Source organism: Pimephales promelas, chromosome 24 (assembly GCF_988280905.1).
Source record: "Pimephales promelas chromosome 24, fPimPro1.hap1.1, whole genome shotgun sequence".
NCBI lineage: Eukaryota > Metazoa > Chordata > Actinopteri > Cypriniformes > Leuciscidae > Pimephales > Pimephales promelas.
The window spans coordinates 15,951,304-16,095,482 of record NC_142792.1 but is presented as its reverse complement, the minus strand read 5'-3'; the positions used below and the strand labels follow the sequence as shown (position 1 = coordinate 16,095,482).

At 43.8% G+C, this 144,179-nt stretch overlaps 1 protein-coding gene and 6 long non-coding RNA genes across 12 annotated transcripts; 2 read left to right on the top strand and 5 right to left on the bottom strand.

The window, feature by feature from the left end:
* The first annotated feature begins 24,077 nt into the window (after positions 1-24,077).
* Positions 24,078-33,113, top strand: LOC148965195 (uncharacterized). The gene is made up of 2 exons (XR_016149989.1): positions 24,078-25,563; positions 31,436-33,113. It is a non-coding gene; the product is annotated as an uncharacterized LOC148965195 (long non-coding RNA).
* A 4,414-nt stretch (positions 33,114-37,527) lies between these two features.
* Positions 37,528-38,193, top strand: LOC148965194 (uncharacterized). Its single transcript, XR_016149812.1, has 3 exons — positions 37,528-37,728; positions 37,880-37,998; positions 38,086-38,193. It is a non-coding gene; the product is annotated as an uncharacterized LOC148965194 (long non-coding RNA).
* A 21,316-nt stretch (positions 38,194-59,509) lies between these two features.
* LOC148965193 (uncharacterized) lies at positions 59,510-64,462 on the bottom strand. Of its 5 annotated transcripts, none has more exons than XR_016150024.1 (9): positions 64,221-64,462; positions 63,990-64,100; positions 63,787-63,901; positions 63,524-63,638; positions 63,286-63,380; positions 60,536-63,137; positions 60,287-60,465; positions 60,151-60,208; positions 59,510-59,950 (listed from the first exon to the last, which is right to left on the bottom strand). It is a non-coding gene; the product is annotated as an uncharacterized LOC148965193 (long non-coding RNA). The 5 variants fall into 5 exon arrangements; XR_016150023.1 differs by having other exon boundaries at positions 60,287-62,948; positions 63,036-63,137; XR_016150021.1 differs by having other exon boundaries at positions 60,287-63,137.
* An 89-nt stretch (positions 64,463-64,551) lies between these two features.
* On the bottom strand, positions 64,552-65,250 carry LOC120461280 (uncharacterized). The gene is made up of 3 exons (XR_016150129.1): positions 65,030-65,250; positions 64,788-64,900; positions 64,552-64,706 (listed from the first exon to the last, which is right to left on the bottom strand). It is a non-coding gene; the product is annotated as an uncharacterized LOC120461280 (long non-coding RNA).
* A 109-nt stretch (positions 65,251-65,359) lies between these two features.
* LOC120461287 (uncharacterized) lies at positions 65,360-66,608 on the bottom strand. The gene is made up of 5 exons (XR_016150026.1): positions 66,282-66,608; positions 66,049-66,161; positions 65,845-65,959; positions 65,594-65,710; positions 65,360-65,514 (listed from the first exon to the last, which is right to left on the bottom strand). It is a non-coding gene; the product is annotated as an uncharacterized LOC120461287 (long non-coding RNA).
* Positions 66,609-68,661: 2,053 nt separating this feature from the next.
* LOC148965192 (uncharacterized) lies at positions 68,662-69,771 on the bottom strand. Its single transcript, XR_016150101.1, has 3 exons — positions 69,072-69,771; positions 68,917-68,991; positions 68,662-68,804 (listed from the first exon to the last, which is right to left on the bottom strand). It is a non-coding gene; the product is annotated as an uncharacterized LOC148965192 (long non-coding RNA).
* A 336-nt stretch (positions 69,772-70,107) lies between these two features.
* On the bottom strand, positions 70,108-98,515 carry LOC148965191 (uncharacterized). Of its 2 annotated transcripts, XM_089126678.1 has the most exons (3): positions 96,650-98,515; positions 80,586-82,225; positions 70,108-72,262 (listed from the first exon to the last, which is right to left on the bottom strand). In XM_089126678.1, the coding sequence occupies exons 1-2, from the start codon at positions 97,167-97,169 to the stop codon at positions 82,167-82,169; spliced, it is 579 nt and encodes a 192-aa protein (XP_088982804.1). In that variant the 5' UTR covers positions 97,170-98,515; the 3' UTR covers positions 70,108-72,262; positions 80,586-82,166. The 2 variants fall into 2 exon arrangements, 1 of the variants encoding a protein (XP_088982804.1); XR_016149770.1 differs by lacking the exons at positions 80,586-82,225; positions 96,650-98,515 and adding an exon at positions 73,394-80,578.
* Between the last annotated feature and the right edge of the window lie 45,664 nt (positions 98,516-144,179).

Genomic DNA, 144,179 nt, shown 5'->3' with positions numbered 1-144,179 from the left:
ACAAAGATAGATCAAAGTAACATTACGTTAACCAACCATTCAGAAACGTCCTCAAGCCTTGATTGTCGAACTTCTTTGCGGTGCGACTCCGCTTCAAAATGATAGGGTTGCACAGATGTGTCCTCAGAGAATCCCGCTGCCATTCTCTCTCCAAAACCTTCAACTGTTGTCAAGGCAACACTCTACGTGCGTTCACGCCCACAGAACAGAGGGGCGGGGTTTATTATTTAAAGACATATGCACTGAAATGGAGTGCTAAAAACAAGAGCTGATTTTGACCAGGTAAAATGGTGTTTTCTTAAAATACTAATGAGAATTTTTAATAAAAGTATTACAAAGTTTTCATTTAGACCCTAAACATTCATATTAACATGTACAAAATGGCATTATATGACACCTTTAAGAATAAAGATTTGATGTACTTTGAAAACACACTTCCTCCCTGATCTAAAACGAGTGCTCATTAAAAAGTAAAATGGGGAAAAACTGTGTAGCATCCCTTCATTCCAATGATATGGGAAGGTCACATTTACCATTGTTTGCTGGATTTTTGTGGACGTTATACAGCTATTTCAATAGGAATCCACACCATCTGAAATTTAGCATGGGCGCGAAATACATACATTGCTACACTATTGACAATAGACAATGGACTTTTTTGCCTGTCCAATTTCTGAAGTCATAATGTTACTATTGTGACAGGACTTTCTCATCTGAAGTTTTAGTCTGACCTTGGTTGACCAAAATTATGATAAATGCATGACATGACCCCTTGAAAAAGCTTCTGTCTCACATTGTTTAACCTTCACGTCTCTCTCTGTCAGGTTTGGTGGGCTGCGTCTGACCTTGGCTGGGTGGTGGGCCACTTCTATATCTGCTACGGTCCGCTTCTACACGGCAACACAACCGTGCTCTACGAGGTACGGGGCATGTGTGTGCAAAAATGAGCGAATTTGAAATGAGTGTGAGTGCTTATAGCATTTGACCCGTGGACCGCTCCAGCTAACAGTCAATTAACTGCCGTTGTGGTTTGCTGGATCCTGACACTCATGCTGAACTGTTGTCCGTACTGTGGATTTTTACAGGCCCTAACATTAATTTCTCGAGGGGAATGAATGCAAGGAAGCAAATTCTAATGCAAATTCCTAATTTGTGCTCAGTTTGACTTTGTTGAGCATTCGATTTGCTGTTGCTTTTGTACTGGTAACAAAGCAGCTCTTACAGTATTAAACTAGTTCTCCTCATGAGTCTTAGCTGAGATCGCAGCATGAATATTAAAATCATTTGCACTCGGTGGGAGACGATCATGTGTTTGGTTTTATGTCAAGGTGAATTCAGCACTGGCATCTCTGCTGATTAGATGTGTTGTTTCGCTCCACATGAGAAAATGGGAGATGCTCACAGAATTTATTAGTCTGCTAATGGAAGTTTGATTTCAATAGATCTCTCATACAATGTTAATGTCCAGGGCTGTGCTTCCCAATAGCCTAAGTTGATCGTAGAGACCATTGGTGGCAATTGTTCTATGATCAACCCAGACCAAAAAAGCCCTCAGGCTGTTTTAATTAATGTCTTTTGTAATTATGCAGATTTATGAACGTATTGGGTTTATACTATCAACTAATGCCCAACTAATGCAACATGCCAAACCTGATCTGATTTATTCAGTAGTGGTGATCGCTAAGAAAACAGGTTTCAAACTTTTTAACACCAATGACCCCAAATATAATCACCCCCTTGCTAGGGACCCTGTTTGTAAAATATTTGCAAGAAAAATAGCGTAATATTGTTGAGATTTAGGTTGTCATTGTACAAGACTAAAGCTGAAATAAATTAATAAAGTAATATCTGGGATTATCTGAAGTTGATCAAAATAGTTGATTAAAGTTTAAATTAAAGTCCTAAGACAAGAACGGGTATTGTTCAAAATTCATTTATAACTTTGATGAAAGATTTTGATCCACTTCAAATGTTGACTAGTGTATATCTTTACTTCCAAATAATATGAATCATTCAGATTTATTTGTGTAGTGCATATCGCAATACATTTTTTCTCTGTCTAATTTTTTTAAATTTCACATTTCAAATCTCCAATTTGCACTAGTAAGATCGTATTGATGTAATTGGTTCACCCAAAAAAACAACAAAACAAAACAGGCTGTTTTGCTAGTAAGTAACCATCCAGATCACACTAATAATTACCTATCAGTGCCCTATCAATAACGAAGGAACCCCCTAAGACCACGTAGCAATGAAGTGTAAACCCCTCAGAGCACTTTAGCAACCGCAAAGCAAAGACCTGGCAAAACCAGTCTTTGAGCAAACATCACTCACTTCAAAATATTGGATCATTTATATTAATATTAAAAGTGGGGTAAACAAAACGAACATTAAACGCCTGCCAATTGCTGATTGAAGCTGACGTGCAACAGATGCAGATCCTTGTTTTGAACATTGTAAATCAAGGAAAAACCTTGTTCTTGTTCTTGATCAGTTAAACAATCTTTCCCCACTTTACTTTCTTTCTTTGGAATCAATCAGCCGTAGGTAGACCTGTACTTTTTTTTCTATAACAACAAGAAAAATCTCAGAATTTAGAAATTGATTGCCATTTTTTTCTCACTAAAATGGAAACGAACGCTGTTCTAGAAACAAGATGAATGTGCAATCCGTTTGATTTGTTGTAATATGAAGTCATCGTTTATCTCTAAGAGTATTCTCTCTGAGCAGCATGGCAGAAACATGAATATTTGAACCGCTCAGTGTTGTGCAGAGCTACTTGTGTGTGCAATCTCTCTGTAACAATATTATTCCGTTCCTTTGCCATACGTTTTGGCCATCTGCCACCCAGGCACCTTTTCAAACACATCCTTGATTTTATATTCACTCCCCAACCGAAGCAAATGCCCCATACTGATCCAGTCTGACACTGGGAGACTTGTACAGTTCAAAAGTGTTGGGAAAATTGTTGTACTTGCAACAGATGGGTGTGCAAAATATTAAAATTTAGCAACTTCAGTAGGATATAAAATTCGACTTTTTTTCAAAATATTGTAATTCAGTAATTTTGTTGGGGTTTTTAATTGGAAATGTTCAGTCATTTTGTTGATTTTTTTTTTTTTTAACATAATATTGAACATAATATTGAGTCTCTGAAGACATTGGCCTCATTTATACATTCAGATGCTCTAAGCAGTTGCTGTTTCCGCAGGGTAAACCTGTGGGGACTCCGGACCCCGGGGGCCTTTTTCCGTGTGATGTCTGAGCACGAAACAGCCTCTATGTTTACCGCTCCCACTGCTATCAGAGCCATTCGCCAACATGACCCTCAGGCAGAACACGGGAAACAGTACCCACTCAGCAGGTAAACTCAAATCTGTTCATTTAATGGCCCACGACATGTAACATCTTCAGTGAGGCATCTGCAAACAAGTTTGTTTTATTTTTGTATCAGTGGCAACAACTACGGCTTCCCCTAAAATGTAATGAAATGTTTATGTGCAGTATATTCAAGTAATCTCTTTCTCTATGTATTTACAATGGTCCCCAAAACGTGTTTGGACACTTATGTCACACAGATAAATATTTGAATATCAATGCATTAGATACAAAGCATCAAACCAGGTGGCAAATAATGCTGGTTTCCTCAGAGGTAACAGTACTTTTCTGAGACACTTTTTTAACGACAGGGTTCATGTAGGGATGTCCCGAGACCACTTTTTCACTTCCGATACCGATGCCGCAGATTTGGCTTTTGCCGATACCGATATAAATCTGATATTTTTATTTTATTCTTAAACTAATAAAAATATAGCACTTTTCTCAATTAGCCCCTTAAAATATACCTCCAGTATATAGTCCACAACAACAGTTGATTATGAAAGACTGCCACCCTTTATTCAAACAGTACAAAAAACGACGGTGGTCGTATTCAATTAGCCTTTGTACTAGCGAGGTCCAAGGTCGCCCCAAAACGACGTCTGACGATTCCTCGACCAGAGCTTCGTGCTGCCCTGAATGGTGCCCAATTAGCCAAACCGTTGAAAAAAACCGAGCTCACCGTCGAGATGAATACAGTGACGCCATGGACCGAGTCCACCACCGTGTTTCAAGGTGTTTGTTGGAACCGGGATAGCCGAAATTCGAGAGCCGACAACTGAATGTTCCTGGCGATGTGTGGATTCCAGCAGTAATCCAGCTGATGACCTGACCCGAGGTAAAACTCTTCTTCAGCTGTCAGTGCCCGACAGATGGAGCCAAGGACCATCATTCCTGCTTGAGTCTGAGTCAGTATGGCCTTTCTGTCCTTCTATTCAACCACCAGAAATCAAAACAGAGCAGCGCAAAGGAATCTTCTGTGGACTCAGGACGGAAGTAGATGTTCCTGACATTCCCGGTTCCCTGGAGGCAACGGTTCAAGGTCTAATTGATACAGGACCACCTTCAGCAGTGGACTACCCAACTGCAGAATGGCACATCCTGCAGAAGTCTCGAATGGATAGTTTTCCAGACGAGTACAAACTCCTAAGAGCTGGTTAAGGAGAAGCTTTTGGATGCCGAGAGGTACGAGAAGCTATATACGAAAACAACAGCAACATTTGTGCAAAGACTGCCAAACGCGGAAGAACAAACCAGTTATTCCCCGAATGGCAGATCTACCTCCAGCTCGACTCAGACTGCTCAAACCCCCATTCCACAGCACGGGCATGGACCGTTTCGGGCCGTTCCAAATTAAGATTGGCAGACGATGTGAGAAAATGTGGGGAATCGTCTTTAAGTGCCTCACGACACGAAGTGTTCATCGAGACCTTCTCACCGCTATTGACGCTGATTCCTTTCTGATGGCTTTGAGGAGGTTTATAGCGAGTTATATTCAGACAACGGCACTAACTTTCACGGAGGACGGAAAGAGTTGCGGGAAGCCTTTGCGTCGCTCGCTCCGTCACAGATCCAGCTGCATTTAGCTAAACAAAAGATTTCTTTCCAATTTAACCCACCTGGAGCCCCACACTTTGGTGGTGTGTGGGAAAGAGAAATGAGGTCAGTCAAGACTGCTCTTCGCATCACAGTCAGCTCCCAAGTCGTAACTGAGGAAGTTCTCCAAACAGTCCTCATTGAGGTGGAGGGGAATGCTTAATAGCAAGCCCTTGGGTTACACTTCCAGCGATGCAGCTGACCTCGACCCGAATTATTTGCCGACGGGGCGGCCAGATAGCTCACTGCCACTCGTAGTCTATCCTCTGGTCAAGTTTCACCCAGCATTACCTGCCCACGCTACAGACCCGCAACAAGTGGCACACAGACGCCGGTGACATTTCTATCGGAACAGTGGTAACGCGCTCATCGATCCGCAACTACCACGAGCATTGCGGTTGGTAGGCAAAGTTGCGAAGATCTGCTGAAGCCGTACCAGATCTGCTGAGATTCAAATCAAGGATAAGACCTACATCCGGCCCGTTTCTCAAAAGGAACTTGTCTTAGCCCCTCATACTGATGAATTTATAGAGTTCAAATATGCTTAAAAAGGTTTTAGCCAATCAGAGAGTCGTGTTTATTGAATGACGTCAGTCAGTGCCTAGTCGGTAAGAGACGAACGAAATATGAATTGTGAAATGTTATCTAGGAACTGCAATAACTTCAATAATGTTACCAGTGTTGTGAATTAATCAGAATAGAAATGTGAATTTGTTATCTTTAATAATAACAGAAACAGTTTGACATCAATGGGGGTGTTCAGCTTTAAGAGAATTCTACCAATAATGCATCAGTGTATGTGAGGAAAAAAAGAGAAAGAGATTGTTTTCACGTGCGAGCGCTGTGTCTAATGATTCAAGTTCAGAAACTTCAGTAAACAGTTCAGTTTATTCAATTCAAGTCGTCAGTGGTCATTATTGCCGGTCAAGGAAGAAAATACACGACGTTCTTTGGTGCCGAAACCCGGGATAACTTGCAAGCAACATCCGAAATGGCGGAGCGACTTGAAAGACTACTCAGGAAACGGAGAGCTGTGCGCGGTTCCACGACGAGACTTTCGCAAGACATAGAAACGGAGGTTAGCAAGGAAGATCCAGTCGTTGACAGATTATGCGAACCGTTAGCCGTGTTATCTGCAAAAGAGGAAACGCTGCTGGAGTTAGATCCCGAAATAGAGGAGCACACAGATGCGGAGGATCTTGAAAATGAAGTCGTCGACGCTCAGGAGTACGGCCAGCGAGTCATCAGCGCGAAAGCCCGCGTGCGGCGCGTGATGCGGAGAGTTCGGGAAAACACTGACCGCAGGCCGCGTGATGCCGTTACCAGCTCGGCGCGGACAAACAGTTAAGTTACCCGAGTTAATCATCAACAAGTTGATTGCGGTGACATTAGCTTGTGGCAGGACTTTTGGAATCAGTTTGAAACGGCCATTCACAGAAATGACGCGCCGAGCAAAACAGAGAAGTTTAATTACTTAAAGGCATATGTGGCCGGCGCTGCTTCAAAGGCTATAGCGGGACTGATGTTGACCGACAGCAATTACGATCACGCGATCGATCTGCTTCAGAACCGGTTCGGAAGAAAAGATCTGCTCATTGATGCGCACGTGACCAAGTCGTCGAATCTCTGCCCAGTGAAGAAATCCTACGACGAATGTGAAGTACAGATTCGTAGCTTCGAATCGCTGGGTGTTGCATCAGAAGCATATGGCAGCTTGTTATGCCCTGTTCTGCTACGAATGATTCCGGAAGACATTGCACTTCAGCACAGTCGACAAAGAGGATCCAGTGATGAATGGAAAGTCTCAGAAGTTATGGAATTTCTGCAGAACGAGATTTTGAGCGGAGAAAGAACAACGCAACTGATTAAGTCAGGTCATTCCAAAGACAGCCAGCGCTATCACAAACCATTTAAAAGACCAGAGACATTCATTGAAATGAAGCAGAAAAAAACATAACGTGCCATCAGCTGCGGTGCTGCAAACCTCTAGTCAAAAAATACCAAACTGTCTTTTCCGCGATAGCGCAGCGCACAAAACAGAACAGTGTAGAGTAACTGAAATTGCTGCACGAAAAGCAAAATTGATGAAACTGGGACGATGCTTTGTTTGTCTTGGACAGAAGCATATAGCAAGATTCTGCAAAGCCAAAGTGTCCTGTACTGTGTGTGTGGTGGCAGGCATCATAGCACTGTGTGCGAGAAAGGAGAAACAACCGCTTCAGACGTCGACGATAAAGATGACGTAGTTTCTTCGTTTGCTACCCATTCCGTTAAAATGCAGTCCGATAAGCAGAACACGGTGCTCCTTCAGACTGTAAGAGCGTGGGCAGAAGGACCCGGTGGACGTAAAAGCATTCGCTGCTCACTGGACGGTGGCAGCCAGAGAAGTTTCATCAGCGAGAACACGGTGAGAGCTTTAAAGTTACCTGTGACGAAGCAAGAAACGTTCACTCTTCATACCTTCGGATCCACGGCACCAGCAACATCCAGGCGCGACACAGTGAAGGTAACTCTGCAAAGCATCTGGAACAAAGATCAGGAAGTGGAAGCGGAGGCTCTCGAAACTCCACAAGTGTGCACTGCCGTGACGAAGATTCCAGGTGAGCACATCCAAGCAGAAATGAAACGAAAAGGCTCGCATTGAATCACGGATGCACTGGTGGCCGTTGAGAGCATTTTCGGACGGTCAGTGCAGGGACCGGTCACAATGTCCGGTGTTTCCGACGCAGCGTGCACGCACATCCGTATCGACGAAGACGCACTGGTTTCAGAACGCTCGAAGGCCTTCTGGGAGACCGAATCCCTTGGCATTACCATGCAGCAGTCCAACGGCCCCGAAGAAGAGGATGCTCTTCGCACGTTTGAAAAAACTACTCGCTATAAGAACGGGCGATATGAAGTTGAGCTGCCACGGCGACCTGGCAAACCAGAGCTCCCGGATAACTACAGAATGGCAAAGAAAAGATTTGAAGGACTAAAAAAAGGAGGTTGCGGTCAGATGTGGTAATGCATCACAGATATAATGAAGTGGTGAACGATGACCTTCAGCAGGGCATTGCCGAAGATGTTGCGGAGAACGGATCATCTTCAAACGCTGTAAAGTATCGCATGCCTCGTCATGCTGTTCTTCGAGAGGACAAGGTAACCACAAAGCTCAGAGTAGTATTTGATGCTTCATCACATGAAGTTGGGGTTCCATCATTAAATGACTGTCTACTTACTGGTCCTAACCTGAATCCAGATCTGCTTGGCGTACTGATCAAATTCAGACTGAATGAGATTGCTTTTACTGCAGACATTGAAAAGGCTTTCTTGCAGATTTCTCTCGCTGAGACGGATAGAGATGCAGTGAGAGAAGAAGAGAGAGAGAGTACTAAAAGGAGTGTTCTAAAGCTATCCGCTCGCATATAATCGACCCAATAGGGTTTCTGACTCCGTTTACTGTGCGAGTAAAATGTCTTTTCCAAGAGCTGCGGATACGAGGACTCGGCTGGGATGAGGAGCTGCCCTCGGGTCTCGCGCAAGAACGGCAAGGATGGTGTGCAGAGCTACCACAGATCCGTCACATACACATTCCTCGTTGGTATGGATCAAAATGCATGCATAGACACGACGCACATCAACTCCACGTGTTCTGTGACGCAAGCGAGAAAGCTTACAGCGCTGTTGCTTACCTGCTTCGAGTAGCTGACGATGGAACCAAAACGACACGCCTCGTTGCTTCAAAGTCCAGGGTAGCCCCACTGAAGAAGATCTCACTGCCCCGTCTTGAGCCGAGGGGAGCGGTAATCGGAGCGAGACTCGGAAGCAGTCTGTTAAAGCCTCTGAATGTGGAGCTTCATCAAGTTCGTATGTGGACGGATTCGACGATTGTGCTGCAGTGGACGGAAACAGTTTGTGGCAAGAAAGAGTGTCAGAAATTCAGCTTTTAACCAATCCTGAAATGTGGTCTCACTGTAGGAGCAAGTTCAATCCCGCAGACCTTCCCACCAGAGGTCTGACTGTAGCTAACCTGAAGGAAAGTGAGATTCGGAAGTGAAGAAGAGACAAGTGACGAAATTGTGGTTAGTGAGTTAACACAAGATCAGCAGATTGCGGTGCAACTCGGCAGCGGTGAAAAAACGAGAAAAGGAACCTGTTGCGGACTTAATGAAGTACAGTAAGCTAAAGCGAGTTCTGCGAGTTACTGCTTGGATTAAGCGGTTTGTGCATAATGCCAGTTCAAGCGCCAAGGTGCGTGGTGAGTTGACTGCAGATGAAATGTCTGAAGCTGAAAAGTATTGGATAAAGTTGACACAAGAAAGAAGCTTCAGTCCCGAAATCAGTTCGCTGAAAGCTGGAAAGACACCGAACGCAGACTCAAAAATCAGAGATTTGATTCGCTCTGTGTTGGAGGCAGACTCCAACGGTCAGACTTCAGCTACAGAGAGAAACATCCATGGATTTTGCCCAACAAAGACCGATATTGTGAGTTGCTGGTCCAGTACAACCATGAATTGATCATGCATTCTGGTTTGAGAGACACACTAGTGCAAACAAGAAGTAGATACTGGATTTCGAGAGCCAGACAAATCGTTAAAGGTGTTTTGTCAAAACGTACCGCGTGTAAGAGATTCAAAGTCGAGCCCGCGCAGCAGGACACGGCTCCATTGCCAAGGGACAGAGTATCTGAGAAACCACCATTTTTGAAGTGACTGGCATAGACTTTGCAGGACCGCTGTGCGTGAAGGGCGACCGTGCATTACGCAAGGCCTACGTTGCTCTGTTCACATGTGCCGTCACGAGAGCGGTGCATTCAGAACTGGTTTCAAGTCAGTCGACAGAGAGTTTCTTGTTAGCACTCAAGCGATTCATTTCCAGAGAAGGGTTGTGTAAAGTCATCTATTCGGACGACGCCAAAACCCTTAAAAGAGCGAACCAAGACCTTAGCGAGCTGTGGAAAGCCATCAAAGATCCACAAATCCTGGAATACTTCTCAGGAAAAGGAACAACTTGGCGTTTCATTGTAGAACGAGCTGCCTGGTGGGGTGGATTTTGGGGAAAGACTTGTAAGGTCTGTGAAAATGAGCACGAGGAAGGTGCTAGGAAAGGCATCGCTCACATTTGAAGAAACGTCTACGCTTCTTGCAGAAGTAGAAGCCATACTGAATTCCAGACCTCTCACTTTTGTTCACAATGAGCTCGATGAGCCGCAGCCACTAACGCCAGCACATTTCTTGGTTGGTGAACGACTCGCTTCACCAGCTCCTGGAGCCTTTCCAGTCCCAGCACCACGCCACCTTCCTACATCTAAGAATACAGATCCCTCATGCAGATACAGTTAGCCATGCGCAGAATGCTCCTCCAATGCAGCCTTACACAAATGCCATTGTTCCGGATAACGCGGGAGCTCGGATTTCCTCGGGCACGGTTGACGATCACAAGAGATGTGTGGAGCACAAGGCAGCCAAGAACAACAGTAAGAAGAACTTCTATTTTAACCACACACCTCCTTCAGCTCACTCCAGTCAGCCGCTCGTAGCACCAGCTAACTTTCCGCCGATCCAGACTAATGCCGCAAGACGGGAGATAGTTCATAGAGGTCCGCGGCCAACCATTCCAGATTTGACCCGTCGAGATCCTGGTGAATTGGCCCGTCTCAAACTTGCCTTGAATAACCTACTACCTGATGAAGCTACGGAGCTATTCAAGTACCAAATTCTGGTAGATCACCTAAAGTGAACAGATGCTCGCCTCATCGCCGATTCCTTTTTTTTAAATTCATCCACTCCCTACTCCGATACCACGGCAGCCCTCACCGAACGGTTCGGTCGACCTCGTCAGCTTGCCGCCCTGAGCCAAATTGCTGCCATTACGGATGCGTCAGATATTCAGTCCGGCGACACTGTAGGCTTTCAGATACAAGCCTTGGTAGGATTCCTTAAGACATTAGGAACAGAAGGAGACGTCGAATCGCATCGTGGATCCCGCGCGGCTCGACTTTTGTCCGAGCTCCCTCCAGAACAAAGAGCGTCTTTCCGCCGGCACGCGAGTTATGAACCTGGCTCAGTGTACACGCTTCTTGATCTAGCCAAGTGGCTTAATTTGGAATCCTGGTGCCAGGATCCAGAGAGCTTTGGCGGATGCAAGCCTCAGAAAGATAGAGCCCGTTCCCGAGCGGATCAACAGAAGGAAACTAAAGCCAGGGTCAGACAGACTACCGTCCTTCGTGGCTCACGTGAATTATCTTCCTCAGTAGCACCAGTGTCAACCAAGAGTCGAGATAAAACCTTTGCCTTCTGTCCACACCGTGACCGTAAAGAACATTACCTTAGTCAATGTGCCACATTCCAGTCCTTAACCGAAGACCAAGTGATCGACCGGATTAAGACTAATAACGGATGCTGGAAGTGTGGACGCGACCGTAGAGCTGCGCGGTGTGCTCTAAAGAAACTCTGCCGTCTGTGCAAGGGAAAGCACCTCCAGATCGTTCACGGGGTCAACTTTAAGCCAACGAAAGAAGGGACACGTTTAGTCGGCTCGACTGGCAAAACGCTGTGCCTTGACCGCCCTCAAGGTCTCGGCAGTGTCCTCCTGAAGCATAAGGGACAAAGCCTAGATGCTCGCGCTGTGCTCGATGACGGTCCTGAACGGACTACGCTGTTACCAGCAGCAGCCCGGAGACTGGGACTCACTGGCCGGGCGGAGGACTCGGCCTTGAGAACTGTGAGGCGAGACGTTGCTTAAGCTTTGCGGTACTTCGGTGTCCTTTCAAATTTCAACTCCATCCCAACCTGGCAGGAGTTATAATAAAACAACGGGAGCCTTCACAGCAGAACCACTTAGCTTAGCTGAACACTCCTACCCCGTTGCAGACCTTCAACAAAGATACCGGCATTTGAAAGGCTTACCGTTACAGCCTGTTCACAAAGCCTGTCCCCTGTCACCGATTGGAGCAGATCACCCTCACCTCGTCACTCCGATCGAACCGGTCCGTCTCGGTCCGCCCGGAGGTCCGGCAGCTGTCGGGACGAGACTGGGTCGGTCTTTACAAGGCCCAGCGAGAGTGTGTGGAGATAATGTTGAATCCCAGCAGTGTCCGCACATTGCCACTAATCCCTCAGTGACAGAGTCGTTCCGGAATGTCGAGAGACTCCGGCAAGCAGACGTGATTCCCAACAGAAACGAGAAATCTGTCACTCGGTCTAAGCAGGACCGAGCAGCCCTCGACTTGCTTCAGTCACAGACTGTGTCGGAGTAATGATCGATGGCGTAAGTCGCTGCGCCGCGATACCTCGGGCTATGTTGTCAAACTCCCACCCGAAGCAGTTGATTCACGAAGTGAGTCGTGGTTCATCCCTCACCACCTCGTGCAGCACAACGGTAAGAACCGTGTGGTTTTTGATTGTTCGTTTGACTCTGGAGGCCATAACCTGAATAACCATCCGCTGCCAGGACCAGCCTCGGGTCCGTCGTTGCTTGGTGTATTCCTGCGCTTCCGTGAGCGTCCAGTGGCGATAAGCGGGGATGCGAAAGGGATGTTCCACCAAGTTCGTCTCCTCCCTGAAGATGGGCGTCTCCCCTGTTTCTCACGGCGAGACACGGACGGATCTAAACCACCAGACATTTACGAACGGCAACCGCTACCTTTTGGCACTACTCGGAGTCCGCGTTGTGCCGTTCATGCCGTCCGGCGACGTGTTGCGGATCATTGCGCTCCTGATGACGATATCAGAACTACGGTAGAAGGGAATTTCTACGTGGACGGTCGCTCGAAGAGCCTACCGTCAGCTCAAGAGGCAAGGCCGCTTGTGGGCAGACTCCGCGTCCTCTTTGCCAGTGGTGGGTTCGAACTTCGCCAGTGGGCGAGTAACGATCCCAGTTGCGGTGGACCACCTTCCAGCAGACGCGAGATCCAGTAGTACCGAATTGTGGCTGAATCTCGAGATCGTTCCGATGCTCGAGAATCCGCACTGGGTTTGAGGTGGCACCGCAAATCAGACCTTCTTGGGTATGAAAGCCGTCCCGCTGAGCCCGGACCGTGCGCTCTCGGACATGTTTACGAGGTACTTGCGACCCAGTACGACCCCTTAGGCTTCACGCTCCCCTTCGCCGCCCGAGCCAAGATTTTAGTTCAGAGGTTATGGGACGAGCAACGAGACTGGGACGACCCAAACCTACCTGACGACCTTTTGAGATCCCGGAGAGAATGGGAGGCGGAACTTCCTACGGTGGCAAGTATTTCACTACCCACGCTGTGTCACATCTTCGGACATTAATGATTCCCACGACACCAGACAGATTCGCATCTTTCGCGACGCTTCCGAGCAAGCTCACGGATCTGTCGCCTGCCTACGTACTAATGATGACGGTGGTCGTATTCAATTAGCCTTTGTACTAGCGAGGTCCAAGGTCGCCCCAAAACGACGTCTGACGATTCCTCGACCAGAGCTTCGTGCTGCCCTGAATGGTGCCCAATTAGCCAAACCGTTGAAAAAAACCGAGCTCACCGTCGAGATGAATACAGTGACGCCATGGACCGAGTCCACCACCGTGTTTCAAGGTGTTTGTTGGAACCGGGATAGCCGAAATTCGAGAGCCGACAACTGAATGTTCCTGGCGATGTGTGGATTCCAGCAGTAATCCAGCTGATGACCTGACCCGAGGTAAAACTCTTCTTCAGCTGTCAGTGCCCGACAGATGGAGCCAAGGACCATCATTCCTGCTTGAGTCTGAGTCAGTATGGCCTTTCTGTCCTTCTATTCAACCACCAGAAATCAAAACAGAGGAGCGCAAAGGAATCTTCTGTGGACTCAGGACGGAAGTAGATGTTCCTGACATTCCCGGTTCCCTGGAGGCAACGGTTCAAGGTCTAATTGATACAGGACCACCTTCAGCAGTGGACTACCCAACTGCAGAATGGCACATCCTGCAGAAGTCTCGAATGGATAGTTTTCCAGACGAGTACAAACTCCTAAGAGCTGGTTAAGGAGAAGCTTTTGGATGCCGAGAGGTACGAGAAGCTATATACGAAAACAACAGCAACATTTGTGCAAAGACTGCCAAACGCGGAAGAACAAACCAGTTATTCCCCGAATGGCAGATCTACCTCCAGCTCGACTCAGACTGCTCAAACCCCCATTCCACAGCACGGGCATGGACCGTTTCGGGCCGTTCCAAATTAAGATTGGCAGACGATGTGAGAAAAGGTGGGGAATCGTCTTTAAGTGCCTCACGACACGAAGTGTTCATCGAGACCTTCTCACCGCTATTGACGCTGATTCCTTTCTGATGGCTTTGAGGAGGTTTATAGCGAGTTATATTCAGACAACGGCACTAACTTTCACGGAGGACGGAAAGAGTTGCGGGAAGCCTTTGCGTCGCTCGCTCCGTCACAGATCCAGCTGCATTTAGCTAAACAAAAGATTTCTTTCCACTTTAACCCACCTGGAGCCCCACACTTTGGTGGTGTGTGGGAAAGAGAAATGAGGTCAGTCAAGACTGCTCTTCGCATCACAGTCAGCTCCCAAGTCGTAACTGAGGAAGTTCTCCAAACAGTCCTCATTGAGGTGGAGGGAATGCTTAATAGCAAGCCCTTGGGTTACACTTCCAGCGATGCAGCTGACCTCGACCCTGTCGCAGCGAATTATTTGCCGACGGGGCGGCCAGATAGCTCACTGCCACTCGTAGTCTATCCTCTGGTCAAGTTTCGCCCAGCATTACCTGCCCACGCTACAGACCCGCAACAAGTGGCACACAGATGCCGGTGACATTTCTATCGGAACAGTGGTAATGCTCATCGATCCACAAGGTGGATACAAATCCACCTACTCCAGTAATATACAGTCCTTAACCCTTTAACGTGCATTGTAACCGTGCGGTTGACTTTTTTCCGCGGTCAAATTCCTGTTAATAATACTCGCCAAACTCCATTTTTAGCTGTTTGTTCTTATTCCTCTCACTGAATAGAATGTGTAATGACAATTATATCCACTGGGTGGCAATGTTGTACTAAAATATGTGTTGCTGAGACGAGCTGAATCGGAACCGGAAGATTATTGTCGTGATCTCTCTTCAAACAATGGCTGCCAGTGACGCGAAAATTTAAGGTAAGACATTTTTTGGTTGGATTTCATGTTCTAGACTTCCTAATGATTATCTTTTTGTTGAATGGAAGAAACGTGATAATAAAATGTATCTCTCTGTTGCCTCAGAAAAGATTGTAGCAGAGGAAGCAGAGGAAGAACGCGCTTCAGAGCGCTTGAGTTGCCCAGATCGATATATCTATCTTTTCTTTTCTTTCTTTCTTTCTTTCTTTCTTTCTTTCTTTCTTTCTTTCTTTCTTTCTTTCTTTCTTTCTTTCTTTCTTTCTTTCTTTCTTTCTTTCTTTCTTTCTTTCTTTCTTTCTTTCTTTCTTTCTTTCTTTATCTTTTTTTTCTCTTTCTTTATCTTTCTATCTATCTATATATCTATCTATCTATCTATCTATCTATCTATCTATCTATCTATCTATCTATCTATCTATCTATCTATTTATCTATCTTTTTCTTTATTTCTATCTATATATTCATAACCTTTCTTTCTTTCTTTCTTTTTTTCTTTCTTTCTTTCTTTCTTTCTTTCTTTCTTTCTTTCTTTCTTTCTTTCTTTCTTTCTTTCTTTCTTTTTCTTTCTTTCTTTCTTTCTTTCTTTCTTTCTTTCTTTCTTTCTTTCTTTCTTTCTTTCTTTCTTTCTTTCTTTCTTTCTTTCTTTCTTTCTTTCTTCTTTCCATGCAGTATCACCTCATATCAAACAATTTTATAGCATTTTGGATAAATGTCCCATTATTCAACTTCAGAGGGCCATAAATACCTTATTTCTAATAAGTAGAAAAAATTAACTGTCAGTTCTTGTAGGGGACATCCCATAGAGTACACACACCTCATATCAAACAATTTTACTGCAGCATTTTGGAGTAATGTTACGTTATTTGACTTCAGAGGGCCATTATACCTCTTTTCTAATAAGTAGAAAAAAAAATGACGGTCAGTTCTTATATGGGACGTCCCATACAGTATACGCACCTCGTATCAAACCATTTTACTGTAGCATTTTGGAGAAATGTAGCATTATTCTACTTCAGAGGTCCATAAATATCTCATTTCTCATAAGTAGAAAAAAATAATGGCCAATTATTATAGGGCACGTCCCATACAGTATACACACCTCATGTCAAACCATTTTACTGTAGCATTTTGGAGAAATTACACATTATTTGACTTCAGAGGGCCATAAATACCTCTTTTGTAATAAGTAGAAAAAAACAATGTTCAGGTCATGTACGGGACGTCCCATACAGTATACGCAACTCATATAAAAACCATTTTACTGTAGCATTTTGGAGAAATGTCCCATTATTCGACTTCAGAGGGCCGTAAATACATCATTTCTAATAAGTAGAAAAAAATAATGGTCAGTTCTTATACGGGACGTCCCATAGAGTACACGCACCTCACATCAAACCATTTTACTGTCGCATTTTGGGGAAATGTCCCATTATTCGACTTCAGAGGCCCATATATACCTCATTTCGAATAAGTAGAAAAAACTAATGGCCACTTCTTGTACGGGACGTCCCACACAGTACACACACCTCATATCAAACCATTTTACTGTAGCATTTTGGAGAAATGTCCCATTATTCAACTTCAGAGGCCCATAAATACCTCATTTTCAATAAGTAGAAAAAAATAATGGTCAGTTCTTATACGGGACATCCCATACAGTATACGCACCTCGTATCAAACCATTTTACTGTAGCATTTTGGAGTAATGTTACATTATTTGACTTCAGAGGCTGATATATTCCTCATTTCTAATTAGTAGAAAAAAACAACGATCACTTCTTGTAGGCAACGTCCCATACAGTACACACACCTCATATCAAACAATTTTACTGTGGCATTTTGGAGAAATGTTCCATTATTCGACTTCAGAGGGCCATAAATACCTCATTTCTAATAAGTACAAAAAAATAACTGTCAGTTCTTATATGGGACGTCCCATACAGTACACACACCTCAAATCAAACTATTTTACTGTAGCATGTTGGAGAAATGTCCCATTATTCAACTTCAGAGCCCCATAAATACCTCTTTTTCAATAAGTAGAAAAAAATAACGGTCAGTTCTTATACGGGACGTCCCACACAGTATACGCACCTCATATCAAACCATTTGACTGCAGCATTTTGGAGAAATGTCCCATTATTCGACTTCAGAGGGCCATAAATACCTCATTTCTAACAAGTAGAAAAAAAATAACAGTCAGTTCTTATACGGAACGTCCCACACAGTACACGCACCTCATATCAAACCATTTGACTGCAGCATTTTGGAGAAATGTCCCATTATTCGACTTCAGAGGGCCGTAAATACCTCATTTCCAATAAGTAGAAAATAATAATGGTCAGTTCTTATACGGGACGTCCCACACAGTACACGCACCTCATGTCAAACCATTTTACTGTAGCATTTTGTAGAAATGTCACATTATTTGCCTTCAGAGGCCTATAAATACCTCATTTCTAATAAGTAGAAAAAACGAACGGTCAGTTCTTATACGGGACATCCCATAAAGTACACACACGCCTCACATCAAACCATTTTACTGTAGCATTTTGGAGAAATGTCACATTATTTGCCTTCAGAGGCCTATAAATACCTCACTTGTAATAAGTAGAAAAAATTAACGGTCTGTTCTTATACGGGACATCCCATAAAGTACACACACACCTCACATCAAACCATTTTACTGTCGCATTTTGGAGAAATGTCCCATTATTCGACTTCAGAGGCCCATAAATACCTCATTTCTAATAAGGAGAAAAAACTAACGGTCAGTTCTTATACGGGACGTCCCATAAAGTATACACACCTCACATCAAACCATTTTACTGTTGCATTTTGGAGAAATGTCACATTATTTGCCTTCAGAGGCCTATAAATACCTCATTTCTAATAAGTAGAAAAAATTAATGGTCTGTTCTAATACGGGACGTCCCATAAAGTACACACACCTCACATCAAACCATTTTACTGTCGCATTTTGGAGAAATGTCCCATTATTCGACTTCAGAGGCCCATAAATACCTAATTTCTAATAAGTAGAAAAAAAATCATATCAAACCTCATATCAAACCATTTTACTGCAGCATTTTGGAGAAATGTCACATTATTCTACTTCAGAGGCCTATAAATTCCTCATTTCTAATAAGTAGAAAAAACGAACAGTCAGTTCTTATACGGGACGTCCCATAAAGTATACGCACCTCTTATCAAACCATTTTACTGTAGCATTTTGGAGTAATGTTACATTATTTGACTTCAGAGGCTGATAAATTCCTCATTTCTAATAAGTAGAAAAAACGAACGGTCAGTTCTTATACGGTACGTCCCATACAGTATACGCACCTCATATCAAACAATTTTACTGTAGCGTTTTGGAGAAATGTTACATTGTTCGACTTCAGAGGCCTATAAATACCTCATTTCTAATAAGTAGAAAAAACAAACGGTCAGTTTTTTTTAGGAGACGTCCCATAGAGTAAACATTTTACTGCAGCGTTTTAAAGATATGTTATATTTTACTACTTCAAAGCCCCATACTATATGCATGTTATAGATTGCGTTGTAGAACGCAGATGAACACAATGATAAAGCCAAAGGTGCCATCTTGTGCCGGCAGATGTATAGAATGCGGCTTAGCTGGAGGACAATAAAAAGCCGGAGAGAACCATGCAAAAGGTTGGTGAAGATGATGGTGACAGCCAGGGCGATGGCCTTGAGCAGAGAAGAGCAGACGGAGACCCAGCCCACAGTCAAGACTGCATCCCACGGCGGCGTCGCAGAAGGGAGTAGCCATGGAGTGAAGAGTCCCAACACTACCAAGGGGATTACCAGAGGTGATAACGGTGATGGAGGTGGAGCACACCACGTAGCCAGAGATGCGATGAGGCAGTGAGACACAAAGACCTAGGCGACCACGACTAGGCCACAGCGCCGACCCCCTGAAGTGGAAGCTGCGATCCTGAGGTTAGAGGCTGAGCTGCAACAACCATGGGTAGAGGTGGAAGCTGAGGGAGGGCGGGCGGAGCTAGTCAAAGGCGAAAGAGGTGGAGAGCCGTAGGGCAGCGAATGGGCCGCAAGTCCATGGCTAAGAAGGTGTAATGTCCAACAGAGGGAGCCCGCTGAATGGCCGATTGTCCACGCTGGAGTCAAGGGTGGTAAGTGAGCACAGGAGCAAGGGCGGCGGGTAAAGGTGGAGCGGAGGCGGAGCACTCAGATGCTGGAGACGGAGCCACAGTCTTCACACCCCCAAGAGGAGATGGCTTACAGCAGGCAAAAGATGTAGCAGGGCCACAGAGAGGAGACTGAGTCGCACTGCGGGACTGATGGGAGGAAGAGATGACTGGGTGGCAGGAGTGTCTTGGGACTGCAGAGACAGACAGATAATAGGACATATACAAGTTTATTACAAGTATTTTGGGGATGGGGTGGGAGGTTGGGCGGGACCAGCAGATTCCCCCTTGCTGCTTGTGGTGGGCTCATGCTGTTGATCCTCAGAGTCTGGGTGATCTTGGCTGGGAACTGGGTTGTGAGTGGGACTGGCGTTGTTGTCCACAGTTAGGACGGTAAGTGGTAATCCACAAGACCCCAGCACCCACTGAATTCCTACTCATATGAAATGAGGTCTTTTTACACCCCTTAAGTCAATTAATATGACATATCTCAAAAATGCTGCAGTAAAACGGTTTGAAATGAGGTGCGTATACTGAATGGGACGTTCCCTATAAGAATTGGCCATTCGTTTTTTCTATTATTAGAAATGAGGTATTTATGGGCCTCTGAAGTCTTACGATGGGGCATTTCTCCAAAATGCTACAGTAAAATGGTTTCATATGAGGTGCGTGTACTAACTGGGATGTCCCGTATGAGAATTGGCCATTCGTTTTTTCTACTTACTAGAAATGAAGTATATTCATGGGCCTCTGAAGTCAAATAATGCGACATTTCTCCAAAAGGCTGCAGTAAAATAGTTTGATATGAGGTGCGTGTACTGTATGGGACGTCCCCTACAAGAACTGACAGTTATTGTTTTCTACTTATTAGAAATGAGGTATTCATGGGCCTCCGAAGTCGAATAATGGGACATTTATCAAAAAATGTTACAGTAAAAGGGTTTGTTATGAGGTGCGTAAACTGTATGGGACGTCCCCTACAAGAACTGACCGTTCGTTTTTTCTACTTATTAGAAATGAGGAATTTATCAGCCTCTGAAGTCAAATAATGTAACATTACTCCAAAATGCTACAGTAAAATGGTTTGGATACGAGGTGCGTATACTGTATGGGACGTCCCGTATAAGAACTGACCATTATTTTTTTTCTACTTATTGAAAATGAGGTATTTATGGGCCTCTGAAGTCGAATAATGGGACATTTCTCCAAAATGCGACAGTAAAATGGTTTGATGTGAGGTGCGTGTACTGTGTGGGACGTCCCGTATAAGAATTGGCCATTAGTTTTTTCTACTTATTAGAAATGAGGTGTTTATGGCCCTCTGAAGTCGAATAATGTGACATTTCTCCAAAATGCTACAGTAAAATTATTTGATATGAGATGAGTATACTGTGTGGGACGTCCCGTATAAGAACTGACCGTTCGTTTTTTCTACTTATTAGAAATGAGGTATTTATGGCCCTCTGAAGTCGAATAATGGGACATTTCTCCAAAATGCGACAGTGAAATGGTTTGATGTGAGGTGCGTGTACTCTATGGGACGTGCCCTATAATAATTGGCCATTATTTTTTTCTACTTATGAGAAATGAGATATTTATGGACCTCTGAAGTCGAATAATGGGACATTTCTCCAAAAGGCTACAGTAAAATGGTTTGATGTGAGGTGCGTGTACTGTGTGGGACGTCCCGTATAAGAATTGGCCTTTAGTTTTTTCTACTTATTAGAAATGAGGTGTTTATGGCCCTCTGAAGTCGAATAGTGGGACATTTCTCCAAAATGCTGCAGTCAAATGGTTTGATATGAGGTGCGTGTACTGTGTGGGAAGTCCCGTATAAGAATTGGCCATTAGTTTTTTCTACTTATTAGAAATGAGGTATTTATGGCCCTCTGAGGTCGAATAATGGGACATTTCTCCAAAATGCTGCAGTCAAATGGTTTGATATGAGGTGCGTGTACTGTGTGGGAAGTCCCGTATAAGAATTGGCCATTATTTTTTTTCTACTTATTAGAAATGAGGTATTTATGGCCCTCTGAAGTCGAATAATGGGACATTTCTCCAAAATGCTGCAGTCAAATGGTTTGATATGAGGTGCGTGTACTGTGTGGGACGTCCCGTATAAGAACTGGCCATTATGTTTTTCTACTTATTAGAAATGAGGTATTTATGGCCCTCTGAAGTCGAATAAAGGGACATTTCTCAAAAATGCTACAGTAAAATTGCTTGATATGAGGTGCGTGTACTGTGTGGGACGTCCCGTATAAGAACTGACCGTTCGTTTTTTCTACTTATTAGAAGTGAGGTATTTGTGGGCCTCTGAAGTCGAATAATGGGACATTTCTCCAAAATGCGACAGTAAAATGGTTTGATATGAGGTGCGTGTATTGTGTGGGACGTCCCGTGTAAGAACTGACCATTATTTTTTTCTACTTATTAGAAATGAGGTATTTATGGCCCTCTGAAGTCGAATAATGTGACATTTCTCCAAAATGCTGCAGTCAAATGGTTTGATATGAGGTGCGTGTACTGTGTGGGACGACCCGTATAAGAACTGACCGTTATTTTTTTCTACTTATTGAAAAAGAGGTATTTATGGGCCTCTGAAGTTAAATAATGGGACATTTCTCTCCAAAATGCTACAGTAAAATGGTTTGATATGAGGTGCGTGTACTGTGTGGGAAGTCCCGTATAAGAATTGGCCGTTAGTTTTTTCTACTTATTAGAAATGAGGTATTTATGGCCCTTTGAAGTCGAATAATGGGACATTTCTCGAAAATGCTACAGTAAAATGGTTTGATATGAGGTGCGTGTACTGTGTGGGACGTCCCGTATAAGAACTGACCGTTATTTTTTTCTGCTTATTAGAAATGAGGTATTTATGGGCCTCTGAAGTCGAATAATGGGACATTTCTCCAAAATGCGACAGTAAAATGGTTTGATGTGAGGTGTGTGTACTCTGTGGGACGTGCCCTATGATAATTGGCCATTATTTTTTTCTACTTATGAGAAATGAGATATTTATGGACCTCTGAAGTAGAATAATGGGACATTTCTCCAAAATGCTACAGTAAAATGGTTTGATATGAGGTGTGTAAACTGTGTGGGACGTCCCGTATAAGAACTGACCGTTCGTTTTTTCTACTTATTAGAAATGAGGTATTTATGGGCCTCTAAAGTCGAATAATGTGACATTTCTCCAAAATGCTACAGTAAAATTATTTGATATGAGATGAGTGTACTGTGTGGGACGTCCCGTATAAGAACTGACCGTTCGTTTTTTCTACTTATTAGAAATGAGGTATTTATGGCCCTCTGAAGTCGAATAATGGGACATTTCTCCAAAATGCTGCAGTCAAATGGTTTGATATGAGGTGCGTGTACTGTGTGGGACGTCCCGTATAAGAATTGGCCGTTAGTTTTTTCTACTTATTAGAAATGAGGTATTTATGGCCCTCTGAAGTCGAATAATGGGACATTTCTCCAAAATGCTGCAGTCAAATGGTTTGATGTGAGGTGCGTGTACTGTGTGGGACGTCCCGTATATAAGAACTGGCCATTAGTTTTTTCTACTTATTAGAAATGAGGTATTTATGGGCCTCTGAAGTCGAATAATGGGACATTTCTCCAAAATGCTACAGTAAAATGGTTTGATGTGAGGTGCGTGTACTGTGTGGGACGTCCCGTATAAGAACTGACCGTTATTTTTTTCTACTTATTAGAAATGAGGTATTTATGGCCCTCTGAAGTCGAATAAAGGGACATTTCTCAAAAATGCTACAGTAAAATTGCTTGATATGAGGTGCGTGTACTGTGTGGGACGTCCCGTATAAGAACTGACCGTTCGTTTTTTCTACTTATTAGAAATGAGGTATATATGGGCGTCTGAAGTCGAACAACGGGACATTTCTCCAAAATGCGACAGTAAAATGGTTTGATGTGAGGTGCGTGTACTCTATGGGACGTCCCGTATAAGAACTGACCATTATTTTTGTCTACTTATTAGAAATGAGGTATTTACGGCCCTCTGAAGTCGAATAATGGGACATTTCTCCAAAATGCTACAGTAAAATGGTTTTTATATGAGTTGCGTGTACTGTGTGGGACGTCCCGTACATGACCTGAACATTGTTTTTTTTTCTACTTATTAGAAAAGAGGTATTTATGGCCCTCTGAAGTCAAATAATGTGTAATTTCTCCAAAATGCTACAGTAAAATGGTTTGACATGAGGTGTGTGTACTGTATGGGACGTGCCCTATAATAATTGGCCATTATTTTTTTCTACTTATGAGAAATGAGATATTTATGGACCTCTGAAGTAGAATAATGCTACATTTCTCAAAAATGCTACAGTAAAATGGTTTGATACGAGGTGCGTATACTGTATGGGACGTCCCATATAAGAACTGACCGTCATTTTTTTCTACTTATTAGAAAAGAGGTATAATGGCCCTCTGAAGTCAAATAATGTAACATTACTCCAAAATGCTGCAGTAAAATTGTTTGATATGAGGTGTGTGTACTCTATGGGATGTCCCCTACAAGAACTGACAGGTAATTTTTTCTACTTATTAGAAATAAGGTATTTATGGCCCTCTGAAGTTGAATAATGGGACGTTTGTCCAAAATGCTATAAAATTGTTTGATATGAGGTGATATTGCATGGGACGAATTGGCCATTAGTTTTTTTCTTATTACAATTTTTTTTGTAACAGACAGACAGACAGACAGACAAACAGATAGATAGATAGAAAGAAAGAAAGAAAGAAAAGATAGATAGATATATATATCGATCTGGGCAACTCAAGCGCTCTGAAGCGCGTTCTTCCTCTGCTGTGACTGAAATTACCGTATTCATAGTAATAGGCGCACACGCTTATTTTTTTAGCGGCTGGCTTGACCGTGTATTTTAGCACAGCAGCGCGATAATACAGCCTGCAGGATCATGCGGCCTATTTCTTTGCTAGACTATATTTATTTTACCCTTATTTATACGGCCTGTGGTTTACCTTCAGATTCTAAATGTAATACTGTTTACTCTTTACATATTACGAAATGAACCATTAGTCCTACTCAAATATTTCTGCAATAGCCATCATAGCTGAGGCTTACTGACTAACTCTACGTTATGCATTGAATAGTCTCGATGGGAATAAACATTACATTTTCTGTTCAACAATCTGACAAACATAACACGATAATGAGACTGAATTGATGGTTGAACATTTTTGGCTTTATTTAGCACAGTAAACTTACCTTATCAGTCACACTTGAACATTTTCTGTCTCTTGTCTAATTTTCTGACTCTTAATCTAATTTCATGGTTGAGTGTTATCCTGCTTTGTCATACATAGTACAAAGAGTATTTTTTAGCGTATTTAATTTTTTCTCAACAAATTAAAATAAATCATAATGTGCCTGTATGTTGGCTGAACAGTTTATCAATTTGACCATTGTGCATTTATTATGGATAGATGTACCTGATGCACTGAAGACACAGTTTGCGACCCTACACTGTACAGTAATGTTTATTATGTTCCATCAGTACATTTTATGGACACCCCAGATCTACCTCTAGCACCCGCTGATCCATGTGACTCAGAAGCGGAAGACCTCAGTGATCCGGACGATGGAGAGAATGAAGATTTTGTCCCTCCACGCAGTATAGATTTACCGCCCCCTTCAAAGAAATCGAGGAATAGAAACAGGCTTGTTGAGGTATCTTCAGACCTCAATCAAACTCCCTCCCCTCCCGCAAAGTCCAGGAAGACCAAATGGGTCAAAAAGGACATCCCGACCTTCACTCTGCCCGAGCCCGTCTTCGAGCTTCCAGAGTCGGTCCAGACGCCGTTTCTGTATTTTAAGAAGCTCTTTACTGACCGGATGATTGTGCACATGACTGAGCGTACCGACCAGTACTCGGTTTTCTTGTCAGTTTTGCTCTACGTGGGTGTTTTTGAATTTCCCTCTTCGGAAGATTACTGGGCCTGCGAGTCACGCTTCCCACCAGTGGCTGATACCAATCAAGTGGATGTCAGTGAAGCGCTTCAAACTGCTCCGAAGATATGTCCACTTCAACGATGACTTCCAGATGGAGGGCTGCCCTGACCGCTTCCGTAAGACGCGCCCTCTTTTTGACCAAAGAACAATGCCTCCTTATTAGACCTCCTCCTTGGCGCCAAGGTTGTCTCAATAGTCTGCAACACTATCACAGTACACAAAGAGGCGACTGTGGTGTTCTACGACAACTTCTTTACCAGCTTCAACTTGGTGAAGACGCCGCACACCAACCTGGGACTGAGAAGTGTGGGTACCGTCAGGGTAAATCGCACAGGTAATGCACTTTCAGTGAATATGTTAATCATTTTAGTTACACAATCACAACCAAATCAAACCATGCATGTGTAGCCCACATAAACTGTACAGGACTGAGATAGTTGCTGTGATTCTCCATTCCCCTAGATGGCGCTGCTTCACGTTTTATTGTCTGAGTCACTCTGTTGCACAGCTAAAGAAGACTGGGGATTTATTTTTTTTCCTACCCTCTCGTCAAGTGCATTGTGAGATGAAGACGGAGTGAGATAAATGTAGTAAAGCAGATCGCTTAACACACAGAATAAATAATGTTCAATGTTGTAAAAGCTTAAAGAAGTTTTAGTTATTGTAAACTGCCGTTTGCACTTTTGTTTTCCTTGCTTGTTTTAAGAGTCTTCGGTGAGTACATCAGAAGTGAGATTTTCTGCTAGCATTTCATTTTAAGTTGATTTAAAACTATGAAACTATAATATATTATGTGCACTTTGTTACTTTGTTATTCCTGTTATGTCTTTTGACAATGAAACAAAACCAGTCGGAGATAATTGACATGTTTATCTTCACTTCTACTGTTGTTATTTGAAACGCCATGCGTTCTCTTTCATCATCTCGTGTTCGAGATCCACCTATGGGAAGGGCATCCGTACCTGACCTCTGCAGAAGCATCCAATTGCACCAAGTCTGGCTAGACAGACAGAAGCGCGCGGCCAGTGCCCGATGAGGCCACACACAGATAAAATAATTTGAGCGGTATTCAGCCCAATCCGCATTCCCTGAAGAGGACATCTTCGCGGGAAAACCTCACTCGCGGTCTTTCTAACGTTACCCTAAGCTAGCGCTCACGCGGTTTTGCCTCAGTCGATCCTCCTGGAAGTTTGTGAGCGAGCGGCCGTTCGTCTCAACATTGTGTGGCCAGCTCCATAGAGCGCCACCGACCAGGATAGGAATATTTACGACGGGTAAACGCGGGTACCACCGCCCAGCCTGAGGAAACAACTCTTCAACGCTTTTTCCAGTGTTCGCGAAGCTCTCAAGCGCGCCTAGAGCCTCCCGCTAGACTGTCTCACGGGCCTTGATGAGTAGGAAGGCGGCCCTGAACGCTAGCAGCCCGCCTGCTGTTCCACCATGGGAGCCTCCAGCCCGCGTTCACGGGCCACGAGCCCTCCGTATTCTCCCGGTCCCGGAACCCTTGTCCGAAAGACACGGGGTCTCCCTCGGACGGTCGGGTAATCCCGTCTCGTGGCTACCAAGCCACAGGGGGGCTGTTGTGAGGGAAAGTACATAAGCAGTGTTACCAGTGTTTGCCCAGTTCACGCAGTGTTTGCCCAACACAAAACACACAAAACACAAATAATAACGAATCTAACAAATTCGTTTCGGAGGGAAAACCTCTTTCCGCAGAGAGAACCTTTCTCACCGCAGAGAGAGGAAACCCCTCCGAACCCCCGCATGTCGCCTCTAGCGTGCCCATGAGATGGCGCCATTGCATCACAAATAATTCTGTTGGTCTCAAGACACAGCTCTGCTCTGTCCCGAGCGGGGACACTCGCGAGTCACGAAGCGGCTTGGCGAACCGTTTCGGCTCCCGAGTGGGTTATGCGTACAATAATGCAGGGTTACAGATTGCAATTCGCAGTAAAACCCTCTCATTTCAACGGCATTCTCTTTTCTCACACGGAAGAGAAAGCTTCTCACATTCTGGAAGAGGAGGAAAATTCATCTCTCTTAAACAAGGGAGCGATTCAGGTGGTACCCCCCAATCTGATGAACCAGGGTTTTTATTCCCGGTATTTTCTGGTTCCAAAGAAAGGCGGCTCTCTCCGCCCTATCTTGGACCTTCGAGTGTTGAACAAACATTTGAGGAAATACACCTTCAGAATGCTGACACAGGGCGCACTCGCCCGTGCCATAACACAGAACGACTGGTTCACATCGGTCGATCTGAAAGATGCTTTCTTTCACATAAGCATTTATCCTCCGCACAGGAATTTTCTTCGTTTTGCCTACCAGGGCATATGTTGCGAATTCACAGTTCTTCCGTTTGGACTCAGTTTGAGTCCCCGGTCTTTCTGTCTGTGCGCGGAGGCGGGCTTAACGCCTCTGAGAATAACAGGTCTGAGAATCCTACTTGCATAGACGATTGGCTCATCATAGCCGAATCGAAGGAGAAGGTGTCGCAGGACACCGGCCGTGTGCTCGCTCGCGCACATCACATCGCTCGGGTTCCAAGTGAACGTGGGCAAGAGCTATCTCACGCCCAGTCAGAATGTCAATTTCCTGGGTTTGGAGTTGAACTCGGTTGCCATGCGAGCGCGTCTCTCTCTAGAGCGCGTTCGCTCTCTATGAGCTGTCTGTCACAGTTCAGAGAAGGGGCGAAAGTGCAATATCGCACATGTCTCAGGATGCAGGGATCTCATGGCTTCATCCACCCAAGTTGTGCCATTAGGACTCCTTAAGATGAGGGCGTTCATGAAATGGGTTTTGTCGCTACATTTCAGCCCGATTCGCGACCTTTGCCGCTCGGTTACAGAAGAACGCAGACTTTTACGCACGGGGAACCCCTCTCGGGGCGGTTACGATGCGGAAAGTGGTGACGACAGATGCATCCTTGACAGGCTGGGGTGCCACCCAGGAGGGCAAAACGGTGAACGGTCTGTGGCCAAACAGACTACGTTCAGCACATATAAATTATTTAGAGCTTTTTACCAATTGGAAAGCTCTGAATCATTTTCTGCCTCGCCCGCAGGGACATCATGTGCTGGTACGGTGCGACAATACCACGGCTGTGGCATACATCAACCGTCAGGACAGCTTGCGCTCGTCGAAACTTCACCTCCTAGCTCACAAGCTCTTGGTGTGGAGCAGACGGGTTTTCTTGGCATTCTGAACGTCGGCGCATATCTGCTGTCAAGGGGAAACCCAATCTACGGGATTGGCGTCTTCGTCCGCAGATGGTGGAAATGCTATGGATGAGATTCGGACGGGCGAGCGTAGATCTGTTCGCCTCGCGCGTAAACTGCCATTGTCCCTCGGGGTAGACGCACTGGCCCTCCCATGGCCGAGAGTGCTCCTGTATGCTTTTCCTCCCCTGTGCCTGATATTCCCACATTGGCCAGGGTGAGAGAGCAGGGCCTGTCTCTCATTCTGATAGCACCCAGATGGCCCAAAGCACCGTGGCTGGCGGAGATGATCCCTCCGTTGTACGCCGAGCCATTGTGCCTTCCCGTTCGCACGGATCTATTATCCCAAGCCAACGGTGAGATTTACCACCCCCCACCCGGACAGGTTGGCTCTCTGGGCCTGGCCCGTGAGAGGACGAACCTGAACGCACTTGGGCTTTCGCCGCGTGTGGTCACCACTATTCAGAACGCCAGGGCCGTCTCTACACGGCCCTTGTATGGCTGTAAGTGGCGAGTGTTCGAGGGGTGGTGCGATGGGCGCGGTATCGCATCTTATCAGTGTTCAGTTCCTGATATTTTGTGTTTCCTTCAAGACCTCATGGATAAAGGCAGGTCCTTTTCCACCATTAAGGTCCACTTGGCTGCTATTTCAGCCTGTCGTGTGGGTTTTGAGGGCTCGACCGTCGGTCGGCACCCTCTAATCCGCAGATTTATGAAGGGTGCACGCCGCTCTTTGCCAGTCGTCAGGAGAACTGTCCCGGAGTGGGACCTCTCCGTGGTGCTGGAAGCTCTGTCTCAACACCCCTTTTGAGCCTTTGGATAGTGTATCCCTTAAGCTGCTGTCTCTCAAGACAGCTTTGCTTTTGGCCTTGGCATCCGCTAAACGTGTCAGTGAGCTACATGCACTCTCGGTTCATCCCTCGTGCTCTAAGTTCTCTCTTAGTGGAGATAAGGTCTTCCTTAAGCCTAACCCGGCCTTCATGCCGAAGTGCTTCCCTGCGTTCACTTCGGAGGTGTTGGAGCTGTCCGCTTTTCACCCTCCACCTGATTACCTCTCTAGAGGATCAGAGGCTGAACGCTCTGTGTGACGAGGACGAATGCTTTCCGGAAGAGCGACCAGCTCTTTTTTTCATGGGCTCCCCCTCACTTAGGGAGTCCAATTTCGAAAAAGCAACGCCTCTCACATTGGGTTGTGGATGCTATTACCATGGCTTACAAAGCAAGGGAGTGCAGCCCCCTAGGGGCATCAGAGCTCATTCCACAAGAGGTTTAGCCACCTCTTGGGCTCCGTTTAGGGGAGTGTCACTGCAGGACATCTGCTCCGCTGCCAGTCGGGCCTCTCCTCACACCTTCGTGCGCTACTACCGGCTGGATGTCACCAGTACCTCGGTAGCACATTCGGGTCGTCTTAGCCCCTCCCTGCTGTGACCCTGTTGGGATATACCATTAAGGGTGAATGGGCTGACTGGCCATGTTCATTCCTGTCACCCATCATTTCTTCCCCTTTCGGGTATAGATTATGTCTTGGTGGGTTGGGGTTACTGTCTCGCATGTGTCCCATGCGTATTTCATGTCCTGCTTGTCCACATTAGTTAGGTGTGGTTTCACCATCGCAGGCTCATGATTAAGGGACGTGTCAGGCACCGCCTCCCCGAGGTGACCGTCCTTCTCTGGCTTCAGAACCTCACTGTGAGTGTATTGGGCAATCGGGGAGCTGTCGATGATGAGAACACGAGATGATGAAAGAGAACAATAGGTTACTGTCGTAACCCCGGTTCTCTGAAACATCGAGTGGAGAGATCCACCAGCTTTGCCCCGCTTGCCGCACGAGAAGCGAATATACTTACTGAGGAATAGCAGCGCGCCCAGATGTTGTGTGCCCGTGGGTGAGGGGTGTGGCCTCATCGGGCACTGGCCGCGCGCTTCGCGCTTCTGTCTGTCTAGCCAGACTTGGTGCAATTGGATGCTTCTGCAGAGGTCAGGTACGGATGCCCTTCCCATAGAACCGGGGTTACGACAGTAACCTATTGTTATTGTGAGATGGCGTAACGTGAATTCATGTATGTTTATTTAGCCACGAGGTTTTGAGCCAGCATAAGGGATGTTTGTAACACATTTTTGCCTTCCTATTCTTAGGAAGCATTCTTATATGCGCTATTCACATATATTCTTACTGACTGTTCTAAGTCATATTTGAGGTGACATGTTACAAAGTGCATTGTGTTCATGTTTAAACTGAGTGATTTAGAGTTTGAGTTGTATTGATTTTGAATGATTAGTGATGAAGCCCTATACAGCGACTGGTTTTTTTGTGTGTGTGCATATTTTGCCACTGTTGACAGAGAGAGAGAGAGATTCTACGGCGAGCCAGCGATCCTGTGATTCAGCGATTCAGTGATTCTGGAGTGTGACCGTAACCAGTGGCCATCAACTCACCAAGTGGATGGACCGCACATTTTCGGATACGTCATACAGATAAGATTTAAAGAGATCTCCAACGTTATCACACACTGCCGGTAGTGATTTGAAACAAGGCCTTTTGACAAACCACATTGGAACTGAAACTCAACTGAGTTGAACATTGAACTATTTGACTGGACTGTTTTTTTTTTTTCTTTTCTTTTAACTGACTGACTATTTTGGGGAAATTTGTTATTATTGTTTCTTTTGTGTGTTTCACAATCCATCTGGAATGTTAAAATAAATGTTTTGATACTGCGTTTGCTATTCAAACAGAGGTCGTAGTAGCCAATTCATTTCAAGAGCCGAACCTAATTCTGGTTTCTAATAACTTAAATATCACTAAAATAGGTCACTGTGGTATACTAATTGATGTTTTAAGTAACTCTTGTTACACATGTGCACACATTTTTCTTCTGATGCAGATATACTGTACACGTGCCTTCCGTTTGTTACAGGTATTATATCAGTGTTGGTGTGAAATTTGTGACGCATGCTGTAGTCACAAAAACAAATTCCCACGTCTTTCAGTTGGTGCAACGTTGATGAGCGATAAGGAGACGGTGAAGCGAGGCCGAGGTTTTGTTGATTTCCGTTCATCAGAGGGAGTCGTCGCAGTAAAGTGGTTCGACGACAAGTGTGTCACCTTGCTGAGCAATGCTTATGGGGTGGAGAGATACACAAAGGAGGCGCAACGGAAGGTCGACGTCCCCTGCCCATCCATCGTCTTGGCATACAATCAAGCCATGGGGGGGGCATCGATCTCTCTGATATGCTCGTGCACCTCTATAAAACACCGATGAAGTCCCGGCGCTGGTACCTGCCATTGTTTGGGTACATCATCGATGTGAGCATTGTGAATGCATGGCCCCAACCCCCGAGTTCTCCACCCCACCCAGGAAGTCTGACATGATGGCGTTGGACACCGGCCTACATTTGGCACTCAGAGAGGGAGGTGTGTCGCGTTGGCGACGTTCCAAATGTGGAGATGGGAAGTTGTTGTACAAAAACCAGTGCTTTGTTGCATATCACCAGAGATGAGTTAAGAGTAAGGCAAGGATGAGACCTATGCACGATGAGATTATTTATTTATTTATTTATTCATTTATTCATTTATTATATTTATAGTATATATTTGTAGTTATTTATTGATTACAGTTGTAATTATTTGTTTAGTATTGTATTTGTGTGTTACATTTCTTGATTTATATTGTTTACTGTTCACTTTAGAATGTTTTTATTTTATGCGTTATAATAAGAACATGATTTTAAAATGAAAATGGATTATATTGTTAACATATTCTACTGTCTGTACTGTTTTTATATGAAAAAATATTCAACTTAAGAAGATTCACACAAGAAAAAAATCTATGAATGCCTAATACTAGTTACTTCATGCCGTGAATTACCCTAAATGGGCAAGTCAACCGGCTGGTTGACATGTGTATCTGCTTCCTGATTGGGTCATTTAAAAAAAGAAAAAACTGAAAAGTTGCTAAATTTGGACTAAGGAACACCATTTTATAAAAAAATATTTAAAAAAAAAAATTGCATATTTATTTCTTAGTGTGACTGTTAAAGGGTTAATTAAACGTCAAAAACATGTCATTTTCTTTTAAGAAATCCAGACAAGACAGAGGTAATACTCAGAGGTGGTGTAGGAGCCATACTTACCACCTTATTTAATTTGTATGAATTTGTTCATTTAAATATCAGTCAATTGGGTGTGAGAGGGGGAAAGTTGCATAAATGATAGGCCACCCCTGACAGCCCGGAGAGGGGCGCTGGTGCAAGAGCCGTGCACGTGGAGCGAGAGTGGCATGGTGCCACAAACCAGCAATTGGCCTAAAAGTCATTTGTTTTATGTTACAATGCATCTTTATTTTTGATGGAATAAACTTGAGTTATTTGTTTGTAACATCGATTCGTGGTACTTTGCACGTGTCAGAAATAAAGCATCGGCATCTCCCGCAGTGGACCAGAAACGTGTTTTTTGAAAGTGTTTTTGAAAAGCATATTTCGTACGTTAAAAAAACAGCCTTTTTCCACCGTATTAATTGCAAGGTATTGCTTTTGACTTCTAAAGCTGCAAATGGTTTAGCTCCAGTCTATCGAACAGATCTTCAGGAGATTTTAGGACACCATCGCTCATCATAACATCATACCAATCTTGAGTGTGTGTTTTTTTTTTTTTTTTTTTTTTTTTTTTTTACGAATAAACAAACACTGTGATGTTGTCTTGATTGATTGATTGAATCTGTATTATATAAATATATGTGACTTGACGTATGGATGAAAAAGGGAGTTATTTCAGCAGCAGGACCAAATGGGGTAAAGCCATGTATTTTGTAAGAATCCAATTGTGCGTAATTGACACATTTACATTTTTGAGATGTGTTGCGTGCAACGCAGGGAAACTGTGCGCGAACCAGATGCAGCCTACATAGAATGATTTGGGACAACGGTGTCAAAGATGAATTTGTGTCAAGTACTGAGCAGACAATAAAGTGAATGAAATGAAACGCCAGTCGGATATGATGGACTTGATGGGTTGGAATTCATTATGACGTCTATTAATAGAGATTTATTCACCCTGTTGGGTACGTATTATAGTGATTAGTTTTGGGGCGTTGCTTGCGGTTGTTGTGTTACAGGTAACGTGGCTTCCGTAATCATTCCGGCAGCTGATTGGTGTTTCGACGGCTGATTGGATCTTGGAACTCCTCCTACTCGTCAGTGGCTGCAGCTGGCTGGGCTGTTTAAAAAGGCAAGGTTTGGATCTGTTTGGTGTCTGCTTTTGTAGGGAAGTAGTGACCCTTGGTTGAAGCCATCATCTTCAAACGCATTCTGCAATATATGTGAGTTTGTTTGGGTCTTTGCAGGTGATTTTTTTAGAGCTTTGTCCATGTGAAATGTGAAGTTGAATGACCGCTTTTAAATACGGTCGTGGTGGAGGTGAGTTAGTTTAAAAGATGGTAAGGGCAATTGAATGACGCATGTGATGAGTCGTTTATCTCGTACTTTTGTTTCCCAGATACACGCGGCCAACCCGTGGAAGTGTGCCGTGATCCGTGATTTGAGGAGACCGTGCCTGACTGAAAGCGCAAAGGTGTGTGTGTGTGTGTGTGTGTGTGTGACTCCTGCCGTACCGTTGTGTTTTCCTTATGCCTGTGCTTGACTTAATCGTCCATCTTTGTTCTCCTACCAGACGAATGCCACGGGCTGCGTCTCTGTTGCGGTTGACGCGTCATTGTTTTTCAAGGTCAAATTTGAAGAGCGAACGCAAGAGACGCGTCTCGTGAATGTTACTTTGGAGGGAAGAGGTGAGCTATCAAGCATGTATCGTTTATGCTCTTTACGAGACATCCACTTTAAGACACAAAGTTGACTTCGTCCACCGTTTGTGTAAGGGCAATTGATTGACGGATGTGATGAAACGGTGGACGATATCAACTTTGTGTCTTAAAGTGGACGTCTCGCAAAGAGCATAAAGAATACATGCTCGATGGCTCACCCATAAGTGGGAAACATAAGTACCAGATAAACCGATCGGATCCAGTTACACAGTTTAGCAGAGGGTTTTCCTTACGACCGGATGAACGGCACAGGCTGTGTCTCTCTTACGGTTGACGTGTTTGCTCTTGAAATTTAGCATTGAAAAACAATGACGCAAGAGACGCGTCGTGTGAATGTTACTCGGGAGGGAACAGGTGAGCTATTGGCTGATGTTAAGCATATATTGTTTATGGTCTTTACAAGACGTCCACTTAAAGGCACAAAGTTGATATTGTCCACTGTTTGTGTAAGACCAATTCAATGACCGACGTGATCATTTGTTCATCTCGTACTTGTGTTTCCCAGATACTCGCATACACGGCCAACCCGTACCCGGTCGAGCCTCGGTGGAAGCGTGCCGCGATCCGTTCGAATCCATTCTGCTTGGTGGTTTGAGCAGATCGTGCCTGACTGAAAGCGCAAAGGTGTGTGTGTGTGTGACTCCTGCCGTACCGTTGTGTTTTCCTTATGCCTGTGCTTGACTTAATCGTCCATCTTTGTTCTCCTACCAGACGAATGGCACGGGCTGCGTCTCTGTTGCGGTTGACGCGCCATAGTTTTTCAAGGTCAAATTTGAAGAGCGAACGCAAGAGACGCGTCTTGTGAATGTTACTGTGGAGGGAAGAGGTGAGCTATCAAGCGTGTATTCTTTATGCTCTTTACAAGACATCCACTTGAAGCCACAAAGTTTACATCGTCCACTGTTTGTGTAAGAGCAATTCGATGATTGACGCGATCAGTCGTTTATCTCGTACTTGTGTTTCCCAGATACACGCGGCCAACCCGTACCCGGTCGAGCCTCGGTGGAAGCGTGCCGTGATCCGTTCGAATCCATTCTGCTTGGTGATTTGAGGAGACCGTGCCTGACTGAAAGCGCAAAGGTGTGTGTGTGTGACTCCTGCCGTACCGTTGAGTTTTTTACTCATGCCTGTGCTTGACTTAATCGTCCATCTTTGTTCTCCTACCAGACGAATGCCACGGGCTGCGTCTCCGTCGCGGTTGACGCGTCATTGTTTTTCAACGGTAAATTTGAAGAGCGAACGCAAGAGACGCGTCTCGTGAATGTTACTTGGGAGGGAACAGGTGAGCTATCAAGCATGTATCGTTTATGCTCTTTACGAGACATCCACTTTAAGACACAAAGTTGACTTCGTCCACCGTTTGTGTAAGGGCAATTGATTGACGGATGTGATGAAACGGTGGACGATATCAACTTTGTGTCTTAAAGTGGATGTCTCGCAAAGAGCATAAAGAATGCATGCTCGATGGCTCACCCATAAGTGGGAAACATAAGTACCAGATAAACAGATCGGATCCAGTTACACAGTTTAGCAGAGGGTTCTCCTTACGACCGGATGAACGGCACAGGCTGTTTCTCTCTGACGGTTGACGTGTTTGCTCTTGAAATTTAGCATTGAAAAACAATGACGCAAGAGACGCGTCGTGTGAATGTTACTCGGGAGGGAACAGGTGAGCTATTGGCTGATGTTAAGCATATATTGTTTATGGTCTTTACAAGACGTCCACTTAAAGGCACAAAGTTGATATTGTCCACTGTTTGTGTAAGACCAATTCAATGACCGACGTGATCATTTGTTCATCTCGTACTTGTGTTTCCCAGATACTCGCATACACGGCCAACCCGTACCCGGTCGAGCCTCGGTGGAAGCGTGCCGCGATCCGTTCGAATCCATTCTGCTTGGTGGTTTGAGCAGATCGTGCCTGACTGAAAGCGCAAAGGTGTGTGTGTGTGTGACTCCTGCCGTACCGTTGTGTTTTCCTTATGCCTGTGCTTGACTTAATCGTCCATCTTTGTTCTCCTACCAGACGAATGGCACGGGCTGCGTCTCTGTTGCGGTTGACGCGCCATAGTTTTTCAAGGTCAAATTTGAAGAGCGAACGCAAGAGACGCGTCTTGTGAATGTTACTCTGGAGGGAAGAGGTGAGCTATCAAGCGTGTATTCTTTATGCTCTTTACGAGACATCCACTTGAAGCCACAAAGTTTACATCGTCCACTGTTTGTGTAAGAGCAATTGGATGATTGACGCGATCAGTCGTTTATCTCGTACTTGTGTTTCCCAGATACACGCGGCCAACCCGTACCCGGTCGAGCCTCGGTGGAAGCGTGCCGTGATCCGTTCGAATCCATTCTGCTTGGTGATTTGAGGAGACCGTGCCTGACTGAAAGCGCAAAGGTGTGTGTGTGTGTGTGTGTGTGTGTGTGACTCCTGCCGTACCGTTGAGTGTTTTACTCATGCCTGTGCTTGACTTAATCGTCCATCTTTGTTCTCCTACCAGACGAATGCCATGGGCTGCGTCTCCGTTGCGGTTGACGCGTCATTGTTTTTCAAGGTCAAATTTGAAGAGCGAACGCAAGAGACGCGTCTTGTGAATGTTACTCTGGAGGGAAGAGGTGAGCTATCAAGCGTGTATTCTTTATGCTCTTTACAAGACCTCCACTTTAAGACACAAATGTCATATTTTCCACTGTTTGTGTAAGAGCAATTCGATGACTGATGTGATCCGTCGTTCATCTCGTACTTGTGTTTCCCAGATACACGCGGCCAACCCGTACCCGGTCGAGCCTCGGTGGAAGCGTGCCGTGATCCGTTCGAATCCATTCTGCTTGGTGATTTGAGGAGACCGTGCCTGACTGAAAGCGCAAAGGTGTGTGTGTGTGTGTGTGTGTGTGACTCCTGCCGTACCGTTGAGTGTTTTACTCATGCCTGTGCTTGACTTAATCGTCCATCTTTGTTCTCCTACCAGACGAATGCCACGGGCTGCGTCTCCGTTGCGGTTGACGCGTCATTGTTTTTCAAGGTCAAATTTGAAGAGCGAACGCAAGAGACGCGTCTTGTGAATGTTACTTTGGGGGGAAGAGGTGAGCTATCAAGCATGTATCGTTTATGCTCTTTACGAGACATCCACTTTAAGACACAAAGTTGACTTCGTCCACCGTTTGTGTAAGGGCAATTGATTGACGGATGTGATGAAACGGTGGACGATATCAACTTTGTGTCTTAAAGTGGACGTCTCGCAAAGAGCATAAAGAATGCATGCTCGATGGCTCACCCATAAGTGGGAAACGTAAGTACCAGATAAACCGATTGGATCCAGTTTCACAGTTTAGCAGAGGGTTTTCCTTACGACCGGATGAACGGCACAGGCTGTGTCTCTCTTACGGTTGACGTGTTTGCTCTTGAAATTTAGCATTGAAAAACAATGACGCAAGAGACGCGTCGTGTGAATGTTACTCGGGAGGGAACAGGTGAGCTATTGGCTGATGTTAAGCATATATTGTTTATGGTCTTTACGAGACGTCCACTTAAAGGCACAAAGTTGATATTGTCCACTGTTTGTGTAAGACCAATTCGATGACCGACGTGATCATTTGTTCATCTCGTACTTGTGTTTCCCAGATACTCGCATACACGGCCAACCCGTACCCGGTCGAGCCTCGGTGGAAGCGTGCCGCGATCCGTTCGAATCCATTCTGCTTGGTGGTTTGAGCAGATCGTGCCTGACTGAAAGCGCAAAGGTGTGTGTGTGTGTGACTCCTGCCGTACCGTTGTGTTTTCCTTATGCCTGTGCTTGACTTAATTGTCCATCTTTGTTCTCCTACCAGACGAATGGCACGGGCTGCGTCTCTGTTGCGGTTGACGCGCCATAGTTTTTCAAGGTCAAATTTGAAGAGCGAACGCAAGAGACGCGTCTTGTGAATGTTACTCTGGAGGGAAGAGGTGAGCTATCAAGCGTGTATTCTTTATGCTCTTTACAAGACATCCACTTGAAGCCACAAAGTTTACATCGTCCACTGTTTGTGTAAGAGCAATTCGATGACTGACGCGATCAGTCGTTTATCTCGTACTTGTGTTTCCCAGATACACGCGGCCAACCCGTACCCGGTCGAGCCTCGGTGGAAGCGTGCCGTGATCCGTTCGAATCCATTCTGCTTGGTGATTTGAGGAGACCGTGCCTGACTGAAAGCGCAAAGGTGTGTGTGTGTGACTCCTGCCGTACCGTTGAGTTTTTTACTCATGCCTGTGCTTGACTTAATCGTCCATCTTTGTTCTCCTACCAGACGAATGCCACGGGCTGCGTCTCCGTCGCGGTTGACGCGTCATTGTTTTTCAACGGTAAATTTGAAGAGCGAACGCAAGAGACGCGTCTCGTGAATGTTACTTGGGAGGGAACAGGTGAGCTATCAAGCATGTATCGTTTATGCTCTTTACGAGACATCCACTTTAAGACACAAAGTTGACTTCGTCCACCGTTTGTGTAAGGGCAATTGATTGACGGATGTGATGAAACGGTGGACGATATCAACTTTGTGTCTTAAAGTGGACGTCTCGCAAAGAGCATAAAGAATGCATGCTCGATGGCTCACCCATAAGTGGGAAACATAAGTACCAGATAAACAGATCGGATCCAGTTACACAGTTTAGCAGAGGGTTCTCCTTACGACCGGATGAACGGCACAGGCTGTTTCTCTCTGACGGTTGACGTGTTTGCTCTTGAAATTTAGCATTGAAAAACAATGACGCAAGAGACGCGTCGTGTGAATGTTACTCGGGAGGGAACAGGTGAGCTATTGGCTGATGTTAAGCATATATTGTTTATGGTCTTTACGAGACGTCCACTTAAAGGCACAAAGTTGATATTGTCCACTGTTTGTGTAAGGGCAATTCGATGACTGACGCGATCAGTCGTTCATCTCGTACTTGTGTTTCCCAGATACACGCGGCCAACCCGTACCCGGTCGAGCCTCGGTGGAAGCGTGCCGCGATCCGTTTGAATCCATTCTGCTTGGTGGTTTGAGCAGATCGTGCCTGACTGAAAGCGCAAAGGTGTGTGTGTGTGTGTGACTCCTGCCGTACCGTTGTGTTTTCCTTATGCCTGTGCTTGACTTAATTGTCCATCTTTGTTCTCCTACCAGACGAATGGCACGGGCTGCGTCTCTGTTGCGGTTGACGCGCCATAGTTTTTCAAGGTCAAATTTGAAGAGCGAACGCAAGAGACGCGTCTTGTGAATGTTACTCTGGAGGGAAGAGGTGAGCTATCAAGCGTGTATTCTTTATGCTCTTTACAAGACATACACTTGAAGCCACAAAGTTTACATCGTCCACTGTTTGTGTAAGAGCAATTCGATGACTGACGCGATCAGTCGTTTATCTCGTACTTGTGTTTCCCAGATACACGCGGCCAACCCGTACCCGGAAGCGTGCCGTGATCCGTTCGAATACATTGTGCCTGGTGATTTGAGCAGACCGTGCCTGACTGAAAGCGCAAAGGTGTGTGTGTGTGACTCCTGCCGTACCGTTGAGTGGTTTTTACTTATGCCTGTGCTTGACTTAATCGTCCATCTTTGTTCTCCTACCAGACGAATGCCACGGGCTGCGTCTCCGTCGCGGTTGACGCGTCATTGTTTTTCAACGTTAAATTTGGAGAGCGAACGCAAGAGACGCGTCTTGTGAATGTTACTTGGGAGGGAACGGGTGAGCTATCAAGCATGTATCGTTTATGCTCTTTACGAGACATCTACTTTAAGCCACAAAGTTGATATCGTCCACCGTTTGTGTAAGGGCAATTGCATGACGGATGTGATGAAACGGTGGACCATATCGACTTTGTGTCTTAAAGTGGATGTCTTGTAAAGAGCATAAAGAATGCATGCTTAATAGCTCACCCATTAGTACCAGATAAACTGATGGAATCCAGTTACACAGTTTAGCCGAGGGTTTTCCTTACGACCGGATGAACGGCACAGGCTGTTTCTCTCTGACGGTTGACGTGTTTGCTCTCCAAATTTAGCATTGAAAAACAATGACGCAAGAGACTCGTCTCGTGAATGTTACTCGGGAGGGGACAGGTGAGCTTTCTTTATGCTCTTTACGAGACATCCACTCGAAGGCACAAAGTTGATATCGTCCACTGTTTGTGTAAGAGCAATGCGATGACTGATGTGATCCGTCGTTCATCTCGTACTTGTGTTTCCCAGATACACACGGCCAACCCGTACCCGGTCGAGCCTCGGTGGAAGCGTGCCGCGATCCGTTTGAATCCATTGTGCTTGGTGATTTGAGCAGACCGTGCCTGACTGAAAGCGCAAAGGTGTGTGTGTGTGTGTGTGACTCCTGCCGTACTGTTGAGTTTTCCTTATGTCTTTGCTTGACTTAATTGTCCATCTATGTTCTCCTGCCAGACGAACGCCACGGGCTGCGTCTCTGTTGCGGTTGACGCGTCATTGTTTTTCAAGGTCAAAGTTGAAGAGCGAACGCAAGAGATGCGTCTTGTGAATGTTACTCGGGAGGGAACAGGTGAGCTATCGAGCACGTATTCTTTATGCTCTTTACGAGACATCCACTTTAAGACAAATGTCATATTTTCCACTGTTTGTGTGAGGGCAATTGAATGATGGATGTGATCAGTTTATGTGGTAATTATGTTTCCCAGATACACACACGTGGCCAACCCGTACCCGGTCGAGCCTAAGTGGAAGCGTGCCGTGATCCGTTCGAATCCATTCTGCTTGGTGATTTGAGGAGACCGTGCCTGACTGAAAGCGCAAAGGTGTGTGTGTGTGACTCCTGCCGTACCGTTGAGTGTTTAACTTATGCCTGTGCTTGACTTAATCGTCCATCTTTGTTGTCCTACCAGACGAACGCCACGGGCTGCGTCTCCGTCGCGGTTGACGCGTCATTGTTTTTCAACGCTAAATTTGAAGAGCGAACGCAAGAGACGCGTCTTGTGAATGTTACTCGGGAGGGAACAGGTGAGCTATCAAGCGTGTATCGTTTATGCTCTTTACGAGACATCCACTTTAAGCCACAAAGTTGATATCGTCCACCGTTTGTGTAAGGGCAATTGAATGACGGATGTGATGAAACGGTGGACCATATCGACTTTGTGTCTTAAAGTGGACGTCTCGTAAAGAGCATAAAGAATGCGTGCTCGATGGCGATAAACTGATGGGATCCAGTTACACAGTTTAGCCGAGTGTTGTCCTTACGACCGGATGAACGGCACAGGCTGTTTCTCTCTTACGGTTGACGTGTTTGCTCTTCAAATTTAGCATTGAAAAACAATGACGCAAGAGACGCGTCTCGTGAACGTCACTCGGGAGGGAACAGGTGAGCTTTCTTTACGCTCTTTACGAGACATCCACTCGAAGCCACAAAGTTTACATCGTCCACTCTTTGTGTAAGAGCAATTCGATGACCGACGCGATCGGTCGTTTATCTCGTACTTGTGTTTCCCAGATACACGCGGCCAACCCGTACCCGGTCGAGCCTCGGTGGAAGCGTGCCGTGATCCGTTCGAATCCATTCTGCTTGGTGATTTGAGGAGACGTGCCTGACTGAAAGGGCAAAGGTGTGTGTGTGTGACTCCTGCCGTACCGTTGAGTGTTTTACTTATGCCTCTGCTTGACTTAATCGTCCATCTTTGTTCTCCTGCCAGACGAATGCCACGGGCTGCGTCTCCGTTGCGGTTGACGCGTCATTGTTTTTCAACGCTAAATTTGAAGAGCGAACGCAAGAGACGCGTCTTGTGAATGTTACTCTGGAGGGAACAGGTGAGCTTTCTTTATGCTCTTTACAAGACATCCACTTGAAGCCACAAAGTTTACATCGTCCACTCTTTGTGTAAGAGCAATTCGATGACTGACGCGATCAGTCGTTTATCTCGTACTTGTGTTTCCCAGATACACGCGGCCAACCCGTACCCGGAAGCGTGCCGTGATCCGTTCGAATACATTGTGCCTGGTGATTTGAGCAGACCGTGCCTGACTGAAAGCGCAAAGGTGTGTGTGTGTGACTCCTGCCGTACCGTTGAGTGGTTTTTACTTATGCCTGTGCTTGACTTAATCGTCCATCTTTGTTCTCCTACCAGACGAATGCCACGGGCTGCGTCTCCGTCGCGGTTGACGCGTCATTGTTTTTCAACGCTAAATTTGAAGAGCGAACGCAAGAGACGCGTCTCGTGAATGTTACTCGGGAGGGAACGGGTGAGCTATCAAGCGTGTATCGTTTATGCTCTTTACGAGACATCCACTTTAAGCCACAAAGTTGATATCGTCCACCGTTTGTGTAAGGGCAATTGCATGACGGATGTGATGAAACGGTGGACCATATCGACTTTGTGTCTTAAAGTGGATGTCTTGCAAAGAGCATAAAGAATGCATGCTTAATAGCTCACCCATAAGTACCAGATAAACTGATGGAATCCAGTTACACAGTTTAGCAGAGGGTTTTCCTTACGACCGGATGAACGGCACAGGCTGTTTCTCTCTGACGGTTGACGTGTTTGCTCTCCAAATTTAGCATTGAAAAACAATGACGCAAGAGACTCGTCTCGTGAATGTCACTCGGGAGGGAACAGGTGAGCTTTCTTTATGCTCTTTACGAGACATCCACTCGAAGGCACAAAGTTGATATCGTCCATTGTTTGTGTAAGAGCAATGCGATGACTGATGTGATCCGTCGTTCATCTCGTACTTGTGTTTCCCAGATACACACGGCCAACCCGTACCCGGTCGAGCCTCGGTGGAAGCGTGCCGCGATCCGTTCGAATCCATTCTGCTTGGTGATTTGAGCAGACCGTGCCTGACTGAAAGCGCAAAGGTGTGTGTGTGTGTGTGTGTGTGTGTGAGTCCTGCCGTACTGTTGAGTTTTCCTTATGTCTTTGCTTGACTTAATTGTCCATCTATGTTCTCCTGCCAGACGAACGCCACGGGCTGCGTCTCTGTTGCGGTTGACGCGTCATTGTTTTTCAAGGTCAAAGTTGAAGAGCGAACGCAAGAGATGCGTCTTGTGAATGTTACTCGGGAGGGAACAGGTGAGCTATCGAGCACGTATTCTTTATGCTCTTTACGAGACATCCACTTTAAGACAAATTTCATATTTTCCACTGTTTGTGTGAGGGCAATTGAATGATGGATGTGATCAGTTTATGTGGTAATTATGTTTCCCAGATACACACACGTGGCCAACCCGTACCCGGTCGAGCCTCGGTGGAAGCGTGCCGCGATCCGTTCGAATCCATTCTGCTTGGTGATTTGAGGAGACCGTGCCTGACTGAAAGCGCAAAGGTGTGTGTGTGTGACTCCTGCCGTACCGTTGAGTGTTTAACTTATGCCTGTTCTTGACTTAATCGTCCATCTTTGTTGTCCTACCAGACGAATGCCACGGGCTGCGTCTCCGTCGCGGTTGACGCGTCATTGTTTTTCAACGCTAAATTTGAAGAGCGAACGCAAGAGACGCGTCTCGTGAATGTTACTCGGGAGGGAACGGGTGAGCTATCAAGCGTGTATCGTTTATGCTCTTTACGAGACATCCGCTTTAAGCCACAAAGTTGATATCGTCCACCGTTTGTGTAAGGGCAATCGAATGACGGATGTGATGAAACGGTGGACCATATCGACTTTGTGTCTTAAAGTGGACGTCTCGTAAAGAGCATAAAGAATGCGTGCTCGATGGCGATAAACTGATGGGATCCAGTTACACAGTTTAGCCGAAGGTTTTCCTTACGACCGGATGAACGGCACAGGCTGTTTCTCTCTTACGGTTGACGTGTTTGCTCTTCAAATTGAGCATTGAAAAACAATGACGCAAGAGACGCGTCTCGTGAACGTCACTCGGGAGGGAACAGGTGAGCTTTCTTTACGCTCTTTTACGAGACATCCACTCGAAGCCACAAAGTTTACATCGTCCACTGTTTGTGTAAGAGCAATTCGATGACCGACGCGATCGGTCGTTCATCTCGTACTTGTGTTTCCCAGATACACGCGGCCAACCCGTACCCGGTCGAGCCTCGGTGGAAGCGTGCCGTGATCCGTTCGAATCCATTCTGCTTGGTGATTTGAGGAGACCGTGCCTGACTGAAAGCGCAAAGGTGTGTGTGTGTGACTCCTGCCGTACCGTTGAGTGTTTTTTACTTGTGCCTGTGCTTGACTTAATCGTCCATCTTTGTTCTCCTACCAGACGAATGCCACGGGCTGCGTCTCTGTCGCGGTTGACGCGTCATTGTTTTTCAAGGTCAAATTTGAAGAGCGAACGCAAGAGACGCGTCTTGTGAATGTTACTTTGGAGGGAACAGGTGAGCTATTGGCTGATCTTAAGCCTATATTCTTTACAAGACCTCCACTTGAAGACACAAAGTTGATATCGTCCACTGTTTGTGTAAGAGCAATTCGATGACTGATGCGATCGGTCGTTTATCTCGTACTTGTGTTTCCCAGACAGACACGGCCAACCCGTACCCGGAAGCGTGCCGTGATCCGTTCGAATACATTGTGCCTGGTGATTTGAGGAGACCGTGCCTGACTGAAAGCGCAAAGGTGTGTGTGTGTGTGTGTGGGACTCCTGCCGTACTATCGAGTGTTTTCGTTACGCCTGTGCTCGACTCAATTGTCCGTCTTTGTTTTCCTACCAGACGAATGGCACGGGCTGCGTCTCTGTCGCGGTGGACGCGTCATTGTTTTTCAACGCCAACTTTGAAGAGCGAACGCAAGAGATGCGTTTTACGAACGTTACTCGGGAGGGAACAGGTTTTTTGTTTAGTTTTATTGAAAGGATCCCCATCAGCTACAGCAATGCTGCAGCTATTCCACTAAAAAAGTATGTACATTAACGTGATACATGTACGATATGAACACGTGTCGACATGCATACGAGTCTAAAAAATACACACAAATATAAAAGCACATTATGCACTCGCACCTATAAACATACCTACACGCATACGTAATCGCACTCGTGTAGCGAAATAAATGTAAACGCATGTTTGTGTAGGCGAGCTTTTAAGCGTATATTCTTTATGCTCTTTACGAGACATCCAGTTTAAGACACAAAGTTGATGTCCACCGTTCGATCACATCCGTCATCGAATCGCCCTCACGCAAACAGTGGACGAGGTCAACTTTGCGTGTTAAAGCGGATGTCTCGTAATGAGCGTAAAGAACGCACGCTTAACAGCTCACCCGTAAGTACGAGATAAACTGATCACATCTGTCATTGAAGTGCCCTTACGCAGTTTATCTGGTACTTGCGTTACAGCTGAGGGGTGTACTTATGCCCGCGCTCGATTTAATCGTCCATCTATGTTCTCCTACCGGACGAATGGCGATGCCGAAGCGCAAACGCGAGAGTCTTGCGAATGTTACTTGGGAGGGAACAGGTGAGCGATTAAGCATGTTTTCTTTACGCTCTTGAGAAGACATCCGATCGAAGACACAAAGTCGACGTCGTCCACCGTTCGATCACATCCGTCATCGAATCGCCCTCACACGAACGGTGGACGACGTCGACTTTGTGTGTTAAAGCGTATGTCTTGTGAAGAGCATCAAGGATGTATGCTTGATAGCTGACTCAAGTGGGAAACACAAGGGCCAGATAAAGTGACGACGTCCGTCGTCGAATCGCCCTCGCGCGGTTTATCGGGTAGTTGTGTTTCCCACTTGTGGGTTTTCCTTCTGCCCGCGCTTGATTCAACGGACCGTCCGCGTTCTCCTACCAGACGAACGCCACGGGCTGCGTGTCTCTTACGGTTGGCGTGTAAATTGGTTTGAAGAGGGAACGCAAGAGACGTGACTTGGGAGGGAACAGGTGAGCTGTTAAGCATGCATCGTTTGTGACGTCAAGAGCGTGAAGTCGACGTCGTCCACTGTTTGACGACATCCGTCATTGAATTGCCCTTACGCGAACGGTGGACGGTGGCAAGTCGATGCTCTTTTTTTACGAGACATCCACTTTAACGCACAGACAATGTATGGTTGGTAGCTCACCCAATAGTTGTTTTTGGACGGCAAATTTGGAGAGCGAACGTCTTGTGAATGTTACTCGGGAGGGAACAGGTGAGCCGTCGAGACGCAAAGTTGATGTCGTCCAGTGTTCCGTCACATCCGTCATCGAATCCGGCATAAACGATGTATGCTTACTAGCTCGCCCAATAGTTCCCCCGAGTGGGAAACACAAGTACCAGATGAGCTGATCACAGCCGTCGTCGAATTGCCCTTACACAGTTTGTACGGTACCTGTGTTTCCCGCTTGCGTCACGAACGCAAGAGACGGGTCTCGTGAATGTTATTTGGGAGGGAACGGGTGAGCTAGTGCGGCGCGTACAACGTATCGTTTATGCTTTTTGCGAGACACGCACGTGAAGCCACAAAGTCGATATCGTCATATTGTAGTGGGCAAAGTGACGTTTGTGGCCCTTCCGGATCGACGCTTAATTTGAAAGGTAAGCGAAATGTCGTCCCTAGCCTTGAAACGGTTTCCCTTTGCCAACCTCGATGGAGGGAAGCGACTGGCCCGACGAAGCGCAAAGAAGAATGGAGTGGCGGTAAGACTTGTCATCAGTTTGGAGCTACAGAAACTCTTCCCCAGGTAATCCAGAGGTTTTTTTTTTTGCGGTTCTAAACGAGCACACTCGGTCGTCGAGGTGCATTTACGTTTGTCCAGTTTGAGCGATTAGATTGAAGTACGTCACGAATGCGTTTTTTCAGGCCTGTTTATGAATATTTTTTGAGGCGTTTTCCAATGAAATACTGCGGTATCGATATTAATTTCCGTGTGACATTTTTAAGTTTACCGGTGTGTTTATCTTCCGTCAGGTCTCATCCAAAGGAGCGGCGGTCTTCCAAGGATCGGAGACGGACGACCGAGTCGACGGCCTTTGCAGAGCAATGCAGATGCAGATTGTGGTGTACAGAATGTAATTGTTGGCCAAGAAATGGCGTGTTTGTAAAAATAAAGGGAAAAATGATGTATGGGGTTTTGTGTTACAGAACGTGTTATTGTATTTATTGTGTCTTTGCGTTATTTTTTGGGGATTTGTTTTTGTTTGTTATGGTGTATGGTGGTTTTTTGTATATATATATGTGTGTTTATCTTCCTTTTTTCTTTCTTGGTTTTTGGTTTGTCTGTGTTTTCAGTTTTGGGTTATTTGGTTGTTTGTCTTTTTTATTTTTTATTTAGCTGGTTGTCTGGTTTTGTTTTTTGTTTATTATTCTCTGTTGGGTTTTTTTTTTAATTTGTTTTGTATGTTTTTCAAATTTGTATTGTAGTGTTTTTCAGTGGTGTTTTGTTTTCTCTGGTGTTTTTATTTAGTCTGGTTGTGATTTTGTTGGGTTTGTATGTTGTCTGTTTTTTATTTTCTCTGGTTGTTGTTTTCTCTGGTGGTTGTTTTCTATGGTTGTTTTCTTCTCTGGTTGTTTTCTCTGGTTGTCGTTTTCTCTGGTTATTTTCTGTGGTTGTTATTTTTTCTGGTAGTTATTTTATGTGGTTGTTGTTATTTTTGGTGGGATTTATTTTCTCTGTTTGGTTGTTGTTGTTGTATTCTCTGGTTGTTATTTTCTGTGGTAGTTATTTTCTGTGGCTGTTAATTTTTCTGGTTTTTATTTTATGTGGTGTTGTATTTTTTGTGTGGGTTTTTTTATTTTGTGTTTTTGAACAATCATGTTCTGTGGTTGTTATTTTTTGTGGTTGTGGTTTTCTCTGGTTTATATTTTCTGTATGGTTTTTATTTTCTGTGGTGTTTGGTGTCTGTGGTTGTTAGTTTGTGTGGTTTTTTTTATCTGGTTTTGATTTTCTCTGGTTTCTATTGTGTCTTGTTTGTATTTTTTTTGGTTCTATTTTGTGTGGTTTATATTTTGTCTGGTTTTGACGTTCAGAGGTTTTGATTTTCTGAGGTTTTGATGTTGTCTGGTTTTGATTTTCTCTGGTTTTTATTTTCTGTGTATTTGTGCTGTGTTTTTTATTTTCTGTGTTTTTTACTGTCTGTGTTTTATTTGCTGGGTTGTAATTTTGTCTGTCTTTTTTATCTTCGGTGGTGTATTTTGTCAGTTTTTTTTGTCTTGGTTTAAGTATTTATCTGTAAGTGGTGTATTTTTGTTATGTCATTTTTGTATTTATTTTTTGTGTCATTTGTGTAATTATGTTTCTGTCATTGTTGTAATTGGTTTTTCTGTGTTTTTTTCTCTGTCATTGTATTTTTTTTTTTTTCTGTCATTTGTGTAAATATTTTTCAGTCAATTGTGTAAATATTTTTGTGGCAGTGTTGCAATTGTTGTTTTTGTAATGTTTGTAAAAAAAAATCTGTCACTTTTGTAAGTATTTTTCTGTCATTGTTGTAATTTTATTTTCTGTGATTTGTGTAAATAGTTTTCTGTCATTTGTGTATTTTTTATGTCATTTTTGTATGTATTTTTTCTGTCAATTGTGTAATTATTTTTCTGGGTTTTTTTCTCTCATTTTAGTTGTTTTTTTTTCTGTCATTTGTGTAAATATTTTTCTGTTAATTGTGTAATTCTTTTTGTGGCAGTGTTGTAATTGTTTTTGTAATGTTTGTAAATGTTTTTTCTGTCACTTTTGTAAGTATTTTTCTGTCATTTTTGTAATTTTATTTTCTGTGATTTTTGTAAGTAGTTTTCTTTCAGTTTTGTATTTTTTTGTCATTTTAGTATTTTTTTGTTTTGTTCTGTGAGTGTTGTAAATATTTTTGTGTCAATGGTGTAATTTTTTTTCTGGCATTGTTGTAATGTTTGTAATTGTTTTTTCTGTCAGTTTGCTAATTATTTTCTTGTCATTTTAGTGATTTTTGGTATAATTTTTTGGTAATTTTTGAAATGTTTTATCAGTCATTTGTGTAATTATTTTTGTGTCATTTGTGTTTTTTTTTTTTCTGTCAGTTTTGTAAGTATTTTTCTTGTGTCATTTTTGAAATGTTTATCTTTTGTCTTTCTGTATTTTATGTTATTTATTTTTATGGGTCCTTTTTAGTTGTCTGATGGTAATGTTTGTGTTTTTGTTTGTCTTTGTCTTGTTCCGTTTGTTTTGTTTCTCTTGCTCTTGTTTGTTCACACACTCTGGCTCTTGTTTGTTCACACAGTCTTGCTCTTGTTTCTACACACACTCTTACTCTTAGCTCTCTTGCTCTGGTGTGTACACTCTTTACTCTTAGTTCTCTGGCTCTTGTTTGTTCACACACTCTTACTCTTAGCTCTCTTGCTCTGGCTGACTTTTACTCTTCTCACACACACACACACACACACACACACACACACACACACACACACACACACACACACACACACACACACACACACACACACACACACACACACACACACACACACTAGTCTTTGACTCTTACTCTTCTTGACACACACACTCTAGTCTTTGACTCTTACTCTTCACACACACACTCTAGTCGTTGACTCTTACTCTTGACACACACACACTCTAGTCTTTGACGCTTACTCTTCACACACACACACTCTAGTCATTGACTCTTACTCTTGACACACACACTCTAGTCGTTGACTCTTACTGTTCACACACACACTCTAGTCTTTGACGCTTACTCTTCACACACACACTCTAGTCGTTGACTCTTACTCTTGACACACACACTCTAGTCTTTGACGCTTACTCTTCACACACACACACTCTAGTCTTTGACGCTTACTCTTCGTGACACACACACTCTAGGCTTTGACTCTTACTCTTCACACACACACTCTAGTCTTTGACGCTTACTCTTCACACACACACTCTAGGCTTTGACTCTTACTCTTGACACACACACTCTAGTCGTTGACTCTTACTCTTGACACACACACTCTAGTCTTTGACTCTTACTCTTGACACACACACTCTAGTCTTTGACTCTTACTCTTCACACACACTCTAGTCGTTGACTCTTACGCTTCACACACACACACTCTAGGCTTTGACTCTTACTCTTCACACACACTCTAGTCGTTGACGCTTACTCTTCACACACACACTCTAGGCTTTGACTCTTACTCTTCACACACACTCTAGTCGTTGACTCTTACTCTTCACACACACACACACACACTCTAGGCTTTGACTCTTACTCTTGACACACACACTCTAGTGTTTGACTCTTACTCTTCACACACACTCTAGTCGTTGACGCTTACTCTTCACACACACACTCTAGGCTTTGACTCTTACTCTTCACACACACACTCTAGGCTTTGACTCTTACTCTTCACACACACACTCTAGGCTTTGACTCTTACTCTTCACACACACTCTAGTCGTTGACTCTTACTCTTCACACACACACACACACACACACTCTAGGCTTTGACTCTTACTCTTCACACACACTCTAGTCTTTGACTCTTACTCTTGACACACACACTCTAGTCTTTGACTCTTACTCTTCACACACACTCTAGTCGTTGACGCTTACTCTTCACACACACACTCTAGGCTTTGACTCTTACTCTTCACACACACACTCTAGGCTTTGACTCTTACTCTTCACACACACACTCTAGGCTTTGACTCTTACTCTTGACACACACACTCTAGTCTTTGACTCTTACTCTTCACACACACTCTAGTCGTTGACTCTTACGCTTCACACACACACTCTAGGCTTTGACTCTTACTCTTCACACACACTGTAGTCGTTGACGCTTACTCTTCACACACACTCTAGTCGTTGACTCTTACTCTTCACACACACACACACACACTCTAGGCTTTGACTCTTACTCTTCACACACACTCTAGTCTTTGACTCTTACTCTTGACACACACACTCTAGTCTTTGACTCGTACTCTTCACACACACTCTAGTCGTTGACTCTTACTCTTCACACACACACACTCTAGGCTTTGACTCTTACTCTTCACACACACACTCTAGTCTTTGACTCTTACTCTTGACACACACACTCTAGTCTTTGACTCTTACTCTTCACACACACTCTAGTCTTTGACTCTTACTCTTGACACACACACTCTAGTCTTTGACTCTTACTCTTCACACACACTCTAGTCTTTGACTCTTACTCTTGACACACACACTCTAGTCTTTGACTCTTACTCTTGACACACACACTCTAGTCTTTGACTCTTACTCTTCACACACACTCTAGTCTTTGACTCTTACTCTTGACACACACACTCTAGTCTTTGACTCTTACTCTTGACACACACACTCTAGTCTTTGACTCTTACTCTTCACACACACTCTAGTCGTTGATGCTTACTCTTCACACACACACTCTAGGCTTTGACTCTTACTCTTCACACACACTCTAGTCGTTGACTCTTACTCTTCTTGACACACACACTCTAGTCTTTGACGCTTACTCTTCTTGACACACACACTCTAGTCGTTGACTCTTACTCTTCACACACACACTCTAGTCGTTGACGCTTACTCTACACACACACACTCTAGTCGTTGACGCTTACTCTTCTTCACACACACTCTAGTCTTTGACTTTCTTCTTTGACTCTCTTCTCTGACTGTCTTTGACTCTCTGACTTTCTTCTTTGACTTTCTTTGACTCTTCTCTGACTCTCTTTGACTCTGTTTGACTCTATTCTCTGACTTTCTTCTTTGAGTCTCTTTGACTTTCTTCTTTGACTCTCTTTGACTTTTCTCTGACTCTCTTTGACTCTGTTTGACTTTCTTTGACTCTCTCTGACTTTCTTCTCTGACTCTCTTTGACTCTCTTTGACTTTCTTCTTTGACTTTCTTTGACTCTCTTTGACTGTTTTTGACTTTCTTTGACTGTCTTTGACTCTTCTCTGACTGTCTTTGAGTCTGTTTGACTCTATTCTCTGACTTTCTTCTTTGACTTTCTTCTTTGACTTTCTTCTTTGAGACTGTCTTTGACTGTCTTCTCTGACTCTTTGACTTTCTTCTTTGACTTTCTTTGACTCTCTCTGATTTTCTTTGACTGTCTTCTCTGACTGTCTTTGACTTTCTTTGATTGTCTTTGACTTTCTTCTTAGACTTTCTTTGACTCTCTGATTTTCTTTGACTCTCTTCTCTGACTGTCTTTGACTGTCTTTGACTTTTTTAGACTTTCTTTGACTCTCTCTGATTTTCTTTGACTGTCTTCTCTGACTCTCTTTGACTGTCTGTGATTTTCTTTGACTCTCTTTGACTTTCTTCTTTGAGACTGTCTTTGACTGTCTTCTCTGACTCTCTTTGACTTTCTTCTTTGACTTTCTTTGACTCTCTTTGACTCTCTTTGACTTTCTTCTTTGACTTTCTTCTTTGACTTTCTTCTTTGAGACTGTCTTTGACTGTCTTCTCTGACTTTCTTTGACTCTCTCTGATTTTCTTTGACTGTCTTCTCTGACTCTCTTTGACTTTCTTTGACTGTCTTTGACTTTCTTCTTAGACTTTCTTTGACTCTCTTCTCTGACTCTCTTTGACTTTCTTTGACTGTCTTTGACTTTCTTCTTAGACTTTCTTTGACTCTCTGATTTTCTTTGACTGTCTTCTCTGACTCTCTTTGACTGTCTGTGATTTTCTTTGACTCTCTTTGACTTTCTTTGATTGTCTTTGACTTTCTTCTTAGACTTTCTTTGACTCTCTTCTCTGACTCTCTTTGACTTTCTTTGACTGTCTTTGACTTTCTTCTTAGACTTTCTTTGACTCTCTGATTTTCTTTGACTGTCTTCTCTGACTCTCTTTGACTGTCTGTGATTTTCTTTGACTCTCTTTGACTTTCTTCTTTGAGACTGTCTTTGACTGTCTTCTCTGACTCTCTTTGACTTTCTTCTTTGACTTTCTTTGACTCTCTTTGACTCTCTTTGACTTTCTTCTTTGACTTTCTTCTTTGACTTTCTTCTTTGAGACTGTCTTTGACTGTCTTCTCTGACTTTCTTTGACTCTCTGATTTTCTTTGACTGTCTTCTCTGACTCTCTTAGACTTTCTTTGACTCTCTGATTTTCTTTGACTCTCTTCTCTGACTCTCTTTGACTTTCTTTGACTGTCTTTGACTTTCTTCTTAGACTTTCTTTGACTCTCTGATTTTCTTTGACTCTCTTCTCTGACTCTCTTTGACTGTCTTTGACTTTCTTAGACTTTCTTTGACTCTCTCTGATTTTCTTTGACTGTCTTCTCTGACTCTCTTTGACTGTCTTTGACTGTCTTTGACTTTCTTCTTAGACTTTCTTTGACTCTCTGATTTTCTTTGACTCTCTTCTCTGACTCTCTTTGACTGTCTTTGACTTTCTTAGACTTTCTTTGACTCTCTCTGATTTTCTTTGACTGTCTTTGACTTTCTTCTTAGACTTTCTTTGACTCTCTGATTTTCTTCTTTGACTTTCTTCTTTGACTCTCTTTGACTCTCTTTGACTTTCTTCTTTGACTTTCTTCTTTGAGACTGTCTTTGACTGTTTTCTCTGACTCTCTTTGACTTTCTTCTTTGACTTTCTTTGACTCTCTCTGATTTTCTTTGACTGTCTTCTCTGACTCTCTTTGACTTTCTTTGACTCTCTCTGATTTTCTTTGACTCTCTTCTCTGACTCTCTTTGACTGTCTGTGACTCTCTTTGACTCTCTTTGACTTTCTTCTTTGAGACTGTCTTTGACTGTCTTCTCTGACTCTCTTTGACTTTCTTCTTTGACTTTCTTTGACTCTCTCTGATTTTCTTTGACTCTCTTCTCTGACTCTCTTTGACTGTCTGTGACTTTCTTTGACTCTCTTTGACTTTCTTCTTTGAGACTGTCTTTGACTGTCTTCTCTGACTCTCTTTGACTTTGTTCTTTGACTTTCTTCTTTGACTGTCTTCTCTGACTCTCTTAGACTTTCTTTGACTCTCTCTGATTTTCTTTGACTGTCTTCTCTGACTCTCTTAGACTTTCTTTGACTCTGATTTTCTTTGACTCTCTTCTCTGACTCTCTTTGACTTTCTTTGACTGTCTTTGACTTTCTTCTTAGACTTTCTTTGACTCTCTGATTTTCTTTGACTCTCTTCTCTGACTGTCTTTGACTGTCTTTGACTTTCTTTGACTCTCTCTGATTTTCTTTGACTCTCTTCTCTGACTCTCTTTGACTGTCTGTGATTTTCTTTGACTCTCTTTGACTTTCTTTGACTGTCTTTGACTTTCCTCTTAGACTTTCTTTGACTCTCTGATTTTCTTTGACTCTCTTCTCTGACTCTCTTTGACTGTCTGTGACTTTCTTTGACTTTCTTCTTAGACTTTCTTTGACTCTCTGATTTTCTTTGACTCTCTTCTCTGACTCTCTTTGACTGTCTTTGACTTTCTTAGACTTTCTTTGACTCTCTCTGATTTTCTTTGACTGTCTTCTCTGACTCTCTTAGACTTTCTTTGACTCTGATTTTCTTTGACTCTCTTCTCTGACTCTCTTTGACTTTCTTTGACTGTCTTTGACTTTCTTCTTAGACTTTCTTTGACTCTCTGATTTTCTTTGACTCTCTTCTCTGACTGTCTTTGACTGTCTTTGACTTTCTTAGACTTTCTTTGACTCTCTCTGATTTTCTTTGACTCTCTTCTCTGACTCTCTTTGACTGTCTGTGATTTTCTTTGACTCTCTTTGACTTTCTTTGACTGTCTTTGACTTTCTTCTTAGACTTTCTTTGACTCTCTGATTTTCTTTGACTCTCTTCTCTGACTCTCTTTGACTGTCTGTGACTTTCTTTGACTTTCTTTGACTCTCTTTGACTGTCTTTGACTTTCTTAGACTTTCTTTGACTCTCTCTGATTTTCTTTGACTCTCTTCTCTGACTATGTTGTTGTAGTTTGAGTTCTTACACTGTACTCTGGTCTGGTCCTCTAGTTGTTGCATTTCTTACTCTGTAGTAAAAGTGAAAATGCTATTTGTCCATGTTTGTTGTTGTGTTTGCTCTTTGTTTTTCTCCTTAGTCTAACCCCTTAAATGTCCTGGGACGCCTAACTGTACCTCAGTGTCTTTGTATGAAATCCTAATGTAAGCATGACAAATTGTATATTTTTGGAAAGGGTGTAAGAAAATTTTTGACCCATGTTTTGTGTGCAAAATTATGTAGGAAGAGTAAATAATGACAAAAGTGCATCATAACAGGAGGTCATTGAAACTTGTGTTTTTATGCAAAAAGGTCATAATGTAGTATATATTATGTGTTTCATTAACCAATAAAAAGTATAGTAATAAAAATGATAAACCTTTTCAGAAAGGTTTGAGACCAAATTGATAATACATTTCTGTCCAAATAAGTTGTTAAGAAAACATTTTGGTCTGTGTTTAAGTGTGTTCATCTACTGTAGTGCTTTCCTTTGTTACTCTGTAATAAAACTGAAATGGTTCATTTTTTCTGTCTTGTGTGTTTATTGTAGTGTTTCCTCTTGTCTTTGTGTAGGGGAAAAATGAAAGAGTCAACGAGGAATGTTGAATAAAAGTGATTTATTGGTTATGTGAATCAGGAGCTGACAAAGGCAAAATAATAACCTTTAATGAAAGAATGGTTCGCTGCCATCCACAGTTTACAAAGGCTGTGTGCTTGAAAACATAAGAGGTCTCCAGTCCACCAATGAGGACTTTATTATGGAGAAACATTTTTGGTTGTGTTGTCTTTATTTGTGTGTGAGCGTGGTGTGGGATGTGTCTGGGGCAGGAGTCCTTAAAACTTAAAACTTAAAACTTAAAACTTAAAACTTAAAACTTAAAACTTAAAACTTAAAACTTAAAACTTAAAACTTAAAACTTAAAACTTAAAACTTAAAACTTAAAACTTAAAACTTAAAACTTAAAACTTAAAACTTAAAACTTAAAACTTAAAACTTAAAACTTAAAACTTAAAACTTAAAACTTAAAACTTAAAACTTAAAACTTAAAACTTAAAACTTAAAACTTAAAACTTAAAACTTAAAACTTAAAACTTAAAACTTAAAACTTAAAACTTAAAACTTAAAACTTAAAACTTAAAACTTAAAACTTAAAACTTAAAACTTAAAACTTAAAACTTAAAACTTAAAACTTAAAACTTAAAACTTAAAACTTAAAACTTAAAACTTAAAACTTAAAACTTAAAACTTAAAACTTAAAACTTAAAACTTAAAACTTAAAACTTAAAACTTAAAACTTAAAACTTAAAACTTAAAACTTAAAACTTAAAACTTAAAACTTAAAACTTAAAACTTAAAACTTAAAACTTAAAACTTAAAACTTAAAACTTAAAACTTAAAACTTAAAACTTAAAACTTAAAACTTAAAACTTAAAACTTAAAACTTAAAACTTAAAACTTAAAACTTAAAACTTAAAACTAGGGTCTAAAAATCGAAAAAGCCAAAAAATAGAAAAGAAGAAAGAAAAAGAAAATTAAAAGAAAAAGAAAAAGAAAAAGAAAAAGAAAATTAAAAGAAAAAGAAAAAGAAAAAGAAAAAGAAAATTAAAAGAAAAAGAAAAAGAAAATTAAAACACTTAACACAAATGAAGAGAAAAAAGGGAACAAAAGAGAAGAAGAGAAAGAAGACAACAATGAACAAGAGGAGGAAGAAGAGGAACTTAAACCATAATACAAATAGGGACAAAAAAAGGACAAAAAAGTGACAAAAAAGGGGGGAAAAAGGGCCAAAAAAGTGACAAAAAAAAGTGACAAAAAAAAGTGACAAAAAAGGGGGGAAAAAGGGCCAAAAAAGTGACAAAAAAGTGACAAAAAAAGTGACAAAAAAGTGACAAAAAAAGTGACAAAAAAGGGGAAAAAAAGGGCCAAAAGTGACAAAAAGACTGACAACAAAAAAGGGGGAAAAAAGGGCCAAAAAAGTGACAAAAAAGGGGGGGAAAAAAAAATGGGACAACAAAGTGACAAAAAAGGGGGAAAAAGGGCCAAAAAAACTGACAAAAAAGGGACAAAAAAGTGACAAAAAAGGGTAAAAAAAGGGACAAAAAAAGTGACAAAAAAGGGGAAAAAAAAAGGGACAAAAAAGTGACAAAAAGGGACAAAAGTGACAAAAAAGTGACAAAAAAAAGTGACAAAAAAAGTGACAAAAAAAGACACAAAAGTGACAAAAAAGGGGGGAAAAAGGGCCAAAAAAGTGACAAAAAAAGAGACAAAAGTGACAAAAAAGGGGGGGGAAAGGGCCAAAAAAGTGACAAAAAAGGGGAAAAAAACTGACAAAAAAGTGACAAAAAAGGGGGGAAAAAAGGGCCAAAAAAGTGACAAAAAAAGTGACAAAAAAGTGACAAAAAAAGTGACAAAAAAAGTGACAAAAAAGTGACAAAAAAAGTGACAAAAAAGTGACAAAAAAGGGGAAAAAAGGGCCAAAAAACTGACAAAAAGAGTGACAACAAAAAAGGGGGAAAAAAGGGCCAAAAAAGTGACAAAAAAGGGGAAAAAAAAGGGACAAAAGTGACAAAAAGGGACAAGAAAGTGACAAAAAAGGGACCAAAAAAGGGGGGGGAAAGGGCCAAAAAAGTGACAAAAAAGGGGAAAAAAAGGGACAAAAAAGTGACAAAAAAAAGTGACCAAAAAAGTGACAAAAAAGGGGGAAAAAAGGGCAAAAAAAGTGACAAAAAAGGGGGGAAAAAATGGGACAACAAAGTGACAAAAAAGGGGGAAAAAAGGGCCAAAAAAGTGACAAAAAAGGGCCAAAAAAGTGACAACAAAAGGGGGAAAAAAGGGCCAACAAAGTGACAAAAAAGGGGGAAAAAGGGCCAAAAAAGTGACAAAAAAGGGGAAAAAAAAAGGGGGAAAAAAGTGACAAAAAAGGGGGAAAAAGTGACAAAAAAGTGACAAAAAAGGGGGAAAAAAAAGACAAAAAAGGGCCAAAAAAGTGACAAAAAAGGGGGAAAAAAGGGCCAACAAAGTGACAAAAAAGGGGGGAAAAAAAGACAAAAAAAGTGACAACAAAGTGACAAGAAAGGGGGAAAAAAGGGCCAAAAAAGTGACAAAAAAGGGGGAAAAAGTGACAAAAAAAGTGACAAAAAAAGAGGGAAAAAGTGACAAAAAAAAATGACAAAAAAGGGGGAAAAAGTGACAAAAAAGTGACAAAAAAGGGGGAACAAAAATGGACAAAAAAGTGACAAAAAAGGGGGGAAAAAGGGCCTTACACCATTGACAGAAAAAAAGTTACAAAAATGACAAAAAACAATTTACAACAATGGCAGAAACACATATTTTACAAAAATGACAGCTAAAAAACTACAGAAATGACAGACACATAATTACAACAATGACAGAAAACAATTTACAACAATGGCAGAAACAAATCTTTTACAAAAATGACAACTAAATACATACAAAAATGACAGAAAATTAATTACAACAATGACAGAAAACAATTTACAACAATGGCAGAAACAAACATTTTACAAAAATGACAGCTAAAGACATACAAAAATCACAGAAAAATACTTACAACAATGACAGAAAAAAAATAACACTTACACAAAAATAAATATAACAGATAAATTAAAAACCAGACAAATTAACTACCAGAGAAAATAAATACCACAGAAAATAACCAAAGAAAAAACAGAAAAATAACACAGAAAATAAAAAACCACACAAAATAAAAACCAGACAACCTAAAAACCACATAAAATCACCACCACAAAAAACAACCACACAAAATAAAAACCACACAAAATACAAACCAGAGAACATAAAAACCAGAGAAAAAAAAAAACCCCCCCAAAAAAAAACCCAGATAAATTAAAAACCACAAAAAAATAACCAGAGAACACAACCAGAGAAAATAAAAGAACAAATATAAAACAGAGAAACTAAAAAAACAGCAAATACACACCAGACAAAATAAAAACCAGACAACCTAAAAACCACAGAAAATCACCTCCCCAAAAAACAACCAGAAAAATTAACAACCACACAAAACAACAACCAGAGAAAACAACATCCAGACAAAATAAACACAACAACCACAAAACATAACTACCAGAGAACAAAACAACCAGAGAAAATAACAACCACGCAAATTAAAAACCAGAAAAAAAACAAGACAACATAAAACCAGAGAAACTAAAAACCAGATACAATAAAAACCAGAGAAAATAAAAAAACAGACAAAAAACACCAGAAGATAAAGACAAACAAAAACAAAACACAAGAGAAAACCAAAGAGCACAGAAACAATACAATACACATTTTAAAAACATACAAAAAATATTAAAACCACCAGAGATTAACAAAGGAAAAAAAATAAAAAACACAACAGACAACCAGCTAAACAAAAAAAATAAATAAATAAAAATAAAATACAAAGAAACAAAAAAAGGAACACAGACAAACCAAAACCTCCCAACAACAAAAATAAACAAAAGAAAAATAAACTATTTATATATACAAAAAATACAATACCTAAAAAAAAAAAAAAAAATCAAAAACACCATCAAAAACAAACACAAACCACGACACATCCAAAAGCACAAGAAAAATCAAAAACAAACACCACAAAATAACACTAAGTCACAATAAATACGACAGAACACAACAAAACAATAACATTCTGTGTTACATTCTGTAACACACAACACCATACATCTTAAACACTACTTTTTTTTTTTCCTTTTCTTTCTTTTCCTTTATTTTTACAAACACACCATTACTTTGCCAACAATTACATTCTCACTGGGAACAACACCGTACACCGCAATCTGCGTCGCTGGAGCCGGATCCGAGCCGACGGCCTTTCCTTTCGCCGTCTCCGATCCTTGGAAGACCGTCGCTCCTTTGGATGAGACCTGACGGAAGATAAACACACCGGTAAACTTAGCTACTAAACTAACGTCCACTCGCAGTTTACATTCTCAACACTACGGCCACTAGGGGTGCACCATATTGACAAAAAGGTCACATGAAATTTGTTTCGATACCGCAATATTTACAAAATATTAACAAACAGGCCTGAAAAAACGCCCTGTGAAACGCATTCGTGACGTACCTCCATCTAATCGCTCCGACCGCTTCGGGAGGTGGTCTGGGCCACGTTACAGTTGAAACTGGACAAATGTAAATGCACCTCGTTATTTCATCCACCACATACGTAACATGTACTCCTTCCAAAAACGACAACATACCGCGTGGATGTCGAGCGACGTCCATATGTGGTGACTCCATACGTCGGGCACCCCTACCGGCCTCTCAGACGCGTACAAAGCACCACATTCGAGCAGCCCACCTAGTCGCTTCACCGAACGACGGGTAGCTCGACGACCGAGTGTGCTCGTTTAGAACCGCAAAAAAACCTCTGGATTACCTGGGAAAGACAAAACGTCATCAGTTTCGAGCTACAGAAACTCTGCGTTTTTACTAAATACAAGTCTCACCGCCAGTCCATTCTTCTTTGCGCTTCGTCGGGCCAGTCGCTTCCCTCCGAGACGCGCACGGCTTCGTGCGGTCACGTACGTCTGTTCGGAACGATCGAGGTTGGCGAAGGGAAACCGTTTCGAGGCTTCCGCAATAAGGGATGACATTTTCCTTACCTTTAACATTAAGCATTGATCCAGAAGGCCCACACACGTCACTTTGCCCACTACAAAAGTGATTGACGTCGTTACGTCTGTGAGAAAAACCATCCAAACAAAACGTGGATGACTTGTACGCACCGTAAACGATATATCGTACGCTCTTTAAAAGACTCACTAGCTCACCTGTTCCCTCCCAAGTAACAGGTGACAAGATGAGTCTCTTGCGCTCGCTCTTCACATTCGCCGTTGAAAAACAAAGACGCACCGACCGTAAGAGACACGCGGCCCGTGGCATTCGTCCGGTAGGTGGACGATTAGGTCGAGCGCGGGCATAAGGAAAACGCATAAGTGGGAAACATCACTACCAGATAAACCGTGTAAGGGCAAGTCAATGACGGATGGGATCGCTTCATCTGCTACTTGTGTTTCCCACTTGTGGCAACTATTGGGTGAGCTAGTGAGCATATACCGTTTGTGCGTTAAAGCAGATGTCTCGCAAAGAGCGTAAACTCGCCATCGTCCACCGTTCGTGTAAGGGCGATTCGATGACAGATGTGATCGAACGGTGGACGTCAACTTTACGCTCTCGACGACGCACCCGCTTCGAGACACAAACGACACGTGCTCGACAGCTCACCTGTTCCCTCCCAAGTCACGTCTCTTGCGTTCGCTCTTCCAATTTACCACCGAAAACCAATGACGCGACGACCGCGAGAGACACGCGGCCCGTGGCGTTCGTCCGGTAGGAGAACGTAGACGGACGATTAAGTCGAGCGCGGGCGTAACGAAAACACACGAGTGGGAAACATAAGTACCAGCTAAACCGTGTAAGGGCAATTCACTGACGGATGTGATCGCTTCATCTGCTACTTGTGTTTCCCACTTGCGGCAACCATTGGGTGAGCTAGTAAGCGTATACCGTTCGTGCTCTTTACGAGACAACCACTTTAAGACGCAAAGTTGACATCGTCCACCGTTCGTGTAAGGGCGATTCGATGACGGATGTGATCGCACGGTGGACGACGTCAACTTTACGCTCTCGACGACGCATCCGCTTCGAGAAACAAACGACACGTGCTCGACAGCTCACCTGTTCCCTCCCAAGTCACGTCTCTTGCGTTCGCTCTTCCAATTTTCCACCGAAAACCAATGACGCGACGACCGCGAGAGACACGCGGCCCGTGGCGTTCGTCCGGTAGGAGAACGTAGACGGACGATTAAATCGAGCGCGGGCGTAACGAAAACACACGAGTGGGAACCGCAAGTACCAGATAAACCGTGTAAGGGCAATTCACTGACGGATGTGATCGCTTCATCTGCTACTTGTGTTTCCCACTTGTGGCAACCATTGGGTGAGCTAGTAAGCGTATACCGTTTACGCTCTTCACGAGACATCCACTTTAAGACGCAAAGTCGACGTCGTCCACCGTTCGTGCAAGGGCGATTCTATGACGGATGTGATCGAACGGTGGACGACGTCAACTTTCTGCCCTTGAGAAGACATCCACGTTGAGACACAACCGACACGTGCTCGATGGCTCACCTGTTCCCTCCCAAGTAACATTCGCAAGACTCTTACGCTTGCGCTTCGGCATTGCCATTCGTCCGGTAGGAGAACGTAGACGGACAATTATTCACACGACTACGGGATGAACCGCGTGAGGGCAATTCGACGACGGACGTGATCGGCTCATCCGGTACTCGTGTTTCCCGCTTACGGGTGAGCTGTCGAGCGTGTATTCTTTACGCTCTTTACGAGACATCCGCTTCGAGACACAACCTTGACATCGTCCACCGTTCGTGTAAGGGCAATTCAACGAGGGATGTGATCAAACGGTGGACGCTGTCGACTTTACGCTCTTCACAAAACATCCAGTTTAAGACACAAAGACTACATGCTTAAAAGCTCACCCGCACAAACATACGTTTATATTTATTTACATATACGTGCGCGATTACGTAGGCGTGTAGGTACGTTTATAGGTGCGAGTGCATAATGTGCTTTTATATTTCCGTGTATTTTCTAAAATTGCACGCATGTTGATATGTGCTCACATCGTACATGTATTTGCGTCACGCGTTTGTGCGTTTCCTTTTAATTTACATACTTTTTTAGGACCCCAGGAAGAATAGCTGCAGCAAAACAAACCAAAAAACCCGTTCCCTCCCGAGTAACGTTCACGAGACTCGTCTCTTGCGTTCGCTCCTCAAAGTTGGCGTTGAAAAACAACGACGCGTCCACCGCGACAGAGACGCGGCCCGTGGCATTCGTCTGGTGGGAGGACAAAGATGGACGATTAAGTCGAGCGCAGGCGTAAGGAAAACACTCCACGGTACGGCAGGAGTCTCACACGCACACCTTTGCGCTTTCGGTCAGGCACGGTCTCCTCAAATCACCAAGCAGAATGGATTCCAACGGATCGCGGCACGCTTCCACCGAGGCTCGACCGGGTACGGGTATCTGGGAAACACAAGCACCACATAAACTGATCACATCCATCACTGAATTGCTCTTACACAAACAGTGGAAAATATGACATTTTTGTCTTAAAGTGGAGGTCTCGTAAAGAGCATAAACAATACATACTTAACATCAGCCAATAGCTCACCTGTTCCCTCCCAAGTAACATTCACAAGACGCGTCTCTTGCGTTCGCTCTTCAAATTTGCCCTTGAAAAACAATGACGCAGCCCGTGGCATTCATCTGGTAGGAGAACATAGATGGACAATTAAGTCAAGCACAGGCATATGGAAGACACTGTGACTTCTGCCGTACGAGTCGTATTAAGGCACACACACACACACACACACACACACACACACACACACACACACACACACACACACCTTTGCGCTTCGGCAGGCACGGTCTGCTCAAATCACCAAGCAGAATGGATTCCAACGGATCACGGCACGCTTCCACCGAGGCTTCACCGGGTACCGGTTGGCCATGTGTGTGTATCTGAGAAACATAAGCACCACACAAACTGATCACATCCGTCACTGAATTGCCCTCACACAAACAATGGAAAATATGAAATTTGCGTCTTAAAGTGGATGTCTCGTAAAGAGCACAAACACTACATGCTTAACATCAGCCAATAGCTCACCTGTTCCCTGCCAAGTAACATTCACGAGACGCATCTCTTGCGTTCGCTCTTCAAATCTGACGTTCAAAAACAATGACGCGTCAACCGCAACAGAGACGCAGCCCGTGGCATTCGTCTGGTAGGAAAACAAAGATGGACAATTAAGTCAAGCAAACACATAAGGAATCAATGACCCCAAGCAGTACGGCAGGAGTCACACAAACCTTTGCGCTTTGTCAGGCACGGTCTCCTCAAATCACCAAGCAGAACGGATTCCAACGGATCGCGGCACGCTTCCACCGAGGCTCGACCGGGTACGGGTTGGCCGCGTGTACCTGGGAAACACAAGTACGACGTAAACGACTCATCGCGTCAGTCATCGAATTGCTCTTACACAAACAGTGGACGACATCAACTTTGTGCCTTCAAGTGGAGGTCTCGTAAAGAAAGCTCACCTGTTCCCTCCCGAGTAACATTCACGAGACGCGTCTCTTGCGTCATTGTTTTTCACTGCTACATTTGAAGAGCAAACACGTCAACCGTAAGAGAGAAACAGCCTGTGCCGTTCTAACTGGTCGTAAGGAAAACCCTCTGCTAAACTGTGTAACTGGATCCCATCAGTTTATCTGGTACTTATGGGTGAGCTATTAAGCATGCATTCTTTAAACTCTTTACGAGACACCCACTTTAACGCACAAAGTCGATATGGTCCACCGTTTCATCACATCCATCATTCAATTGCCCTTACACAAACGGTGGACGATATCAACTTTGTGTCTTAAAGTAGACGTCTTGTAAAGAGCATAAACAACACGTGCTCGACAGCTCACCTGTTCCCTCCCAAGTAACATTCACGAGACGCGTCTCTCGCGTTCGCGCTTCAATTTTGCCGTTGAAAAACAATGACGCGTCAACCGCGACAGCCCGTGGCATTCGTCTGGCTGGAAAACATAGATGGAAAATTAAGTCAAGCAAACACATAAGGAAAACTCAACAGTACGGCAGGAGTCACTCACACACACCTTTGCGCTTTCGGTCAGGCACGGTCTCCTCAAATCACCAAGCAGAATTCATTCGAACGGATCGCGGCACGCTTCCACCGAGGCTCGACCGGGTACGGGTTGGCCGCGTGTATCTGGGAAACACAAGTACGAGATAAACGACGGATCGCATCAGCCATCGAATTGCTCTTACACAAACAGTGGACGATATCAACTTTGTGCCTTCAAGTGGATGTCGCGTAAAGAGCGTAAAGAAAGCTCACCTGTTCCCTCCCGAGTGACATTCACGAGACGCGTCTCTTGCGTCATTGTTTTTCAATGCTACATTTGAAGAGCAAACACGTCAACCGTAAGAGAGAAACAGCCTGTGCCGTTCATCCGGTCGTAAGGAAAACCCTCTGCTAAACTGTGTAACTGGATCCCATCAGTTTATCTGGTACTTATGGGTGAGCTGTTAAGCATGCATTCTTTAAACTCTTTACAAGACACCCACTTTAACGCACAAAGTCGATATGGTCCACCGTTTCATCACATCCATCATTCAATTGCCCTTACACAAACGGTGGACGATATCAACTTTGTGTCTTAAAGTAGACGTCTTGTAAAGAGCATAAACAACACGTGCTCGACAGCTCACCTGTTCCCTCCCAAGTAACATTCACGAGACGCGTCTCTCGCGTTCGCGCTTCAATTTTGCCGTTGAAAAACAATGACGCGTCAACCGCGACAGCCCGTGGCATTCGTCTGGCTGGAAAACATAGATGGAAAATTAAGTCAAGCAAAGACATAAGGAAAACTCAACAGTACGGCAGAAGTCACACACGCACCTTTGCGCTTTCAGTCAGGCGCGGTCTGCTCAAATCACCAAGCAGAATGGATTCGAACGGATCGCGGCACGCTTCCACTTAGGCTCGACCGGGTACGGGTTGGCCACGTGTGTGTATCTGGGAAACACAATCACCACATAAACTGATCACATCCATCCATATTGCCCTTACACAAACAGTGGAAAATATGAAATTTGTCTTAAAGTGGATGTCTCGTAAAGAGCGTAAAGAATACGTGCTTGATAGCTCACCTGTTCCCTCCCAAGTAACATTCACGAGACGCGTCTCTCGCGTTCGCTCTTCAACTTTGACCTTGAAAAACAATGACGCGTCAACCGCGCCAGAGACGCAGCCCGTGGCATTCGTCTGGCAGGAGAACATAGATGGACGATTAAGTCGAGCAAAGACATAAGGAAAACTCAACAGTACGGCAGGAGTCACACACACACACACACCTTTGCCCTTTCGGTCAGGCACGGTCTCCTCAAATCACCAAGCAGAATTCATTCGAACGGATCGCGGCACGCTTCCACCGAGGCTCGACCGGGTACGGGTTGGCCGCGTGTATCTGGGAAACACAAGTACGAGATAAACCACTGATCGCGTCAGTCATCGAATTGCTCTTACACAAACAGTGGACGATATCAACTTTGTGCCTTCAAGTGGAGGTCTCGTAAAGAAAGCTCACCTGTTCCCTCCCGAGTAACATTCACGAGACGCGTCTCTTGCGTCATTGTTTTTCAACGCTACATTTGAAGAGCAAACACGTCAACCGTAAGAGAGAAACAGCCTGTGCCGTTCATCCGGTCGTAAAGAAAACCCTCGGCTAAACTGTGTAACTGGATCCCATCAGTTTATCTGGTACTTATGGGTGAGCTATTAAGCATGCATTCTTTAAACTCTTTACAAGACACCCACTTTAACGCACAAAGTCGATATGGTCCACCGTTTCATCACATCCATCATTCAATTGCCCTTACACAAACGGTGGACGATATCAACTTTGTGTCTTAAAGTAGACGTCTTGTAAAGAGCATAAACAACACGTGCTCGACAGCTCACCTGTTCCCTCCCAAGTAACATTCACGAGACGCGTCTCTCGCGTTCGCGCTTCAATTTTGCCGTTGAAAAACAATGACGCGTCAACCGCGACAGCCCGTGGCATTCGTCTGGCTGGAAAACATAGATGGAAAATTAAGTCAAGCAAAGACATAAGGAAAACTCAACAGTACGGCAGAAGTCACACACGCACCTTTGCGCTTTCAGTCAGGCGCGGTCTGCTCAAATCACCAAGCAGAATGGATTCGAACGGATCGCGGCACGCTTCCACTTAGGCTCGACCGGGTACGGGTTGGCCACGTGTGTGTATCTGGGAAACACAATCACCACATAAACTGATCACATCCATCCATATTGCCCTTACACAAACAGTGGAAAATATGAAATTTGTCTTAAAGTGGATGTCTCGTAAAGAGCGTAAAGAATACGTGCTTGATAGCTCACCTGTTCCCTCCCAAGTAACATTCACGAGACGCATCTCTCGCGTTCCCTCTTCAACTTTGACCTTGAAAAACAATGACGCGTCAACCGCGACAGAGACGCAGCCCGTGGCATTCGTCTGGCAGGAGAACATAGATGGACGATTAAGTCGAGCAAAGACATAAGGAAAACTCAACAGTACGGCAGGAGTCACGCACACACACACACACACACACCTTTGCGCTTTCGGTCAGGCACGGTCTCCTCAAATCACCAAGCAGAATTCATTCGAACGGATCGCGGCACGCTTCCACCGAGGCTCGACCGGGTACGGGTTGGCCGCGTCTATCTGGGAAACACAAGTACGAGATAAACCACTGATCGCGTCGGTCATCGAATTGCTCTTACACAAACGGTGGACGATATCAACTTTGTGCCTTCAAGTGGATGTCTCGTAAAGAGCATAAAGAAAGCTCACCCGTTCCCTCCCGAGTAACATTCACGAGACGCGTCTCTTGCGTCATTGTTTTTCAATGCTCAATTTGAAGAGCAAACACGTCAACCGTAAGAGAGAAACAGCCTGTGCCGTTCATCCGGTCGTAAATAAAACCCTCGGCTAAACTGTTTATCTGGTACTTATGGGTGAGCTGTTAAGCATGCATTCTTTATGCTCTTTACGAGACATCCACTTTAAGACAAAAAGTTCATATTGTCCACCGTTTCATCACATCCGTCACTCAATTGCCCTTACACAAACGGTGGACGATATCACCTTTGAGTCTTAAAGAAGACGTCTTGAAAAGAGCATACACGATACGTGCTCGATCGCTCACCCGTTCCCTCCCGAGTAACATTCACGAGACGCGTCTCTCGCGTTCGCTCTTCAATTTTGCCGTTGAAAAACAATGACGCGTCAACCGCAAAAGCCCGTGGCATTCGTCTGGCAGGAAAACATAGATGGAAAATTAAGTCAAGCACAGGCATAAGGAAAAACGTCAACAATACGGCAGGAGTCACACACACCTTTGCGCTTTCAGTCAGGCACGGTCTCCTCAAATCACCAAGCAGAACGGAGTCGAACGGATCGCGGCACGCTTCCACTTAGGCTCGACCGGGTACGGGTTGGCCACGTGTGCGTATCTGGGAAACATAATCACCACATAAACTGATCACATCCATCCATATTGCCCTTACACAAACAGTGGAAAATATGAAATTTGTCTTAAAGTGGATGTCTCGTAAAGAGCGTAAAGAAAGCTCACCTGTTCCCTCCCGAGTGACATTCACGAGACGCGTCTCTTGCGTCATTGTTTTTCAATGCTCCATTCGAAGAGCAAACACGTCAACCGTAAGAGAGAAACAGCCTGTGCCGTTCATCCGGTCGTAAAGAAAACCCTCCGCTAAACTGTTTATCTGGTACTTATGGGTGAGCTATTAAGCATGCATTCTTTATGCTCTTCACAAGACATCCACTTTAAGACACAAAGTTCATATTGTCCACCGTTTCATCACATCCATCATTCAATTGCCCTTACACAAACGGTGGACGATATCAACTTTGTGTCTTAAAGAAGACGTCTCGTAAAGAGCATACACGATACGTGCTCGATCGCTCACCTGTTCCCTCCCAAGTAACATTCACGAGACGCGTCTCTTGCGTTCGCTCTTCAAATTTAGCGTTGAAAAACAATGACGCGTCAACCGCAACGGAGACGCGGCCCGTGGCATTCGTCTGGTAGGAGAACAAAGATGGACAATTAAGTCAAGCACAGGCATAAGGAATCAATGACCCTAGGCAGGAGTCACACACACACACACACACACACACACACACACACACACACCTTTGCGCTTTCAGTCAGGCACGGTCTCCTCAAATCACGGATCACGGCACACTTCCACGGGTTGGCCGCGTGTATCTGGGAAACAAAAGTATAGGAGATAAACGACTGATCACATGCGTCATTCAATTACCCTCACATCTTTTAAACTAACTCACCTCCACCACGACCGTATTTAAAAGCGGTCATTCAACTTCACGTTTCACATGGACAAAGCTCTGAAATCACCTGCAAAGACCTGCAAACAAACTCACATCTATTGCAGAATGCGTTCGAAGACGATGGCTTCCACCGAGGATCACTACTTCCCCACAAAAGCAGACACCAAACAGATCCAAACCTCGGCTTTTCAAACAGCCCAGCCAGCTGCAGCCACTGACGAGTAGGAGGAGTTCCAAGATCCAATCAGCCGTCGAAACACCAATCAGCTGCCGGAACGATTACGGAAGCCACGTCACCTGTAACACAACAACCGCAAGCAACGCCCCAAAACTAATCACTATAATACGTACCCAACAGGGTGAATAAATCTCTATTAATAGACGTCATAATGAATTCCAACCCATCAAGTCCATCATATCCGACTGGCGTTTCATTTCATTCACTTCATTCATTGTCTGCTCGGTACTTGACACAAATTCATCTTTGACGCCGTTGTCCCAAATCATTCCATGTAGGCCGCATCTGGTTCGCGCACAGTTTCCCTGCGTTGCACGCAACACATCTCAGAAATGTCAATGTACAATTCCCATCACAAACACAATTGGATTCTTACAAAATACATGGCTTTACCCCATTTGGTCCTGCCGCTGAAATAACTCCCTTTTTCATCCATACGTCAAGTCACATATATTTATATAATACAGATTCAATCAATCAAGACAACATCACAGTGTTTGTTTATTCGTAAAAAAACAAAAAAAAAAACAAAAACAAAAAAAAACACACACTCAAGATTGGTATGACGTTATGATGAGCGATGGTGTCCTAAAATCTCCTGAAGATCTGTTCGATAAACCATTTGCAGCTTTAGAAGTCAAAAGCAATACCTTGCAATTAATACGGTGGAAAAAGGCTGTTTTTTAACGTACGAAATATGCTTTTCAAAAAGACTTTCCAAAAACACGTTTCTGGTCCACTGCGGGAGATGCCGATGCTTTATTTCTGACGCGTGCAAAGTACCACGAATCGATGTCACAAACAAATAACTCAAGTTTATTCAATCAAAAATAAAGATGCATCGTAACATAAAACAAATCACTTTTAGGCCAATTGCTGGTTTGTGGCACCGCGCCACTCTCGCTCCACGTGCACGGCTCTTGCACCAGCGCCCCTCTCCGGGCTGTCGGGGGTGGCCTATCGTTTATCCAAACTTTCCCCCTCTCACACACAATTGACTGATATTTAAATGAACAAGTTGAATATTGTTTCATATAAAAACAGTACAGACAGTAGAATATGTTAACAATATAATCCATTTATTTTAAAATCATGTTCTTATTATAACGCATAAAATAAAAACATTGTAAAAACACAATACCGAATAAATAATTACAACTGTAATCAATAAATAACTCTAAATATATACTATAAATATAATAAATGAATGAATAAATAAATAAATAAATAGATAATCTCATCGTGCGTAGGTCTCATCCTTGCCTTACTCTTAACTCATCTCTGGTGATCTGCAACAAAGCGCTGGTTTTTGTACAACAACTTCCCATCTCCACATTTGGAACGTCGCCAACGCGACACTCCACTTTTGCGCAAGTTGCACCTCCCTCTCCGAGCGCCAAATGCAGGCCGGTGTCCAACGCCGTCGTGTCGGACTTCCTGGGTGGGGTGGAGAACTCGGGGGTTGGGGCTAAGGACTTGTGGCTTGCGCTTTGCACCCGGGGGTCGGCCGACCCCGGCGGGTACCTCGTCGGCTCCCTTCGACGTAGCCGCCACCGACAGACCGACAGGCATCGGTTTCTGCTTGAGAATGCTGCGGCGGTCCCTTTTGTACACGAGCCATGCACAAAACCGCTTCGCTGCGACGACTCCCTCTGACGAACGGAAATCGACGAAACCTCGGCCTCGCTTCGCCGTCTCCTTATCGCTCATCAATGTCGCACCATTTGTTTTCACAATAACACTAATATAATACCTGTAACAAACGGAAGGCACGTGCGCAGTCTATCTGCATCGGAAGAAAAATGCGTGTGCGTGCATGGTTCGATTTGGTCGTGATTGTGTAACTGACATGATTAACGTATTTACCGAAAGCGTATTACCTGCGCGATTTACCCTGACGGTACCCACACTTCTCAGTCCCGGGTTGGTGCGCAGCGTCTTCACCGAGTTGAAGCTGGTAAAGAAGTTGTCGTAGAACACCACAGTTGCCTCTTTGCGTACTGCGATAGTGTTGCGGAGTATCGAGACAACCTTGGCGCCGAGGAGGAGGTCTTTCGAGCCCGGATGTGCACGCTCTTCCTCTTGAATGTCGAAGACCGTTGCGGACCCTCGGTACGACACGAAGTCGTGGATGACGCCAGAGTCACCGCCACGACAGAAGATCTCAAACCCCCCACTTGTCCGGCTCGTTCTGAACGCACTGCCCGAGTTTGCCAGCTCTGGTGCCCTTGTAAGCCACCGGCACTTCATCGACACTTTGCCTGTTGGTAGGTGGAATAAGGAGGCGTTGCTCTTTGGTCAAAAAGAGGGCGCGTCTTACGGAAGCGGTCAGGGCAGCCCTCCATCTGGAAGTCGTCGTTGAAGCGGACGTATCTTCGGAGCGGTTCGAAGCGCTTCACCGACGCGGTATCCGCGGCCACCGGTGGGAAGCGTGACTCGCAGGCCCAGTCATCTTCCAAAGAGGGAAATTCAAAAACACCCGCGTAGAGCAAAACTGACAAGAAAACCTCCATTTCTGCAGCAGCGGTGTTGACGGACGCCCCGGTCCGTTGAACCGAGTGCCGGTCGGTACGCTCAGTCATGTGTGCACAATCGTCCGGTCAGTAAAGAGCTTCTTAAAATACAGAAACGGCGTCTGGACCGACTCTGGAAGCTCGAAGACGGGCTCGGGCAGAGTGAAGGTCGGGATGTCCTTTTCGACCCGTTTGGTCTTCCTGGACTTTGCGGGAGGGGAGGGAGTTTGATTGAGGTCTGAAGACACCTCGACAAGCCCGTTTCTATTCCTCGATTTCTTTGAAGGGGGCGGTAAATCTATACTGCGTGGAGGGACAGAATCTTCATTCTCTCCATCGTCCGGATCACCGAGGTCTTCCTCTTCTGAGTCACATGGATCAGCGGGTGCTAGAGGTAGATCTGGGGTGTCCATAAAATGTACGGCAGTCCGTCGTGTCTGAAAGAGACGGAACGTAGTAAACATTACTGTACAGTGTAGGGTCGCAAACTGTGTCTTCAGTGCATCAGGTACATCTATCCATAATAAATGCACAATGGTCATATTGATAAACTGTTCACCCAACATACACTGATAAAAATAATCTGCTTGATTTACTTACAAAATATAATGACTTTTTTTGCATACCTTTATTTCTACAACAAGACAAGTCTTTGTAGAAACTACTTAATTTTTCTGTTTGTTGAAATAGAATTTTCACATAAAGTTAACTTAATTTTAGCATTGCTCTAGTAATTTATTTATGTGTGTGATCCACATAACTTTAAGAGTTCTGAATGAGTAATTTTGATTGAATCCAACAAGCTTTTTACATTTCCATATTACAAATTTCAAGTGGGATCTATTTTTTTTTTTTTTTTTTTTAATGTTACTGTATTTTAAAGTTACATTTACTCATTATTCAAAACTTACTTTTTTTTTACTGAAAGTATAAATGCAAATAGTTATTTTTTACTACTACTACTACTATGAGAGTCTGCTCACTGATATTTTTACAGGGTGATCGTGAACATATAGTGGAGTAAAAACCAAAATAAAACACATTAAAGAAAATATAAATCATTTTCTCTGTTCTCATTATCACTTCACAAATACAGACAAGTATAATCTTGAATAACCATCATTTTACATAATCAAATGAAACACTGAAAATGAGCACAGACCCTAAATGGCACGGTTACACGGATCAGCGCGTGCGAGCGCGCGCGTGCGAGCGCGTGTGCCGACACGCGAGTTAGGGCTAACACTCGAATTAACTAACATAACTTCACACAGAACGCGACAGATCTGAATAAAACATACCTGGGACAAACACCGACAAAGGCAGGTTAACATAATGCATCATAATGAGAATAAATAGAGTTCGTCAGAGGATTACCATACACACACACACACACACACACACACACACGTCATTTTATCATCGCGAATCACAGATATTCAACTCGACTGACAAAAACGGTGACTAACAGTTTAATGTGTACTTGTGTGTAATATAAAATCCATCCATTGCACTTGAGGACTATATAAACTCATTTTTATGACACAGCGCTTATAAATGCGACTTACCGGTGTAGCAGTCGATTCTGTTCCCTACCGGAATTCCTGTTCCCTTTACGCAATCATACTACAAATCATGCGTAGTTGCCGAGTTACCATACGTACCACCAGAACCGAATACGAGCAAGATGCACAACTGGATGTACGGGAAGCCAAAAGGTTCAAAAAGTATTGTATTTTTTTTCTACCCCAAACTTGTAGCCCTAATTGAGTTTTCCAATCTGTCAATTCAATCCAGATTATTTCTTTTCACATTTAAAACGTGGCTATTACTAATTTCGATTTCATGTTTTATAGACTGTAAAATACAGCACAGCACTACTTGAACCACAATCATTTCACAGTGGTTTTAATGTCTCATTTTATAAAATAAATAATGCTTGTTTTGAAAGACTGATTTCGTTATAATTGCAAGAAACACATTTATATTCCTTTTTTTTTTTGAGGAGATGTAGTAAAGTTGGCCATCCATTGAAATGGCTTTATTAGCTTTAGTAAAAACAAATCTAAACAACAATTTAGATGGCCCCTTTACAAAGGCCCAATGACAGATAAGGCCAATTTAAACTGAAATTGCAGGATAGGTTGTTATTATTATTATTATTATTTTGTAATTCAACTTTTTTTTTTTGTTCAACAGTCAAAGCATCAGAGTACATCACATTATTCAGTAATCACCATGTTAGTTGCTGGCAAGTCAATTATAAGAAGGCTATAGCATGGACAAGTATGGACTTTTTGTTTGTATCAAGTCTTGGTGTATCACTATACCTCGTTCTGTCTGTATTACCTCTCCACTGTGTAGAATAATCATCAATTGGAATTAGGCTACTTGCCATCAATTTGGAAATTGGAGGAACGTCTGCGAATGCGAATTACATATTTATGGTCTTTTTATGTCAAATGGGTATGTTTTGAAGTTCATGATTACCTCATACATTTCTGGATCCATTGTTGGAATGTGCCAGCAAGAATAAAAAATTCACGACACAATGTTGTGTGGTCATCTCCCCAATTTAGAACACCATTTATTAACATGGTTATTTTACTAATTTAATTAGTGCCCTCTGAAATTATTATTTATTATTAGAATTAATTATGATTAGAACGTTATGTTGCACCCATCTATATCTTGCATGTGAAAAATAATAATTAAGGTAGTAATGGCAACATATGGTTTTATTCATATTTATGTAATTATTTTTTATTTTCATACAGGGGACAAAAGGTGTCACCTGAAAATGTGTTTCTCTTGTGACAATAATGTGAAGAACTCTTTTTCTCATGTGTATTTTGGTGACATTGTACTTATTGTAAATATATTTTTATATTGTTTACAAAGTATATCATAAAACTGTCATCTCTGACGTTTGTAATCTTTATAAATAATAATATGACAATAGGCATTGAGTTTGGATGTCAACATGGACACATAAGGCAATTGGTATGGGCACAATTGAACTGAATCGCTATATTCAGACATAATACAAAAACTATGAACAAGTGCAAAATTCATTCAATTAATTCACGGAAATATCATTGGAGCGCGAGAGCCATTTTATTATGCTCCAATAGCAAGACATTTCTCCAAAATCCAAATCCAAAAAATTCGGATCCAAAAATGTATGAGGTAATCATGAACTTCAAAACAAACCGATTCTTCACCGTCATCCCATGATAAGAAATTAACTGGCAGCAATAGATTTCTGTGCGCCACTTTTTCTTTGCCGCTCTGAACATCCTTAATCCTGTACACATTAATCTCAGGTTTCACTGATTGAACCTCATACAAAACAGAGTCCCACTTGTCCGAGACTTTCCTCTTGCCTTTCTCTCCACGGTTGGCCAGCAAAACTCTATCTCCCACTTGCAAGGACGAACCTCTGACTTTCCGATCGCAAAGAACGGCACGACGGTTCTGCTCTTTGGGACTGTGTCTCCGGGCCATTTCACCAGCTGCGCTCAGATCTCTTTTCAGTGCAGTGACAAACTCACGGTGACTGACCACTTTCTCATCACAAAGGACATGCTGATAGAACATGAGATAGAAAGGGGCGAACCCAGTGGTTTAATGCACAGTACAGTTGTAACTGAAGGTTAAAGTTCTTAGAAGCTGTGGCCACCTCGCCTTACCGTTCTGCTACACCATTACCCGTAGGGTGGTGCGGTGTGGTGTGCGACTTCTGAACACCAGCCATCTCAAGCAAATTCTTAATGATCTTACTTTCAAAGTTTGCTCCTTGATCTGAATGTATTCTCTTTGGAAATCCATAGATGCAGAAGAGGTCATTCCAAAGGGCGACGTGCAACTTGTTTGGCTGATTGACTGCGACAAGGAAAGGCACGTGCCATTTTAGAAAAATGATCTGTCACTACTAGGACATCGACAACCTTCCCTGAAGTCGATGCATACTAGTTCCATAGGTTCAGAGGTTCGGCGAATATGCTCAAGGGGCGCACGAGCATCTGGCTCAGGGGTTTTTCCAACGACACACCTCTGGCAGTTCTTCACACAGAGCTTGATGTCTTCACTCGTTCCTGGCCAAAAGAACCTTTCAGCTGCTAGAGAGAGAGAGAGAGAGAGAGAGTTCTTGCACCACCCTGATGTCCAGCTGCATCACGGACACCACGGAGGACGTCACGCTTCGGGGAATCTGGTACAACATACTGAAAGATTTTCTTGTTCATCAGTCGATCCCTCTCTTGACTCCGTACGGTACATGATTACGAACCTTCAGCTTTTTCCACTGCTTCAAAAGGGCCGTCACAGAGCTAGGTTCCTTTACTTTCTCACTCTTTGAAGGACGTTTACGTCTCCCAACATAGTGGAGGACTCCACCGACTACGTTGTCCGAGTCTTGAGAACGGGATCGCAACAGACGCGTCTTCATCAGGAAGCTGGAGTGACGTCGGACTTGTCACGGGCAACGGACTGACTCCACCGTCGCAGTGAGCGCCTAGAGCAGCAGAAACTTCAGCAGCGTCAACAGATCCAGGACACGAGTCATTCGCGTCATCCTCTAGCTCGTTCTCAGTTCCATTACCAGTAGCTTCGACATTCTGACGGTTGTTGGTGACACGAAAGGCATCTTGCACGGTTCCTGTAACAACTCCATTTACCTCATCCAAGAGAGACACGCATGGTTCTCTCAACAGACGACGGCTAACGCGAGACTTGACAAAGGGTTCTCTGCTCAAGGCATCTGCAACAATGTTCTTTGTGCCTGGCACATACTTCAGGTCAAAGTCGAACGCAGCAAGCTTCGCCACCCGTCGCTGTTCACACGCGTCCAATCTGGGTTTGGTAAGAATATACGTCAGTGGGTGGGTTATTATCAGACCACGCAGTGAAATGTCTCCCTTTCAACCAGTGGCTAAACTTGTCGCAAATAGCCCACTTTAAAGCCACAAATTCGAGTCTACGTGCTGGGTAGTTCATCTGAGACTTGGAGAGTGTTTTGCCGGCGAAAGCAACTGGACGTGCAACCTTACGGAGCGAAGTATGTGCCTAAACCTCACACACAAACAAAACGTGTTTTACTCACACCCATAGAATTGTAAATAGAATTTTGTTTTGTACTTGTAGAATTTTGCTTTGTACTTGTAGAATTTTGCTTTGTACTTGTAGAATTTTGTTTTGTATGTGTAGAATTTTGTTTTGTACTTTCAAAGATTTTAGTTTGTACTTGCAGGATATTTTGGTCATTGAAGAAATACGTTTCTATGTATATGTAAAACATACTGTATTTGTTTGATAGGTACGTTTTTTATTTGCAGAACAATATGCATTCGTTTGTGAGTGATGTTTTGTATTCACAAACCACACTGAGTTTGTTTGTGAATCATTGGGTGTGAGTAAAACACGTTTTGTTTGTGTGTGAGGTTTAGGCACATACTTCGCTCCATACAACCTTCTCTCCGGGCGGCACCTGAGATAACACAGCTCCTATCCCATCAAATGAAGCGTCAACAGAGAGAATAAAGTCGTGACCGAAATCTGGGTGTGCCAGAGTCACACTGTGCAACAAGCCCCGCTTCAAAGACTCAAAAGCAGTTCGACGCTCACTAGTCCAATCCACGGGTGAGAGTTTCACAGCGCCGAGCGGCTTCTTCGCACGGCTACACTTCCTCCGAGTTCTTTCCTCTGAACGATCCGATGGAAGTTTGAAAAGAGGTTTTGCCTTAGCAGAACAGTCGATAACGAAATGCTGCCGATACAAGGTCATGCCCAGGAAAGAACGAATCTTCTCCTGAGAAGGGGTTACGCCATCCGCTTCCATGAGGTCAGTAGTCTGGATGTCACTAATCACCTTGACCTTTTCTGGGTCAGTCTGAGGACAGGCGTGAGAAGACCAGTTCCAACCGGTCAAGAGCTATTTGTTCACTTGGAGCAAAATCTATCAGATCGTCCAAGTAGCAGAGAAGACTTGTGAAATTCTCATCCCCGAAAATGGACGACATCATCATCATCATCATCCTCATAAAGGTGGCTGGACTATTGCGGTGTACTTCTTACGCTCTTCGAACAAGGGAACATTATAAAAGCCAGAAGTCAAGTCCATTGTCGAAAAGAAAACGTTACCCCCTAAAGCTGCGAGTGCGTCCGCTTGGTGTGGGAGTGGGTGAGCGTCCTTCGCGGTCTTTGCATTCAGCCATCTAAAATCAGTACAGATACGAAGGTCACCGTTCTTTTTCCATACTGATACTAGCGGAGATGCATATTCACTCTGAGACTTCCAGCTCATCACAGTGACTGGGGGCTACACGTCGATAGGGGAGTCGAAAGGGCTTCTCGATTTTTCCACGCGAAAAGGTCGACTCGTACTTCTCAGTGAGATTCAGAAGCCTATCCTTCCATTCCCCTGACACTTCACAAGCGTCCAGATTCAGATCCCGTAGTCCTAATTCATCCAGCAGGTTCCTTCTCTCATCACCGGTCCGCACATGACTCGTAGAACTTGCAGCACACCGAACGTTACGCTTCAAAGACTCGGCTGTAGACAACTCCTCCGCGGCGATACAGGTAAAAAACGTCCACAATCTTTTTGTTTCTCTTAATGACGATAACTTTTGTCTGTGGGGTTCGTTATCTCGAAAGGCACCCATCCACCGCCCCGCATAGGTGTGATGACTCTTCCTATAATCGCGTTCCTTGGACGGCATTTACACAGGGTAGGCTCGACAATGACTGTGCTCCCTACAGAAACAGAAGTTGACTCGGGAAGCTGAGCCCAGTCAAGGTGTTCATGGTGTGGTTCCAGAACTATTTTCTCTTTCAACTTGGCTGCAGTGCCCACTTTATCAGGCATGTCTTCACCCTTCCATCGTTCCACGTTAGAAAGCGGAGATAGGAATTGGTGACCTTCAACATCTTCCGAGTCAACTGGGCTGGACACTAGTCTCCAGTATCCGTCCGTCTCTTTCATTTTTTGAATTAGCCACTTGATGGCGTTGCCGCCCAGAATCAAATCGTCGCTTTGGCCTGGAACCACTAAGACTGGAACAACCGTCTCGCATGCGTAAACTGAGAGTTCAAGCTCGTACGTCACTTTTGGGGTAACACGCCGTCCGCCACAACCAATTATGACAACATCACCAGCAGGAAACTTTTGTAGATTTGGCTTGTGTTGTTAACAAGAGACTTTCAGCAGCTTCACTCTGAAAGTGCACGCCACGGAGCCACTGTCAACCACAGCTTTCAGTTGAAGGTCGCCCCACAGTAGGGCTGGGCGACAAAACGATAACGATAATTATCGCGATGTAATTTTCCTCGATAAAACGATATCAAGACGTCGACAAATGTTCGATAATGTTTACGCGCCAAAAGCGGACCGAAACTCTTTTGAACCGCGCGCGCCACACGGAGCATTTATCCGCTCGGCTCAAAGTCCAAACGGCAGTGAGCGCAGCGCGAGCTCGCTGGAGCAGACGCGATTGCTTCGATCGTCTCGCTCGAGACATTCAGCGAGAAACGCTCGAGTTCAGCGAAGAACACAGATGTCAAGTTTAAACCGGTTTAAAGGCAGATGAAACACAGCTGACAAAAAGGAGTAACACTGCGTGCAACGATCCAGTCAGAATCTGTATTGACACTGAATCCATTTAGCGTACCACGGATTTACTCTAAGGTTAGCCAAGTAATACTAACTGCACCATGAAACGTGGGATGTACACATTTCGTTGTACAATATCATTAACGTAGACAGTTAATTAAATGTCTCATGGAATACAAGTACAGCATTTAATAACGTATTTAACTGTTAGGCCACTGTTTTCATACAAATACCACACAGAAACCATTAAGTTACATTTTGCCGTGATAGTGAGGTGCTAAGTTATAGGCTATGCCTGGTTTTATCTGTGGTTATCATCATCTAAATGCATGAGACTGGGTGACCAATGGTTCATTTTAATACAACTCAGTCACAATATTATTACATTTAATAATATTATATTTATTATCTAAACTTAACATTAGCTTACTATTAGCTTGAGTTAGGATGCAGATTTACTGTCAACTCACTGTCAAATATGCATTTTGAGATAAAACATGTAAATGTAATATTGCAGCCTGCACTGCAAACTGCTGAAGAAATATTTTTCTATTGAGATATTTGTTTTAAGGAAAAATGTTCGAAATGTTCTACCTCATATTTGTGAAATGTTCACCTGTTTGGCAAGTGCTTGTCATGATATGACAATAAAGAGTAGTTTAAAACCACAATTTACGCTCCGGTTAATACAACTTTCACTTAGGAGCAAAAATCTGCCTTTAAACTTGAAAGAAATAAAGATTTGACATATATCGTGATGATTATCGATATCGACTGATATAAGAAAAATGATCGTGATAATTTTTTCGGGCCATATCGCCCAGCCCTACCCCATAGTGTCGCTGGTGTGTAAAACTGAGGATGGATCATCCATAAAACACTGGGTTGGAGGAATAAAGTCACGATCCACGCTTGTCCTCCTCTGAACGCAGATCTTCTAGTTTCCCAGCCCTCGGGAATGATGAATGATGACACCCTCTCAGGACAGACAAAGCGGGAATGATCAGGAGAGTGACACTGAAAGCACAACTTCTCGTCAAGACAATGCGTGAGCCCAGAATGATGATCAGGGCTCGAACAGACAGTGCAGGGCAGATCATTGAGGCCTTTCACTCTCGCAAGACTCACTTTGGGCTTCAAACGTGTACCTGGCTTTTTGCTGTCGGATTCTCTTAACAGGACTTTTTCCCAGTAAGCTCATGACACGCTCCAATGCAGATGCTTCCAGAGACTTGGACTGCCGAACCGATCATAAGGAGCTGGAAGTGCTGCAGATGACAGTTCCACTTCGGTTCTGTTCACAGGTATTTTAGTGGGTGCTGTTTTTCTTACTGTGGATACAAGACTGGAATCTGAGTGATACTCATTCAAAATATCCTCAACTTCTCGCACAGTCCATGCGTCAATTGTCTCAGACCGAAAGGTGATTGCAAGCTCTTTACGTGGGCAGTGTCTGATGAACATGCGGGTTACCTCTGTTCCAGGACAATCCAGTACTTTACCCTGTTCCCTCAAACGCTCAGCAGCGATGTCAACAGCACGGTTTAGCCTGATCCAGTACTCGAAGGCATCTTCATCTGGTCTGGGTAAGGTGGAATGAAAAGTCAGCCAGCGGGAGAGGAGAGCAAGGAGCAGCTTCGAAGTGTTTCCTGAGAATGCTAAAGATCGCATCAGGGTTATGCGCAATGTCAACGTCACAGTTTCTCATGCCAAACTTGACCACGTCCCTTGCTTTGCCTCTTAGGTGAATCATAATCTCTTCCGCTTGATGCTCTTTTTTTTCAAATTATTGCGTTTGATACAGTCTCTCATGATGTCTATCCACTCATTTAAGTCAACAGCATCAGAAACTCCTCCCCCGAAGCTAGGAGGTTCTCTCACATTTTTGGAAAAAGACAACTGGCTTCGCGTCAGGTCCATCATCTGTGAAGCTGCACCATCAGCAGTTACACTTCTGGTGGAATCATCAACTAAAGGTGAGTCAACTTTGTGTGTCGGACTTAGTCTGTTGACTATGCTATCAGCAATCTGCCGACCAACCTGGCTGATTATGTCAGTCAGTCATAGCGGTGACTACATTTTGGGGGCTGTGCATTAGGGTATGGAGTAGACGAAAACACACCCTGTTGCTGTCTCGGATTTTCTGAATCATAACTCGTAGATGGGCCCTCAAAACCCAATGGATCTGAATTCGGGCTGTGACTATCTACGACTACATGAGCGTCACTCTGTACATCAGGCCCACTGAACTGTAATGACTAGGGATGGGTATCGTTGAGGTTTTATCGGTATTACTACTCTTACCGATACCGCTTATCGATCCGGTACTTTAACGGTATTCTCATCGGTTCTTTTTGGTGTTTTTTTTTTCTTCGGTTTTTTCGGTCCGTTGAACCGAGTGCCGGTCGGTACGCTCAGTCATGTGCACAATCGTCCGGTCAGTAAAGAGCTTCTTAAAATACAGAAACGGCGTCTGGACCGACTCTGGAAGCTCGAAGACGGGCTCGGGCAGAGTGAAGGTCGGGATGTCCTTTTCGACCCGTTTGGTCTTCCTGGACTTTGCGGGAGGGGAGGGAGTTTGATTGAGGTCTGAAGACACCTCGACAAGCCCGTTTCTATTCCTCGATTTCTTTGAAGGGGGCGGTAAATCTATACTGCGTGGAGGGACAGAATCTTCATTCTCTCCATCGTCCGGATCACCGAGGTCTCCCTCTTCTGAGTCACATGGATCAGCGGGTGCTAGAGGTAGATCTGGGGTGTCCATAAAATGTACGGCAGTCCGTCGTGTCTGAAAGAGACGGAACGTAGTAAACATTACTGTACAGTGTAGGGTCGCACACTGTGTCTTCAGTGCATCAGGTACATCTATCCATAATAAATGCACAATGGTCATATTGACAAACTGTTCACCCAACATACACTGATAAAAATAATCTGCTTGATTTACTTACAAAATATAATGAATTTTTTTGCATACCTTTATTACGTAGATCCAACAAGACAAGTCTTTGTAGAAACTACTTAATTTTTCTGTTTGTTGAAATAGATTTTTCACATAAAGTTAACTTAATTTTAGCATTGCTCTAGTAATTTATTTATGTGTGTGATCTACATAACTTTAAGAGTTCTGAATGAGTAATTTTGATTGAATCCAACAAGCTTTTTACATTTCCATATTACAAATTTCAAGTGGGATCTATTTTTTTTTTTTTAATGTTACTGTATTTTAAAGTTACATTTACTCATTATTCAAAACTTACTTTTTTTTTACTGAAAGTATAAATGCAAATAGTTATTTTTTACTACTACTACTACTATGAGAGTCTGCTCACTGATATTTTTACAGGGTGATCGTGAACATATAGTGGAGTAAAAACCAAAATAAAACACATTAAAGAAAATATAAATCATTTTCTCTGTTCTCATTATCACTTCACAAATACAGAGAAGTATAATCTTGAATAACCATCATTTTACATAATTAAATGAAACACTGAAAATGAGCACAGACCCTAAATGGCACGGTTACACGGATCAGCGCGTGCGAGCGCGTGCGAGCGCGTGCGAGCGCGTGCGAGCGCGTGTGCCGACACGCGAGTTAGGGCTAACACTCAAATTAACTAACATAACTTCACACAGAAGGCGACAAATCTGAATAAAACATACCTGGGACAAACACCGACAAAGGCAGGTTAACATAATGCATCATAATGAGAATAAATAGAGTTCGTCAGAGGATTACCATACACACACACACACACACACGTCATTTTATCATTGCGAATCACAGATATTCAACTCGACTGACAAAAACGGTGACTAACAGTTTAATGTGTACTTGTGTGTAATATAAAATCCATCCATTGCACTTGAGGACTATATAAACTCATTTTTATGACACAGCGCTTATAAATGCGGCTTACCGGCAGCACGAGATATGAGAGTCTGCTGCTGGTGACGTAGCTCCGCCCACGACGGTACGCACGCTGATGCAAGAGACGTAACGGCCAATGTCGAGTTTTCCCAATTTATGCATGAATTTATAAACATTCTTTTCAACTCCGTTACATACCCCCCCTCCCCCCCCCCTAAATTCTTGTTAAATTGGGCTAGAACCAGCATATGTAACAAACTAAATATACAGTAGAGATTGCACAAAAAAAAAAAATGTGAGTAAAAGAGCTTTACAATACAGTAAGTCAGAATTTATCTCTTCCATCTTTATCTCAGGTTCCACACTTAACACAGACCATAGGAGGTGCAGTCTACACGCTCCTAGCAATTACAAATGTATCTCTGCTCTTCAAATATCTTTTGATGGAAACAAACTGATTCTTCACCGTCATCCCATGATAAGAAATTAACTGGCAGCAATAGATTTCTGTGCGCCACTTTTTCTTTGCCACTCTGAACATCCTTAATCCTGTACACATTAATCTCAGGTTTCACTGATTGAACCTCATACAAAACAGAGTCCCACTTGTCCGAGACTTTCCTCTTGCCTTTCTCTCCACGGTTAGCCAGCAAAACGTCTCAGGTTACGACTGTAACCTATGTTCCCTGAGAACAGGGAACGAGACAATACGTCGAATGACGCAATGGGGAACGCCTCAGGCGTGACAGGTGTCTGAAATCAAATATCAACTCACAGTAATCAGGTTGACCGGCGACAGCCCGTGCATCATCAGCTTGAATGATGAGCGCGTCAATCTGGATGTATAAGAAGGGCGCCTTGAGACCGTGACAACATCCTATCGCCTGAAGGGACTGTTGCAGGCAGGCCCCGAGGCATGGCAACGAGACGTATTGTCTCGTTCCCTGTTCTCAGGGAACATAGGTTACAGTCGTAACCTGAGACGTTCCCTTTCGAAGGGAACTCAACAATACGTCGAATGACGCAATGGGGAACGAAATACCCACTCCGCCATGCTGAGGGGAGTGCATGCCGAAAAGCCAGTGACAACTGTCAGAACCAGTAATTCCAAGGAACACTGAAACCACTCACCCTATGTTACATCGGGCTGTCAGTGACAGCACTCCCTACCGGTCATAGCCCAAGCTAATGAACCAAGAAAAACCAGAACGTAATAACGTGGGTAAATCGGGGCCAGCTCAAAGGCTTTAGGACCACAACTTCAAAATAGAAGGGGTCCCTTCTAGGGAGTGTGGCTAGGGGGCCAAAGGGACCCCCAGCCAGTCACTATTCAGGAGAACACTCCTCCTGAAATGCCCCCAGGCTGGCCTGGTGATCTGTACTAAGACGCACACAGTCTGGCCATAGCCTGTCCGTCCAAGACAGAGCCTTTGGAAATTGCCTAGGAAAGGCATCCAAAAACTGAAGGCCCGCGAAGCTGGCAGAAACCATCAAGTTTCGGATCACAGAGACGGGATCCTCCGGAGAGTGTGACTCAACCTCAAAACAACGGGAATCATACACTCAATCCACGAGTTTCCACCCAGTGCTCGCTTTGAGCACCGAGGAAGTAAGAGAGGGATCAAAATCAGGAAGGTCAATGAGACCTAAGACCTGATGACCCCCTCTGTGTGGGGAGCTCTGAAACATGAGGGCTCATGTCAGGAAGGCCGTACACAATATGGGGCTACCTCGAAACAGGTCTAATGAGACCTAAAACCACCAGTTGTGGGAGATAGCTTGAACAAGGGAAGTGCCTGTCGTAATGTATTGCGACAAAGACACATCTAGAGTGGGACTCAAAGTGAAGAACCGGAGTCTGAACCACATAAGAAGGGACCGAAGCATACTGCGCGTGACCCTCACCGTAAGAAATGGATTTTAAAAAGTGCACAAGACATCTCGTCGGGTGACTTACCACAATAATAGGTGAAGTATGGGTTTGTGTACTTCACTCTGAATTCAGGAAGGCCTGTTGAGGCCTGTAACCTGGCGACCACAGTGTGTGGGAGCTCATGGCCAGGAAGGCCTGGTAAGGCCTGTAACCTGGTGACCACCGTATGCGGGAGCTCGTAACCTGGCGACCACAGTTTGTGGGAGCTCATAACCAGGAAGGCCTAGTGAGGCCTGTAACCTGGCGACCACAGTGTGTGGGAGCTCGTGACCAGGAAGGCCTGGTAAGGCCTGTAACCTGTCGACCACATCCGGTGGCAGCTCGTACTCAGGAAGGTCAGGGAGACCCAGCCTGGTGTACCTGAAAAACCACACCAAGTGGGAGCTACTTCCAGAAGTTAGCTCTTAAGAACTCTTAAAGTGGGACCCGAGGAAAGACCGGGGTCTGAGCCACATAAGAAGGGACCGAAGCATACCGCGCGTGACCCTCACCATAAGGAATGGATTTTAAAAAAGTGCACAAGACATCTCGTCGGGTGACTTACCACAATAATAGGTGAAGTATGGGTTTGTGTACTTCACTCTGAATTCAGGAAGGCCTGGTGAGGCCTGTAACCCAGAAACCACAATATGTGGGAGCTCATAACCAGGAAGGCCTGTTAAGGCCTGTAACCTGCCGACCACAGTGTGTGGGAGCTCATGACCAGGAAGGCCTGTAACCGGGCGACCACATTGGGTGGGAGCTCATACTCAGGAAGGTCAGTGAGACCCAGCCTGGTGACCACAACCTGTGGGAGCTTACTCCACCAAGTGGAGGCTACTTCTTCCATAAGTTAGCCAGAGAAGGGCGTCCCTGTAGCCTACTTAAGTGACAGGACGCCTCTTAAAGTGGGACCCAAGGGAAGACCGGGGTCTGACCCACATAAGAAGGGACCGAAGCATACCGCGCGTGACCCTTACCATACGAAATGGATTTTAGAAAGTACACAAGATATCCCGTCATGTGATTTACCACAATAATAGGTGAAGTATGGGTTCGTGTACTTCACTCTGAATTCAGGAAGGCCGAACTTGAGGCCTGTTATCTGGCAGCCACAACAAGTGGGAACCCATAATCAGAAAGGCCTGACAAGGCCTAACACCCGATAGTCCCAACGCATGGGGAGCTCACATTCAGGAAGGCCGCTGAGGCCTGCAGCCTGACATGTGAAGACTCACCACTACAACTTAGCGACCACGAAAAGTGGGGGTTTCACATTCAGGAAGGCCTGGTGAAGCCTGCAACCTGACATGTGACAACTCATAACCAGGAAGGCCAATGAAGCCTGGTGACCACAGAGTGGGAGCAAAGTGCTCAGGAAAGGTGGTGAGGCTGTATTCTGGCTACCGCAGCATGTGGGAGCCCACATTCAGGAAGACTGGGTGAGGCCTGTAAACTGACTACCACAGTATGTGGGAACTCATAACCAGGAAGGCCTGGTGAGGCCTGTAACCTGGCGACCACAATGTGTGGGAGCTCATAACCAGGAAGGCCTGGTGAGGCCTGTAACCTGGCGACCACAGTATGTGGGAGCTCATTACCAGGAAGGCCTGGTGAGGCCTGTAACCTGGCGACCACAATGTGTGGGAGCTCATAACCACGAAGGCCTGGTGAGGCCTTTAACCTGGCGACCACAGTATGTGAGAGCTCGTATCCTGGTGACCACAGTATGTGGGAGCTCATAACCAGGAAGGCCTGGTGAAGCCTGTAACCCAGCGACCACAGCATGTGGGAGCTCATAACCAGGAAGGCCTGGTGAGGCCTGTAACCTGGCGACCACAATAAGTGGGAGCTCATAACCAGGAAGGCCTGGTGAGGCCTGTAACCCGGCAACCACAGTATGTGGGAACTATAACCAGGAAGGCCCCTTTGAAGCCTGTAACGTAGCGACCACAATGTGTGGGAGCTCATAACCAGGAAGGCCTATTGAGGCCTGTAACCTGGCGACCACAGTATGTGGGAGCTCATAACCAGGAAGGCCTGGTGAGGCCTGTAACCCGGCAACCACAGTATGTGGGAACTATAACCAGGAAGGCCCCTTTGAGGCCTGTAACGTAGCGACCACAATGTGTGGGAGCTCATAACCAGGAAGGCCTATTGAGGCCTGTAACCTGGCGACCACAGTAAGTGGGAGCTCATAACCAGGAAGGCCTGGTGAGGCCTGTAACCTGGCGACCACAATGTGTGGGAGCTCATAACCAGGAAGGCCTGGTGAGGCTTGTAACCTGGCGACCAGAGTATATGGGAGCTCATAACCAGGAAGGCCTGGTGACGCCTGTAACCTGGCGACCACAATGTGTGGGAGCTCATAACCAGGAAGGCCTGGTGAGGCCTTTAACCTGGCGACCACAGTATGTGGGAGCTCCCACGGATGTCTCTCCGTGGCCACCATAGCACTGACGGAACAGCAGATTGCTTGCAGTGCAGGGCGTGCAGAACCGCACCTGCCTGACCTGCTGCCGTGTACGCTCTGTCATTCAAGCATGAAGATGTCTTGAGCAGCTTGGATGACAGGGTCAGAGCTCTTAGTGAAGAGGACCAACCAGAGACGAGATAGTTAGCCAACGTCTCGTCCGCTGGCGACATCGACACATATCCGTGCTCCACGGCTCCCTCCACAGCAGCGAAACTAGCCCGCTGATGCAGATAGAGACGTGAGGAGAACGGATTCTTCCATACCCTCGCAATCCCAGCGTGGAGATCAGAAAGGAATGGAAGGCTCATCCGGGCTGGTGGCTTATGGGTGGGGAGGAACCAGCCATCCAAAATACCATGAGCGGGTTCCTCCCAGACGCGCCTCCACTGCAACTGCAATCTGTCTGTGGCGCGCCCCATAATGTCAACCAGCTCAGCGTACACTGGGCAGGAGGGCTGAAATGGTTCGGTCTCAACCAAACTGACATCCTTTTCTATATATATATATACATTACAGCCAACTCCTGCCCTGGTAGATCATCCACGAGGTTAACGCCCCTCTCCCGATAATCTGCCAGCTCCATCTGAAAGCTCCACGAGCTCGACCGCCACTGAGCCTCAGCCCGAGCGGGAACCGGAACCGCGGGGTTCAGATGCCGCGCCCACTTCCCTCGAGAAGTGGGTCAGACGAGAGCAGAGAGTTCTAAAAGGAAAACTCTCAGTTCGCGCAAAAAACTCCCTCGAGAGCTTCCCGCGAATGCTCTTCTCTCAGGCAGAACACGCACAGATCGTGTGAATCCTCCAGTGTCAAATATCTGGACACAAGTCGGTACACTCGCGCAAAGTGTTTCTCCACGTCTCTGCGCGCTTAATCGTTGATACTATCACACAGACAAACAGTCCCTGAAGACGAAAAGGATGATGTCACGGTTTTAAGGCGCCCTTCTTATACATCCAGATTGACGCGCTCATCATTCAAGCTGATGATGCACGGGCTGTCGCCGGTCAACCTGATTACTGTGAGTTGATATTTGATTTCAGACACCTGTCACGCCTGAGGCGTTCCCCATTGCGTCATTCGACGTATTGTTGAGTTCCCTTCGAAAGGGAACTCTATCTCCCACTTGCAAGGATGAACCTCTGACTTTCCGATTGTAAAGAACGGCATGACGGTTCTGCTCTTTGAGACTGTGTCTCCGGGCCATTTCACCAGCTGCGCTCAGATCTCTTTTCAGTGCAGTGACAAACTCATAGTGACTGACCACTTTCTAAAACACAAAGGACATGCTGAAACATGATGTCGATCGGCAATCTCGGAATACGCCCAAACGTGAGATAGAAAGGGGCGAACCCAGTGGTTTAATGCACAGTACAGTTGTAACTGAAGGTTAAAGTTCTTAGAAGCTGTGGCCACCTCACCTTACCGTTCTGCTATACCATTACCCGTAGGGTGGTACGGTGTGGTGTGCGACTTCTGAACACCAGCCATCTCAAGCAAATTCTTAATGATCTTACTTTCAAAGTTTGCTCCTTGATCTGAATGTATTCTCTTTGGAAATCCATAGATGCAGAAGAGGTCATTCCAAAGGGCGATGTGCAACTTGTTTGGCTGATTGATTATGAAAAGGCAAGGCACGTGCCATTTTAGAAAAACGATCTGTCACTACTAGGACATCGACAACCTTCCCTGAAGTCGATGCATACTAGTTCCATAGGTTCAGAGGTTCAGCGAATATGCTCAAGGGGCGCACGAGCATCTGGCTCAGGGGTTTTTCCAACAACACACCTCTGGCAGTTCTTCACACAGAGCTTGATGTCTTTACTCGTTCCTGGCCAAAAGAACCTTTCAGCTGCTAGAGAGAGAGTTCTTGCACCACCCTGATGTCCAGCTGCATCACGGACACCACGGAGGACGTCACGCTTCGGGGAATCTGGTACAACATACTGAAAGATTTTCTTGTTCATCAGTCGATCCCTCTCTTGACTCTGTACGGTACATGATTACGAACCTTCAGCTTTTTCCACTGCTTCAAAAGGGCCGTCACAGAGCTAGGTTCCTTTACTTTCTCACTCTTTGAAGGACGTTTACGTCTCCGAACATAGTGGAGGACTCTACCGACTACATTGTCCAACTCTTGGAGATTTGAGAGTCTTGAGAACGGGATCGCAACAGACGCGTCTTCATCAGGAAGCTGGAGTGACGTCGGACTTGTCACGGGCAATGGACTGACTCCACCGTCGCAGTGAGCGCCTAGAACAGCAGAAACTTCAGCAGCATCAACAGATCCAGGACTCGAGTCATTCGCGTCATCCTCTAGCTCGTTCTCAGTTCCATTACCAGTAGCTTCGACATTCTGACGGTTGTTGGTGACACGAAAGGCATCTTGCACGGTTCCTGTAACAACTCCATTTACCTCATCCAAGAGAGACACGTATGGTTCTCTCAACAGACGACGGCTAACGCGAGACTTGACAAAGGGTTCTCTGCTCAAGGCATCTGCAACAATGTTCTTTGTGCCTGGCACATACTTCAGGTCAAAGTCGAACGCAGCAAGCTTCGCCACCCGTCGCTGTTCACACGCGTCCAATCTGGGTTTGGTAAGAATATACGTCAGTGGGTGGGTTATTATCAGACCACGCAGTGAAATGTCTCCCTTTCAACCAGTGGCTAAACTTGTCGCAAATAGCCCACTTTAAAGCCACAAATTCGAGTCTACGTGCTGGGTAGTTCATCTGAGACTTGGAGAGTGTTTTGCCGGCGAAAGCAACCGGACGTGCAACCTTCTCTCCGGGCGGCACCTGAGATAACACAGCTCCTATCCCATCAAATGAAGCGTCAACAGAGAGAATAAAGTCGTGACCGAAATCTGGGTGTGCCAGAGTCACACTGTGCAACAAGTCCCGCTTCAAAGACTCAAAAGCAGTTCGACGCTCACTAGTCCAATCCACGGGTGAGAGTTTCACAGCGCCGAGCGGCTTCTTCGCACGGCTACACTTCCTCCGAGTTCTTTTCTCTGAACGATCTGATGGAAGTTTGAAAAGAGGTTTTGCCTTAGCAGAACAGTCGATAACGAAATGCTGCTAATACAAGGTCATGCCCAGGAAAGAACGAATCTTCTTCTGAGAAGGGGTTACGCCATCCGCTTCCATGAGGTCAGTAGTCTGGATGTCACTAATCGCCTTGACCTTTTCTGGGTCAGTCTGGACACCATTCCCAGTGACAATGCGTCCCGAGAATCTGACGGATCTCCTGAGGAACATGCACTTCTTCGGCGCTAGCTTTAAGTTGTGTTCAGACAGGCGTGAGAAGACCAGTTCCAACCGGTCAAGAGCTATTTGTTCACTTGGAGCAAAAACCATCAGATCGTCCAAGTAGCAGAGAAGACTTGTGAAATTCTCATAAAACCCCCTAAAGCTGCGAGTGCGTCCGCTTGGTGTGGGAGTGGGTGAGCGTCCTTCGCGGTCTTTGCATTCAGCCATCTAAAATCAGTACAGATACGAAGGTCACCGTTCTTTTTCCATACTGATACTAGCGGAGATGCATATTCACTCTGAGACTTCCAGCTCATCACAGTGACTGGGGGCTACACGTCGATAAGGGAGTCGAAAGGGCTTCTCGATTTTTCCACGCGAAAAGGTCGACTCGTACTTCTCAGTGAGATTCAGAAGCCTATCCTTCCATTCCCCTGACACTTCACAAGCGTCCAGATTCTGATCCCGTAGTCCTAATTCATCCAGCAGGTTCCTTCTCTCATCACCGGTCCGCACATGACTCGTAGAACTTGCAGCACACCGAACGTTACGCTTCAAAGACTCGGCTGTAGACAACTCCTCCGCGGCGATACAGGTAAAAAACGTCCACAATCTTTTTGTTTTTCTTAATGACGATAACTTTTGTCTGTAGGGTTCGTTATCTCGAAAAGGCACCCATCCACCGCCCCGCATAGGTGTGATGACTCTTCCTATAATCGCGTTCCTTGGACGGCATTTACACAGGGTAGGCTCGACAATGACTGTGCTCCCTACAGAAACAGAAGTTGACTCGGGAAGCTGAGCCCAGGCAAGGTGTTCATGGTGTGGTTCCAGAACTATTTTCTCTTTCAACTTGGCTGCAGTGCCCACTTTATCAGGCATGTCTTCACCCTTCCATCGTTCCACGTTAGAAAGCGGAGATAGGAATTGGTGACCTTCAACATCTTCCGAGTTAACTGGGCTGGACACTAGTCTCCAGTATCCGTCCGTCTCTTTCATTTTTTGAATTAGCCACTTGATGGCGTTGCTGCCCAGAATCAAATCGTCGCTTTGGCCTGGAACCACTAAGACTGGAACAACCATCTCGCATGCGTAAAAAACTGAGAGTTCAAGCTCGTACGTCACTTTTGGGGTAACACGCCGTCCGCCACAACCAATTATGACAACATCACCAGCAGGAAACTTTTGTAGATTTGGCTTGTGTTGTAACAAGAGACTTTCAGCAGCTTCACTCTGAAAGTGCACGCCACGGAGCCACTGTCAACCATAGCTTTCAGTTGAAGGTCGCCCCACAGTAGGGCCGGGAGATAAAACGACAACGATAATTATCGCGATGTAATTTTTCTCGATAAAACGATATCAAGACGTCGATAAATGTCCGATAATGTTTGCGCGCCACACGGAGCACTTATCCGCTCGGCTCAAAGTCCAAACGGCAGTGAGCGCAGCGCGAGCTCGCTGGAGCAGACGCGATTGCTTCGATCGTCTCGCTCGAGACATTCAGCGAGAAACGCTCGAGTTCAGCGAAGAACACAGATGTCAAGTTTAAACCAGTTTAAAGGCAGATGAAACACAGCTGACAAAAAGGAGTAACACTGCGTGCAACGATCCAGTCAGAATCTGTATTGACACTGAATCCATTTAGCGTACCACGGATTTACTCTAAGGTTAGCCAAGTAATATTAACTGCACCATGAAACGTGGGATGTACACATTTCATTGTATAATATCATTAATGTAGACAATTCATTAAATGTCTTATGGAATATAAGTACAGCATTTAATAATGTATTTAACTGTTAGGCCACTGTTTTCATACAAATACCACACAGAAACCATTAAGTTACATTTTGCCATGATAGTGAGGTGCTAAGTTATAGGCTACGCCTGGTTTTATCTGTGGTTATCATCATCTAAATGCATGAGACTGGGTGACCAATGGTTCATTTTAATACAACTCAGTCGGAATATTACATTTTACCAATTAAAAATGTGGTCGTTACATAAACCCAGGATGATCAGTAGTGATGGCCGGTTCGTGAACGAATCGTTCTTTTGAACCGGTTCTTTTTAGTGAACCGGTCGAACCAGTACACTAAATCGGACTGAATCGTCCGAAACGGTTCGCGTCCTGCGTCAGCGCTAAACCACAAGTTACTAAAGTTACTCACTTTCAGACATGCCCCTCCAAAGTCCCTCCAAATCGAAATAAACCAATATCCAGAAGTACATTTTATTCCAATAACTCAAAAAGTTTACTGAACGGAGACATGTTGCTGCTGAGAGAAGTGACGAGCACGAGCAGCTGATACTGCGCATGCGTGTACTACCGAACGTACAGATACAGCGAGTAGTACGAAGCTGCAGACTCGGAGACCTGCATCTACAGTCCCCCTGCACCCAGAGTCCCGCATTCTCAGACCCCTCGTTTTTCGAGTCAGCGCCTCCTATCAAATTGTATCGGATTTAAACAGAACTTAAGCCAAAACGTGAGTAGGCCGTCTTCAATTTTATTTCGAGAATCGTAATAGCTCGTTTGATTTCTTTTTTAATAAAACTAATTTAGCTAATCGATACAACATAAGAATAGTCCATTTAATATTTGTAAAGGTAGTTTGTAACAAGATTTGAGCCGTTATGTTTTTTCGCCCTCTTTACCCCGAAAATATTTTGATAGCTAACGTTAGCCAGTGGTGGAGGAAGTACTGAATCTCAGTACTTAAGTAAAAGTACAAATACCCAGATAAATATTTACTTTAGTAAAAGTAGAAGTAACACAATGACAACCATACTAAAGTAAAAAGTAAAAAGTACTTTATTTTAAATGTACTTTAAGTATTAAAAGTAAAAGTACTTGCATAACAATTTATTATCTTAATGTCTATTTTCTAATGATTAATAAAACATTTAATTCTAACTCATTCAACCTAATAGCCTACTCCTATAATGATGTTCAATAATGATGGGAAAAAAATGTCACCATTTCTGAAACAAGCTTGCAATTAGGCAATATCATGCTTATCCTTACTATATGTTAATAACTATGTTTGGCAGTAAACGCGATTCATTTATGGTGTAATTCTGAACCTCTTGGCTTGCCATAATCCTAACCAAACCAAACATATATTACACACGGTGTGTTTCCTATGCACGTAAAAACAAATTTTCGCGTATGAGTTGCATGATAAACACACTGCGTGTGAGACACATTTACCGGGTTGATATACTGTATCTATGGCAACCAAACGTCACTAGTGAGACAAACGTGCAACGAACGGACGGTCAGATTACGTTTTGGCAGGGGAAAAACTGGTCAGAAAATGTAACGAAAATGTAACAGAAGTTGTAGAAATGTAGTGGAGTAGAAAGTATAATAATTGCTGCAAAATGTAACGAAGTAAAAGTAAAAAGTAGGCACTATTTATTGTACTTAAGTAAAGTAAAGATACGTGAAAAATGTACTTAAGTAAAGTAACGAAGTATTTGTACTTCGTTACATTCCACCACTGACGTTAGCCTTTAACCTCGGACTTTTTTATACGTCATAAATGCTGCAGTTATTTTTACTGCCCATTTTGTGCCCCCATATATCTCAAACCCACAAAGTTGTCCAAAGTTCAAAAACATCTCAAGGGACACTTCTACAGTCAGAGCAGTGCAACATGAATTTTTCGAATTTTTTTTCTTTCTTTTTGAAAGATCATAAGACGTGTGCTATCGTAGCCTATCCAGTACACCATACATCGATGGAGTTGCCCCTTCCGATTCCAGCAACGCATCATTTTATGATTATGCAAAGCGACTTGTAAATGAGTTTTTTGAATGCAATTAAAGACGAAAAGTAAAGTCACGAACACAGTTTGTTCTTCCTTTTTTTCTTTACAGTCAGATGATGTTTAGGTGATCATTAAATAAAGTAGCCTACTGAATTGTTTATTATTGGCGTTTTGTCTATTCTCATTTATTTTGCTTCGCATTCAAAATATCAAAATATATCAAAATATATCAAGATATACCATGTTAGCATGGTAATGTTAATTAGACCATTATAGGTTGAACTGAAAGAAAAAGTTTTGAATTTGAATTTTGAATAAAAAAAAAAATATATATAACAAAAAAAACCAAACATTGTAGCAATAAAATATCACATAGACTATTTTTCAGAAGATAGTTCAATCTGTAATTGTATCCCTTCCATCAGTAACGATGAGTTTTTTTGGCACCTGCATTAAGCAGGGAACGCAAATATTTATTGGATAATTTATTTGAAGACCGTAATATTGCATCCTATTGTTTTTAATTGCATTTGGATAAGCGTGCGCTGTACTCTGTGTGCGGGTGTTATTCGATCTTTTGAACAGCAGGAGGCGCTGTGTTCGAAAAATGAGGGTTCTGAGAATGCGGGACTCTCGGTGGGGGACTGTAGATGCAGGCTCCGAGTCTGCGGCTTCATAATATTGGATACAGCGGTTCTCGGATAACTAGTACAGAACCGAGAACTGTTTCTTTCGGACACGTTCGACATACTGACAACTGATGAGTTGATGAGCTGAGCACGCGTGCATTTTTTTCTGAGGGACGAAATGTACGTTTCCAACTCTTTAGTTGAACATCAGTAAGTGTAACAAAATAAAACATTTTGGAAACATGTTCATCACATAATTACTGTATTATCACTGTATTATTTGAACGATTGGAAACAATGATTGGATTCTAAACATTTATTATTATACTAATATAATATTTTCAGGAACAGCTCATTTAATTTCTAGTAACTATAAATCTTTGATGTAAACTCTTGCCAAGGTTTTAATGGTGCACTGCTTAGTAAATGTTTATAATGTGTTAACGTAACAAATTAAACATGTTTAATGCGTTATGTTAACACATTGTAAACACGATGTATATCTAGGCTACTGTTACCTATATAGGCTACAGAAGGCTATTGGAGACAGACGTGCATCGATTTTTTAGTTTTGACTGTGTGTTCAGGTTTCAGCTCAGCACACACAGGCCTATGCTATGGTTCTCGAGTCGAGAACTGGTTGTTGCAGTTCTTGAATCACTACAACAGAACTGAGAACTGTTTCTTTCGGACACGTTCGATACGGAGAACCGATGAGCTGGAGGTACTGCGCATGCGTGATGGCACCGTCTCTGAACAGAACTTTCTTTCGGCCGGCTGATCCCGTGCTGATATACGAGCACGCAGTAGTACGGTTGAACCCAGGACTTAAATGAGAGGGCGAATCGGCGAAATGTACGTTTATTTAATAACAAATAAAATGACGAAGACCATTTATGCATTTTCGACATTTAAAACATGTAAAACATCCGCGTTAGCACATCGCCTAGGCTGCAGTGGGTTCGTTTTCAAAATGTAAATGTAAGAAACGTATCCAAGATGATTATGACGATGCGTACTATTATTTAACTGAAGTTATGATTAAAAATGCCTGTAATTTGAAGTAGTTTTATCCGCCAGGATGATAGAATTGACGTCATTACGTGATGACGTAAAAGAACTGGTGAACCGGTTTTTTGAACCGGTTCATTAAAACGAACCGTCCGAAAGAACCGGTTCGCGGAAAAGAACCGGACTTCCCATCGCTAATGATCAGGGCTCGAACAGACAGTGCAGGGCAGATCATTGAGGCCTTTCACTCTCGCAAGACTCACTTTGGGCTTCAAACGTGTACCTGGCTTTTTGCTGTCAGATTCTCTTAACAGGACTTTTTCCCGTAAGCTCATGACACGCTCCAATGCAGATGCTTCCAGAGACTTGGACTGCCGAACATCATAAGGAGCTGGAAGTGCTGCAGATGACAGTTCCACTTCGGTTCTGTTCACAGGTATTTTAGTGGGTGCTGTTTTTCTTACTGTGGATACAAGACTGGAATCTGAGTGATACTCATTCAAAATATCCTCAACTTCTCGCACAGTCCATGCGTCAATTGTCTCAGACCGAAAGGTGATTGCAAGCTCTTTACGTGGGCAGTGTCTGATGAACATGCGGGTTACCTCTGTTCCAGGACAATCCAGTACTTTACCCTGTTCCCTCAAACGCTCAGCAGCGATGTCAACAGCACGGTTTAGCCTGATCCGGTACTCGAAGGCATCTTCATCTGGTCTGGGTAAGGTGGAATGAAAAGTCAGCCAGCGGGAGAGGAGAGCAAGGAGCAGCTTCGAAGTGTTTCCTGAGAATGCTAAAGATCGCATCAGGGTTATGCGCAATGTCAACGTCACAGTTTCTCATGCCAAACTTGACCACGTCCCTTGCTTTGCCTCTTAGGTGAATCATAATCTCTTCCGCTTGATGCTCTTTTTTTTCAAATTATTGCGTTTGATACAGTCTCTCATGATGTCTATCCACTCATTTAAGTCAACAGCATCAGAAACTCCTCCCCCGAAGCTAGGAGGTTCTCTCACATTTTTGGAAAAAGACAACTGGCTTCGCGTCAGGTCCATCATCTGTGAAGCTGCACCATCAGCAGTTACACTTCTGGTGGAATCATCAACTAAAGGTGAGTCAACTTTGTGTGTCGGACTTAGTCTGTTGACTATGCTATCAGCAATCTGCTGACCAACCTGGCTGATTATGTCAGTCAGTCATAGCGGTGACTACATTTTGGGGGCTGTGCATTAGGGTATGGAGTAGACGAAAACACACCCTGTTGCTGTCTCGGATTTTCTGAATCATAACTCGCAGATGGGCCCTCAAAACCCAATGGACCTGAATTCGGGCTGTGACTATCTACGACTACATGAGCGTCACTCTGTACATCAGGCCCACTGAACTGTAATGACTAGGGATGGGTATCGTTAAGGTTTTATCGGTATTACTACTCTTACCGATACCGCTTATCGATCCGGTACTTTAACGGTATTCTCATCGGTTCTTTTTGGTGGTTTTTTTTTTTCCGTTTTTTTCGGTCCGTTGAACCGAGTGCCGGTCGGTACGCTCAGTCATGTGCACAACCGTCCGGTCAGTAAAGAGCTTCTTAAAATACAGAAACGGCGTCTGGACCGACTCTGGAAGCTCGAAGACGGGCTCGGGCAGAGTGAAGGTCGGGATGTCCTTTTCGACCCATTTGGTCTTCCTGGACTTTGCGGGAGGGGAGGGAGTTTGATTGAGGTCTGAAGACACCTCAACAAGCCCGTTTCTATTCCTCGATTTCTTTGAAGGGGGCGGTAAATCTATACTGCGTGGAGGGACAGAATCTTCATTCTCTCCATCGTCCGGATCACCGAGGTCTTCCGCTTCTGAGTCACATGGATCAGCGGGTGCTAGAGGTAGATCTGGGGTGTCCATAAAATGTACGGCAGTCCGTTATGTCTGAAAGAGATGGAACGTAGTAAACATTACTGTACAGTGTAGGGTCGCAAACTGTGTCTTCAGTGCATCAGGTACATCTACCCATAATAAATGCACAATGGTCATATTGACAAACTGATAAACACCCAACACACAGGCACATTATGATTTATTTTAATTTGTTAAGAAAACATTAAATATGCTAAAAAATACTCTTTGTACTATGTGTGACAAACCGGATAACACTCAACCATGAAATTAGATCGAGAGTCTGTTTACTGTGCTTTTAAGTTTACTGTGCTAAATAAAGCCAAAAATGTTCAACCATCAATTCAGTCTCATTATCGTGTCATGTTTGTCACAGAAAATGTAACGTTTATTCCCATCGAGACTATTCGATGCGTAACGTAGTGTTAGTCAATAAGCCTGCAAAGAGTCAACGGTATCACATTTAGAATCCGAAGGTAAACCACAGGCCGTATGAATAAGGGTAAAATAAATATGGTCTAGCAAAGAAATAGGCCGCATGATCCTGCGGGCTGTATTATCGCGCTGCTGTGCCAATTTAGCTGGTGTCGAGTTCAGCGTTTACCCTAACTGGGCAACTCGACCGAGCGGTCGCACAACTTTTCTGAGGCAACAGAGAGAGATACATTTTGTCATCACGTTTCTTCCGTTCAACAAAAAGATAATCATTGGGAAGTCTAGAACATGAAATCCAACCGAAGAAATGTCTTGCCTTACATTTTCGCGTCACTGGCAGCCATTGTTCGAAGAGAGAGAGATCACGACAATAATCTTCCGGTTCAGATTCAGCTCGTCTCAGCAACACATACTTTAGTAAGCAAGTAAACTTTATTTATATAGCACTTTTCACAGACATGAAGGGTCACAAAGTGCTTTACATTAAAAAAAAAAAACAAATAATAAAAGAAATAAAAACCACTACACGCATTACAACACCACCATATAGCTAGTTAAAAGCTTGTCTAAAAAGATGTGTTTTAAGGTGTTTACTACAATTTTCTACAGTGTCCAAAGCTCTCAAGACTAATGGAAGAGAATTCCATAGCCTTTGAGCCACCACACAAAACGCACGATCGCCTCTTGTTTTAAAACGAGTTCTAGGAACAGTAAAAAGGTCTTGGCCTGAAGACCTCAAGGAGCGACCGGGAGAGTGAATGTGAAAAAGGTCCTGGATGTACGCAGGAGCTCGATGGTGGAGAGCTCTGTAGGTAATGGTTCAAATTTTAAACTGCACTCTAAAACTAATTGGGAGCCAGCGAAGAGCCTTAAGCACGGGAGTGATATGTGATCTCCTGTTTGTCTTTGACAACAGTCGTGCAGCAGCATTCTGCACAACTTGCAATTTCTCCATGGAGGATTTGTTTAAGCAAGTGTACAGTGCATTGCAGTAGTCCAGACGAGAGGAAATAAAAAACATGAACAAGCATCTCCAACTCTTCTTTAGAAACCACCGATCTAATCTTAGCGATGTTTCTGAGATGAAAAAAAAAAAACGGGAACGAACCACGGATTTAACACGACTGCTAAAACTCATCGATTTATCAAAAAGTACACCTAAATTTCGTAGCACATCACCATCTGAGGATGATAAAGCCCCAATGGCCTGCCTAATCTTTGGAGTAATTTTATCAGGAGCCATGATCAACGCCTCGGTTTTGTCCGAATTTAGCTGCGAAAAGTTATCAGACATCCATTTATTGATGGAGGCTAAACAATTGTGCAACAGTGACAGTTTATCCAGCCTGTCAGGGCTAAAAGATGATAAATAAAGCTGAATATCATCAGCATGGCAGTGGTAAGATATCTCTCCAAAACTAGCAATAATCTTTCCGAGAGGAAGCATACATAGACCAAACGGCAGGGGGCCGAGCACAGAACCTTGGGGCACACCACAGGTTAAAGGTGCGGAGTCTGACACATAAGGCCCTATGGATACAGAGAAACTCCGGTCTGTAAGATAGGAGGAAAACCAATCCAGAGCAGATCCAGTAATGCCCACAGTTGTTCTCAGTCTATTGATCAGAGTGCAGTGATCTACAGTGTCAAACGCTGCACTTGGATCTAATAGAACCAGCACAGAGCATTTACCTCCATCAGCAGCCATCAGAATATCATTTGAGACCCTAAGGAGGGCAGTCTCAGTTGAATGTTTTTTACGAAACCCAGACTGAAATTTATCGCGAATATCATGTAGATTTAGAGCATTATTTAGCTGGTCCGCCACAACCTTTTCTAGAATTTTAGAAATAAATGGCAATTTAGAAATAGGCCTATAATTTTTGTATGAAGCTGCATCGAGTTTGCTCTTTTTCAAGAAAGGCTGAACTATAGCATGCTCAAAACAACTAGGAACCTGGCCCAGCTGAAGAGATATTTTAGTACAACATTGCCACCCAGTGGATATAATTGTCATTGCACATTCTACTCAGTGAGAGGAATAAGAACAAACGGCTAAAAATGGAGTTTGGCGAGTATTAATAACAGGAATTTGACCGCGGAAAAAAAGGTCAACCGCACGGTTCCGATGCACGTTAAAGGGTTAAGGACCGTACATTACTGGAGTAGGTGGATTTGTATCCGCACTGGTGTGTCGGTAAGAACACGTACGACTCAGAGTTTGCAGCAGAGTTTGTGGTTTACTCTTGATTCGAGTCGAATGGGAACAGCGAGTGGTAACGGTAAGTGGTCTGAATACAGAATAACAATAATACAGAATAACAATAACATTAGAGATGCGGCTAAATCGACAACATTCATCAAGGCAATAGAACTGGTGACATTATTCAATGTATTGCAGTTCCCAGATAATATTTCACAATTCACATTTCGTTCGTCTCTCACCGACTGGGCACTGACTGACTGACTGACGTCATTCGATAAACACGACTCTCTGATCGGCTGAAACCTTCTCAAGCGTATTTGAACTCTAAAAATTGATCAGTATGAGGGGCTAACACAAGTTCCTTTTGATCTGTAAACGCAGGAAGGGGGATCAAGCGACAAACGGGCCGGATGTAGGTCTCATCCTTGACTTGAATCTCAGCAGATCTGGTACGGCCATCCGAACTTGGGAAGGTCTTCGCAACTTTGCCTACCGACCGCAATGCCCGTGGTAGTTGTGGATCGACGAGCGTCGCCACTGTTCCGACAGAAACGTCACCGGCATCTGTGTGCCACTTGTCGCGGGTCTGTGGCGTGGGCGGGTAATGCCGGGTGAAACTTGACCAGAACTGATCGGACAGAACTTGACTCCGTTTCCACCTCCTCCGACCCACGAGCTCCGTAGCGGGATAGACCACGAGTGGCAGTGAGCTATCTGGCCGCCCCGTCGGCAAATCATTCGCTGCAACAGGGTCAAGGTCGGCTACATTGCCGGAAGCGTAACCCAAGGGCTTGCCATTAAGCATTCCCTCCACCTCAACGAGGACCGTTTGGAGAACTTCCTCACTTACGACTTGGGAGCTGACTGTGATGTGAAGAGCAGTCTTGACTGACCTCATTTCTCTTTCCCACACACACCACCAAAGTGTGGGGCTCCAGGTGGGTTAAAGGGGAAAGAAATCGTTTGTTTAGCTAAATGCAGCTGGATCTGTGACGGAGCGAGCGACGCAAAGGCTTCCCGCAACTCTTTCCGTCCTCCGTGAAAGTCAGTGCCGTTGTCCGAACGTAACTCGCGAGGTGTTCAGAACACCGGGAATCAGCATCGATAGCTGTGAGAAGGTCTCGATGAACACTTCGCGTCGCGAGGCACTTAAAGATGATTCCCCACCTTTTCTCACGTCGTCCGCCAATCTTAATTAATTTGGAACGGCCCGAAACGGTCCACGCCCGTGCTGCGGAAGGGAGGTTTGAGCGGTCCGAGTCGAGCCGGAGGCAGATCTGCCATTCGGGGAGTAACTGCTTTGTTCTTCCGTGTTTGGCAGTCTTTGCACAAACGTTGTTGTTGTTGTCGTCGTTTTCGTATATTGCTTCTCGTCCTCTCGCCATCCAAAAGCTTCTCCTTAACCAGCTCTTAGGAGTTTGTATTCATCTGGAAAACCATCCATTTGACATTTCTGCAGGATGTGCCATTCTGCAGTTGGGTAGTCCACTGCTGAAGGTGGTCCTGTATCAATTAGACCTTGAACTGTGGCTAACTCCACTAACTCGCTCCAGGTGTTGCGCGTGACGGGATCGGGAACGTCAGGAACGTCTACTTCCGTCCTGAGTCCACAGAGGATTCCTTTGCGCTGCTCTGTTTTGATTTCTGCTGGTTGAATAGAAGGACAGACAGGCCACACTGACTCAGACTCAAGCAGGAAGGACGGTCCTCGGCTCCATCTGTCGGGCACTGACGGTTGAAGAAGAGGAGTTTTACCTCGGGTCAGGTCATCAGCTGGATTACTGCCGGAATCCACACGTCGCCAGGAACATTCAGTTGTCGGCTCTCGAATCTCGGCTATCCCGGTTCCAACAAACACCTTGAAACACGGTGGTGGACTCGGTCCGTGGCGTCGCTGTATTCGTCTCGAGGGTGAGCTCGGTTTTTTCAACGGTTTGGCCAATCGGGCACCGTTCAGGGCAGCACGAAGCTCTGGTCGAGGAATCGTCAGACGTCGTTTTGGGGCGACCTTGGACCTCGCTAGTACAAAGGCTAACTGAATACGACCACCGTCATCATTAGCACGTAGGCAGGCGACGGATCCGTGAGCTTGCTCGGAAGCGTCGCGAAAGATGCCAATCTGTCCGGTGTCGTGGGAACGATTAATGTCTGAAGATGTGACACAGCGTGGGTAGTGAAATACTTGCCACCGTAGGAAGTTCCGCCTCCCATTCTCTCCGGGATCTCAAAAGGTCGTCAGGTAGGTTTGGGTCGTCCCGGTCTCGTCGCCCGTCCCATAATCGCTGAACTAAAACCTTGCCTCGGGTGGTGAAGGGGAGCGTGAAGCCTAAGGGGTCACACTGGGTTGCAAGTACCTCGTAAACATGTCCGAGAGCGCACGGTCCGGCCTCGACGGGACGGGTTTTTTTGTTTATACCCAAGGTGGTCTGATTTGCGGTGCCACCTCAAACCCGGTGCGGATTCTCGAGCATCGGAACGATCTTGAGATCCAGCCACAACTCAGTACTACTGGATCTCGCGTCTGCCGGAAGGTGGTCCACCACACTGGGATCGTTACTTGCCCACTGGCGAAGTTCCAACCCACCACCGGCAAAGAGGGCGCGGAGTCCGTCCACAAGCGGCCTTGCCTCTTGAGCTGACGGTAGGCTCTTCGAGCGACTGTCCACGTAGAAATTCCTTTTCTACCGAAGTTCTGAAATATCGTCATCAGGAGCGCAATGATCCGCAACACGTCGCCGGACGGCATAAACGGCACAACGCGGACTGCGAGTCGTGCCAAAAGGTAGCACTTGCCGTTCGTAAACGCCTGGTGGTTCAGATCGGTCCGTGTCTCGCCATTAGAGAAACAGAGGAGACGCCCATCCCTTTCATATCCCCGCTGGACGCTCACGAAAGCGCAGGAACACACCGAGCGACGACGGACCCGAGGCCGGTCCTGGCAGCGGATAGTTATTCGGGTTGTGGCCTTCAAAGTCAAATGAACGGTTCAAAACCACACGGTTCTTACCGTTGTGCTGCACGAGGTGGTGAGGGATGAACCATGACTCACTTTGTGAATTAACCGCTTCGGGTGGGAGTTTGACAACATAGCCCGAGGTCTCTGATTTTTCTATCTCCCGTTGGTAGGCGGCTGCTTTACTGGGGTCTTTCTCCAGACGTTTCTCTGTGTTCCCAAGGTTCGGAAGAACTGCCTCCGTAGGAGCACGGAGTATGGGCGTATCCTTCTCACGCAGGAGAGGAGCGGCGTAGCGACTCGCGCCATCGATCATTACTCCGAAACGGTCCGCGACTCAAGCGAGTCGAGGGCCGCTCGGTCCTGCTCGGACCGAGTGACGGATTTCTCGTTTCTGTTGGGAATCACGTCTGCTCGCCGGAGTCTCTCGACATTCCGGAACGACTCTGTCATCGAGGGATTAGTGGCAATGTGCAGACCCTGCTGGGATTCAACATTATCTCCAAACACTCTCGCTGGGCCTTGCAAAGACCAACCCGGTCTCGTCCCGACAGCTGCCGGACCTCCGGGCGGACCGAGACGGACCGGTTCGATCGGAGTGATGAGGTGAGGATGATCTGCTCCAATCGGTAACAGGGGACAGGCTTTGCGAATGGGCTGTAACGGTGAGCCTTTCAAATGCCGGTATCTTTGTTGAAGGTCCGCAACGGGGTAGGAATGTCCAGCTAAGCTAAGTGGTTCTGCTGTGAAGGCTCCCGTTATTTTTACGACTCCTGCCAGGTTGGGATGGAGTTGAAATTTGAAAGGACACCGAAGTACCGCAAAGCTCAGTAATGTTCTTGCCTTACGGTTCTCGAGGCCGAGTCCTCCGCCTGGCCAGTAAGTCCCGGTCTCCGGGCTGCTGCTGGTAACGGCGTAGTCCGTTCAGAACCATCATCGAGCACAGCGTAAGTACCTAGGCTTTGTCCCTTATGCTTCGGAAGGACACCGCCGAGTCCTCGAGGGCGCTCGAGGTACAGCATTTTGTCCCTTCTTTCGTCGGCTTAAAGTTGACCCCGCGAACGATCCGGAGGTGCTTTCCCTCGCACAGACGGCAGAGTTTCTTTAGAGCACACTGTGCAGCTCCACGGTCGCGTCCACACTTCCAGCATCCGTTATTAGTCTTAATCCAGTCGATCACTTGGTCTTCGGTTAAGGACTGGAATGCGGCACATCGACTAAGGTGATGTTCTTCACCGTCACAGTACGGACAGAAGGCAAAGGTTTCATCTCGACTCTTGGTCGACACTGGTGGTACTGAGTGTAGGAGCCAAGTTGAGCTTTTGAGTTGATTTAATGTTTCTTTTTGGTGAATAGTGGGTTGTGTGTTTGTGGATGAATGAGTGAGTGAGTGAGTGAGTGAGTGATTATATGTGACCACAGGTATGTCTACCGCCACCTAAAGGACGGTTGAGAGGCTGAAGGTGGAACCCAAGGGGATGGGCTTTAAAGACAGGAAGCCACAGTATCCGGGGTGGCTGAGAGGGCAAACAGTCTTTTGACCGTGCGGTGGTGTGCCGTGTGGTTCCATGACGTGACAAGCCGTTTGTTGCCATATAAGAGACTTCTATTCATGTTTTATTTGCTTTCTGTAACTTTCATACAAGTGACAATAAACGTTCATTGGATAAGCTGGATCATTCTTCTCACTCATCACCTGCACGCGTCAAGCTATGTCCAGCTCAGCCGACAGTGATCGCGTTTTGCAAGAAAGGACAAGGAAAAGGCTAGCACAATTTTGTCAAAAGACTTCTCTGGATGGGTATACTGGGAGCAAAGGAATACCAGAAAAGGAAGTTATGAAGTGCAAGTGCCATCTTGGCTTTTTTGAAGGCCAAAGTGAATCCGAGTGAATCCAAAAGAATCGGCATGTAAAACAAAGAACTTTTAAAGCAATCTTGCTCTGTGCATGTTTAAGAATTCATTTTGATGAATATCGAGTTATATTTGGAAGAAAAGGGACTTTTGAGTTTGTCACACGGAACAAAGAGCCTCAGTCAATACGGATGTCACTGACACTGATGTTACACCTGCTGAGGAAGAGTTCCTTGAACTAGAAAAGAAGAAGAAAGAAACAAAAATGGCTAGAAAGATTAAGTGTGCTGTGTTGACTCGTAGAATGAACAAAGCAACTGAACTTATGTGTGATCCAGTCAATCTGGAGGAGGTAGAGAGGAATGTTCAGAAATACACAGAAACACTAGAAGACTTTAATAACCTGCACAAACAATACCAACAGTTATTGTCAAAGGATGATTGTGCTGCAGACACAGAACAATGGTATGAGCCAAAGTTGATAAACATCAATGAGTTTAAGATTAAGGTTGATGAGTGGATTCAATCCTGTCCTGTTAAACCACTGTCAGAAAAAGGAGATGAAATTGATCCTAAAGATAGTATATCTTTGGTAAGTCAGATTTCATGTAAAAGTTCATATACAAGCTCAGCATCAGCTCGTCTGGTGGCACAGGCAGAGAAGGCAGCACTTTTAGCTAAAGCCGCTGCTTTGAAGGAAATGCATGCTTTGGAAGAAAAGGAAGAGCGCTTATCTAAAGAAAGAGAGGGAATAAGAAGGCAAAGGGAGACTTTGAATGTGTTGTCTGCTGCAAATGCAAAACTCGCAGTCAGAACAAGTTTATTCCACACCAGTCGATGGCATGAACTCATACTTTCAGGAGAGGAACATGGAACTCGCCAACATGGAAACTCTGCAAACAGGGGTTGCTCCGGCAACCAATATGCAAGAACGTAGGAGTGTGCGTCCAAAGGAAGGGGTACAGCATCTAATGCATCAGCTGCCGTGTAGACTACCATACCCCCAAGAAAGTTCCAATGGTGATCAGAGGGAGCACTGGTCATTACGTGAGAGTCAGGATGTTAAAGGGGTAACACAAGGGCAGGAACAATCTCTGAGAATCTCTTGAAAAGTCCTATGATCAATACGACAGAGTGGAGCTCAGTACAGAATATAGACAGCTGGCGGTTGATGTTCCTGATGTTCCTGTTCCATCACCTGCAGATATTGCAGATTCTATGATTCTACCATTAGAGGGCAGTGTAGCTTCCAATAGTCTCATTGCCGTCTTAAACAGACAAAATGAAATTACATCTACGCTTCTCAAACAGCAGCAATTGTCATTATTGCCACCTAAAGGTGTTACTGTATTTGATGGGGACATTTTACAGTTTAGGTCATTCATGACATCTTTTGAACACAACATTGAGATGAACACGGACAGTGGACAAGATAGGTTATTTTACCTTGAGCAATTTACTAGAGGGCAAGCTAGAGATCTAGTAAGAAGTTGCCAGCATATGGATGGAAATCAGGGTTATCTCAGGGCGAAGCGCTTGTTGCTTGAACAATTTGGCAATGAGTATAAAATCTCCACGGCCTATATTGAAAAGGTTCTCAATTGGCCAAATATAAAACCAGAAGATCCTAAAGCCTTGAATGAGTACTCCCTGTACCTCAAAGGATGTTGTAATGCTATGGCAAAGATCAACTACATGGAAGAATTGAACGTAGCCTCTACCTTGAAAGCTATTGTTATGAAATTACCCTACAAGCTGCGGGATAGATGGCGGACTAAAGCTCAAAATAAACTGGAGGACAATGACAGCAGGATAACTTTTACAGACCTTGTACAGTTCATTGAGGAACAGGCCAAGATACGTTCCAACCCGATATTTGGAAATATACAACAACAGGCTTCAAGCAGGAACAAAGGACCCAAAGTAAGTAAGACTCTTTTTAGGCCCAAGTCTACCTACGCAACTAATGTAACAACACTGTGTGATGTGAAAATCCCATGCCTCTGCTGTGATGGTGCTCATTGTCTGGAAAACTGCTCTCGCTTCAAGAAGAAAACGCACAGGGAAAAGTTCAATCTTTTAAGGGAAAAAGGACTCTGCTTTGGTTGTTCGTGTAAAGGACACATGAGCAAAGACTGCAAAAACCGTCTTACATGTAACATCTGCAATCAATCACATCCCAAAGTGCTGCACATCAACTTTGAGGCTAAAGGTCACGCTTCAAAGTTAGCAGAACAATCACAGAAAGGCATCAGCAAAGTGTCATCAAACGCTTGCGGACATACAGGGGCCGGGAACAGTAAATGTGCACTGTCAATCCTTCCTGTGCAAGTTAAGTCTGTCAAAGGCAACAAAATCATTCAAACTTATGCTCTTCTTGATCCTGGCAGTTCAGCAACATTCTGCACGAAGAGGCTGGTGCAGCAGTTGGGTCTAGAGGGGAAACAAACGACCGTAATGCCGAGAACAATGGCATATGAGAAACCCATAAAAAGTGTGTTAATAGCAGGTTTAGAAATCAGTGAACTTAATGGTCAAAAAATTCATTCCTTTACCTGATGTCTACACACAAAATTCTATGCCTGCAACGAGAGAGAACATCACAACACAAGAAGACTTAAAGCAATGGCCTTACCTTAGTGAAATCAAATTACCTCACATAGATTGTGACATTGACTTACTCATAGGAATGAATGCAGCAAATGTTATGGAACCTTGGCAGGTAATCAACTCACAAGGAGATGGACCGTATGCTGTAAGAACATTGCTAGGTTGGGTAATCAACGGTCCATTGGGAGGTAGCAGCAAAGGTGTGGAAATGGCCACGGTGACCGCAAACCGGCTCTCCTTGGATGACCTGCAAGAGCTTCTGGTGAGTCAATACAACACAGACTTCAATGAGAAAGCTTATGAAGAAAAAAGTGAAACGTCACTGAATGACAAGAAGTTCCTGAACATTGTCAATGAATCTGTAAAGGTAAAGGAGGGTCACTACTGCATCAACTTACCTTTCAAAGCAGATCATATCACAATGCCCAACGATCGCGTAGTGGCAGAACAGCGCTTGTTGAATCTGAAAAGGAAGTTCAAAAGAGATCCGAACTACCAAAGGGAGTATACGGAGTCTCTCAATGATGTCATTCACAAGGGCTACGCTGAAATTGTTCCCTTTGCACAACTGAATAGGACAGATGGAAAGGTTTGGTATATCCCTCATCATGGGGTATACCACCCAAAAAAGAAGACAATTAGAGTAGTGTTTGGTTGTGGTGCAACCTTTCGTGGAACATCCCTTAACTCTGAACTACTCCGAGGCCCAAATTTGACAAACACACTGATTGGAGTGTTGACACGTTTCAGAAAAGAACCAGTAGCTCTGACGGCGGACATACAGGCCACGTTCCACCAAGTTAAGGTGACTGAAACCGACACAGACTTCCTGCGCTTCTTATGGTGGCCACAAGGAGACACGGATGATGCTCCAGTGGAATATCGTACGACTGTTCATTTGTTTGGTGCAGTCTCTTCACCGAGCATAGCTAATTTTGCTCTCAGAGAAACTGCACAGGGCAATGCAAGCAACTTCCCTCCTGAGGTAACAAACACAATCATGGAGCACTCTTATGTAGATGATTGTTTAAAATCGATGCCCACAGAACTAGAAGCAATAGAACTAATCTCAAACCTCACCGAAGTCTGTCATAGAGGAGGCTTCCGTTTGTTAAAGTGGATAAGCGACAGTAGAGCTGTCCTTGATGCCGTTCCACAAGAAGACGGAGCCAAAAGGATAAAGGACTTGGACTTGAGCAAAGATCAATTGCCCATGGAACGAGCCTTAGGACTTCAATGGTGTGTCCAAAGTGACTCCTTCAAGTTCAATATCGCCATCAGTCAGCGTGCACTTACCAGAAGGGGCATCCTATCAATGGTAAGCTCTATATATGATCCATTAGGCTTTCTGGCTCCGCTTACCTTGCCAGCTAAACTGTTGTTGCAGGAGTTGTGCTGACAGGACCTTGGATGGGACATAACCATTCCCAACACACTTTCTGACCAGTGGACCAAATGGATCATCAGTCTCTCACAACTTGCAGACTTTAAAGTTCCACGCTGCTTTAAGCCAAATAATTTTGGTGAGTCAGTACACTGCCAGATTCACCACTTCTCTGATGCCAGCGAGCTAGGCTATGGAACAGTCAGCTATCTTCAGAAGGAACCCAAGATGGATCTCTGGACCAGAGTTCCTTTGGTCATCAGAAGAGGACTGGCCAAATGAACCTGTGAACAAAGTTGAACTCCGTGAAGATGATCCAGAGGTGAGGAAATCTGCAACAGTGAATACAACCGTGCAGGCAGGTGAGGAAAGGCCCACAGACAAGTTGCTCAATCACTTTTCAGACTGGCTGAAGTTGAGGGTAGCAGTTGCATGGATCCTAAAAATTAAAAATGCACTGAAACTCATTCTGCAGAAAGGAAATGACTCAATGAGGGGTGGCCAGCAGACTCAAATGGTAACCAGAATGACAAAAGGATATGTCAAAGACAACATAAAAGAAGCAATAACAGTTGATAACCTGATAATGGCAGAAAAGGCTATTCTTTCCTATGTTCCCTGAGGAAATCGACATGCTGCAAAAGGGCGCTTCCAATGTGAAAAAAGGCAGTAGCATATATAGATTGGATCCAGTGCTGGACAATGGAATCCTCAGAGTAGGTGGACGTCTCAGAAGAACAGCAATGCCTGAGGAAAGAAAACACCCTGCCATTTTGGACAAAAATCACCACGTGTCCTCTCTGATTCCGCGCCACTTTCATGTTCAAACTGGACACGGGGGAAGGAACCATATGCTATCTCGGGCACGAAAAACATACTGGATAACAAATGGTAACTCTGCTGCAAGAAAGGTTCTCTCTCACTGCGTGACTTGTAGAAAACACAGAGGTAAAGCTGGCGAACAAAAGATGGCTGACCTGCCAAGTGAAAGACTGGTCCCAGACTTACCACCATTCTCTAACGTTGGCCTTGACTACTTCGGCCCTTTCGAGGTAAGAAGAGGAAGAAGCACAGTGAAGAGATATGGCGTCATTTTTACCTGCATGACCAGCCGAGCAGTACATCTAGAGGTAGCCTGTTCTTTAAGTACAGACTCATGCATCAGTGCCATCAGAAGGTTTCTGTGTCGAAGAGGACAGGTACAACACCTAAGATCAGATAACGGAACTAACCTTGTAGGTGCAGAAAGAGAGCTAAGAGAAGCACTCAGAACTTTAGATAAAAGGAAGATCCACCAAACGCTGATGAAGGAAAGAGTTCAGTGGAGCTTCAACCCCCCTACAGCCTCTCATCATGGTGGGTTCTGGGAGCGCCTTATTAGAATGGCAAGGCATGTCTTGTGCTCGGTCTTAAAACGACAAACCTTAGAAGATGAAGGTCTACAGACTGTTTTCTGTGAAGTTGAGGCAATCCTTAACAGCCGTCCCATTACAACGGTATCTGGTGACCCACAAGATCTAGAAGCCCTAACACCAAATCATATTCTGTTGCTCAGAACTAACCCAATTCTGCCTCCTGGAGTCTTTTCAAGGTCAGATCAATACCACAGAAGACGCTGGAGACGGGTCCAGTATATGGCCGAGCTGTTTTGGAAAAGGTGGCTTCTGGAATACCTCCCTCTTCTTCAAGAACGACAAAAATGGTCAAGAGCAAGAAGAAATTTCATCCCAGGGGACATCGTCTTGATCGCAGACAATACTGCTCCTCGCAGTTCGTGGCTACTGGGAAGAATTGTTGAGGCCAAACCTGACGCCAGAGGTCAAGTCCGGGTCGTGAAGCTGAAAACAAAGACTAGTATACTAGAGAGGCCAGTGTCCAAAATCTGCTTGGTGTTAGAGTGTGACGAAGGTTCGGAACAGAGGTCCTGAGCATTTAAGAACATCGAAGATAACTTTGAATTTACTATCAGATATAAATTAAAATATATGTGTATTTTCTTCTTTTTTTTTTTTACGTTAAACTGCAAATGGAAATGGCTCCTTTATGATTTAAAAAAAAAGTAATTGTTTTTGCCTCTACAAACACAATTAGGGGCCGGTATGTAGGAGCCAAGTTGAGCTTTTGAGTTGATTTAATGTTTCTTTTTGGTGAATAGTGGGTTGTGTGTTTGTGGATGAATGAGTGAGTGAGTGAGTGAGTGATTATATGTGACCACAGGTATGTCTACCGCCACCTAAAGGACGGTTGAGAGGCTGAAGGTGGAACCCAAGGGGATGGGCTTTAAAGACAGGAAGCCACAGTATCCGGGGTGGCTGAGAGGGCAAACAGTCTTTTGACCGTGCGGTGGTGTGCCGTGTGGTTCCATGACGTGACAAGCCGTTTGTTGCCATATAAGAGACTTCTATTCATGTTTTATTTGCTTTCTGTAACTTTCATACAAGTAACAATAAACGTTCATTGGATAAGCTGGATCATTCTTCTCACTCATCACCTGCACGCGTCAAGCTATATCCAGCTCAGCCGACAGTGATCGCTTTTTGCAAGAAAGGACAAGGAAAAGGCTAGCACACTGAGGAAGACAATTCATTTGAGCCATGAAGGATGGTATGGTCCGTCTGACCCTGGCTTCGGTTTCCTTCTGTTGATCCGCTCGGGAACGGGCTCTATCTTTCTGAGGCTTCCATCCACCAAAGCTCTCTGGATCCTGGCACCAGGATTCGAAATCGAGCCATTTAGCTAGATCAAGAAGCGCGTACACTGAGCCAGGTTCACAACTCATGTGCCGGCGGAAAGACGCTCTCTGTTCCGGAGGGAGCTCGGACAAAAGTCGAGCCACACGTGGGATCCACGATGCACTTCAATGTCTCCTTCTGTTCCTAATGTCTTAAGGAATCCTACCAAGGCTTGTATCTGAAAGCCTACAGTGTCGCCAGACTGAACATCTGACGCATCCATAATGGCAGCAATTTGGCTCGGGGCAAGCTGACGAGGTCGACCGAAGCCGTTCAGTGAGGGCCGCCGTGGTATCGGAGTAGGGAGTGGATGAATTTAGAAAGGAATCGGCGATGAGGCGAGCATCTGTTCACTTTAGGTGATCTACCAGAATTTGGTACTTGAATAGCTCCGTAGCTTCATCAGGTAGTTGCAGGTCATTCGAGGCAAGTTTGAGACGGGCAAATTCAGCAGGATCTCGACGGGTCAAATCTGGAATGGTTGGCTGCGGACCTCTATGAGCTATCTCCCGTCTTGCGGCATTAGTCTGGATCGGTGGAAATTTAGCTGGTGCTACGAGCGGCTGACTGGAGTGAGCTGAAGGGGGTGTGTGGTCAATAGAAGTTCTTCTTACCGTTGTCGGCTGCCTTGCGCTCCACACATCTCTTGCGATTGTCAATTTGCGTAAGGCTGCATTGGAGGAGCATTCTGCGCATGGCTAACTGCGTCTGCATAAGGGATCTGTATTCTTAGATGTAGAAAGGTGGCGTGGTGCTGGGACTGGAAAGGCTCTAGGAGCCGGTGAAGGCTGTCTGCTCGCAACTCTAGGCAGAGGAACTGGAGGGGTTAATACTTGGAATGGTGACTCAGGCCTAGGACTTGACCTCTGGCTTTGCGACTGGTTCATCAGCATCTTCCGCATACTTTTCTGGATCTCCATCAGCTGGCTAATCTCTTCCCTCGTGGAAAGTCGAGCAGTACGGAGACGTCCGTTCTCTTGTTCCAGATCGTGCACTGTGCTTTGGATATCAAGTGGTAAAGAATGTCCATACCGGTCAGGGCTGCGTTCATCTCTCTCACTCCAATGATCTGTGGTAACGTACCGGGCGTCTGAAGCAGCCAAGTGTGGCGTTTCTAACGAATCAGGCGATCCAACATCCCGTTCTCTTCGATCGTGATGAGAAATAGATGCTTGCGGATGGGCCATAGGAATATCTCTGTCTTCGTCATCCTCTTGAAAGTCGTATGACCCACGTGGTCGCGGTGTTGACTGAGGCGGAAGGACATTAGCTCTAGGCAGTCCAGCATACTGTCATTCGAAATCTTCTAAAGTAGGCTGGTTGACCAACTACACGTCTAGGGCGTGCTCCTTCAACTTGATACTCTGCATTCTGGTCCTCTGACACCAAATGTTTTTGAGGTTTAATGAAGGACTGTATATCACTGGAGTAGGTGGATTTGCATCCGCACTGGTGTGTCGGTAAGAACACGTACGACTCGGAGTTTGCAGCAGAGTTTGCGGTTTACTCTTGATTCAAGTTGAATGGGAACAGTGAGTGGTAACAGTAAGCGGTCTGAAAATAAAAAAAGCGGCCTGTGAGGCGTCTGCGAGCGTTTTCGCTGCGTTGTTGGCTCTTTCATACTAACAGATTGGCAAGCGTTCATCGTCCGCTAATCCCCCCTGACCTGTCGGCGACTCAACGATTTGCAAATCGGGCATAAATCGGGCTTAAATTCCTGTAGTGTGAACTTGGCATTAGCTTGTCTGCTCAACTATACATTATAATACGTTTAATTATGTTCAACTAAATAAACAGAAACATAATAACATAATCTATAAATCATTTAACTAAATTAATTAACATGTGTTGCTTACCTTTATATGAACTCCAGGATAAGTGCCTTTTTCTTCAGGTATTTTGTAGCTCACTGCCTCAATGGGGTAGAGATGTGGTAAGTAACAACTTCTTGAATGACAGCAATCCTGAATGTCCACCACCCGATCTTAAACAAAAAACGAAAAAATGTATTACAAAATGATATTACATTAATAAAGATATTACATTACACGATCACTTCAGAAAGCCGCTTTAAAGGGGTATTTCACTTTAAAATGAAAATTCTGTCATCATTTACTCACCCTCAAGTTGTTTCAAACCTGTATGAATATTTCTTTTGCTGAACACAAAGATATTTTGAAGAATGTCGGTAACCAAACAAATACTAACTGGAGCCATTGACTTCAATAGTAGGAAAAAAAATACTATGGAAGTCAATGGCTCCCGTTAATGGTTTGGTTACCAACATTCTTCAAAATATCTTTGTGTTCAGCAGAAGAAAAATTCACACAGGTTTGAACTTTAAAACAACTTAAGGGTGAGTAAATGATGACAGAATTTTCATTTTTAAGTGAACTACCCCTTTAAAAATAATTGTTTAAATCTTCCCTATACACTTTGCATTTCTACTGACCATGTAAGCACACATCTTTGAAGGGGGTATTCAGCAACCACATTTTTATTTATCAACATTCTTCCTCAGACTTTATGTAAATTTAAATGTCTGTTGGCAGTATTGAACACTCATAGTTATTAATAATAATAAAAAAAATGCTAATAAAACAAAATACAAACCCCTAGGCAGCATGCAGGTGGTGCTTGGGATACAAACTACAGCAGCAAAAAACCACAGAAACACTATGAAACAAACTGAGGAGGGATCTGGTAAAGAATGACTAACGTTACAGGCAGAAGAGTAGATAATAGCAGTCATGTTAAATGTAAATTAATATTTCATGGTCAATATTTTAGTTTTAAAAGTCGTGTCATCTAAAACAAAAACAAGTTTAACGTAAACATAACGTTAACTTACCTCATCTGGCAGAAAAGGTGGTGGTGTTTTCCTTGATCCAACTCTTGCTGCATCTTCTTCACACACAATATCTTCACGTTGTATCTTCATGCCTTTTACATCAAGCAAGTCTTGACGGCCTTTACTTTTCTTGACGATTCCTCTGCTAGCTTTTGTTTGAAGGCATTCAATTGCTCCAAAAACAGCAACGTTAGCAACGTTGCTGCATTTTATCACAACTGGTTAACGGATTCGCTCGTCAAGAAATAAACTGCATCGCCGACAAATAAAAGTAAATAAACCAAAGCAAAACGACGACACACTAGAATAACACATATATCAGGGAACCTCCACGAGTGTATACTAAATCGTTTAATGTGTGACGATATGCATAAAATGATAAACGCGACAGCTCCGATCCGACATTAATTTGCCCAACATGCCAGATGGCAAATACATGACGTTACGTTAACAGCTTATTTGAACATAATGAGCAACTTTGGCCGCGGTCATCTGCGTGTGTTAATAGCCGCGTTTCCACTGCCGGGCTAGGGCTGGGCCAGAGCTAACAGCGAGCCGGGCCGAGCTAGTGGCCTCGGGCCTCAAGCACCGGGCTTGCGTTTCCACTGCCGGGCCAGTAGCCCCACAGCGCTGCCCCAGACCCCACCCCTAACACGCCTTTCAGGATCAAACGTCATAAAACCCAACCCATTTCAGCGGGTATTATGAATTAATTTATTTTTTAAATTAGGAAGATAGCATGTATATTAACTCAACTGCCGTAGTGGCTTCAATAGTGTCACGAGACCAGTACAGGCGATTCTCCATTTCAAGCAGCGATTTTTTGCGCGATATAACAAGTAGGGCTGCGGGCACGTTTTCAAGTTATTCATTAATCGTTAACCGAGGCCCATCAGTTAATACTCGGTGCATAGTGTGCGCGCCGCAACCTCGAGATACAGATTTTTTAACACCTTTAATAACTGATTGGACCACATTTGAAACGAAATTAATTTATAGAAATAAAACGCAGCAAGTACGGAGCAGTTAAAGCCGCATTGCCATCACCCTTCAAACTGAAATTGCCAATTGAAAATAAGCAAAACGTCCATTTCACAAAAACTCCGTGTCTGCAAATAATAATAATAATAATAATAACCATCATCATCATTATTGTAACATTTTATTAGGCTGCATATGTAGAAGACGCCTTTATCCAAAAAAGGAACAGAGCACAAATAAACACAATATTTTTGACAAATATCAGCGCATAGGCCTATCCAGTGTGTGTGGAGCACGCACTGATGGCTGCGAGACGCCCATGTGAACAGTTTCATTGCATTTCTTTCAGTGGAAACAACTTAAAATACTCTTTAATTTCTGGTCATACAGAAAATAATAATACATTATTCGCAAATAAATTTATTTATAACAAGAAAACGTTGTGCTTTAACAATTAATCAAGGCGCGCTTCATGATCTCCGTGAACTGAAGCGCGAGACCTGAAACAGCCACCGCATTCGAATTTGTTCGTTTTAAATTGGACATTTAAAGCTTTAGTCTACAGGGGTTATATCCTTTGTAGATTAAAGCTTTAAATGTCCAATTTAAAACGAACAAATTCGAATCGAAAGCCAATATCTTCTATGTTTATGTAGCTTAATTTCTCTCTAAATGTGCATCCGGAGATGGAGATATGTTTTTAGCCGAAAATCATTTAGAAAACAATAGTTTATTAATAAACAATTAATGCCTCGTTATTTTATATTATTTTAGTATCAGACACATTTATTATAGCCTATAAATCACCCATAAATCCCCTTTCTGTAGGCTGTGGTTACGGCTCTTCTCATTCAGCACTGCGGGGAAAATATCATTTCCAGGTTCTAATTTGGCCTCAGAAAACCAGTAAAATATATATATTTTTCATATTAATTTGTCAAATATTTTAAATGTTTAAGGGGCAAAAAAATCAAACAAATATCTGAAAATTCGTCGATATGTAGCTATATAGCCTATATATTGTTGCGCAGCATTTGGCATAGGCCTACTAACAGTTCAACTTAAAATGTTATGCAATTTTAAACGGTTAATCGGTTAAACATGGATCCCCTATGTGCATCTTGCTTCAGATCATAACGTTCCATAACACCGATAAACTCCGCCTTTTACCTTGAGCACGCCTCTAGCCCGAGCTGGCCCCCTCTGGCCCAAGGTATTCGACGGGCCAGAAATCCTGGCCGTTGGCCCTGAGGAAGCCCCGATCAAGCCCCGGAAGTGACAGTGGAAACGCGACTGGCCCTGGCACGCACTAGCACGGCCCGGCCCTGGCCCGGCAGTGGAAACGCGGCTAATGGCGGTTGTGGCTAAAACATTTCGCGCCGACAGGTTATTGTTCCCACAATGCAACGCATAATTCAAAATACGGGTAAATGACCTGTAAAAGACAAAAACGGAAAAATCCTTCTAATTTATATGCTACATTGTACCGTAGTTTTACGGAATTTTTTTACAGTGTTGTATATCACTCGACGCGTCCGCACGAGCATGAAGGTGCGCGCGGCAAAAATAGCGCGTTCGGTGCGCAAGAACGGCAAGACCCCATTTCGCTAGGTGGTGTGCACCACCGAGGACGACCGACTTCAAACCGAATCTGCCCGAGCATGTAGCTACGTCTCGCCGCACCGGCACGCAGTTTGCGCGTCTAAATTGCAAAGTTTTTTTGGTGTTAAGGATTTGTTTACTGTGTGTGATTCATTTAATGGAAAGCACATTCACATCAAGTTGTCTTGCCGTTAATTTTAAATAAACGTAGAGCAAGTAGCTAATCAGTGTCCGTTCGTTTATTCAGTTGTCCTAGAACAGACGAACGTCGCAACGCATAAGCCCTACTTCAGAAATCCTGACTTCACAATAGAAATCTAAACAAATTAGTCATTCTGAACCTACCACCATGTCTTCCTCTTCCATTTAAACTCAAACATGAAGGTCGAACATGCATTGTGGTACAGTTTACGTCTGTTATGAGGTGGGAGGATAGACGAACCCAAAAGCAGACTGATTGCTCAACACAGAATTTATTCAAGACAAAACAGAAAATAATACCCACGAGGGGCCAAAACAAGACTGGGTAGCAAACACTAGACTTAGACTGAGGTCAAGACAGGAACAATACTAAGACACGAACAGACTCTAGATTAACAGTTAACTCAAGGAATTACTCACTGCAAACTTCGCAAAACAGCTCTCACGGCAGGTTTCACACAATGAACCGACACAGGACAGCAAACACAAGGGGATTATAAAGGAAACACTTAAGACAAAGACAGGTGAAACTAGACAATAATCACAAGACTAGGATAACAAGGGGGCGGGGTATAAGTTAACGAGACAACACAAGCACATGGCCCAAACAGGCCATGCGCTTGCACACAAAACATGATTCTGTCATGATCCTGCCTCACGACTAGAGAAAAATCAAAGACAAGAAGGAAGAATCATGACAACGTCTATGTTCAGCTTCAGCTGCATCAATGAGCTCCCCTCTGTACTCCACCACAAAGTCTCCTTGATTGAAAACAGCTAAAGTGACCTTATTAACCTTATTAATGTTTGTAAAAATAATAGTCATAAACTGATAACAATTATAATATCAATTCAAGAACCAGTGACGTGTAACCCCTCAGGCTAGCCTACAGTGTGTCAAAGTCACTTACCTTTAACTGGATTAATATATTTAATTTCTAACATTGAACATGTGATTAGTGGCATCCTGAAGGGGAGTACTTCTCCGTGGCATGACTGAATTTGCTAAGGAAATTAAGATCAAAAATGTTAACACCACATCTTCTCACATCTCAACACTACTTTTAATCTCACTACATGGACATTTAAACAGTTTCAATTGAGCTATGCTTTCATAACATTCACATAAAATTTCCCTGCTGTCAGTATATCAATACCTTTTACGTTCTGTGAGGAGATGAACAAAAGGGTCTAATTTCAGGTGTGTTAAATAAGGAGTTGAGAACCACTGGTGTAAACCATGTCTGTGAAACAGGGCTTTAGATCTCTTAGAAATGTAATGTGCTTCACTAATACAACTATAAGAGTGCAAAAAATAATATAATGCAATTTAAAAATGTAAAACTTTAAAATATTATGTAAACAAATATCTCCAGTGTATACTGAATAATATGTCCTGTCATCCATGTTCAGTTACTCTGTCAATCCTGTTACTTTCATTAATTTCTTAAAAAGTATTAACAATTATATTTGTAATGATATTCCAAGTTTTTATATTGTAACCCTACATGTATTTTTGTCAAAGCCCTATTTTTTTATACTTCTCTTGTATGCATGTCTTATATATATTTCTATTATATATATATATATATATATATATAAATATATATATTAATTAAATCCCAGGGAAAAGAAGCACTAAAATACTGCTCATGTGTGAAAACTATAACATAGTTCTACTTAAAACTATTGTAGTAATGCATGCGTCTGTAAAGGCATGACAAAAATATCAGCACAAAATAGTCATAAAATAAAAAAGATGGCACAATACAATTTCTTGTAACTCTTAAGCTGGCTTCATTTAATGGATATTTTTAACAAATCGATCAAATGTAACGCTATTATATTTTTCAATGTGTCAAAGTTGAAGGCCTTGAATTTGCGGAAAGACCCGTTTTACTGTTAAGTTTAACTTTATATTGTCTTTATTTGTATGTCTCTTTGGAAAAAAACATCTGCTAAACACCTGCTCTCCACGACGTGCTTCTCAGAACTCCCGGGAAAATTAATCAGCTGATGACTGACGTAGCTCTCTCCTATCCAGCCAATCAAAATGAGTTTTCAAATGTGAGCATGCGCAGTTCCCGCCTTGTGTATAATGTCCCGCGTTGTGTATAATTTCCCGCGCTTGTGTGTCCCAACATGCAGGGACCCCGACAACCGATAGGGGGCAGTGTCGGACACACGACTATACAAAATATGTCAGGTTTTTGGTACATGAAGACTTTTGAGAAAACCACTTTTTGGGTATTAAAACATGCTGAGAAAAGGTTTTATAAGGTTTATTTTTATGAGGACAGCCAACTGTCCTCATATACCAGAGGGTCCTCATTGCTCTTTGAAATGTCTTGAAATTTGTCCTTCTATGATAAAATCAAAAGCATTGCCAATTTTAGCAGCTAATTGGATTGTGAAACAAGGTGGAATTTGTTGTGATTTAGATGGAGGTCTGGTTCCGCTTGTTGAAGTTATGAAGCCTCAGAAAATCATGTCCATCACATGTCCAGAGAAGGAAAACACAACCAGTGATGATGTATTTGATCCAGATTGGACAAATATAATAACTGAAGCTGAAAGGAAATATTCACAAGCACCAGTGAAATCCGCATCCACCTTACAAACCAATTTATCCACCTTTGCCTGAACAATATGCAAGTTCATCTAAACCTCCAAACGGATCAAACGGAGGTCCAGTTGACAAAATGTATATTGCATCTGCACAAGCAGCTCCAATAATAACAAGATCTAAATCAGCCCAGCCAAGCAGAGACATGATGAGATGTACACCAGCTCATAATTATGGATCTGACTGGGGTGATGAGACAAGAGATGATGACATGATCACAATTGACAAAATCGGTCCTGAATTTTCCATCAAACAAGGAAGAAGGAAACAAGACAAATCGACAAATAAGATTGTTGTTTGCGGCAATTGTGGAAAGCGTGGCCACTCAAGAAAAGACTGCTGGGCTAAAGGTGGTGGAGCAGAAGGTCAAGGTCCATCATTTAAACAAGTCACTGCGAAAAATCGTGATGAAACCTCTCAAGGGAAGACATGGACAAGGGAATTATGCGTCCGCAATAGGAATCAGCGGCCCCCTGTATTAGTAAGAAAAGAGACAATCGCCTTTTCATCAATGCATTAATAGGGGGCCACCCATGTGATATCCTGGTTGACACAGGAGCCTCAATTTCTATAACAGATCTGAACCTACCTACAACATTGACCCTGTTGTTATTGAAGGGCCGACACATGCCCCTCATAAACAATACCCTATCCGACTTGGAAGCTGAAGGGATCATCAGACAAACTTCATCAACCACTAATAGTCCTGTCTGGCCTGTCAAGAAATCGGATAACTCATGGAGATTAACCATTGATTACACAAGACTCAACAGTGTAACACCAAAACCGCATCCTATTGTGGCCAATCCTGCCACCATTCAGGAAATGCAAGGATTTTCACAGTACTAGATGTACTGTCGGCTTTCTGGTCTATGCAAAACAGTATGTCTGGAACAGACTCCCACAAGGACTCAATATTTCTCCTGTGGTATTTCACAGAACTTTGGATCAGTTCTTAACGGAACAAAAAGCTGAAATTGAGAGTTCAGGAAGTGTTTGCCTCCAATACGTGGATGACTTGTTAATTGCAAGCCCAGATGAAAACAGCCATATATTTGCTCTGAATATTGTCCTACAAGCCCTTAAGAAAGGAGGATTCAAAGTCAACCCCGACAAAGCACAGCTGGCCAAAACCAAGGTTATCTACTTGGGCCAAGAAATATCTGTCGAGGGAAGGAGACTGACAACAGAGCGTGTGGAGGCATTACGGCAACTTCCAAAACCTCTAACAGTTACAGGAATGAGGAAAGTGATGGGACTTTTCAACTATTGTCGTCAGTATATACCTGATTTTGCCAGCATCACCAGCCCCCTCATTGACCTGTACAAGGGAGGAAAGCCTGGAATGGAACAGATAAACTGGACACCGGAAGCTGAGGAAGCATTTACTTCAATGAAAGAAAAACTGACTTCAGCCCCAGCCTTGGGACTTCCTGATGGACGATTGCCGTTTCATTTGTGGACCAGGGTGGGAGATGAGACGTACTCTGCAGTGCTGTGTCAAAAACCAGGTTGATCGATACAAACCAGTTGGATACTTTTCCACAAAGATCCCTGTTACAATGATTGGTCAACCACGATGTATACGAGCTCTCGATGGTGCCACATGGGCAGTGGATGCTGTGGAAAATTTGATAGGAGCACAAACAATCATATTGCATACTCCACACAGTATAGTGACATTGTTGAACTCAAAATTGTTGAAATCATCAGAGACGCATCCCTTAACCCTGCAACGATGATGATCGAACCGCACGAGGGAACACCACATGAGTGTGAAAAACAAGTAGAAGAAGAAAGTCTTGGTCCTGTTGATCCAACACCTCTTGAAAATCCAGACAAGGAGTTATGGGTCGATGGATCCAGTTACTATGTTGATGGAAAACGACATACTGGATGGGCTGTAGTGGAAGCTGATGGAAATGTCATGAAGAGAGGAGCTCTTTCTGGGCATTTTTCAGCACAAGAAGCTGAGCTCATAGCACTTTCAGAAGCTTTCGAACTATCGGAAGGACAACGAGTCAACATCTACACAGATAGTCGTTATGCTTTTGGTGTGGTCCATGACTACCTTGCCCTGTGGAAAAAACGTGGACTTATCACCAGCAATGGGAGCGAAATACAACATGCTTCCATAATTCGTCGTTTGATTGCAGCATGTCACCTACCCAGAGAAGCAGCCGTGATCAAAGTAAAATCACATCAATCTGACAAGTCCAAAGAAAGTCAAGGAAACACGGCAGCAGATGCAGCGGCCAGAGAAGCAGCACTACTACCTCTTACTCCTGTTACCTTGGTACAGGAAAACAGCAAAGATAATCCTGAGCTCCGCCTTCTGTCGTATCAAACTGACACAGATGAAGAGAAAGAACAATGGATAAAAGCGGGAGCGAAAGAGGATGATCAAGCTATCTGGACAATTCCAACAGGACAAGTGGTGATGCCTATCGGAACAAGAAGGGAACAAATGCAGCTGTATCATGGAAAAGTACATGCTGGAGCAAAAGCAATGAAAGCTCAAATCAGCGACACGTGGTGGTGGCCACGAATGATGAGAGACATTGATGATTACTGTAGAAGATGCTTGATCTGTCTGAAAGCAAATGTGGGAAAATCTGTAAAGGTGCGGATGTCACATGCACCCAGACCAACAGGTCCATGGACACATCTCCAAATCGATTTCACAGGACCTTTGTCACCCAGTGGAGGGTACCAATACATTCTAGTAATCATGGACAGATTTACTAGATGGGTGGAAGCATTTCCAACAAAAACCTGCACTGCTGAAGCAGCCGCACGAGTGATGGTTGAAGAAGTTTTTTCTCGCTGGGGTCTTCCATATGAACTTGATTCTGACAATGGAACTCACTTCACTGGAAAATTGATGAAGGAAGCAATGAAATTGATGGGGATTAAACAGAAGTTTCACGTCCCGTACAGACCTCAGAGTTCAGGCCTGGTGGAACGAATGAATCGTTCGTTGAAAACCGCTCTTACCAAGGCCATTCTGCAAACTGGCCAAGGATGGCATAAGTTGTTACCCGCAATTTTGTGGAATCTGAGAGCAACCCCAAACAGAGTAACGGGACTGTCTCCTTTTGAACTGATGACTGGAGGAGCAATGGTTCTACCTCCTGATGCTCCGTCACCTGCGGGAACAGGAGGAGACTCTACTTTGTTCCAAGAGAAGCTGCGACGCTATCTTGCAATGCTGGACAAAGCAATCAAAGACAATAATAAGAAAGTGCGAGAAGCTCAACAGCAATGGGATGAAAAACATACCACTACTGACATTCCACACATTCCTGAGTTAGGCAGTTTTGTTATGGTCAAACGTATTCCCAGGAAAGGTCTAGAACCTAGGTGGGAGGGGCCATATGAGATACTCTTAACAACAGATACAAGTGTCTGCCTAAAAGGGAAGGGTGTAGGAACAGATAGATGGTATCATTGGTCACAAGTTAAACCTTGCTTAGTGAATGAACAAAATGATGAAGGCTTAGGACCTGAGTTTGAGCACTGTTCACTCATTAACTTTGGGAAAAGGAGTGTCATGATTAATTCTTTTTCTGCTTCCATTTCAGGAATCAATTCCATTGACATTGATTAGAGATGGTCGCAAGTTATTCTCGATACACAACGACAATGGTATGCTTGTTTTTAATTTTACTTGGCATTTACCAAGGAAGCCAAGCTTTATGGACTCCTCGAGTTCAAGAGATTACTCGGAATGCAACCCTGAAATCTGGCCAACGTTTTACTCTACCCTTTATTTCCAGATGGGGATTATGGGATTGGGTACCACGTAATGATAAAGACCTTGCTAAATATCGAGTGGGCATCGACGGTGGATGTAACTTTCACCACCAATGTTACAAAAGCAGAGTAATTTGGCCGGTGAAAGATGGGTATACCGGTAGTGCTCAAAGACGAGAAATTTGTTCAAAACACCAATGTGAAATTGTGGGGTTAAACCTCATAACATCTACTGATGTGGAAATTAATTTCATTTTGAATCGTACCCACATGCTTACAATATGGGATTCATTAGCCTAGAAGACTAGAGTGTGTGTGAAGAAGAAGGTTAGTCAAAGACTAGAGTGTGTGTGAAGAAGAAGGGTCAAAGACTAGAGTGTGTGTGAAGAAGAAGGTTAGTCAAAGACTAGAGTGTGTGTGAAGAAGAAGAGTCAAAGACTAGAGTGTGTGTGAAGAAGAAGGGTCAAAGACTAGAGTGTGTGTGAAGAAGAAGGGTCAAAGACTAGAGTGTGTGTGAAGAAGAAGGTTAGTCAAAGACTAGAGTGTGTGTGAAGAAGGTTAGTCAAAGACTAGAGTGTGTGTGAAGAAGGGTCAAAGACTAGAGTGTGTGTGAAGAAGAAGGGTCAAAGACTAGAGTGTGTGTGAAGAAGAAGGGTCAAAGACTAGAGTGTGTGTGAAGAAGAAGGGTCAAAGACTAGAGTGTGTGTGAAGAAGAAGGGTCAAAGACTAGAGTGTGTGTGAAGAAGAAGGGTCAAAGACTAGAGTGTGTGTGAAGAAGAAGGGTCAAAGACTAGAGTGTGTGTGAAGAAGAAGAGTCAAAGACTAGAGTGTGTGTGAAGAAGAAGAGTCAAAGACTAGAGTGTGTGTGAAGAAGAAGAGTCAAAGACTAGAGTGTGTGTGAAGAAGAAGGGTCAAATACTAGAGTGTGTGTGAAGAAGGTTAGTGAAAGACTAGAGTGTGTGTGAAGAAGAAGGGTCAAAGACTAGAGTGTGTGTGAAGAAGAAGGGTCAAAGACTAGAGTGTGTGTGAAGAAGAAGAGTCAAAGACTAGAGTGTGTGTGAAGAAGAAGAGTCAAAGACTAGAGTGTGTGTGAAGAAGAAGGGTCAAATACTAGAGTGTGTGTGAAGAAGGTTAGTGAAAGACTAGAGTGTGTGTGAAGAAGAAGGGTCAAAGACTAGAGTGTGTGTGAAGAAGAAGGGTCAAAGACTAGAGTGTGTGTGAAGAAGAAGGGTCAAAGACTAGAGTGTGTGTGTGAAGAAGAAGAGTCAAAGACTAGAGTGTGTGTGAAGAAGAAGAGTCAAAGACTAGAGTGTGTGTGAAAAAGAAGGGTCAAAGACTAGAGTGTGTGTGAAGAAGAAGGGTCAAAGACTAGAGTGTGTGTGAAGAAGAAGGGTCAAAGACTAGAGTGTGTGTGAAGAAGAAGAGTCAAAGACTAGAGTGTGTGTGAAAAAGAAGGGTCAAAGACTAGAGTGTGTGTGAAGAAGAAGAGTCAAAGACTAGAGTGTGTGTGAAAAAGAAGGGTCAAAGACTAGAGTGTGTGTGAAGAAGAAGGGTCAAAGACTAGAGTGTGTGTGAAGAAGAAGGGTCAAAGACTAGAGTGTGTGTGAAGAAGAAGGGTCAAAGACTAGAGTGTGTGTGAAGAAGAAGGGTCAAAGACTAGAGTGTGTGTGAAGAAGAAGGGTCAAAGACTAGAGTGTGTGTGAAGAAGAAGGGTCAAAGACTAGAGTGTGTGTGAAGAAGAAGAGTCAAAGACTAGAGTGTGTGTGAAGAAGAAGAGTCAAAGACTAGAGTGTGTGTGAAGAAGAAGAGTCAAAGACTAGAGTGTGTGTGAAGAAGAAGGGTCAAATACTAGAGTGTGTGTGAAGAAGGTTAGTGAAAGACTAGAGTGTGTGTGAAGAAGAAGGGTCAAAGACTAGAGTGTGTGTGAAGAAGAAGGGTCAAAGACTAGAGTGTGTGTGAAGAAGAAGAGTCAAAGACTAGAGTGTGTGTGAAGAAGAAGAGTCAAAGACTAGAGTGTGTGTGAAGAAGAAGGGTCAAATACTAGAGTGTGTGTGAAGAAGGTTAGTGAAAGACTAGAGTGTGTGTGAAGAAGAAGGGTCAAAGACTAGAGTGTGTGTGAAGAAGAAGGGTCAAAGACTAGAGTGTGTGTGAAGAAGAAGGGTCAAAGACTAGAGTGTGTGTGTGAAGAAGAAGAGTCAAAGACTAGAGTGTGTGTGAAGAAGAAGAGTCAAAGACTAGAGTGTGTGTGAAAAAGAAGGGTCAAAGACTAGAGTGTGTGTGAAGAAGAAGGGTCAAAGACTAGAGTGTGTGTGAAGAAGAAGGGTCAAAGACTAGAGTGTGTGTGAAGAAGAAGGGTCAAAGACTAGAGTGTGTGTGAAGAAGAAGGGTCAAAGACTAGAGTGTGTGTGAAGAAGAAGGGTCAAAGACTAGAGTGTGTGTGAAGAAGAAGGGTCAAAGACTAGAGTGTGTGTGAAGAAGAAGGGTGAAAGACTAGACTAGAGTGTGTGTGAAGAAGAAGGGTCAAAGACTAGAGTGTGTGTGAAGAAGAAGGGTCAAAGACTAGAGTGTGTGTGAAGAAGAAGGGTCAAAGACTAGAGTGTGTGTGAAGAAGAAGGTTAGTCAAAGACTAGAGTGTGTGTGAAGAAGGTTAGTCAAAGACTAGAGTGTGTGTGAAGAAGAAGGGTCAAAGACTAGAGTGTGTGTGAAGAAGAAGGGTCAAAGACTAGAGTGTGTGTGAAGAAGAAGGTTAGTAAAAAACTAGAGTGTGTGTGAAGAAGAAGAGTCAAAGACTAGAGTGTGTGTGAAGAAGAAGGGTGAAAGACTAGAGTGTGTGTGAAGAAGAAGGGTCAAAGACTAGAGTGTGTGTGAAGAAGAAGGTTAGTCAAAGACTAGAGTGTGTGTGAAGAAGAAGAGTCAAAGACTAGAGTGTGTGTGAAGAAGAAGGGTGAAAGACTAGAGTGTGTGTGAAGAAGAAGGGTCAAAGACTAGAGTGTGTGTGAAGAAGAAGGGTCAAAGACTAGAGTGTGTGTGAAGAAGGTTAGTGAAAGACTAGAGTGTGTGTGAAGAAGAAGGGTCAAAGACTAGAGTGTGTGTGAAGAAGAAGGTTAGTCAAAGACTAGAGTGTGTGTGAAGAAGGTTAGTCAAAGACTAGAGTGTGTGTAAAGAAGGTTAGTGAAAGACTAGAGTGTGTGTGAAGAAGGTTAGTCAAAGACTAGAGTGTGTGTGAAGAAGAAGGTTAGTCAAAGACTAGAGTGTGTGTGAAGAAGAAGGGTCAAAGACTAGAGTGTGTGTGAAGAAGAAGGGTCAAAGACTAGAGTGTGTGTAAAGAAGGTTAGTGAAAGACTAGAGTGTGTGTGAAGAAGAAGGTTAGTCAAAGACTAGAGTGTGTGTGAAGAAGAAGGGTCAAAGACTAGAGTGTGTGTGAAGAAGAAGGGTCAAAGACTAGAGTGTGTGTGAAGAAGAAGGTTAGTCAAAGACTAGAGTGTGTATGAAGAAGAAGGATCAAAGACTAGAGTGTGTGTGAAGAAGAAGGTTAGTCAAAGACTAGAGTGTGTATGAAGAAGAAGGATCAAAGACTAGAGTGTGTGTGAAGAAGAAGGATCAAAGACTAGAGTGTGTGTGAAGAAGAAGGGTCAAAGACTAGAGTGTGTGTGAAGAAGGTTAGTGAAAGACTAGAGTGTGTGTGAAGAAGAAGGGTCAAAGACTAGAGTGTGTGTGAAGAAGAAGGGTCAAAGACTAGAGTATGTGTGAAGAAGGTTAGTCAAAGACTACAGTGTGTGTGTGTGTGTGAAGAAGAAGAGTCAAAGACTAGAGTGTGTGTGAAGAAGGTTAGTCAAAGACTCGAGTGTGTGTGAAGAAGAAGGGTCAAAGACTAGAGTGTGTGTGAAGAAGAAGGGTCAAAGACTAGAGTGTGTGTGAAGAAGAAGGTTAGTCAAAGACTAGAATGTGTGTGAAGAAGAAGGTTAGTCAAAGACTAGAGTGTGTGTGAAGAAGAAGGGTCAAAGACTAGAGTGTGTGTGAAGAAGAAGAGTCAAAGACTAGAGTGTGTGTGAAGAAGAAGGTTAGTGAAAGACTAGAGTGTGTGTGAAGAAGAAGGGTCAAAGACTAGAGTGTGTTTGTGAAGAAGAAGAGTCAAAGACTAGAGTGTGTGTGAGGAAGAAGAGTCAAAGACTAGAGTGTGTGTGAAGAAGAAGGGTCAAAGACAAGAGTGTGTGTGAAGAAGAAGGGTCAAAGACTAGAGTGTGTGTGAAGAAGAAGGGTCAAAGAATAGAGTGTGTGTGAAGAAGGTTAGTGAAAGACTAGAGTGTGTGTGAAGAAGAAGGGTCAAAGACTAGAGTGTGTGTGAAGAAGGTTAGTGAAAGACTAGAGTGTGTGTGAAGAAGAAGGTTAGTCAAAGACTAGAGTGTGTGTGAAGAAGGTTAGTCAAAGACTAGAGTGTGTGTGAAGAAGGTTAGTGAAAGACTAGAGTGTGTGTGAAGAAGAAGGGTCAAAGACTAGAGTGTGTGTGAAGAAGAAGGGTCAAAGACTAGAGTGTGTGTGAAGAAGGTTAGTCAAAGACTAGAGTGTGTGTGAAGAAGAAGGGTCAAAGACTAGAGTGTGTGTGAAGAAGAAGGGTCAAAGACTAGAGTATGTGTGAAGAAGGTTAGTCAAAGACTACAGTGTGTGTGTGTGTGAAGAAGAAGAGTCAAAGACTAGAGTGTGTGTGAAGAAGAAGAGTCAAAGACTAGAGTGTGTGTGAAGAAGAAGGGTCAAAGACTAGAGTGTGTGTGAAGAAGGTTAGTGAAAGACTAGAGTGTGTGTGAAGAAGAAGGTTAGTCAAAGACTAGAGTGTGTGTGAAGAAGAAGGGTCAAAGACTAGAGTGTGTGTGAAGAAGGTTAGTGAAAGACTAGAGTGTGTGTGAAGAAGAAGGTTAGTCAAAGACTAGAGTGTGTGTGAAGAAGGTTAGTGAAAGACTAGAGTGTGTGTGAAGAAGAAGGTTAGTCAAAGACTAGAGTGTGTGTGAAGAAGGTTAGTGAAAGACTAGAGTATGTGTGAAGAAGGTTAGTCAAAGACTACAGTGTGTGTGTGTGTGAAGAAGAAGAGTCAAAGACTAGAGTGTGTGTGAAGAAGAAGAGTCAAAGACTAGAGTGTGTGTGAAGAAGAAGGGTCAAAGACTAGAGTGTGTGTGAAGAAGGTTAGTGAAAGACTAGAGTGTGTGTGAAGAAGAAGGTTAGTCAAAGACTAGAGTGTTGTGAAGAAGAAGGGTCAAAGACTAGAGTGTGTGTGAAGAAGAAGGTTAGTCAAAGACTAGAGTGTGTGTGAAGAAGAAGGTTAGTCAAAGACTAGAGTGTGTGTGAAGAAGGGTCAAAGACTAGAGTGTGTGTGAAGAAGAAGGGTCAAAGACTAGAGTGTGTGTGAAGAAGAAGGGTCAAAGACTAGAGTGTGTGTGAAGAAGAAGGTTAGTCAAAGACTAGAGTGTGTGTGAAGAAGGTTAGTCAAAGACTAGAGTGTGTGTGAAGAAGAAGGGTCAAAGACTAGAGTGTGTGTGAAGAAGAAGGGTCAAAGACTAGAGTGTGTGTGAAGAAGGTTAGTGAAAGACTAGAGTGTGTGTGAAGAAGAAGGGTCAAAGACTAGAGTGTGTGTGAAGAAGGTTAGTGAAAGACTAGAGTGTGTGTGAAGAAGAAGGGTCAAAGACTAGAGTATGTGTGAAGAAGGTTAGTCAAAGACTACAGTGTGTGTGTGTGTGTGTGAAGAAGAAGAGTCAAAGACTAGAGTGTGTGTGAAGAAGAAGGGTCAAAGACTAGAGTGTGTGTGAAGAAGAAGGGTCAAAGACTAGAGTGTGTGTGAAGAAGGTTAGTGAAAGACTAGAGTGTGTGTGAAGAAGAAGGGTCAAAGACTAGAGTGTGTGTGAAGAAGGTTAGTCAAAGACTAGAGTGTGTGTGAAGAAGAAGAGTCAAAGACTAGAGTGTGTGTGAAGAAGAAGGGTCAAAGACTAGAGTGTGTGTGAAGAAGGTTAGTCAAAGACTAGAGTGTGTGTGAAGAAGGTTAGTGAAAGACTAGAGTGTGTGTGAAGAAGAAGGTTAGTCAAAGACTAGAGTGTTGTGAAGAAGAAGGGTCAAAGACTAGAGTGTGTGTGAAGAAGAAGGTTAGTCAAAGACTAGAGTGTGTGTGAAGAAGGTTAGTCAAAGACTAGAGTGTGTGTAAAGAAGGTTAGTGAAAGACTAGAGTGTGTGTGAAGAAGAAGGTTAGTCAAAGACTAGAGTGTGTGTGAAGAAGAAGGGTCAAAGACTAGAGTGTGTGTGAAGAAGAAGGTTAGTCAAAGACTAGAGTGTGTGTGAAGAAGAAGGGTCAAAGACTAGAGTGTGTGTGAAGAAGAAGAGTCAAAGACTAGAGTGTGTGTGAAGAAGGTTAGTGAAAGACTAGAGTGTGTGTGAAGAAGAAGGTTAGTCAAAGACTAGAGTGTGTGTGAAGAAGAAGGGTCAAAGACTAGAGTGTGTGTGAAGAAGGTTAGTGAAAGACTAGAGTGTGTGTGAAGAAGAAGGGTCAAAGACTAGAGTGTGTGTTAAGAAGAAGGGTCAAAGACTAGAGTGTGTGTGAAGAAGGTTAGTGAAAGACTAGAGTGTGTGTGAAGAAGAAGGGTCAAAGACTAGAGTGTGTGTGAAGAAGAAGGGTCAAAGACTAGAGTGTGTGTGAAGAAGGTTAGTCAAAGACTAGAGTGTGTGTGAAGAAGAAGAGTCAAAGACTAGAGTGTGTGTGAAGAAGAAGAGTCAAAGACTAGAGTGTGTGTGAAGAAGAAGAGTCAAAGACTAGAGTGTGTGTGAAGAAGAAGGGTCAAATACTAGAGTGTGTGTGAAGAAGGTTAGTGAAAGACTAGAGTGTGTGTGAAGAAGAAGGGTCAAAGACTAGAGTGTGTGTGAAGAAGGTTAGTGAAAGACTAGAGTGTGTGTGAAGAAGAAGGGTCAAAGACTAGAGTGTGTGTGAAGAAGGTTAGTGAAAGACTAGAGTGTGTGTGAAGAAGAAGGGTCAAAGACTAGAGTGTGTGTGAAGAAGGTTAGTCAAAGACTAGAGTGTGTGTGAAGAAGAAGGGTCAAAGACTAGAGTGTGTGTGTGTGAAGAAGAAGAGTCAAAGACTAGAGTGTGTGTGAAGAAGAAGGGTCAAAGACTAGAGTGTGTGTGAAGAAGAAGAGTCAAAGACTAGAGTGTGTGTGAAGAAGAAGGGTCAAAGACTAGAGTGTGTGTGAAGAAGAAGGGTCAAAGACTAGAGTGTGTGTGAAGAAGGTTAGTGAAAGACTAGAGTGTGTGTGAAGAAGGTTAGTGAAAGACTAGAGTGTGTGTGTGAAGAAGAAGGGTCAAAGACTAGAGTGTGTGTGAAGAAGGTTAGTCAAAGACTAGAGTGTGTGTGAAGAAGAAGGGTCAAAGACTAGAGTGTGTGTGAAGAAGAAGGGTCAAAGACTAGAGTGTGTGTGAAGAAGAAGGGTCAAAGACTAGAGTGTGTGTGAAGAAGAAGGTTAGTCAAAGACTAGAGTGTGTGTGAAGAAGAAGGTTAGTCAAAGACTAGAGTGTGTGTGAAGAAGGTTAGTGAAAGACTAGAGTGTGTGTGAAGAAGGTTAGTGAAAGACTAGAGTGTGTGTGTGAAGAAGAAGGGTCAAAGACTAGAGTGTGTGTGAAGAAGAAGAGTCAAAGACTAGAGTGTGTGTGAAGAAGAAGGGTCAAAGACTAGAGTGTGTGTGAAGAAGAAGGGTCAAAGACTAGAGTGTGTGTGAAGAAGAAGGGTCAAAGACTAGAGTGTGTGTGAAGAAGAAGGGTCAAAGACTAGAGTGTGTGTGAAGAAGAAGGTTAGTCAAAGACTAGAGTGTGTGTGAAGAAGAAGGTTAGTCAAAGACTAGAGTGTGTGTGAAGAAGGTTAGTCAAAGACTAGAGTGTGTTAAGAAAGGTCAAAGACTAGAGTGTGTGTGAAGAAGAATGGTCAAAGACTAGAGTGTGTGTGAAGAAGAAGAAGGGTCAAAGACTAGAGTGTGTGTGAAGAAGGTTAGTGAAAGACTAGAGTGTGTGTGAAGAAGAAGGTTAGTCAAAGACTAGAGTGTGTGTGAAGAAGAAGGGTCAAAGACTAGAGTGTGTGTGTGAAGAAGAAGGGTCAAAGACTAGAGTGTGTGTGAAGAAGAAGGGTCAAAGACTAGAGTGTGTGTGTGAAGAAGAAGAGTCAAAGACTAGAGTGTGTGTGAAGAAGAAGGGTCAAAGACTAGAGTGTGTGTGAAGAAGGTTAGTGAAAGACTAGAGTGTGTGTGAAGAAGAAGGGTCAAAGACTAGAGTGTGTGTGAAGAAGAAGGGTCAAAGACTAGAGTGTGTGTGAAGAAGGTTAGTGAAAGACTAGAGTGTGTGTGAAGAAGAAGAGTCAAAGACTAGAGTGTGTGTGAAGAAGGTTAGTCAAAGACTAGAGTGTGTGTGAAGAAGAAGGGTCAAAGACTAGAGTGTGTGTGTGAAGAAGAAGGGTCAAAGACTAGAGTGTGTGTGAAGAAGGTTAGTGAAAGACTAGAGTGTGTGTGAAGAAGGTTAGTCAAAGACTAGAGTCTGTGTGTGAAGAAGAAGGGTCAAAGACTAGAGTGTGTGTGTGAAGAAGAAGGTTAGTCAAAGACTAGAGTGTGTGTGAAGATGGTTAGTCAAAGACTAGAGTGTGTGTGAAGAAGGTTAGTGAAAGACTAGAGTTTGTGTGAAGAAGGTTAGTGAAAGACTAGAGTGTGTGTGAAGAAGAAGGGTCAAAGACTAGAGTGTGTGTGAAGAAGAAGAGTCAAAGACTAGAGTGTGTGTGAAGAAGGTTTGTGAAAGACTAGAGTGTGTGTGAAGAAGAAGGGTCAAAGACTAGAGTGTGTGTGAAGAAGGTTAGTCAAAGACTAGAGTGTGTGTGAAGAAGAAGGGTCAAAGACTAGAGTGTGTGTGAAGAAGGTTAGTGAAAGACTAGAGTGTGTGTGAAGAAGAAGGGTCAAAGACTAGAGTGTGTGTGAAGAAGAAGAGTCAAAGACTAGAGTGTGTGTGAAGAAGAAGAGTCAAAGACTAGAGAGTGTGTGAAGAGACTAGAGTGTGTGTGAAGAAGAAGAGACAAAGACTAGAGTGTGTGTGAAGAAGCAGAGTCAAAGACTAGAGTGTGTGTGAAGAAGAAGAGTCAAAGACTAGAGAGTGTGTGAAGAGACTAGAGTGTGTGTGAAGAAGAAGAGACAAAGACTAGAGTGTGTGTGAAGAAGCAGAGTCAAAGACTAGAGTGTGTGTGAAGAAGAAGAGTCAAAGACTAGAGAGTGTGTGAAGAGACTAGAGTGTGTGTGAAGAAGAAGAGACAAAGACTAGAGTGTGTGTGAAGAAGCAGAGTCAAAGACTAGAGTGTGTGTGAAGAAGAAGGGTCAAAGACTAGAGTGTGTGTGAAGAAGAAGGGTCAAAGACTAGAGTGTGTGTGAAGAAGGTTAGTGAAAGACTAGAGTGTGTGTGAAGAAGAAGAGTCAAAGACTAGAGTGTGTGTGAAGAAGGTTAGTCAAAGACTAGAGTGTGTGTGAAGAAGGTTAGTGAAAGACTAGAGTGTGTGTGAAGAAGAAGGGTCAAAGACAAGAGTGTGTGTGAAGAAGAAGGGTCAAAGACTAGAGTGTGTGTGAAGAAGAAGGGTCAAAGACTAGAGTGTGTGTGAAGAAGGTTAGTCAAAGACTAGAGGGTGTGTGAAGAAGAAGGGTCAAAGACTAGAGTGTGTGTGAAGAAGAAGGGTCAAAGACTAGAGTGTGTGTGAAGAAGAAGGGTCAAAGACTAGAGTGTGTGTGAAGAAGAAGGGTCAAAGACTAGAGTGTGTGTGAAGAAGGTTAGTGAAAGACTAGAGTGTGTGTGAAGAAGAAGGTTAGTCAAAGACTAGAGTGTGTGTGTGAAGAAGAAGGGTCAAAGACTAGAGTGTGTGTGAAGAAGGTTAGTCAAAGACTAGAGTGTGTGTGAAGAAGAAGGGTCAAAGACTAGAGTGTGTGTGAAGAAGGTTAGTGAAAGACTAGAGTGTGTGTGAAGAAGAAGGGTCAAAGACTAGAGTATGTGTGAAGAAGAAGAGTCAAAGACTAGAGTGTGTGTGAAGAAGAAGGGTCAAAGACTAGAGTGTGTGTGAAGAAGGTTAGTGAAAGACTAGAGTGTGTGTGAAGAAGGTTAGTCAAGGACTAGAGTCTGTGTGTGAAGAAGAAGGGTCAAAGACTACAGTGTGTGTGAAGAAGGTTAGTCAAAGACTAGAGTGTGTGTGAAGAAGAAGGTTAGTCAAAGACTAGAGTGTGTGTGAAGAAGAAGGTTAGTCAAAGACTAGAGTGTGTGTGAAGAAGGTTAGTCAAAGACTAGAGTGTGTGTGAAGAAGAAGGGTCAAAGACTAGAGTGTGTGTGAAGAAGGTTAGTGAAAGACTAGAGTGTGTGTGAAGAAGAAGGGTCAAAGACTAGAGTGTGTGTGAAGAAGAAGAGTCAAAGACTAGAGTGTGTGTGAAGAAGAAGAGTCAAAGACTAGAGAGTGTGTGAAGAGACTAGAGTGTGTGTGAAGAAGAAGAGACAAAGACTAGAGTGTGTGTGAAGAAGCAGAGTCAAAGACTAGAGTGTGTGTGAAGAAGAAGGGTCAAAGACTAGAGTGTGTGTGAAGAAGAAGGGTCAAAGACTAGAGTGTGTGTGAAGAAGGTTAGTGAAAGACTAGAGTGTGTGTGAAGAAGGTTAGTGAAAGACTAGAGTGTGTGTGAAGAAGAAGGGTCAAAGACTAGAGTGTGTGTGTGAAGAAGAAGGGTCAAAGACTAGAGTGTGTGTGTGAAGAAGAAGGGTCAAAGACTAGAGTGTGTGTGAAGAAGAAGGGTCAAAGACTAGAGTGTGTGTGTGAAGAAGAAGGGTCAAAGACTAGAGTGTGTGTGAAGAAGGTTAGTGAAAGACTAGAGTGTGTGTGAAGAAGAAGAGTCAAAGACTAGAGTGTGTGTGAAGAAGAAGTGTCAAAGACTAGAGTGTGTGTGAAGAAGGTTAGTGAAAGACTAGAGTGTGTGTGAAGAAGAAGGGTCAAAGACTAGAGTGTGTGTGAAGAAGGTTAGTCAAAGACTAGAGTGTGTGTGAAGAAGAAGGGTCAAAGACTAGAGTGTGTGTGAAGAAGAAGGGTCAAAGACTAGAGTGTGTGTGAAGAAGAAGGGTCAAAGACTAGAGTGTGTGTGAAGAAGGTTAGTCAAAGACTAGAGTGTGTGTGAAGAAGGTTAGTGAAAGACTAGAGTGTGTGTGAAGAAGAAGGGTCAAAGACTAGAGTGTGTGTGAAGAAGAAGGGTCAAAGACTAGAGTGTGTGTGAAGAAGAAGGGTCAAAGACTAGAGTGTGTGTGAAGAAGAAGGGTCAAAGACTAGAGTGTGTGTGAAGAAGAAGGGTCAAAGACTAGAGTGTGTGTGAAGAAGAAGGGTCAAAGACTAGAGTGTGTGTGAAGAAGAAGGGTCAAAGACTAGAGTGTGTGTGAAGAAGAAGAGTCAAAGACTAGAGTGTGTGTGAAGAAGAAGAGTCAAAGACTAGAGTGTGTGTGAAGAAGAAGGGTCAAATACTAGAGTGTGTGTGAAGAAGGTTAGTGAAAGACTAGAGTGTGTGTGAAGAAGAAGGGTCAAAGACTAGAGTGTGTGTGAAGAAGAAGGGTCAAAGACTACGGTGTGTGTGAAGAAGAAGGGTCAAAGACTAGAGTGTGTGTGAAGAAGGTTAGTCAAAGACTAGAGTGTGTGTGTGAAGAAGAAGAGTCAAAGACTAGAGTGTGTGTGAAGAAAAAGAGTCAAAGACTAGAGTGTGTGTGAAGAAGAAGGGTCAAAGACTAGAGTGTGTGTGAAGAAGAAGGTTAGTCAAAGACTAGAGTGTGTGTGAAGAAGAAGGTTAGTCAAAGACTAGAGTGTGTGTGAAGAAGAAGGGTCAAAGACTAGAGTGTGTGTGAAGAAGAAGGGTCAAAGACTAAAGTGTGTGTGAAGAAGGTTAGTGAAAGACTAGAGTGTGTGTGAAGAAGAAGGGTCAAAGACTAGAGTGTGTGTGAAGAAGAAGGGTCAAAGACTAGAGTGTGTGTGAAGAAAAAGGGTCAAAGACTAGAGTGTGTGTGTGAAGAAGAAGGGTCAAAGACTAGAGTGTGTGTGAAGAAGAAGAGTCAAAGACTAGAGTGTGTGTGAAGAAGAAGGGTCAAAGACTAGAGTGTGTGTGAAGAAGAAGGTTAGTCAAAGACTAGAGTGTGTGTGAAGAAGAAGGTTAGTCAAAGACTAGAGTGTGTGTGAAGAAGAAGGTTAGTCAAAGACTAGAGTGTGTATGAAGAAGAAGGTTAGTCAAAGACTAGAGTGTGTGTGAAGAAGGTTAGTGAAAGACTAGAGTGTGTGTGAAGAAGAAGGTTAGTCAAAGACTAGAGTGTGTGTGAAGAAGGTTAGTGAAAGACTAGAGTGTGTGTGAAGAAGAAGGTTAGTCAAAGACTAGAGTGTGTGTGAAGAAGAAGGGTCAAAGACTAGAGTGTGTGTGAAGAAGAAGGTTAGTCAAAGACTAGAGTGTGTGTGAAGAAGAAGGGTCAAAGACTAGAGTGTGTGTGAAGAAGAAGGGTCAAAGACTAGAGTGTGTGTGAAGAAGAAGAGTCAAAGACTAGAGTGTGTGTGAAGAAGGTTAGTGAAAGACTAGAGTGTGTGTGAAGAAGGTTAGTCAAAGACTAGAGTGTGTGTGAAGAAGAAGGGTCAAAGACTAGAGTGTGTGTGAAGAAGAAGGTTAGTGAAAGACTAGAGTGTGTGTGAAGAAGAAGGGTCAAAGACTAGAGTGTGTGTGAAGAAGAAGAGTCAAAGACTAGAGTGTGTGTGAAGAAGAAGGGTCAAAGACTAGAGTGTGTGTGTGAAGAAGAAGAGTCAAAGACTAGAGTGTGTGTGAAGAAGAAGAGTCAAAGACTAGAGTGTGTGTGAAGAAGAAGAGTCAAAGACTAGAGTGTGTGTGAAGAAGAAGGGTCAAAGACTAGAGTGTGTGTGAAGAAGGTTAGTGAAAGACTAGAGTGTGTGTGAAGAAGAAGGGTCAAAGACTAGAGTGTGTGTGAAGAAGGTTAGTGAAAGACTAGAGTGTGTGTGAAGAAGAAGGTTAGTCAAAGACTAGAGTGTGTGTGAAGAAGAAGGGTCAAAGACTAGAGTGTGTGTGAAGAAGGTTAGTGAAAGACTAGAGTGTGTGTGAAGAAGAAGGGTCAAAGACTAGAGTGTGTGTGAAGAAGAAGGGTCAAAGACTAGAGTGTGTGTGAAGAAGGTTAGTGAAAGAATAGAGTGTGTGTGAAGAAGAAGGGTCAAAGACTAGAGTGTGTGTGAAGAAGAAGGGTCAAAGACTAGAGTGTGTGTGAAGAAGAAGGGTCAAAGACTAGAGTGTGTGTGAAGAAGAAGGGTCAAAGACTAGAGTGTGTGTGAAGAAGGTTAGTCAAAGACTAGAGTGTGTGTGAAGAAGAGGGGTCAAAGACTAGAGTGTGTGTGAAGAAGAAGGGTCAAAGACTAGAGTGTGTGTGAAGAAGGTTAGTCAAAGACTAGAGTGTGTGTGAAGAAGAAGGGTCAAAGACTAGAGTGTGTGTGAAGAAGAAGAGTCAAAGACTAGAGTGTGTGTGAAGAAGAAGAGTCAAAGACTAGAGTGTGTGTGAAGAAGAAGGGTCAAATACTAGAGTGTGTGTGAAGAAGAAGGGTCAAAGACTAGAGTGTGTGTGAAGAAGAAGGGTCAAAGACTAGAGTGTGTGTGAAGAAGAAGAGTCAAAGACTAGAGTGTGTGTGAAGAAGAAGAGTCAAAGACTAGAGTGTGTGTGAAGAAGAAGGGTCAAAGACTAGAGTGTGTGTGAAGAAGAAGGGTCAAAGACTACAGTGTGTGTGAAGAAGAAGGGTCAAAGACTAGAGTGTGTGTGAAGAAGAAGGTTAGTCAAAGACTAGAGTGTGTGTGAAGAAGAAGGTTAGTCAAAGACTAGAGTGTGTGTGAAGAAGGTTAGTCAAAGACTAGAGTGTGTGTGAAGAAAGGTCAAAGACTAGAGTGTGTGTGAAGAAGAATGGTCAAAGACTAGAGTGTGTGTGAAGAAGAAGAAGGGTCAAAGACTAGAGTGTGTGTGAAGAAGGTTAGTGAAAGACTAGAGTGTGTGTGAAGAAGAAGGTTAGTCAAAGACTAGAGTGTGTGTGAAGAAGAAGGGTCAAAGACTAGAGTGTGTGTGTGAAGAAGAAGGGTCAAAGACTAGAGTGTGTGTGTGAAGAAGAAGAGTCAAAGACTAGAGTGTGTGTGAAGAAGAAGGGTCAAAGACTAGAGTGTGTGTGAAGAAGGTTAGTGAAAGACTAGAGTGTGTGTGAAGAAGAAGGGTCAAAGACTAGAGTGTGTGTGAAGAAGAAGGGTCAAAGACTAGAGTGTGTGTGAAGAAGGTTAGTGAAAGACTAGAGTGTGTGTGAAGAAGAAGAGTCAAAGACTAGAGTGTGTGTGAAGAAGGTTAGTCAAAGACTAGAGTGTGTGTGAAGAAGAAGGGTCAAAGACTAGAGTGTGTGTGTGAAGAAGAAGGGTCAAAGACTAGAGTGTGTGTGAAGAAGGTTAGTGAAAGACTAGAGTGTGTGTGAAGAAGGTTAGTCAAAGACTAGAGTCTGTGTGTGAAGAAGAAGGGTCAAAGACTAGAGTGTGTGTGTGAAGAAGAAGGTTAGTCAAAGACTAGAGTGTGTGTGAAGATGGTTAGTCAAAGACTAGAGTGTGTGTGAAGAAGGTTAGTGAAAGACTAGAGTTTGTGTGAAGAAGGTTAGTGAAAGACTAGAGTGTGTGTGAAGAAGAAGGGTCAAAGACTAGAGTGTGTGTGAAGAAGAAGAGTCAAAGACTAGAGTGTGTGTGAAGAAGGTTTGTGAAAGACTAGAGTGTGTGTGAAGAAGAAGGGTCAAAGACTAGAGTGTGTGTGAAGAAGGTTAGTCAAAGACTAGAGTGTGTGTGAAGAAGAAGGGTCAAAGACTAGAGTGTGTGTGAAGAAGGTTAGTGAAAGACTAGAGTGTGTGTGAAGAAGAAGGGTCAAAGACTAGAGTGTGTGTGAAGAAGAAGAGTCAAAGACTAGAGTGTGTGTGAAGAAGAAGAGTCAAAGACTAGAGAGTGTGTGAAGAGACTAGAGTGTGTGTGAAGAAGAAGAGACAAAGACTAGAGTGTGTGTGAAGAAGCAGAGTCAAAGACTAGAGTGTGTGTGAAGAAGAAGAGTCAAAGACTAGAGTGTGTGTGAAGAAGAAGAGTCAAAGACTAGAGAGTGTGTGAAGAGACTAGAGTGTGTGTGAAGAAGAAGAGACAAAGACTAGAGTGTGTGTGAAGAAGCAGAGTCAAAGACTAGAGTGTGTGTGAAGAAGAAGGGTCAAAGACTAGAGTGTGTGTGAAGAAGAAGGGTCAAAGACTAGAGTGTGTGTGAAGAAGGTTAGTGAAAGACTAGAGTGTGTGTGAAGAAGAAGAGTCAAAGACTAGAGTGTGTGTGAAGAAGGTTAGTCAAAGACTAGAGTGTGTGTGAAGAAGGTTAGTGAAAGACTAGAGTGTGTGTGAAGAAGAAGGGTCAAAGACAAGAGTGTGTGTGAAGAAGAAGGGTCAAAGACTAGAGTGTGTGTGAAGAAGAAGGGTCAAAGACTAGAGTGTGTGTGAAGAAGGTTAGTCAAAGACTAGAGGGTGTGTGAAGAAGAAGGGTCAAAGACTAGAGTGTGTGTGAAGAAGAAGGGTCAAAGACTAGAGTGTGTGTGAAGAAGAAGGGTCAAAGACTAGAGTGTGTGTGAAGAAGAAGGGTCAAAGACTAGAGTGTGTGTGAAGAAGGTTAGTGAAAGACTAGAGTGTGTGTGAAGAAGAAGGTTAGTCAAAGACTAGAGTGTGTGTGTGAAGAAGAAGGGTCAAAGACTAGAGTGTGTGTGAAGAAGGTTAGTCAAAGACTAGAGTGTGTGTGAAGAAGAAGGGTCAAAGACTAGAGTGTGTGTGAAGAAGGTTAGTGAAAGACTAGAGTGTGTGTGAAGAAGAAGGGTCAAAGACTAGAGTATGTGTGAAGAAGAAGAGTCAAAGACTAGAGTGTGTGTGAAGAAGAAGGGTCAAAGACTAGAGTGTGTGTGAAGAAGGTTAGTGAAAGACTAGAGTGTGTGTGAAGAAGGTTAGTCAAGGACTAGAGTCTGTGTGTGAAGAAGAAGGGTCAAAGACTACAGTGTGTGTGAAGAAGGTTAGTCAAAGACTAGAGTGTGTGTGAAGAAGGTTAGTGAAAGACTAGAGTTTGTGTGAAGAAGGTTAGTGAAAGACTAGAGTGTGTGTGAAGAATAAGGGTCAAAGACTAGAGTGTGTGTGAAGAAGAAGAGTCAAAGACTAGAGTGTGTGTGAAGAAGGTTAGTGAAAGACTAGAGTGTGTTTTAAGAAGAAGGGTCAAAGACTAGAGTGTGTGTGAAGAAGGTTAGTGAAAGACTAGAGTGTGTGTGAAGAAGAAGGGTCAAAGACTAGAGTGTGTGTGAAGAAGAAGAGTCAAAGACTAGAGTGTGTGTGAAGAAGAAGAGTCAAAGACTAGAGAGTGTGTGAAGAGACTAGAGTGTGTGTGAAGAAGAAGAGACAAAGACTAGAGTGTGTGTGAAGAAGCAGAGTCAAAGACTAGAGTGTGTGTGAAGAAGAAGGGTCAAAGACTAGAGTGTGTGTGAAGAAGAAGGGTCAAAGACTAGAGTGTGTGTGAAGAAGGTTAGTGAAAGACTAGAGTGTGTGTGAAGAAGGTTAGTGAAAGACTAGAGTGTGTGTGAAGAAGAAGGGTCAAAGACTAGAGTGTGTGTGTGAAGAAGAAGGGTCAAAGACTAGAGTGTGTGTGTGAAGAAGAAGGGTCAAAGACTAGAGTGTGTGTGAAGAAGAAGGGTCAAAGACTAGAGTGTGTGTGTGAAGAAGAAGGGTCAAAGACTAGAGTGTGTGTGAAGAAGGTTAGTGAAAGACTAGAGTGTGTGTGAAGAAGAAGAGTCAAAGACTAGAGTGTGTGTGAAGAAGAAGTGTCAAAGACTAGAGTGTGTGTGAAGAAGGTTAGTGAAAGACTAGAGTGTGTGTGAAGAAGAAGGGTCAAAGACTAGAGTGTGTGTGAAGAAGGTTAGTCAAAGACTAGAGTGTGTGTGAAGAAGAAGGGTCAAAGACTAGAGTGTGTGTGAAGAAGAAGGGTCAAAGACTAGAGTGTGTGTGAAGAAGAAGGGTCAAAGACTAGAGTGTGTGTGAAGAAGGTTAGTCAAAGACTAGAGTGTGTGTGAAGAAGGTTAGTGAAAGACTAGAGTGTGTGTGAAGAAGAAGGGTCAAAGACTAGAGTGTGTGTGAAGAAGAAGGGTCAAAGACTAGAGTGTGTGTGAAGAAGAAGGGTCAAAGACTAGAGTGTGTGTGAAGAAGAAGGGTCAAAGACTAGAGTGTGTGTGAAGAAGAAGGGTCAAAGACTAGAGTGTGTGTGAAGAAGAAGAGTCAAAGACTAGAGTGTGTGTGAAGAAGAAGAGTCAAAGACTAGAGTGTGTGTGAAGAAGAAGGGTCAAATACTAGAGTGTGTGTGAAGAAGGTTAGTGAAAGACTAGAGTGTGTGTGAAGAAGAAGGGTCAAAGACTAGAGTGTGTGTGAAGAAGAAGGGTCAAAGACTACGGTGTGTGTGAAGAAGAAGGGTCAAAGACTAGAGTGTGTGTGAAGAAGGTTAGTCAAAGACTAGAGTGTGTGTGTGAAGAAGAAGAGTCAAAGACTAGAGTGTGTGTGAAGAAAAAGAGTCAAAGACTAGAGTGTGTGTGAAGAAGAAGGGTCAAAGACTAGAGTGTGTGTGAAGAAGAAGGTTAGTCAAAGACTAGAGTGTGTGTGAAGAAGAAGGTTAGTCAAAGACTAGAGTGTGTGTGAAGAAGAAGGGTCAAAGACTAGAGTGTGTGTGAAGAAGAAGGGTCAAAGACTAGAGTGTGTGTGAAGAAGAAGGGTCAAAGACTAGAGTGTGTGTGAAGAAGAAGGGTCAAAGACTAGAGTGTGTGTGAAGAAGAAGGGTCAAAGACTAGAGTGTGTGTGAAGAAGAAGGGTCAAAGACTAGAGTGTGTGTGTGAAGAAGAAGGGTCAAAGACTAGAGTGTGTGTGAAGAAGAAGAGTCAAAGACTAGAGTGTGTGTGAAGAAGAAGGGTCAAAGACTAGAGTGTGTGTGAAGAAGAAGGTTAGTCAAAGACTAGAGTGTGTGTGAAGAAGAAGGTTAGTCAAAGACTAGAGTGTGTGTGAAGAAGAAGGTTAGTCAAAGACTAGAGTGTGTATGAAGAAGAAGGTTAGTCAAAGACTAGAGTGTGTGTGAAGAAGGTTAGTGAAAGACTAGAGTGTGTGTGAAGAAGAAGGTTAGTCAAAGACTAGAGTGTGTGTGAAGAAGGTTAGTGAAAGACTAGAGTGTGTGTGAAGAAGAAGGTTAGTCAAAGACTAGAGTGTTGTGAAGAAGAAGGGTCAAAGACTAGAGTGTGTGTGAAGAAGGTTAGTCAAAGACTAGAGTGTGTGTAAAGAAGGTTAGTGAAAGACTAGAGTGTGTGTGAAGAAGAAGGTTAGTCAAAGACTAGAGTGTGTGTGAAGAAGGTTAGTGAAAGACTAGAGTGTGTGTGAAGAAGAAGGGTCAAAGACTAGAGTGTGTGTGAAGAAGAAGGGTCAAAGACTAGAGTGTGTGTGAAGAAGAAGGTTAGTCAAAGACTAGAGTGTGTGTGAAGAAGAAGGGTCAAAGACTAGAGTGTGTGTGAAGAAGAAGGGTCAAAGACTAGAGTGTGTGTGAAGAAGAAGAGTCAAAGACTAGAGTGTGTGTGAAGAAGGTTAGTGAAAGACTAGAGTGTGTGTGAAGAAGGTTAGTCAAAGACTAGAGTGTGTGTGAAGAAGAAGGGTCAAAGACTAGAGTGTGTGTGAAGAAGAAGGTTAGTGAAAGACTAGAGTGTGTGTGAAGAAGAAGGGTCAAAGACTAGAGTGTGTGTGAAGAAGAAGAGTCAAAGACTAGAGTGTGTGTGAAGAAGAAGGGTCAAAGACTAGAGTGTGTGTGTGAAGAAGAAGAGTCAAAGACTAGAGTGTGTGTGAAGAAGAAGAGTCAAAGACTAGAGTGTGTGTGAAGAAGAAGAGTCAAAGACTAGAGTGTGTGTGAAGAAGGTTAGTCAAAGACTAGAGTGTGTGTGAAGAAGGTTAGTGAAAGACTAGAGTGTGTGTGAAGAAGAAGGTTAGTCAAAGACTAGAGTGTGTGTGAAGAAGAAGGGTCAAAGACTAGAGTGTGTGTGAAGAAGGTTAGTGAAAGACTAGAGTGTGTGTGAAGAAGAAGGGTCAAAGACTAGAGTGTGTGTGAAGAAGGTTAGTGAAAGACTAGAGTGTGTGTGAAGAAGAAGGTTAGTCAAAGACTAGAGTGTGTGTGAAGAAGAAGGGTCAAAGACTAGAGTGTGTGTGAAGAAGGTTAGTGAAAGACTAGAGTGTGTGTGAAGAAGAAGGGTCAAAGACTAGAGTGTGTGTGAAGAAGAAGGGTCAAAGACTAGAGTGTGTGTGAAGAAGGTTAGTGAAAGACTAGAGTGTGTGTGAAGAAGAAGGGTCAAAGACTAGAGTGTGTGTGAAGAAGAAGGGTCAAAGACTAGAGTGTGTGTGAAGAAGAAGGGTCAAAGACTAGAGTGTGTGTGAAGAAGAAGGGTCAAAGACTAGAGTGTGTGTGAAGAAGGTTAGTGAAAGACTAGAGTGTGTGTGAAGAAGAAGGGTCAAAGACTAGAGTGTGTGTGAAGAAGAAGGGTCAAAGACTAGAGTGTGTGTGAAGAAGGTTAGTGAAAGACTAGAGTGTGTGTGAAGAAGAAGGGTCAAA

Coding starts and splice junctions, on each gene's coding strand:
- LOC148965191 (XM_089126678.1), bottom strand. CDS start 97,169: ATGCGATCTTTAGCATTCTCAGGAAACACTTCGAAGCTGCTCCTTGCT. Junction 82,226..96,649: donor ATCTGACAGCAAAAAGCCAG/GTACACGTTTGA, acceptor CGTCTCTTTCAG/ACACGACGGACTGCCGTACA.